The 120361-nt window shown below is 51.9% G+C and overlaps 6 protein-coding genes and 5 non-coding genes across 12 annotated transcripts; 5 read left to right on the top strand and 6 right to left on the bottom strand.

Moving 5' to 3' along the window:
• Positions 1 to 6009: 6009 nt before the first annotated feature.
• On the top strand, positions 6010 to 14807 carry OTOP3 (otopetrin 3). The gene is made up of 6 exons (XM_054170916.1): positions 6010 to 6400; positions 7925 to 8061; positions 9138 to 9196; positions 9810 to 9928; positions 11818 to 12740; positions 14637 to 14807. The coding sequence occupies exons 1-6, from the start codon at positions 6010 to 6012 to the stop codon at positions 14805 to 14807; spliced, it is 1800 nt and encodes a 599-aa protein (XP_054026891.1).
• A 4104-nt stretch (positions 14808 to 18911) lies between these two features.
• Positions 18912 to 50862, bottom strand: HID1 (HID1 domain containing). Its single transcript, XM_054170728.1, has 19 exons — positions 50608 to 50862; positions 41324 to 41473; positions 38680 to 38850; positions 35618 to 35731; positions 32761 to 32867; positions 32181 to 32297; positions 30706 to 30928; positions 29885 to 29941; positions 29648 to 29788; positions 29148 to 29238; positions 28363 to 28514; positions 26100 to 26178; positions 25336 to 25500; positions 23544 to 23771; positions 22267 to 22400; positions 21899 to 21979; positions 21437 to 21528; positions 20583 to 20741; positions 18912 to 20035 (listed from the first exon to the last, which is right to left on the bottom strand). Exons 1-19 carry the CDS (start codon positions 50671 to 50673, stop codon positions 19972 to 19974), a joined length of 2391 nt encoding a protein of 796 aa, XP_054026703.1. The 5' UTR covers positions 50674 to 50862; the 3' UTR covers positions 18912 to 19971.
• Positions 50863 to 53466: 2604 nt separating this feature from the next.
• CDR2L (cerebellar degeneration related protein 2 like) lies at positions 53467 to 74191 on the top strand. The gene is made up of 5 exons (XM_009898059.2): positions 53467 to 53922; positions 67831 to 67943; positions 69375 to 69523; positions 71042 to 71206; positions 72993 to 74191. The coding sequence occupies exons 1-5, from the start codon at positions 53844 to 53846 to the stop codon at positions 73876 to 73878; spliced, it is 1392 nt and encodes a 463-aa protein (XP_009896361.1). The 5' UTR covers positions 53467 to 53843; the 3' UTR covers positions 73879 to 74191.
• Positions 74192 to 81071: 6880 nt separating this feature from the next.
• On the top strand, positions 81072 to 84572 carry MRPL58 (mitochondrial ribosomal protein L58). Its single transcript, XM_009898058.2, has 6 exons — positions 81072 to 81242; positions 81554 to 81596; positions 81824 to 81883; positions 82894 to 82976; positions 83082 to 83251; positions 84350 to 84572. The coding sequence occupies exons 1-6, from the start codon at positions 81087 to 81089 to the stop codon at positions 84432 to 84434; spliced, it is 597 nt and encodes a 198-aa protein (XP_009896360.2). The 5' UTR covers positions 81072 to 81086; the 3' UTR covers positions 84435 to 84572.
• Positions 84573 to 85669: 1097 nt separating this feature from the next.
• Positions 85670 to 85742, top strand: TRNAR-UCU (transfer RNA arginine (anticodon UCU)). Its single transcript has one exon. It is a non-coding gene; the product is annotated as a tRNA-Arg (tRNA).
• Positions 85743 to 86902: 1160 nt separating this feature from the next.
• On the bottom strand, positions 86903 to 86975 carry TRNAR-CCU (transfer RNA arginine (anticodon CCU)). The gene has a single exon. It is a non-coding gene; the product is annotated as a tRNA-Arg (tRNA).
• A 1011-nt stretch (positions 86976 to 87986) lies between these two features.
• TRNAR-UCG (transfer RNA arginine (anticodon UCG)) lies at positions 87987 to 88059 on the bottom strand. Its single transcript has one exon. It is a non-coding gene; the product is annotated as a tRNA-Arg (tRNA).
• Positions 88060 to 91638: 3579 nt separating this feature from the next.
• On the bottom strand, positions 91639 to 91711 carry TRNAR-CCU (transfer RNA arginine (anticodon CCU)). Its single transcript has one exon. It is a non-coding gene; the product is annotated as a tRNA-Arg (tRNA).
• A 282-nt stretch (positions 91712 to 91993) lies between these two features.
• On the bottom strand, positions 91994 to 92066 carry TRNAR-UCG (transfer RNA arginine (anticodon UCG)). The gene has a single exon. It is a non-coding gene; the product is annotated as a tRNA-Arg (tRNA).
• A 7039-nt stretch (positions 92067 to 99105) lies between these two features.
• ATP5PD (ATP synthase peripheral stalk subunit d) lies at positions 99106 to 102279 on the bottom strand. 2 transcript variants are annotated; one of them, XM_054170641.1, is made up of 6 exons: positions 102172 to 102279; positions 101716 to 101846; positions 100955 to 101051; positions 99837 to 99908; positions 99442 to 99504; positions 99106 to 99308 (listed from the first exon to the last, which is right to left on the bottom strand). In XM_054170641.1, exons 2-6 carry the CDS (start codon positions 101835 to 101837, stop codon positions 99177 to 99179), a joined length of 486 nt encoding a protein of 161 aa, XP_054026616.1. In that variant the 5' UTR covers positions 101838 to 101846; positions 102172 to 102279; the 3' UTR covers positions 99106 to 99176. The 2 variants fall into 2 exon arrangements, with proteins under 2 accessions (XP_054026616.1, XP_054026615.1); XM_054170640.1 differs by lacking the exon at positions 102172 to 102279 and adding an exon at positions 102085 to 102128.
• A 35-nt stretch (positions 102280 to 102314) lies between these two features.
• KCTD2 (potassium channel tetramerization domain containing 2) lies at positions 102315 to 113813 on the top strand. The gene is made up of 6 exons (XM_054170639.1): positions 102315 to 102685; positions 104247 to 104355; positions 104992 to 105083; positions 106207 to 106302; positions 110198 to 110323; positions 111308 to 113813. The coding sequence occupies exons 1-6, from the start codon at positions 102395 to 102397 to the stop codon at positions 111335 to 111337; spliced, it is 744 nt and encodes a 247-aa protein (XP_054026614.1). The 5' UTR covers positions 102315 to 102394; the 3' UTR covers positions 111338 to 113813.
• The last annotated feature ends 6548 nt before the right edge of the window (positions 113814 to 120361 follow it).

Here is a 120361-nt window from a genome sequence, read left to right as displayed (position 1 = left end):
GTGAAAAAAAAGAGCAGGGAAGGCCATAGCCAAGACCAGAACTGAGTCACCATCCCACCACTACCAGTTTCACATCCACTCCTCTGCTTCTTAATCATCTGTTATTTGAGGGCGAGCTTTGTTGTATTATGAGTTTTGTTTTATTAGGGGAGCAGAAAAAAACAACCCCAAAACAAACAAAAAGAAAGTCTTTTATCTGGGTGATTTGCTCTGAGGCGTGTCAGGGACAGGGGAGGAATCCAAGTTAATTATTATCTGTCACTGCAGCGGCTGGAAAGTGATGCATTGAGAAGGTCACAAGGCTGATGGGTTTGCAACACGAGGCAAGGTGCAGACTGCAAGCAGGACTGGCTGTGAGGTGTGCCGGGAGTCAGGGCAGGAGGCGGAGGAGGCACTTCCAAGGCACCAAGACAGTGGTCCTCAGAGGAAGGAGGTCACAGTATCACAGCATCACAGTATCACTAAGGTTGGAAGAGACCCCAAGGATCGAGTCCAACCTGTCTCGATAGACCTCATGACTACACCATGGCACCAAGTGCCACGTCCAATCTCCTCTTGAACACCTCCAGGGATGGGGACTCCACCACCTCCCTGGGCAGCACATCCCAATGACGAACGACTCGCTCTGTGAAGAACTTTCTCCTCACCTCGAGTCTAAACCTCCCCTGGCACAGCTTGAGACTGTGTCCTCTTGTTCTGGTGCTGGTTGCCTGGGAGAAGAGACCAACCCCTTCCTCGCTACAACCACCTTTCAGGTAGTTGTAGAGGGCAATGAGGTCACCCCTGATCCTTCTCTTCTCCAGGCTAAACAATCCCAGCTCCCTCAGCCTCTCCTCATAGGGCTAGGTCAAAGTGACCTGCACCAAGAGACGTAGAATCATGGAATTGTTTTGTTTGGAAAAGACCTGCAAGGTCATCAAGTCCAACCATCAGCCCAACACCAGCATGGCCATTGAACCATGTCCCCAAGCGCCATGGCCACAGGTTTCTTGAACACCACCAGGGATGGTGACTCCACCACCTTCCTGAGCAGCCTCTTTTGATGTCTGACCCCTCTTGGAGCAAAGAACATTTTCCTAATCTCCAACCTAAACCTCCCCTGGCACAATTTCAGGCCATTTCCTCCCATTCTAACACTTGATATTAGGGAGAAGAGACCAACCCCCACCTCACTCCAACCTCCTTTCAAGGGAGTTGTAGAGTGCAATGAGGTTGTAAAGAGCAATGAGGTTGTAAAGAGCAATGAGGTTGTAGAGGGCAATTAATGAGGTTGTAGAGAGCCAAAAGGTCTCCCTTCAGCCTCCTCTTCTCCAGATTAAACAACCCCAGCTCCCTCAGCTGCTCCTCACAAAACTTGTGCTCTAGACACAACCGTGAGCAGAGCCAGCGCACACCCTGCAGCGAGGGCCAGCACTGGGGTGCTGCACCACGGCTTCCCCTCACCCATGTTCATAGAGTCACAGAATGGTTTGGGTTGGAAGGGACCTTGAAGGTCATCTAGTTCCAAACCCCTGTCACTGGCACAAACACCTTCCACTAGCCCAGGTTGCTCAGGACCTCATCCAGCCTGGCCTTGAATACCTGCAGGGACCTCCACGGCCACGTTGGACTCCTGCTGGATGAGGCTGCTCTTCCTGGGTGTTATAATTTATGATCAAACGGATATGATACAAAGTGAATATGATTTATGAGATCTCAGCAATTACTTTTCCCAGCTAATTTGATCAGGTCAGCCCAAAAGCCTCTGCTCCCTCCTCAGCCCCTGGGGAGGAGTCGGCAGCATGGCTCTAGCCGCCGGCGCAGGGCAGGGCGTGGGAGCCGCGGGCTTGCAGCACTCCTCCGACCGCTGGGCAAACAGGGCGGCTGGGCACCAACATGCTTCCTCCCCTGGGCCTGTTTACAGACCTGCTCAGGCCCAGCCTGGGTGTTATTGCTGGGAAGCACACAGATAAGGCCATTAATAAGCACAGTGCTGATAGCAGCAGGGGGGCTGTCAAACATCGCTCCCAACCTTCAGCAGCTTGCTCCTAGGCTCTGAGTGAAGGCAGCTTCTCCAGGGCAGTGATTTATGGGATCGATCCTGTTCCATTACAGAATCATCATAGCATCAACCAGGTTGGAAGAGACCTCCAATATCATCAAGTCCAACCAACCACCCAACCCTAACTAATCAACCATGGCACTAAGTGCCTCATCCAGGCTTTGCTTCAACACCTCCAGGGACACTGACCCCGCCACCTCCCTGGGCAGTCCATTCCAATGGGCAATCTCTCTGCCTGGGAAGAGCTTCTTTCTAAGACCAAGCCTAAACTTCCCTCTGCACAGCTTGAGGCTCTGTCCTCTTGTTCTGTTGCTGGTTGCCTGGGAGAAGAGACCAACCCCACTCTGTCCCTCTTCTTCACGCCTGCTTCCTTAATGACTTGGTTAAACTTGTGTCAATATGTTCCAATGAAACAGCTTCTTCAACAGAAAGGAGGATTAGGAGGATTAGTCTCCCAGGGCTTCACAACCCCTCTGGGTTCCATCCCAGCTCCAAAGGCAGCCAGACTAGGAAGGATGCCTCATTATTTGCAGCCCAGCTGCAGAGTCCCATTGGCAAAACCACCAGGGCATGGCAGACCCTAACATTTAGACTGGGACTCTATAGACCCCAATAGATTTAGACTGGAGATTAGGAAGAAATTCTTTACAGTGAAGGTGGTGAGACACTGGAATAGTTTGGCCAGGGTGGCTGTGGATGCTCCCTCCCTAGAGGTGTTGAAGGCCAGGCTGCATGAGGCCTGGAGCAGCCTGGGCTGCTGGGAGGTGTCCATGCCCATGGCAGGGAGGGTTGGAACTGGATGATCTTTAAGGCCCCTTCCAACCCAAACTATTCTGTGACTCTGTGATTGAATTTCAGGCACATCTTTAAAGCAAAAGCCTCCAATTTCACCCAGACTTCATTTCCCCCAGATACATTCCCACTCCTGGATTCCATTCCCCACTTCTGCACCTTCACTCCAATTTAGGACCAAGGCACTGAAAATCAGCCAGCTGTGTCACAGCCTCACGTGGAGATTGTTTGCTTTGTTCAGCAAAGAGGCCACCAAATCTCTCTGCTGAGCTCTGGAATGGGGTATGAACTAGAGCCAGGCACCCAAAGGAGAGCCTGGCTCCACTCAGGGGATCCCAGAGCATCAAAGTAAGCAGCAAGGATGTGGTCATCCAAGCAGCCTGAAGATGCTGCTGCTTTGCTGAAGGGCAGAGCAAATCTAGCCTTGAGTATTCACGAAAGGCTGCCCAGCTCAGAGAGTCCAGGCTCCACCAGAGCAGGGCCAGGTCAGACAGCAAACAGGACTGGTTTGTTGGCAGACAGTAACCACAAGCAGTGCACACTGGGTGTTTTCACCCGGCAGCAATGGGCCCCTTTCACTCTTGTTTTCCATCCCTGTCGTCACATCCCCACGCACGATAACCTGTGCTCCCTCACCCACTCCTACTCCTAATCAGCTTCTTGAAAAGTGTTTCATGGCTCTGCACCTCAACTCACGTGGTTTTGCCAGCTGCCAGAACCCCAGGGCTCAGGGAGTTCATCCTGGGACATGCAAATGACTTCTTCCGTGGAGGGAGCCATCCTCTCCGGATGGACCCTCTAGGCTCCTGAGCTCAGCTGTGAACACCAAATCCCCATTGCCAGCCACAAAACCAGAGGGATCAGCCCACCACAAAGTCCCAGGACAGGGTGAGGGGAGAGGGACAGCACAGCTTGGTCCAAAAGCATCCCTGACCCCACCCAACTGAGCCTGTGAGGTTTGCGGAGTCCTGCTCTTAAGTCAGCATTAACAGTTTGTGACTATCACACACACACATCCACACCACCCCCCCAAAAGAAGCAACCTTTCTGCCAGGAGATCCTCAAATTAACAACATGGCTGGACTGCAGATTTTGTCTTTTGGGGTCAGTTTGGGTACCTATGCCCTGGATAAGGGCACAAGGTAAAGATATATTGGAGGCGGGGGAGAGGAAACTTAGGATCTACCTAAAACCAAGGGAGTTGGGAACTCAGGTGGATTTTAGCCAGAGCAATGTGGCCAAGCACTCCCAGCACAAGGCTGTGCCAGGAGATTAGCTCTTTACTCCCCTGAGCCATGGCACAAATTAGTCACCACCAGCTTGTGGTTTTACCAGTTGGCACATTCTTTGCCCAGGCCGTTGGCATGGGGCAACCCAGCAAGTGTACAAAGAAGCCGATCCCCATTGGCTGCCCTTGGCAGAGCTGAGAGCTTCTCACTGAGTAATTAAGGTAATGACAATAATAGACCCAAAGTAAACAAGGAGGGAAAAAAATAAATCAATGGGCTGGGAGCAGAGGCTGCACTCAGTGGGGAGCAGTCCTGGCTGCTCCTGCCAAGGGCTCTCGTCCGGTGGGAAGACTCAGATGCACCCTGGTGGAACCCCAGCGAGTGGAGCTAACAGAGGCTGTGCCAGGAGCTGCTCCCACTGGGAAGGCTGCAGGGAGGTAAGGGCTGGGGCTTAAGTAAAGGCTGGGGCTTGGCTGCTTCCAGCAGCACACAGCTATGGGGTCAGCAGGGTGGGTCCATGGCAGCGGCTGCTGCTTGCAGCCTTGCTTGGGCACTTGTTTGGGTACCTGCTGAGAGGTTTCCATCTGATCCTTCTGACTTTATGGCCTCTCACCTCTTGCCTCTGATCCTGAAGCAGAGGAGTTATGGCTTTCAGAGAGGGGAGGGTATTTGCTCCCGCACTACTAAGATGGGAGTGTTTGGAACCAAATGGGGAAGAGTTTAGGCTCAGTCTCCACTAACAGAAGTTCCCTGAATCCCATGAGAGCAAAGGAGGCAGAGCACCTCAGTGCACGTGCATGGGAAGAGGGAAGCTCTGACATTTCAAGCCCTTCTCAGACAATGTCTCCCCTAAAGCCTCAAGACACCTCCATATAATTCTCTCCCCTCTCAAACACATCTCAAGGTCTCCTCCTTTCACTCCAGCCACCCCCCACTGCAACCAGTCTCTCTCTGGAGTGAAGGCACCTTTCCATATGCCAAGTCTGCAGAGAGGCTGATCACTCCACGTGAGCAAGGAGACTTCTTTCATGGGCAGCATGTTCCCACTGAGATTCTTCCAAAAGCTGGTCAGAAAAGCTCCCAGGCTCTGGCTGTGCTCATGGCTCTCTGCTTTTTTACCTCTGTGCCACAAGCTGAAAAAGAGAGAAACCTGGGGCTTAACCTTGTCCCAGTCTCAGCTCACGTGGTTGGCAGGTTGGATCTTTTCCCAGCAGCTCAGAGCAAAACTTTACAGGCCTTCTTTTTATTGTCTCCAGCTCTGTCCCAATTTGTGTGGCCATACCCAGAGTGTGGGGTAGCTCTCACAGCCCACAAGGACAGGTTGGGTCCACCAACCAAAATCAAGCAGCTCTGAATTTCAGAGGGACAACAAAGGGAAGGGAGGAAGCCTGAATCCAGGGCTGGACACAGAGGAGGAGTGAAAGGTGAGGATGGGAACTGTTGGGGCACCTCTGGTCCCCACATCTCCAAGCTGTGGTGGGACAGGGCAGAGGTATCAAATGTCCATTCTAATGCAGGTGTCTCTGGACAGCTTTTGGCAGAAGAGCCATTTCTCAGAGCCCTGCAATGACTCTGCCCACCAGGAAATTCTTAATGCCTAACTTGGGCTAAAGACCAAGCTCTTTCCCCCTCCATCCAGCTCTGGAGAGGATGGGAAAAGCTGCAAAGCAAGGAAGGGAGGTCACTATACAAGTGGCTTTGACAGCACAGCCCACAGCCTCTCATCTCAGCATGTCATAGAATGGTTTGGGTTGGAAGGAACCTTAAAGATCATCTAGTTCCAATCCCCCTGCCATGGGCAGGGACACCTCCCACTAGCCCAGGTTGCTCAAAGCCCTGTCCAACCCAGCCTTGAACACCTTCAGGTGGTGTATGCTCCTCACCATCTTTCTTACTTTCGACCCCACCTTTCTTCAACACAGCAGGTGACCCCCAGGCAGATGAGCCATGTTGGCCAACAAAGTCTCAAGGCAGAAGCCCTGCCACCACTGCAAGAGCAGGCCAGCAGCAGCCCCACCAGACACCTCCACGATCCACTATGAGAAGTTCTGGCTGTACCGCCACTGCTCCTCGGTGCAGCAGAGGGACAGGCAAGCTCAGAAAGCTGGGCAGCTCTTCTCAGGGCTGCTGGCCATGAACGTGGTGTTTCTGGGCTGTGCCTTCATCAGCAGTATGATTTTCAACCACATGGCCATCACCCTGGCAGAGGTTTGGATCCTGCTCTCCATCCTCAAGGTCTTGTGCCTGTGCTGGATTGTCTACTACCTGCTGGGCACCAGTCGGCAGCCGCACGCCGTGCTGCACCGCGATTCCCACGCTGGGCCCATCTGGATCAGGGGTAAGTTCTGCTTTTGGGCATCTGCCTGTGCCTTTCACCACCTTCCCAGTGCTTGGAAGAGAAAGAAATTCTCCCTCTGCTCTGCTACCAGAAGAAGTAGAAGCCACAGGAGATGTAGTTGAGGTGTTGGGAATCTCAGCTTGTAGTGCAAGGCTGGGGGAAGACAGGGATGTAGTGGATGCCTCAGAGAGGAAGCAGAGCAGCCAGAAGGGTCTTGAGCTTGGCTTCTCTTCAGCCTCCAGTCCAACTTTGCCCTGGGGTCTCTTCCCAAAGCACAACCCAGGTACCTCCCACCTACACCTCAGCAACTGAGCATGCTGGAAGAGGCATAGGAAAGGTTTTAGGCGATGACCACTTAGCAAAGTGAGAGGAGAACCACCACTTTTACCCAGCAAGAGCATCAGCAGGCCCAAGCCACCCTTGTCCTTGTTTAACATCACAGCAGTGCTGTTCCCAGGGAAAGATTCCTGCCCAGTGAGTCACATTCCAGCGACACCCAGGCTTTGCTATCAGTAGTTGCCCCACTTTGTGGAATGGCACTTCCCACAGCCCTGCCTCTGGTTTATTAAGCAGTTTCTAATCAGTGCACTATTGTGTTAACTAAGTACAGACAATGAAAGGGAAGAAAGCTGCAAGGCACCTGAGTACCTGAAACTGCAGGGGTCTCCAAGGAGAAAGGGAGAATTAAAGGGTCCTAACTTCTGCACTTTGGTGCTGTGGAAAGCCTCAGCAGACCTGCTCTCTCCCCAAGGCAGAAACTATCACTTGCCCTTAGCTTACTCCTGTCATAGAATCATAGAATGGTTTGGGTTGGAAGACACCTTAAAGATCATCTAGTTCCAAACCCCCTGCCATTAGACCAGGCTGCTCAAGGACCTGTACAACCTGGCCTTGAACACCTCCAGGGAGGGGGCATCCATAACCTCCCTGGGCAACCTGTTCCAGTGTATCCCCACCCTCCCTGGAAAGAATTTCTTCCTAATCTCCAGTCTAAATCTGCCCTCCTCAAGCTTCAATCCATTCCCTCTCATCCTACCATTACAAGCCCTTGTAAAAAGTCCCTCCCCAGCTTTCTTGTAGGCCCCATTCAGGTGCTGGAAGGCTGCTAAAAAGTCTCTCTGGAGCCTTCTTTTCTCCAGACTGTTACTTCAAATCCAAACCCTGTTCCCACCTTGTATCCAAGCACAAAACAATACCTCAAAGTCTCTTAACACCTTGACCCAGCCAAAGCACACAACCAGGTTCAGCAATCAGGCTGCCTTGTGCCCCCTGCTCTCCAAATCACAGAATCACAGAATGTTAGGGGCTGGAAGGGACCTCAAAAACTCATCCAGTCCAACCCCCCTGCCAGAGCAGGGTCACCTTGAGCAGATCACACGGGAACACATCCAGGCATCACAGGACTTCCAAATGCAAAGGCCTCCAGCTCCACCCAAATCCAAGGGGCATGCGGTCCCCAGCTGGGCTCAGGTGCTGCACAGACACATCTCTGATCACTGAGTGGTGCTTTTGCTGTTTGCCCAGGGTCAGTGCTGCTGTTTGGCAGCTGCAGCGTCCTCCTGAACGCCTTCCAGATCGGCTACAGCGTGATTCTCATCCAGTGCAAGTCCAAGGTGGACATTATATTCCCCAGCATTGAAATCCTCTTTATCTGCACCCAGGTACTGCAGCCTCTGGAAGCTTGCTTATTCTGTCTATCCCCTTCCTGGGTGCCTAAGGGGGAGGGAGAAAGTGAGGATTCTCATGATCACTAAAGGTATGCAAGAATGTGGTGGGGTCAGAGGGAGACCCCCTCCCCAGTATGGAAGCGTTGCGCTGCGTTTCAAACGCCACCCGTGCTCCTCGTGAGCCAGACTCAGAAGCAAAGCAGCAAAAGGCAGAGAGAAATCACTCCAGCAATACCTGACCTACTGCAGGAGCCACAGGAGTGTGTTTTGAAGCATCAAAGTAGGGAGAGAGGAGAGCAAGTTTTGGATTCTGCCAGGGATGTCATGGGAACAACTCAGCCCAGAGACCCAGCCTCTCTGCTTGCTGATGCATGCCCCCAGCAAAGCCCTTTGGGGCACAAAAACACCTCACCAAAAGTAGCTGTCTGGCAGCTGGTTCCTCTTATACTAGCCCTCTTCTTTCCACATCCAAAGCCATATCTGAAAAGTAAACTAGCTCCCATCTCAGCAGCAAATACCTCTGTACACACCATCAGAGGAAAGCAGAACTCCCAGATCATAGAACCACAGAACGATTTGAGTTGGAGAAGACTTTAAAGGTCATCTAGTTCCATGGGTAGGGACACCTCCCGCTGTACCAGATAGCTGAAAGCCTCATCCAGCCTGGCCTTGAACACCTCCAGGGATGAAACAGCCACAGGTTCTTCTCTGGGCAGCCTGTTCCAGTGTGTCAACACCTTCATAGTAAAGAACTTCTTCCTAATATCCAATCTGAGTCTGCTCTGCTCCAGTCTCAGACCACTGCCCTTCGTCCTGTCCCCACAGGCCCTTGTAGAAAGTCCCTCTCCATGCCCACTGGGAGCAGGCTCACATGTGCTGCAGTCACCCAGGGATGCCAGCACACAGCTCAGCGCTGAGCTGCAGGCTCACACATGCCCTGCACCACTGCTGCCAGGCAGGTTTGCTCCTGTGGGACACGTGTCTGCTTGCCTGCCTGCCCCAATTCCAGCATGTGCCTGGCCAGCTGCCTGCTTTGCCCTGCTCACCTCATTCTCGGTATCCATTTGCAGGCTCTTTTCCTGTGGCATCATTCTAAGGACTGCATTCAAGTCCAGCACAACTTGACCAGGTATGGAAAGGGGGCAAAAAAAAACCCCAACCCTGCCTTCAGCTCCTCTAAACTCTTCCTTTCCTGCTGTTTATGCTATCCTTTACTCCTGCCAGAACTGTCTTCAGCTGATTTTGCACACTCTCTACATCCTGCACCACACAAGAGCTATGACCTGACCAGCTCCTTCCTGGGCTCCCCAGCTACCTTCCCTTTTCACTCATGCCTTGAACAGCTGCTTGTTGCTTCCTCCTACCCCCAAACACCTTCCTGCTGGCCTGGCTCTGGGAGCAGTCCATTTACTGGAGGATGAGGTGGGGGTGGCCTCCCTGCTCCTATCACTGGAAGCTGTCTCAGCCTTACCTTCCTCAACCCAGGCCAGTACCTGCCCTGCTCCTTTGCAAATGCTCACATGGGAACATCCTCAGGCATATTTGGGTGTAAAAAGTCCCAGAACAGGCACAAATGGGGAAATCCTCAGGCACACTGAGGGGTGCACATGCTGGGGTGTGCACACACATGCTTGCTCAGGTAGGCAAGAAGCAAAGGGCAGCATGACGTGGCATGTGGACACAGAGGTCAGGAACAATCTTCACAGGTCACATCCTGAGGAAGTGCCTTTCTCTTCTCCCAGGTGTGGGCTGATGCTGACCATAGCCACCAACCTCCTGCTCTGGCTCTTGGCGGTGACTAACGACACCATTCACATGGAGATTGAGTCTCAGCTGCGGGAGGTGGAGCAGCGATTTGCAGGCAAGGCTCCTTTCTCTCCTCCCTGTTTGGTGTGAGCTGCCATGGCTGGCTTCTAGGGAGGCAACAGCTCTTAACCTCAGCTCCTCAGGTACCAAGGTGTTCACAGACAGAGACACTGCCCATTGGAATGGGCTGCCCAGGGAGGTGGTGGGGTCAACATACCTGGAGATGTTTAAGAAGAGACTGGATGAGACACTCGGTGTCTAGTTGATTAGTTAGGGCTGGGTGATCGGTTAGACTTGATGATCTTGGAGGTCTCTTCCAACCTGGTTGATTCTGTGTGATTCTGTAACAACCAGTTCCCCCAGATGCTGCAGCTACCCTATCATTGGAAGGTGTTTTGAAGAGATGGGCTGCAAGGAGAGAACATCTCCGTCTGTGTGGGGGGGGTTTGCTGTGTAAGCCGGGGACTGAGGGCTAGGAAAGGGAAAGCCCATGATAAATGAGCATTTTCCCTCATATTCACCTCTCCTCTGCAAGCAAAAGATTGCCAGACTGAAAGAGACTCACATACTCACACAGGAAGGTCATGGATGCCCCAGGACACAGAAGACACAGTCTCAAACTGCACCAGGGGAAGTTTGGGCTGGAGGTGAGGAGAAAGTTCTTCCCAGAGAGAGTTGTTAGCCATTGGAATGTGCTGCCCAGGGAGGTGGTGGAGTCCCCATCCCTGGAGGTGTTCAAAAAGGGATTGGATGTGGCACTTGAAGCCATGGTTTAGTAGTCATGAGGTCTTGGGTGACAGGCTGGACTTGATGATCTTTGAGGTCTTTTCCAACCTTATTGATTCTATGATTCTATGATCCCTGGAGGTATTCAAGACCAGGTTGGAGACGGCCTTGAGCAACCTGGGCTAGTGCCCCCGCCCATGGTAGGAGAGGCAGTTGGAAGCAGATGATCTTTAAGGTCCCTTCCAACCCAAACCCTTCTGAGTTTCTATGACTTGCTGTGCTTTTCTTTCTGAGGACACAGGAAATAAATGTTCCTGTGTGATCTGCTCTAGGTGCTCCTGCTCTGGCAGGGGGGTTGGACTGGATCATCTCTCAGGGTCCCTTCCAGCCCCTAACATCCTGTGATTCTGTAATATTCCAGGGGTAGAGATAGAGCAGGCTTCACTGTGAAGGAAAGGTGTCTCTGTGGCCCAGTACCTATAGTATTGACCAGGAGGAGCACTACAAATGTAAGAAAAGACATTTGCTAAACTGCTACTCTGAACCCTGGCAGCTTGAGGACCGAGTGGCAATCACTTAACTTGCTGCTGGTCACTGTTTTGGGGTACACAGAGACAGAGATTGTGCCTGCACACAAGAAACTCCTAAAGACAGCCATGAAATCACAGAATCATAGAATCAAGCAGGTTGGAAAAGACCTCAGAGATCATCAAGTCCAACCTATTACCCAATACCTAACACCTCCTGACAGCTAAACCATGGCTCCAAGTGCCACATCCAAGCCTTTTTTGAACACTTTCAGGGATGGGGACTCCACCACCTCCCTGGGCAGCACATCCCAATGGCCAGTTCTGAGAAGAACTTTCTCCTCACCTCCAGCCTAAACCTCCCCTGGCACAGCTTGAGACTGTGTCCTCTTATTCTGGTGCTGCTTGCCTGGGAGAAGAGACCAACCCCCACCTGGCTACAACCTCCTTTCAGGTAGTTGTAGACAGCAAGGTGGTCTCCACTGAGCCTTCTCTTCTCCAGGCTAAGCAACCCCAGCTCCCTCAGCCTCTCCTCACAGGGCTGTGCTCCAGACCCCTCCCCAGCTTTGTTGCCCTTCTCTGGACACATTCAAGTGTCTCAATGTCCTTCTTAAACTGAGAAGCCCAGAACTGGGCACAGGACTCAGGACATCTCCCTCTTAATTGTTGCCTCCCTCTCCTCACGGTGCAGGCAATGAGACTACCTCCTGCACGTGCCCAAACACCACCATCTGCAAAGTCTTCCAGAAGGGCTACATCCTGCTCTACCCCTTCAACACCGAGTACTGCCTGGTCTGCTGCTCTGTGCTGTATGTCATGTGGAAGAACGTGGGGAGACGCATCAGCCACCCCGACATCTCCCAAGCCAAGGCCAAGTTCAGGCTCCAGGGGGTGGTGTTTGGGCCGCTGCTGGGCGCCGTGGCGGTGATCACCGGGACCTGCGTCTTCATGCTGTACCAGATCCAGGCCACGGGCTCGGTCCCAGACCGCCAGGTCTTTGTGATGTATTACTCCTACTACATTGTGCTGCTGCCCCTGATGAGCGTGGGGGCAGTGGTTGGCACAATCATCCACGCCTTGGAGAAAAGGGAGCTGGACACGCTGAAGAACCCGACCCGCAGCCTGGACGTGATCCTGCTGATGGGGGCAGCCCTCGGCCAGATTGGCATGTGCTACTTCTCCATCGTTGCCCTTGTGGCCACTGACCCCGTGGACTTGTTGAATAGTCTGATCCTGTCCTATTCTGTCCTCCTCATCTTCCAGAACATCACCCAGAATGTCTTCATCATCGATGGGCTCCACCGGCAGCATGTTGTAGCAGCAGTGGAGGCCAAACACCCAGGGCACAACGGGCAGCACGCTTCAGAGCTACCTAGTGAAGAGGAAACCATGGCAGGCAGCAAACAGGAGGAGACACAGACATCGTCCAGCAACGAGGAAGACATGAAAGAGCAGAATCATGAAGGCTGTGAGCAGAGACGAGTGAGTGTGATAGAGCTGGGGCAGGAGATCCGGAAGGTTTCTCTGTCCTACATCCACAGCTACTCAGTCCTGACCTGGAAGAGAAGAGCATTAAGGGAGATCTCCTTCTTCTTGGTTTTGTGCAACATCATAGTGAGTATTGCTCTGCCTTCCACATCACAGCTCAGCTGAGTCATGATCACAGAATCATGCAAGAGCTTGGGTGGGAAGGGACCTCCAAAGGTCATCTAGCACAACCCCCCCTGCAGCGAGCAGGGACATCTTCCACTAGGGCAGAGCCTTGTCATGATGATCTGTGACACAAACATGCTCTCCTTGTCTGTCTTTTGGGCTGCTTTTCTATGCAAGAAACCTTTGCCCACCAAGTTTAAATCTGCTGGTGAGGGAAGCCAAGCCCATTTGTGCCATCAACACCACACACCCATCATGGTAGGGTCTCTTTTGATCAAGCCAAGAGTGAAAGCTGGCTGGGCTTCCTAGGTGCAGGAAGAAGACAACTGATAGAATGATGATCTTATCATGAAGATGATCAGAGGGCTGGAGCACCTCCCCTACAGGCTATGAGTTGGGGCTGTTCAGCCTGGAGGAGAGAAGGTTCCAGGGAGACCTCAGAGCAGCCTTCCAGGACCTGAAAGGGGGCAACAAGAAAGCTGGGGAAGGACTTTTTGTGAGGGCTTGTAGGGATATGATGAGAGAGAATGGATGGAAGTTTGAGGAGGTCAGACTTAGACAGATTAGAAATACACTGAGGGTGGTGAGACACTGGGACAGGTTGTCCAGGGAGGTCATGGATGCCCCTTCCCTGGAGGTGTTCAAGGCCAGGCTGGAGGCCTTGATCAACCAGGTCTAGAGGAAAGCGTCCCTTACCCATGGCAAGGGGGTTGGAACTGGATGATCTTTAAGATCCCTTCTCACCCAAACCATTCTGTGATTCTCTGAATCAATCCTTATGCAGCAAACTTTTAAGCTCTGAAAAGGTCAGCAAAGTCATTAAGGGTGTTCCAGGAGATAAGCAGAGAAGCATGAGGCAGCGGCAGTAAGTCTTTGTAAACATGAGCCTCCAGGGTTGAAACTCACCCAACAAAGTACACTGTGCTCTGGGACCTTGAATCAACACACATCTTCCCTGCAGGCCAGTGAAAACAGACTGGCCAAGCAAACAGTGAAATTCTGTGGAAAGCTGAAGCTGGCTGGGGCAGGAGGAGGCCATGGTTAGGTTTCCAGGAATTGAGCAGTATCTGACTCGCAGCAGCATGAGCAGAGCATTTTCCCTCTCTTTATACAATCGTTAGGGTTGGAAGGGACCTCAAGGATCAGCCACATCCAACCCCCCTGCCATGGGCAGGGACACCTCACACTACAGCAGGCTGCTCACAGCCACATCCAGCCTGGCCTTAGGAACGTGTCCAGAGAAGGGCAACAGGGCTGGTGAGAGGCCTCGAGCACAAGCCCTACAAGGGGAGGCTGAGGGAGCTGGGGTTGCTTAGCCTGGAGAAGAGGATGCTCAGGGGGGACCTCATTGCTGTCTACAACTACCTGAAAGAAGGTTGTGCACAGGTGGGGGTTGGTCTCTTCTCGCAGGCAAGCAGCACCAGAACAAGAGGACACAGTCTCAAGCTGTGCCAGGGGAGGTTTAGGCTCAAGGTGAGGAGAAAGTTCTTCACTGACAGAGTCGTTAGCCATTGGAATAGGCTGCCCAGGGAGGTGGTGAAGTCACCATCTCTGGAGGTGTTCAAGAGGGGATTGGATGTGGCACTTGGTGCCATGGTTTAGTCATGAGGTCTGTGGTGACAGGCTGGACTTGATGATCTTTGAGGTCTCTTCCAACCTTGGTGATTCTGTGAACCTCCAGGGATGTGGCTTCCACCACCTCCCTGGGCAACCTGTTCCAAGGGCTTTGCTGGCAGGGAGACTCCTCTGATACTCCTGAAATATTCCTCCAGCCCCTGAGCCAGTGCTGAGATTAGAGTGGAGGTAGCAGGCTGTTTGTCCTCCTCTGACCTCTCTCTTTCCCTCCCCCCCCTCTAGCTGTGGGTGATGCCCACCTTCGGGGCTCACCCTGCCTTTGAGAACGGACTGGAAAAGTCATTTTATGGCTACTCCACCTGGTTTGTGATCGTCAACTTCGGGCTCCCCCTGGGGGTCTTCTACCGAATGCACTCTGTCGGGGGGCTCCTGGAGATCTACGTCACAGCCTGAACCAAGCTGAGCCTCCACACTCCAGAGGCTGGGGTGAACCCACAGCGCTGAACAAAGGGGCAGGAAGCAATGGATACGCACATGGAAGCTTGCAAACTTTCCCCCTCCGGCTTCTGCCTTCGCTCCTCCTTGCACAACATCTCCAGGAGTTTCAGGAGAACAGGAGGGTGGTTTGTATTAGCAGTTTTCTTTTCTCTCCATAGAGAATAGACTCAAAGCCTATAACAGGCCCTGTCTTACCGCTCCGTGGAGCCATGCCTGCTGGTAGTCTGCCAGGGGTGCTGCACGGCAGTGAGCAGGACATCATCAGCTCCTCTTGAAATCTTCCAGACAAAAGAATGCAAGAGCAGCCTTCAACAGAAGCAGCAAAGACTGAGCTAAGCCCCACAGGACTTCAAAAATCCACCCTCCAGGATCCCCAGCCCCACCACTGCTCACCAACTCACCCACCCTCCTGCAGCACAGGGCGCCCTGGCAGCAGCAGTCACACCCAGAAGCACTCCCAGCCACGGCCATGCAGAAATGAACCAAACATGCAGGCTTTGGGGGTAATTTTCAAAGAGGTGCTGGCAGCTGCTTCAGTGGTCAGCACAGGGACTAGTTCTGCTTGTTCCTGGTGCTGACAGCTGGCACACCAACTTGTGTGAGTCTCATAGGACCCTGTCCCAAGGGGGCCAGGCTCTGGCAGGGCTGGGTACCGAGGAGCAGGACAGGCCTTCAGCCCTGCACTGGCTCACTGCAGCTTTTCCTGCTACCAAAACCAGAAGCTAGAACGGTACTTTGCCTTACTGGGAATGAACACCATTGCTCCACACTTCACTCAGAGCCTCAGGTGAGAAGCACAAGACAATCTGATCTCTACTTGATGCTCCTCGTGCATGATGACCTAGCAAAGGTCTCAAGGAAGAGAGTAGAGCAAGCTCAAGGAAGAGCTAGTGCCAACCCTACTGTGAATCCCTCCCTGCTCCAGCTCCTTGCTCCTCAGAGCAGCACAGCTTTGCACATCCACCAACATTTCAGGAGGTGTGTGGTGTGGGAAGGAAGGCAGCTGCACCCTGCAGTGCCTGACCAAAGACCCTTAGCACTCATTCCACAGCTGTTGCATTTGAAACCCCAAGGGAGAGCAATAGAGCTTCTGGCTGTGGGTCCCACAGCCAGAAGCTCTGGTGAATGGAAATAAAGAGAGACTGAGTTTTCATGTGCATCTTGTGAGGTCTCTGGGTCTGCTCTGCACTCAAAGCCAGCACACAGTGACACAGCTCTTGCAAGCAGAGGTTATGTGAGATGTAAGGGCAGGCCTTGTTTTACAAGCACAACCCTTCAGGACTCAACCAAGGCCAAAGTAGCAGAGTGCAAAATGCATCTGGGTTATTGCTTCTGTTCCTCTGTAAATCAACCCCAGGCTTTAGGATCAGAGCCTGGTTAGGGAGTGTTTTGTGAGCTAGAAAAGCAAATTCTCCCACACCAGGAAGAGTGATGACAGTTAGAAATTCCTGACCACACACCCCTCATTCCCCTCAGGATTCAGCATTCACTCACTGACAACCCCTCCAGGAGCATGAACTTTGCCCCACAAGTGTTTTTACTTAGGCCTGTGTCCACAGAACTCTGACATGAGCAAGAACATCTGGATAAATTAGGCTCCAATAAAGTTAATTATTATTCTGATGTCACAGTTTGGACATGCTAAGCTCTGGCCCTTTCAAATGATGAACACCTCAAAGCTTGCTCCTAGTCATGGACAAGCAATGATGCTCTTCATGGGCAAATCCAGGTGATGGAGTTTATCTGCAGTGTCACAGATGAACCACTCTGAGTGACTGAGACTCCAGTGAGCAGGTGACTTTGGAGCTATAAACACCAAGTCCTGTAGGTACTGTGTGCAAGGGTGGGCTGTAGGAGAGGTCAGCTGGTGATTTCTTGCTGGTGGGCAGATGGAATATCTGAATACTTGATGAGCAGGAGTGAAGCCCATCAAGCTCCACCTCTTACCCACAGGCACTATAGATTAGATAAGTGTCCTCTAGGTCCTTCCCTAACACACCCAGTTCTAATACTGCAGATGAAGGAAAGAAATCCCCCACCAGGCCACAGTAAAAGCATTCTTCCGGGCCAAGGGGAAAGGCAGGGGCCAAGGGGAAAGGCAGGGGCCAAGGTTTCAGCCCTTTCACTTAGGAGGGTTCTGCCTCTGGACTGATTTGTGTGTACCTCCAGGAGGGGTAAAACCATGAAGACAGCTTGCATGTGATTAAAACTGAAGACTGACAGCAGGGCTGGGGCACAGGAATCTGAAAGCCTAGGGAGGAGTGAGCATGACTCCTGCACCTAACACAGCCATGACAGGTCAGTAGCCCACCTGCTCCTGTGTCATCTGCTCCCCCATCTTTTGCCATCACGCCTTGTTTTGTGGGTCCACACTGCACAAAGTTGTTAGCACACAGCTCACAAAGTCAGGAGACTTAGAATCAGAGCACCCTTTTGGTTGGAAAAGGCCTCCAAGATCATCAAGTCCAAATGCTCTACAACTCTAGCATGTCCCTCAGCACATCTCTGCAACTTCTACACACCTCCAGGGGTGGGGATTCAGCCACGTCCCTGGAGAGACTGTTCCAGTGCTTGAGAACCTTCCCAGTGTAGAAATTCCTTCTAACAGCCAACCTAAACCTCTTGTGGTGTAGAGGGAGGTGGTCTCCCCTCAGCCTCCTTTTCTCCAGGCTGAACAACCCCCGTTCCCTCACCCACTCCTACAACCTGCTTCTCCAGCCCCTCCACAGACACCTGACCCTGCTTGGTCTAGCTCCGTTGCTGTACCCTCTGAGGCAGTTACATCTGATGGTGTCTGGTGCTGCAGAGGCAGAAACAGCCAAACCCACAGAGTCCAGGCTCATTCTGCAGAGGAAGCCAGCACCTGGTCTCCTGGGAGCACAAATCACCCCAGCATAAGGCAAACAAGATTAGAAACCTCCCTCAGGGAAATAAATAAGCAACCAAGTGCATGTTTCAGATAATCTTTATCTTTCTCTCTGTAAGTAAGCAAATAGTTTACAGTGCAAGTTGATTTCCACAGGACAAGGATCAGACTCCAAACACCAAGAAACAAAACAACAACCAGGATTAAAACAAAAAAAAGAAGAAGAAAAAGAAAAAACAAAAAAAAGGTTTCCAGAGAAACTCACAAAGAAACAAAGCATAAAGGAGAGGATGGAAGAGATCATGAGAACCAGCAGATCCATGGGAGGAGAGAGGCAAGCACGTGGGACACAAGGATGCCCCTTTCCAGCTGCGAGGTGCACGTGCCACACAATCAGAGGCTGCCCCACCACATCACATTCTTACACACTAAAGAGATTCCAAGTGAAACAGAGACCTCACCCTGTTTGCCTTGGAACAGAGATGAGGTCAGAACGGGAGCAGTGCTAGAAGGCAAAGTGGGCTGGAGATGGGTGGGGGAATAACTTCTCTCTAATTCACATACTTCTTATCCTTCAGAAAACCAGCCAGGTTTTGTGGCAGCTTTCTACTGGCCTGGGACTTTGGTCCACTTTCAGTGCCCAGAGGAGGAAACCACCTGACTGCCAGCCAGCAGGCCAGCAGGAGCCTGGAGCAGCTTGTCTCTAGGAGAGAATGGTCATGCTGCTATCACTCGAGCTTCAACCTTAGGCAAGGGTTACAAGACACAAGACTATGCCATACCTGTCCCCTCTCTTCATGTGTGAGAGCACTTTTCTGATCTCACTGGTTCCAGGGATCCTCCCAAGAGCCCAAAGGGCTAAGTTTTGGTGGAGAGGGAAAGGTTTCAGCTCATGATAGGACCTCTCACATTTCATTGTCTAAAGACCACCCAGGTCTATGACAGCAGACTCTCCCAGCAGGACATCAAATTGGATTCAAACCCCAGGCTGTCTCCACCTACCAATGTGCAGCCCCATGCTGCTGAGCCAAGCCAGAAACAGCAGGTTTCCCACCAGCTCTCATTCTGGCTTCCCAAACTTCATGTGCTTGGGACCCAATACATTCAAGATCTGATATCTTGGTCACTAGCAAAATGTCCTGAAGGTCTCTTCCAACCTGGTTTATTCTATGTATTCTATGTATTCTAACTGCACTTTGCTTCAGCACTCTCCACTCCCTACTGACATGGAGATGCTTTTCCTCCTACAACTTCCAAATTCCTCCTACAACTTCCCTGAGTGCCTCCCTCAATCCCCTGCCTTAGACAGTAGTGTGCAAAAGACCCTTCTGCTCCTTGCATTACATCAGCCTGCCAGGCAAAGACAGATGGATATGGCTCCTTTCAGCCCCAGGTGACACTGTCCTTTCAGCCATCAGGAGAAGACTGAAAGGATGTAACAGTCATGCCTCTTCTTGCTCTTGCTGAGCCAGTCCCTTCCTCCCTGTGTGCTCACATGGCTTACGCAGGGCTTTCCAAAGTGACAAACTCCACTGCAACAGCCCCCCGTGAAGGACAGGCTGCTGGGCCTGGAAGCTGAGGTAAAACTCCTCATGCCAGACACCAAAGCACTGGCTACTACAAAACTTCTTAAGCAGCTTTCCAGGAAAGGAGTAGAAAGATTGAGACAGAATTGAGACACAAAGTTTTCTTTCAGCATCTTCTCCTTTTCATTTGGATGGGAAAGGTTTCCCTACCACTATGCAACTGAGACACCAGGGAGATACCTGCAGCCAGAAGGGATGCCCTGGAAACTTCATGGAGCCACATGAAGGTAAGTGCAGTTTCCAACCCCCATCTCCTGCAGGAGTAGCAGCTTCCCTCTTGCACCCAGTTTACAGCTCTTTTTTTCCAGTTACATGCTCATTCTGACCAGGGCAAGGACAGGGTCAGATTGGTTTCCAAACCACATCCAGGAGCAAAAGAGTTACAGAAGAGCTAAGAACTCTGATTTCTAGTGCAACCACAACGATGGACAATCCCTTAGACATCTTTCACTCAAGGTTCAAGGTGAAGGGTGAGGGAAGAGAAGTGAGCTAGGGGGAGGGATGTCCAAGCAGGTCCCAATTAAAGCTTTAAATGGCAGGGAGGTAAATGAAGTGATTGTCCTTTTGGTCTCTCAGCTGGATGTGAAATGCAGGAATAGCTGTGATGAAGCAGCACACAGCAGTCCTTGGATCCAGTGTATTTCTCTCAGTAGAGGTAAGTGCTCTCTTAGACCCGTTGAATTTCAAACAGCTTCACATCTGTGTCATACCAGATAGGGGGATCCACATTCCTGAGGGAGAAAGAAAAGCCACTTTACTCTGTGGCTAGGCACATGGAATTCAAATCACAGCCAAGATTTACAGGAGCTGGCTACACAGAATGCCATCAGCTTTGCAAATGAGGAAACCACTGGTGGAAAGACAATGCACCTGAAAGGGACAACAGCAACTACAACATCCCACAGAGCCAGAGCTTTGCAGGAAAGCTCTGCACCACCTCACAAATCACAGAATGCCAGGTTGGAAAGGACCCCAAGGATCATCTGGTCCAGCCCTTCTAGGTGATAGTGTGGTTTACATGAGCTGGCACTCCTCTAGGCAGCTTTGCTATTCCCTGCTGCTGCCAGTTCCCAACCAAGCAGTACTGCCAGACCAACTCCTGCCACACCACCTGTCAGACAAAAGGATTGGAGCAGCTGGTTTGGCCCAGGCAGCGCCACCTTTCTACCCTCTAACTACGAGGCAATCTAAAGCCAGCCAAGTGCATGCAATTCTCCCTACAGGCCCCAAAAAGGGTCTTTGGGCAAGACCAAGCCAGGCTGCACCCAGCTGGTTTACCTCAAATAAATAACTCCCCACATGTAGGTCCGGAACCACATGGCAGTGCCCGAGTTAGCCTGGTACTTGCGAATGAGGATGGGGTGAGGCACGGGGAGCAGCCCCACCAGGGTGCCATGCTGCAAGAACTTGAGGATCTCCGATTCATCAGTGAGACCCCTGCAAAAAGAGAGATCAGGAAGAGCCTTAGCACATCCCACAGACACCCCCAGAACCCCTACAGCACGAAGCAACACAGAATCCTTAAATAGCTTGGGTTGGAAGGGACCTTAGAGATCATCTACTCCAACCTCCCTGACGTGAGCAGGGACACCTTTCAATTAGACTCAGCCTCATCCAACCTGGCCTTGAACACTCCCAGGGAGGAGGCATCCACAACATCCCTGAGCAGCATATTCCAGGGTCTCACCACCCTCACAGTGAAAAACTTCTTCCTATGATTCAGTCTTGCCCTGCTCTCCCTCAGCTTCAAACCATTCCCCCTTGTCCTGTCGCTGGACACCCTCATGAAAAGTCCCTCTGCAGCCTTCCTGTAGGTACTGAAAGGCAGCTCTAAGGTCCCCCCAGAGTCTTCTCCAGGCTGAACAACCCCAGCTCCCTCAGCCTGTCTAAACAAAGACAGAGAGAGCAATCATGGCCACCAAGAACACATGCTCTCCACTGTAACAAAGAATTGAGAAGGGATCAAACAAACAAGAAGCGTGCCAAGCAAAATAACATCTCCTCTGCTGAGCCCCCAATGCTTTCAGTTATACTTCACAAAGAGTCTCCTGGAGACCCTTCAAATTCAAAGTGCCAGCCTCACAGAGCTCCTCTCACACTGCACAGCCCTTTCTCTCCAAAAATGTGCTTACTTGTCAATGCAGATCTTCTCCACCTGAGGGACCAGCACCTGCAAGAGCCTCATGATTGTCTGCAGGGGAAGCTTTGACTTCCAAGACATCACCTAGAAGTAGGAAAGCCCACAGGGAAATCAGTGCTCTGCAGTTACCTCCACAATGAATGGGGTCTGCAAAACTCATGGAGGTGGTGGATGAACTGAGTGCACAACAGCAATGCCATCAATCCTGGAGCACCACAATTCAGAGCCACTCAAGGAAACTAGTGGCAGGGTGGTTTAAGATAGGTAAAAGCAGCCTTCTCTGCAGGTGACAGTAAACATCTGGAGCTCTGGCCACGTGTCAAAGACATCCCTTAGGAGGAGATGATTCCCTAAGGGAGTCTCTGCTGGCAAGGGAAGGGGGGGCTGTGTGTTGTGTGACATTTCTGCCACAATGCCTCCTCATTATTTATTTCCTCTGTCCAGATTCCCTTACCCAGTCAGGAGTTGGGGTCCACTGTCCAATGGAGGATGTGCTGGAGAGACGCCTTCGGTCCCGTCGGGGCTGTGAGGCCTCCTGTCAATGAAGATTACTTTTCAAAAGACAGACAACACAACCAAGCAAACCACATGGAAGAGCAAAAAAAACAACCCATTTGCTGCTCACTTTTCCCCCCAGCTTTTCCAGAGCACTGCTGGAAAAGACAGCTCAGCCTGTCCCTAGGACAGAACAAAGCCACCGGGCCCCCATTCACCAAAACCATTTGCTTTGACCCAGTGAGTGGCAATATTTGATGTCCTTCCAGTCCTCTTGAGTTCATTTCACACCCCAGAGCCTCCCTACACACCAGTGTCTGGCCTTACCCCACTCCAGGGCTCCCCATCGCTCCCAGCTGAGGGTGGGTTCCCCTCTGGAGGAGGCTGTGAAGACTCAGGCTCCAGAGAACGCATGGTCCCATCCTCTGACACCTGTGACTTCTCTGTGAGCTTGTCAATTCCTGCATTCAAAGCAGAAAAGGCTCAGGAACAAGAAACATAAGTGAATTAAGCATGCTTAAAAGCAGGGGGTTCTTCTCTACCCTCCCTACAGGTGCAGACACCTTGTGCAGCAGCTGACAACTGGAAGGCTCTCCTTCCAAGGGGAGAATCACAGCATGGCAGGGGTTGGAAGGGACCTCCAGAGATCACCGAGTCCAACCCCCCTGACAAAACAGGATCACCTAGGGGAGGCTGCACAGGAATGCATCCAGACAGGTTTTGAAAGCCTCCAAAGATGGAGAAGCGAGATCTAGCCAGGATTTCACTCCCCCCAAAGGTTTGTCTCTAGGATAATGCTACCTGGTGTAAGAGGAACACAGGTTCACAGGGATAACCTCCCTGACGTGAGCAGGGACACCTTTCAACTAGACTCAGCCTCATCGAACCTGGCCTTGAACACTCCCAGGGAGGAGGCATCCACAACATCCCTGAGGAGCATATTCCAGGGTCTCACCACCCTCCTACTGAAGAACTTCTTCCTAAGATCCAGTCTAACCCTGCTCTCCCTCAGCTTCAAACCATTCCCCCTTGTCCTTGTTGCTGGACACTCTCATAAAAAGTCCCTCTGCAGCCTTCCTGTAGGTACTGAAAGGAAGCTCTAAGGTCCCCCCAGAGTCTTCTCCAGGCTGAACAACCCCAGCTCCCTCAGCCTGTCTGAACAAAGGCAGAGACAGCAATCATGGCCACCAGGAACACATGCTGTCTCCACTGTAACAAAGAATTGAGAAGGGATCAAACAAACAAGAAGCCTGGCAAGCTGGACAACCCCATGGAAAGTCCCTAGGACAGAACAAAGCCACCAGGCCCCCATTCACCATAACCATGCTGTGACCCAGCGAGTGGCAACATTTGATGCCCTTGCAGCTCCCCTGTGGCAACGTAGCGTCCACACGGACACCGAGGCCGAGCGAAGAGAAACTCAAGGCAGCTTACTTTGACTTGCTGGTGATCAGCTTGGGCAAACTCAGACTGGAAAGCAGCAAACCACCACTGACAGATGTAAACTCTTAATCTCTCCCACACCCAGTGAAAGGGTGAGTCCACCCCGTATCTGGCAGGGAAAACAAACCGCTCTCCCGTCAGCGAGCTGAACCACAGCTCACCCGGAGTAGCCACCAAGCTCGTCTTCAGGGTGCCTGGCTCAGCAGGGGCAGCAGGATGTGACCCTTCCATGGAGACCCCATCCTGGGAGTTGGTGCGAGAAATGGGCTCAGGAGTCTTCTTCTTGCGCTGCAGCCCCTTCTGGATGGCCTGGGAGTCCGTGGGCAGGTTGGCCAGCTGGTGAAAGACGTTCCGCTTGCGGATGACCGCGTACACCAAGTTGGAGTTCCCTGGGAAACACAGCAACAAAACCAGCAGGGAGGTAAGACTCAAAGAGCTCTGCCCTCGAGCTGCGCTGCCACCCACAGAGGCAGCGGCACAAGAGCAAAGAGCAGAGCTTGATAGCCTCTTATCCGTTACAAAGCGGTACAGGAAAGGCAGCGAAACCCTGCCGGGGTTGGAAGGCTGACAAGAAGTGGCTTAGAAACTGACATTCCATCAGCTGAAAAGGATCACAGAATTGTTAGGGTTGGAAGGGACCTCAAGGCTCAGCCAGTTCCAACCCCACACTACAGCAGGTTGCTCACAGCCACATCCAGCCTGGCTGCAAAAACCTCCAGGGGTGAGGCTTCCATCGCCTCCCTGGGCAACCTGTGCCAGGCTCTCACCACCCTCATGGGGAAGAATTTCTTCCTAACATCCAATCTGAATCTACCCATTTCTAGTTTTATAGGAAAGGGACAGTGTGAAGCACATCTTAGCACCTGTTTTGGAAGAGGACACAGTCTCAGGCTGCGTCAGGGGAAGTTTAGGCTGGAGGTTAGGAGGAAGTTTTACACAGAGAGAGTGATTGCCCACTGGAATGGGCTGCCCGAGGAGGTGGTGGGGTCGCCGTCGCTGGGGGTGTTCAGGGCGAGGCTTGACAGGATGCTTGGTTCCATGGTTTAGTTGATTAGGTGGTCTTGGATGATAGGTTGGACACGATGATCTTGAAGGTCTCTTCCAACCTGGTTTATTCTATTCTATTATTCTATTCTAAAAGGTTGTTAGTCAAGAGTCAACATTTCTCCACCTTCCAAAGAGCTCACAAGACAGATCAGGAGCATTCCATCTTGAAGAGAAACATGCTTGGAAGACCAAAGCCAAATTGCTGCTGCTGGCAAGGTGGCAGAGAAGAGAATGAAACCATCTCCTAAAATAAACCACAAATCACAGCCACAAAAGCTGCTTCAGGATCTGGTGACCACCGCTCACACAGTCTCCAAGAAGGAAGCAGGATGGTCACTCCTGCTTTGCAGTTTGATAGCAAACCATTAAGTCTTGAGCAGGTTAAGGCACCTCACTTGATTGTTTCCTTGAGGGAAAAGGCTGTCAAAGCACAGGGTCATTCCTGGAAAGGTAGGAAGTGCCATAACTTGGTCTGGATGGAGCTGTTTGGTCTTGAGCTCCGGCGACCTGCCAGAGCAGATCTGAGGCACTTTTAAACGTTCAAGGGAGATGGAAGTGGTTCTGTCCCTCACTTACACTGCTGAGTTTCACAGCAATGTCCAGCCCATCATAACTTCAGCACTATGCTTTCCCTTCTTCTTGCCCATCTCATCTGCTCTACAGAAGGCTGAGGTTATGCTGATAATCAGCTGCCATCTCATTTAGCTCTAACCCAACCTGTCTGGGTCAGGACACAACATTGATTACTCACTAACCCAACTTCTCAGTCCTAGGCAAGGCTCCACACAGCTGGTGTCTACACTTCTCCCCTTCTCCCATCTGTTTGGACTCTCTCTGAATTTCCATCTCAGGTTCCCTTGGACTAAACCAGTGCAAACCCACTAAATACAGCAGACAGTCTCTCACCATCAAACTGGTACTGAATGATGTTGTTGAAAACTTCCAGCAAGAAGAAAACGAGATGGTGGTTCTGGACAGCAGAGAACAGGAACCAGGTGGTGGAAAAAGCCTCCAGGAGATGCAGCAGCTTGTTAGCAGCCACCATGGAGAGAGACTTCAGGTAGGGAGACACTGTGGAAGGCAAACATGAAAACTGGAAAGAGCCACTTAAATACACCACTAGGAATGGTTCTCTTCCCACCCTGCACTTCTGGGAAAGTCTCATGGCACAGCTGAGCCCAGCAGGGTTCCACAGGAGCATTTCCAAACAGAGGTGAAATGGAGACATTCCCTAACAAAAGCAGGCACTTCTACTTCCAGGGGCTCTTGTGTCAGAGATGTTACTGGTGTGAAACTACACATCTTCTGCAAAGCTTACACCACTGGCACCATCTGCACTAAGCCCATGGGAAGCCACTGCCACCACAGGGAGGTGGCACTCCCTGCTGGAAAGGGATAGCAGTGCCAACCATCTTTCACCAGGCCTTCAGGCACATGCCACTCTGCCACCCCAGAAGTGCCCTAGGGACTCTGCCCCATCTGACTGAGCTCAGGCAACAGCCCTGCAGGCAGGTCCAATCTGCAGCTGGCACCTCCAGCACAGACTGGGAAGGATGCATTTCCAGCAGCACTGGTCAAGGTTAGGGGGCACAGGTGGGAATGCAGGGAGAGGGAAGGAAGAGCAGCCAGAGCTGCCCCCTCTGCGTGCTGTGGTTTCACACGGTGCTCACCGTTCACGACGATGGTCAGCAGGCAGTCAAAGAGAGGCTGCAGCCGCTGGTGCCCGCTGGTTATGATCTTGTGAAAGACCTGTGGGGAGGAAGGAGGTCTTGAGCAAGGCAGCAGCTTACTGAAAGCACCTTCTCAACCAAAACCAGTGCCACCCCCACACTAATCGCTTCCTGACACCATTCCTGCCTAGGCAGGGCCCTGCACGCTGCACAATTACACAGGTGGGGAAGGCTGCCCCGGCTGCAGCTTCGCGCTCCAGGAGCACAAGGAATGCTTTGGGGATGTGATTAGGGCTCCACAACACTGCAAACAGAAACTGACTCTCAGCTCTTCCAAAACCCACAGGCAGCCTGAGACAGAGAATAAACCACCAGGAAGTGAGAAACACCTCCAACTCCACTGGATTTTGACTCTGAACCCTAAGGACATCTGCTTGAAATGCCACAGAACTAAACATTTCACACTTGATTTTAGTGCACACTTCTAACTCCAGTGTTTGTCCTACTGTTCTTAGCTATAGCCTCAGCCATGGAAAGACTCAACAGCTTCACAACCAGTTCAGACATTCCCACTCTAGCTGGTATGCCTGCAGAGAAGACCTGCAGCACAACAAAAATACAGCAATGCTCTCAAGTGAATGGAAGGCAATAGGAAAACACAAAGCATCAAGAACAGTTCTGGTGGGCACATTTCCTCCTGCTCCTTCTGGTGGGAATCTCCTTTTGGAAGCTGCTGAAAGGTTCTTCTCTGGTGAATGTGCCAGAAGGGGAACCTGAGGCTGGTGCTGTGAAATGCACAGCTCTTTGTAGGCAGCGCTGTGCCCTCAGCACTACAGACTGATGGGTGAACAAAACCTTGCAGCAGCCCAAAGCTGTGGGGCTGAGCTTGGTAGCACTGGTCTGACAGGCTCCACACAGCTCTTGTTACTTGGGGCAGAGCCAGCAATGCAGTCAGGTCTCCTGCCTTAGAATCACAGAATTGTTTTGGTTGGAAAAGACCTCTAAGATCATGTCCAAATGTTAGCCTAACACTACCAGGTCTGCTGCTAAACCACGTCCTTCAGCACCACATCTCTGCATCTTTTAAATCCTTCCAGGGATGATGATTCAACCTGGGCAGCCTGGTCCAAGGCTTGACAACCCTCCAGAGAAGAGGTTTTTCTCATGTCCAATCTAAACCTCCCATAGCACAAGCTGCTCCCATAGCACAAGCTGAGGTCATTTCCTCTCTTCCTATCACTTGCTACCTGGCAGAACAAACCAAAACCCACCTTGCTCCAACCTCCTTTCAGGGTAGAGAGTGAGAATGTCTCCCCTCAGCCTCTTTTTAGAATAGCATAGAATAGAATAGAATAGAATAGAATAGAATAGAATAGAATAGAATAGAATAGAATAGAATAGAATAGGACCAGGTTGGAAAAGACCTTTGAGGTCATAGAGTCCAACCTATCACCCAACACCATCTAATCAACTAAACCATGGCACCAAGTGCCCCATCCAGTCTCTTCTTAAACACCTCCAGTGATGGTGACTCCACCACCTCCCTGGGCAGCACACTCCAATGGCCACTCTTTCTGTGAAGAATTTCTTCCTAACATCCAGTCTGAACCTCCCCTGGTGCAGCTTGAGACTGTGTCCTCTTGTTCTGCTGCTGCTTGCCTGGGAGAAGAGACCAACCCCCACCTGTGTACAACCTCCCTTCAGGTAGTTGTGGACAGCAATAAGGTCTCCCCTGAGCCTCCTCTTCTCCAGGCTAAGCAACCCCAGCTCCCTCAGCCTCTCTTCACAGGGCTGTGCTCCAGACCTCTCCTCAGCTTTGTTGCCCTTCTCTGTCCAGGAACCCGTTCCCTCAGCTGCTCCTCAGAGGACTTGTTCTCTAGACCCTTCACCAGCTTTGTGGCCCTTCTTTGGACCTGCTCCAGCACCTGCAACCATGTCTGGTAGAGACCATGCACCCATCCCACTCACGCCAGTCCCAGAGTCCTTTAGACACCAGCCCAGCACCACCCAGGGTCCTGTTCTTTAGGATCACCTCCTGTAGATTCCATGGTATCTCATGCATCTGCACCCTGCCAGCCCTGTCACCTCAGGTTAACAGCATGCCCCCAGTGAGTCCCACCAGTGCTTGGCCAGATCCCAGCTCCTCAGCGGGCTGGCAATCTGGAAAGGATGAGCGTGTATCAGAGGAGGCAGGACAATTATTTGTGGAGGTACAAAAGAGGAGTTAGGAGGGACAGAAAAGAGCTGCTGGAGCTGTACTCACTATGATGAGCAGGTCTGCATGTGTCCCTGTGAAGACAGGGATGTCCATAGGCACTCGTACAGAGTAGGGCTTGTTCAGGCGGACCCCGAAGTTGCGCTCCCCACTGAGAAGCAGGAGGATAAAGACCCCAATGTGCATCAAGCCCACTCGTGCTGCAGGGGGGTGGAAACACAACCAAAACCCAACAAACCACATGTCAGAGTGAGCACAGCGGACTCCTGAAGTCAGAAGAGCAGTGAGGACAGAGGAGAAACGCTATGGGACTGAGAGCAAAACGCACAGAGCAGCTCACTCTGGTAAGAGGCACCCCACGGAGAGCTCCCTCCAGTGCCCTCCACAAGCACATCCATGGGCCAGGGCAGTGGTTAAAGTCTTGGACAGATCATGGTTCTCTTCATTATGTGCTTGCTGTGAACTCTTCACTGCAGCAGGGAAGATCTTACTCTCTCTGCTCCCTAGTGATGGAGTTAGGCCTGATTCACAGCCAAGGCTCATTTCCCCCTTTTCATGGGATCAGGGACACATGGGATCAAGGACTCAAAATGAGCCAACAGATGCTAAGGGTCTCTCTCCTCTGTGTTCTGATATGAACCCTGTCCAGCTTCTAATCCATTGCAAACATGAACACCCAGCTAACTGAACCACTCTACTCCATGCCTGCAGAAGGCCAGGAACAGGCACTCAAGATGCTATCACATCTCAGGGCTAGGGAGGAAGCCTTTTGAAACCATTCTAGCTCAAGTGCCAAGCACAGATCATCCCAGATACTGAAACAGCCTACTTACACTGGTCTGCTCTGGCATCATTGAGAAAATACAAGATGGGCACAAGGATGTCCAGAACATCACTGCTCTTCAGCACAAAGAAGAGGAATTTCTGGAAGAAAGGGGAGGATTTCAGACAATCAAAAGCATATTTGGTTTCCTGCACCATCCTGGAGGACTCAGGCCAGCTAGCCTCAAGCTAATTAGTCTCTGAAGAATGTTGTAAGGCTGCTGTGTAGAGTAGCTCTTCAACTCCAGTGTTATTTGTAGTTATTTTAGCACCTGCTCCTGCATTTGCCCCAAGCTCTGACCCTCAGGAGCTGCCACCTCTCTCACAAGCTCTCTCTGGAGCCAGACACCTCCCCAACCCACCCCACAGGGCTTGTGCTGCCGACCAGGGTACAACAGGATCACTGCTATCTGCCCACAGCTCTTCAGCAGGGCTCGGGCCAGCCAGGGCCACACAAGGCTCTGGGCAACATGCAAGGTGGGGTAAATCTCAGCAAGAAGCAGATCCACACCTTGTTGAAGTCACAGAGTTTCCAGAAGAGGACAAGGAGTTCCTGATGGAATTGGATCTTCTTGGCAGAGTTTGGCAGGTAGGTCTGGACCAGTGGGTTTGATAACAAGCGGGCCACTCCCTTCAGGATGAACTGGAAATCCTGCCAACAGACCAGGGAAGAGACTGTGATGGGCCCAGGGCTCAGGCAGTCAGCACAAAATCAGCCAGGAAATGGCTCAGGACAGGAGCACTTTACCTCCTCTCGGTGTATCCTTGAGAGGTAATTCACAAACAGATTGTCTGGTCCAGGAGGCTGCCAAAGAAAACCAGTGAAATGTTTACTGGCAACAAAGCTCACACAGGAAGTCAAAGGGTAACCACTGCCTCTGGGGGCTAATGCCTCCCACTTCAGCTTTCCTCTCTAATCCAATTTTAAACACCAGGAGACAGAGCACCTCAGGCAAGAGTGAAATCAGGGGCTTTTCACTTCCTTGCTCCTGATTCAAGTCAGTGAATCTACAGCTGTTTAGTGACCTCCAGGAAACAAGCAGGACTGGACCAGAGATAGCAGCCAGCAAGGAAAGGAGTGCTCCTGAGCCCTACAGGTCACAGAATCACAGAATTATTGAGGCTGGAAAAGACCTCTGAGATCATCAAGTCCAACCTATGACCTAACACCACCACATCAGCTGAACCATGCCACCAAGTGCCACATTCAATCCTTTCTTACAGACCTGCAGGGATGGTGACTCCACCACCTCCCTGGGCAGTGCATCCCAATGCCCAATCAGCCTTTCTGTGAGGAAGTGCTTCCTAATATCTAACCTAACCCTCCCCTGGCACAGCTTCATACCATGCCCTCTTGTCCTGTCACTGGTTGCCTGGGAGAAGAGCCTGCCCCTCACCTGACTACAACTTCCTTTTAGGTAGTTGTAGAGAGTGATAAGGTCCCCTCTAAGTCTCCTCTTCTCCAGGCTGAACAAGCCCAGCTCTCTCAGCTACGTTCAAGGCAAGCTGGTGCAAGAGAAGCACAGGGAGTTCAGGAGAGCAGCAAATACAGATCCCAGTGTCACTCACATCCACATCATCCATGGCTGTTCCAGTGGTCGTGCCATCCACAGTGGGACTTGAGCTGGTGGAGCTGTCATAGTCCAGAGTGACGATCAGCACCTGGGCTGCCTCCTCCACCAGCGGCTCGCGGTAGTCAGAGAAGAGCAGGTGGTTGTAAGGGATGCCGTAGCCCACCGGGTCATAGGCACACACCACGTTCAGGAGGGAGGTGAAGAGTGGCAGAGCATGTCTGGGGAGGAGAAAACATTGTCAGGAGGCAGAAACAGGAAGCACCAATTGTTGCCTTGCAGAGGGACTGGCATCTCCCTCTCCGAGAGTTTGGAGTAATAGAACTGCTCTGGCTGGAAAAGACCTTCAAGATCACTGAGTCCAACCGTTACCTAACTCAGCCAAGGCTGCTGCTAAAGCATGCCCCTCAGCACCACATCCCTGCAGCTTTTAAACATCTCCAGGGATAAGGATTCAAACACCTCCCTGGGTAGCCTGTTCCACTGTTGGAGAACCCTTTCAGTGAAGTTTCTTCTAATGTCCAACCTAAACCTCCCTTGGTGCATCCTGAGGCTGTTTCCTCTCATCCTAATCACTTATTACTTAGGAGCAGAGATCAACCCCAGTCTGTCTCCAACCTCCTTTCAGGGAGCTGTAGAGAGCAAGTAGGTCTCCCCTCAGCCTCCTCTGCTCCAGACTAAAGAACCCTAGTTCCCTCAGCTGCTCCTCACCAGACCTGCTCTCCCAACCCCTTTGTTGCCCTTCCCTGGGCCCACTTCAGCACCTCAATGTCTTTCTTGTAGTGATGGCCCCAGCACTGAAGGCAGTACTCAAGTCAACACTAAACACAATCATCTTTAACCTGTGATAGTGTCCCATGACTGAGCAGCCCAGAGAGAAGAGCTGACTCTCCAGCTCTCAGCTGGTCTCCTGGAACACAGCTATGAGGGAAATGGAGGTGAAAAAGGCCAGGTGGCCTCCCAGAGGAATTCTCTGCAGCCATGTGAAAAAGAGGACAGGACCTCAAAGCTCTGCAGACTCTGGAAAGAGAAAGCTGTCAGCCTTCAGCCAGGCATCTGCTCTTCAAGACGAGCAACTGTCACCGGAGGGGTTCCAAGTGCCGGAGGAGACAAAGTCACTAGAGGGCAGCATTCATCCGGCACCACAAACCCTCCACCGCAGGGCCGCGCCACCATCCCCAGCAGGGAACTGGCTCTGCAGCTGGGAACAGGATCTGGAGCCGGGAACAGGATCTGCCATTTCCCCACAGGCCAGCGACAAGTCCTGCATCAAACTCAGTGAGCACCACGCTCAGCCTCTCCTTTAGATGCTGAGGAACAACTCTGACTAAGCAGAGATGCTAATGAAGCACATGCAAGACAGGGACAAAGAAAAAGGACAAGAGCCCCTCCTTGATCCCTTATAACCAACACACCCCATGGGAGAGATTTGAAGGTATTTCTCCCCCTGGTACCCAGGCCCCCACCTCTCACCTGTTCTCTGTGGAGCAGAAGAACTGTACCCAGGGGTTGGTGTTGCTGCTGTCTGAGCAGGGAGGCAGATACATGGCCTCAGAGAAACAGGTCAGCAGCAGCTTCAGCAGCTCTGTCCTGAAAGGTGGAAAGAAGAAACTAAGGTCTGGAGCTATTCAGGAGTAGGAACTAGACACAGGAGGCACAATCACCACAACCTGAGGAAGGCTCAGCCTCATCTAGAAAGCCCTCCCTGTATGGGGCTAAGCCCATTTCACCTCATAAGCCATGTGGCTGGCACAAAGCTCAGCAGAAGTGCTGCCTTATGAAACACAAATACAGAGCAGAGCTCCCAGATGTTTGCAAAGCAGCAATGTTCTGCCACCTCCTGTTGCAGATACTCTGACTCCCATATCAAAAAGTCAACTGTTCTGATTTTGGGTTTGTTTTTTTTTTCCCATGTTGCCAGTCCTGTTAGCTCAGAAAGGAGCAAGCAAAGAGCCCCTTGGGAACTACAAACAGCAGAGGCAAGGAGAGCCCATCCCTCACCCCCTCTCCTGAGCCCAGTTTCTCTCCATTCTGCCTTTGCAGAGCCTCTTACCTATTCAAGTCATGGATGTAGTTAGGCTGTGGAGAATGGGCAAAGCCCACTCCTGCCTCCCAGATGTACTCACAGCTGTCAATGGAGTGGATATCTTCTGCTGTGTCCTGTGGGGAGGAAGAAGACGTTGGAGCACAGAAGGCAGAAGCAAGAGTTGACAGCACTTGTGGCACCCAGGGCAGTTCAGCTGTTGTCTTTAAGCAGCAGCAAAAGAAAACAGCAGGGAAGCATCCAAACACTCAGTCCCACCTAGAGAGCATCTCTGACAGAGAGCCTCTCATCTCCAGCTGGTACTGAACATCATCCATGCAGAATGAGGCCCTTCCTCTAGCATGCCAAGGTGCAATGCTAGCCAACTCCACCAGGAAGGGTCACCACTGCCAAAGGATCCAAGCCACATTCTGGCCTCACTACTGGAATCATCACCATCTCCTCTCCCTTCCTCCACATCTCCTGAAACACAGCCCAGGTCAGGGCCTTCTTCTGCAGGTGCAGAGCACCCCACAGGAGGTCAGTCTTGCTCGACACTCTGACCCTCTTTCAGAGCACATCACATTGAGTGTACCCACATAATGGTGACTCACAGTGGCAGCATCCCAAGGGCAGGAGAAACAGCAAATTAAGCCTCATTTAAAATAAAAGCAGGTATGGCTGTGACATGCCTTTGTTTTTTTTCAGAGGGCAAAGCAAGAAGGTGACTGCAAAACTGTGATTTCTCCTAGAGAGAAACCTCCCAGCCCCTTGGCAGCTGCTGGCAGGCCTCCCAAACTCCTGCTTTGCAACCTGAGCAGATGAGCCACAGCAGTTTGCCCTTCCTTGTCATGGCCAGGGAGAGCTGAAGCAGCTTTGCAGCGACAAGGAGCCATTGAAAACCACCTGCTGAGCCTCCAGGAAAGACCAGGAGCAAGGGACCAGATGGCTGCATTTGCCTCAAGTGCACTTGGTACACTTTGGCTGTCTCTTTTCTAAGGGGCAAATTCTGCTCCTTGTCTTTCTCTGCACTTGGGGAAGGCAGATGAGAGGACTGTTTCCAACCACTCTTGGTTCCCCCTGCATAACCTCCCCCCACAAAGGCACTGATCTCAGGACAGCAGGGTTTGAGGGCAGCCAGAATGCACTTCCCCACCCCAACCATGACTCCCCCAAACCCAGCATGTTGACAGCAGCTACTGCTGACACAGAAGCAACTGCAGCTTCCTCCACACTCTGGGCTTCTCCTACATTGCTGCTCACTTCCTACAAATAAGCCAGAGCTCACCTGCTGTCAAGTTCCTCTCCTCCAAACACCTTTTGCTGAGGCTGGAGAGCCCAAGACCTCCCTCCACAACCAAATCTTGAGCATCTCCTGCCAGGAACAGGTTTCACAGCAAGGAATGCAGTTACATCCACAAAGCTGCTTCTATCATGTGTGACTAAGCAGGAGAACCAGGAGGAGACAGCATATCACTAACCATCACTACAGGAGATTCCCCAGGCTTGAACAAGCAGGTGCTGATGTCTTCAAAGAGTTCAGCCTTGGCAACTACCTGATAAAACACAGGTGCAGGCACTGTGCATGACACAGGCAGCCCTAGTTTCTAGCCATAATTCAGCTGACTTCATTAGGAAGACAAACAGCAGAGTATGGCTGACTCCTGAGTCTCTTTTGCCCATTTTCCTCCCAGCTCTTCCCCCTTTACCCAACACTGCTTCATCAGCTTTCTACCATCTCTGCATCTCTGAGGCCACAGCTGTTCTGCCATGGGATTGAGGTGGCCCTACCCATATCTCTGTTCTTAACCTGCAGTCAGACCCCATCACTGGTAGGGACAGAGAGAGAGAGAGAGAAGGAGAGAGACAGACCAAAATCTGTCAGTAGCTCAGCTGGTAGGAGGTGCCTGCTTCAGGGAACTCCCCTGAAGACAGTCACCATAAGGATCAGAACACATTTGTCTTTGCTGCAAGGACACAAAGAGGGAGAGGAGGCAGAAAGACACAATAAAGACCATCCCCCTCTCATTCAAGTCACTGCACCTGCCATCAGGCAAACAGCTGCTTCCTGCCCCAGACTGCACCAAATTGCCAGTGGAAGGAACAAGGTGCTAAAGGTCTCTGCTTTGCTGGCAACCACAGACCAACTGTTTGCCAGCACAACCACCTTTTCCTGAGGGGTGAGCTGCAGTACAGGGTAAATGTCAATCACTCCATTTGAGACACATCCAGCTGTGTACAAACACCACACAGTGAACTCAAAATGTTGACCAGTACTAGTTACTGTGGGTTACAATCATAGAATTGTCAGGGTTGGAAGGCACCTCAAGGCTCAGCCAGTTCCAACCCCCCTGCCATGGGCAGGGACACCTCACACTACAGCAGGTTGCTCACAGCCACCTCCAGCCTGGCTGCAAACACCTCCAGGCAGGAGGCTTCCACTACCTCCCTGGGCAACCTGTGCCAGTCTCTCACCACCCTCCTGGGGAAGAACTTCTTCCTAACATCCAATCTGAACCTACACATTTCTAGTTTTTTTCCATTCTTCCCAGTCCCATCACTCCCTGACACCCTAAAAAGTCCCCCCCGCTACTTTCTTGTAGCCCCCTTAAGACACTGTAAGTCCACAATAAGGTCTCCTTGGAGCCTTCACTTCTCCAGACTGAACAACCCCAACTCCCTCAGTCTGTCCTCATAGGAGAGGAGCTCCAGCTCTCTGCTCATCCTCGTGGCCCTTCTCTGAATACACTCCAGCATGTCCAGGTTCAAGCTCAATGACTCCATGTTGTCCTGTCTGGAAGTTTGCAGGGCCCTGCAGGGGTTTTCCAGCCCCACCCCCATGCAGCTCATCTATCTGCATAGGCAGATCATCTCTTGGCTCACTCACCACCGTGCTCCTCCGGTGGCTCTGCACGGTGAAGTCAGGGCAGAAGAGCAGATCTGCAACAGCAAGGAGCAGCGACTCGGCCAGGGGCCTGGCATTGTCATCATCTTCATCTCCCTGGAAATGAGAAATGTGGAAGAGAGCTGTCAGCCCAGGGTGAGCAAGGAACACACAGCAACACAGTAGTGGGACACAGCAAGAGAATCAGAGACTTGTTTTGGTGGGAAAAGACCTTCAAGTCCTCCTTGAGTCCAAGCGTTCTCTAACTCTACCAAGGCTGGTGTTAAACCGTGTCCCTCAGCACCACACCTCTCTGTCTTTTAAGCATCTCCAGGGATGGAGATTCAACCTGGGTGCTTCCAGTGTTTGAGAACCCTTGCAGTGAAAAAGTTCTTTCTAATATCCCACCTAAATGTGCAGCTTGAGGCCATTTCTTCTCATGCTAGACGATACACTCCCCGAGAACATGCAGAGAGACAAGAAATGACAAAGGAAGAAGAGGGAGAGACACACAAAACCCAGCCAGGACAGGGAAGGAATTCCCCCAGGAAGGTGCTGACTAAACAGGAACAAGCTAATGACACCAAACTGGACAAAGGCCTGGAGATGCTGGGGAAAGAGAAGAGCAGCACTGGACCTTGCCATGTGGAGATGCCTGACTTACTGAAGACAAAAGGAAAGAGAATCATCCACCAAGAGGGTTTGACAGTCAAGAAGGAGGGTGGATTTGGATGGTGCACAGAGACTGCAATAGGAAGAAGCCAGCCAGCAGCCATAAGGTGTAAAACCTCTCAGGGCCCTGCAAGGGCTGCCCAGAAATGGAGGTGACAGAACCAAAGAGGCTGCATGCACCATGCAAGGGGCTGCCTCAGCCTGCCAGGGCAGAGTGAACATGACAGCAGAGGGGATTTTGCCATCTCCAGCATTCAAAGCAATCACTGGAATCATGCATGGCTACTCTTCTGCAGCCGTTGCCAGGGGAAACCTTGCCAGATCCTGCCTGTCAAGGAGCATTGTGGATGGGAGGCCTTCCCACCACACTCCAGTGCTGGGAGGAAAAGCAGGGAGCAGGAATGGAAGGAGCTTATCTAACTTGGCCAGGCCTCTGTCAGCCTGCACACGACACAGGGCTCCTCAATCACAGCTAACTGAGAGAATGGCCTGCATGGCTCCGGGTGACAGCAGAGACACTGTCATCAAACAGCCCCTGGATGTAAGGACAGGCCCAGAGAGCACAGATGGACCAGCACAGCAAAGCTGCTGATACCTGAGCTCTCAGGCAGAGATCAAATGCCAGCCATTAGGGTATAAAGAGATTTCTTTTCCAAGGATGATCTTTGCTAACATCGCCTCAGCTGCCAGAGGAAGGCCCTGCAGGCTCTGGGTGCCATCACATCCCAGATGGGCAGCACACAACAAACAGTACAGGCTGCCTTACAGGAGGAAGGCACCAGGCTCCAGGAGTACTGCCATCCATCACTGTGTCATGAAACAGGTGAAAGATAAAGGCACACATACTTACTAATGGTCTAGGCATATCATCATCTTCCCTTCCAGTTCCCACAGAGAAATCAGCCATCAGACAAAGCCTTTGCTTCCAGATTAGATGAGGCCTTCCCTAAAAACTCAGGGCTTTATTTGTCATCCTCTGCCAGGCAACTCAATCAGCCTTACAGCTGCTTCTGCACATGGTTAAGTGATGGAGCACATTGAACCACAACAGCTCCACTGACATTCAGGAGGCCAAACAGCAGGAGAGCTTCCCAAACCCAGCACATCTGCACTGGGCTGCATGACACTGGGGTGATCCCACTACTCCAAGGCTCAGAAACTCTTTCTTCTAGGTACTAAACAAGGTGGAAAAAGCCCTAACAGCAGCCTAGCTGAATCAGAACACTGAGCACCCTGTGTGTTCCTTCCCAAAACAAGCTCCTCTATTGTTAAGTCTCTCCAGAACTCCCTAGCCCCTGCAGGGATGAAAGGATGGAAAACCACCACCCTCCCAATCACACAGATCTCATAACACAGGAGGGCTAGCAAAGCCTTCCCTTTCCACCACCCAGAACTTCCCCTCCAAGTACATCAAGCAAAACAGATTAGAGGTGACAGGCAGGGACAGCACAAGGTGCAGGCTTTGTACTCTACCAACTGCTGCCAACCCTTCACAACCTTCCCAAAACCACTGCAGTACCCTGAAGGCTCAGGGCAAGGCACGCTTCAAGCACAGCCATGCTGACCTGATTCAGAGAGTCACAGCAGAGTGCTGCTAAAGGAGCAAGCAGGCAAATGTGTATTCCTGGCCTAACTCAGCTGTGTTTGCAATGCTGTTTGTGTTTGCAGGAGATCCTAAAGCACTTTCACTCTGTTCCTCTGAGACACAGAAGAGGACTACTGTGCCTGCTCTCCAGACAGAGAAATGTAGGGAGGTGCAGAGACTCCCCTGAGGTTATAGACATCACTGACAGAGCCAGAATCAGTCCCTAACTCTTTAACCTTAATTCTTGAACCCTAATTCTTCAGCCACTCTTGCTCAGTTGTGGGCTTCACCTGTCATGCTAGGCCCCTAATTAAAACTGTACCCCTCAGCCCAGAAGTAGGGTATCAAGTTAGGATGCCAAGAGCTTCTGTGGCACCATTTGTGACACAAATGGTCAGTGGCAGTGACACCCTATTTCAGTTTGACTTGATTCTGGAATGAATATTAGGTAATGAAATAAGGGGATTTGGGTTAAGAGAGTCACACAGCCTTTAGTACCACTCTCACCTTCACCTTGATTCACACCTTCAGGAACACTGGAGAAGCCTTCCCTAACACACCAGTGCTCTCCTACAGCTGCACAGCCAAGTGAAATATTCAGATGATGCAGCAACCTGTGCTAAACAAAGCAGCTGAGGGGGAGAGGAAGAACAGCAAGGATCAAAGAAAAGAACTTAGAAGATGTCACCTAATTGCTGACTGCACAAGAAATAACTGGAATAAAGTTGCCCTCCAAAAGTACAGGAAGTCTCTTTGCTCCAGCCTCCCTTCCAGCCTCCAAAAGAAGAACAAGCCTCAAGAGACAGACCCCTCCTCTGCCAGCTCCAGGGACAGTTGACCAGAAGAAACCTCTCCAGTCTGGGTCCTCAAAGATGTAAGGCAGGATACGGGTGAGGAGCCGGCAGCAGTTCAAGACGATTTGCCTCTCCTTCTCCGTGTGGCAGCCACTCTCTGCTCCCTGCACCAGCTTCTCCACAGCCTGCAGGAAACAAAACCAAGGCAGGTAGTGTTAGCAGGACACAAGTTAGAAAGAGCTGGGCAGGTCTGTCCTGCTGGTGATTCCCTCACATAGGGATATGAGAAGTTCTTGGAGCCCGCTGTCTCTGAGTTCAAGTGGTACAGGTGCTGCTGCTGCTGCTGCTTGCAACGCTACAGTTAATGATCTTAACCAGACCTGCCTCCATTTCTACAGTCCCACTGCAAGAGACTTCACAAGGCAGGGCTAATCCATGCAGCACACGTGTTGTGCCATGTGAGACTGCCAGCTCCAGCACCAGGAGGCTCCTTCCAGCACTGCTCCCTGACAGCACACGCTGCACAGAGCAGATCAGGTTAATCAGCTGCATCAAGCACAGGAGACAGAGACAGAAGCAAAGCAGCAGCACTGTGCTGTGAGGTGTGAGGTGCTGGCAGGGGAAGCCTGCACAGACACACACAGTCTGACAGATGCTCATGTGCTGTGGTGGTTACAGCAGGACCTTGCCTGACTCAGGAGGTGGAAGCTAAGCAGCTGCCTGTGACTCTTGAGTGACCCTGTGAAGAGGGCTGCTGCTCTGGAAAGAACTTCTGGCCTGGGTCTCTGCAGCCCACTGCTGACACTGACACTGAAGAACATCCCTGGGTTGTCCAGGACAGGATGTGGGTCTTGCCAGGCAGCTACCTCAGCTTCTCCTTCATAGAATGGTTTGGGTTGGAAGCAACCTTAAAGCTCATCTAGTTCCAACCCCTGCCATAGGCAGGGACCCCTTTCACTAGACCAGGCTGCTCGAGGCCTGGCCTTGAATACCTCCAGGAAGGGGGCACACACAACCTCCCCAGCCAACCTGTTCCAGTGCCTCACCACCCTCACTGCAAAGAATTTCTTCCTAATACCTAACAGATCCTAATATCTAATATCTTTCAGGAGGTTCTACCCACAGACAGATAAGGGAAGCTCCTTCCCCCAGCAGCTGCACCCACTTGCTCTTATTCCCCTTTTGTTTCCCCATGGGATCAGGGAGTGAAAGCCAAAGCACTTTCCAAGGATTCACCTTGCTGCTTTTTAATTCATGAAGGCATGTGCCCCTGCTTATTCCCCCAGCAGATTGTCTGGGTCACTGCCTCTGCCTGCCTGCCTCACTGCATTAATGGCCATTTAAACACTGTTGGTGCAGTCCCAGTCCACACACTGCTCTGTGGCTGAGCTTAACCATTCTTTCAGGCACATTTGTGGCTCTGAACACTCTGACTCTCCAGCCATGACTGCAAATAGCACTTCAGCCATGCTGTCATGCTCTCAAGGGACACGCAGCATTGCTTACTCCAGCAGCTTGCTGTGGTTGGCACAGGGCAGGGCCCTCAGCCTGGCTGCAGCACTGCAGGCTCCTCTGGTCCTGATATCCCAAAATCTACAGCTCCTGGACAAACAGCCCTGCAATCAGCAGGTCTCCCAACACATCTTTTTTTCAGTAGCCCATACATTAGTCTTGGTTTTGGGGGAAAGAGGACACAAAGTTCATGTGGTCAGTACAGGTCCCCTCAGCCCTTCTGGATGCCCAAGCTGCTGACTGCCTGCACTCAGGAGACAGCACTATGGAAGAACCATTCAATTTTTCCTCCTTTTTGTATTCTTTCTCAAGTAGCCACTGCAGTCATCTGTCTGAGGCATGATTCCCAGTCAGAGGGACCTTCAGTGTGATTCAGAAGGTCCCATCTACATTTTGTAGAGCAGGAAAGAAAAACAGGATGGCAACAACCTCTTAAAACTGGGAAAATGCCATTCCAAACATTCCCAATACTACAAATTCAAGGTTGTTCTTTGCACAGCTCAAAACAGGAGCATTATTTAACACCTGCACTTTCCCAGGCAGAACAAGCTTCAGGCTGCTGCTCACCAGCTTGATCATTTGCCAGACCTGGCAGGGTAGGAAATGTGAGTCAATGTCCCTTGTGCTCCACACAAGGATGTGGCCATACCAGAAGCAGCATCAGGGCTGTTCTGATGTCACAGCAGAAGGAAGAAAAGTCTTAAGATCTCCCTCAAACTTCATCCAGGCTCTTGTACAGTGACAATGTTCACACCTCTCAGCCTGAAGCCAGATTGATGCATGGTGAGGAGCAATCAGATGCAGACAAGGAACTGGATGTACCAGCCTCAACACAAATATGCAGCCTTGGTACAAAGCTCCCCAGACAGGGAGTAGCTTATACAGCACCAAGACCCAAAAGGGCAGAGTGAAACACAGGAAGGGGACAAGAGGGAAAGAAAGCTCTGAAGTTAGCAAATAGCAGCTGTGATCTGTGCTAAGCCAAGAGAGGAACAACTGAGATCTCCCATCAGGAGCAAAGAGGGACGAGCAAGGTGGTACAAGGAAATAATATGGTACCTGCCACCCCTTGGGAGCCATTGAGCTGCTGATCCAGGGATACCCCCTGCTAGCACAGCACCAAGGAACAGACAGCCCCAGCCTTACCTTATAGCACAGAGTGGCCAAGTTTGAAGGTGATTCTTCCCTCACTGCTCGGATCTCCGCAGCTGGTACCAGGGCAAAGACATCCTGCACTGAGGTGGCTGTGTCTGCCCAGAACTGGTCCCAGAAGGCATCATCTGTTGCCTCCACAGGCTGTGGAGAGACAAACATGGTTACAGATGCACAACTACCATTCCATGAGGTCCACACATCAGCAATTAGGCTTGGGGATGGGAGCAGGCACAGAAGAGGTTCAACAAAACCAGAGCTGGTTTTGTACCTCGACCTCTTCGCTGCCAGGGCTTTGGCCGATCTGATCTCCCAAAGCATCCCCTCAGCAAGAGGGTGAGCAGCAAGGCATTTATGTGATCAGCTGCATCAGACTGCAATTCCTCAAGCCTTTGAATGAATCCCAGCACACATGTGACCTCATGTTTGTCTGCAGCCCAGCATGTATACTACAATGTCTTCACTATGGGCCAGGCTGCTCTGATGAGCTCTGTCACTTTCAGAGCATCCCAAGGATGTCCTAAGCAGGCGCTGTGATTACTTCTATTGTAACTAAGTTCCTGAGGAAGCAGCCAGAGACATCTCACATCAGGACACACACACAGACCCACAGATCTGAGGGACCCACCTTGAAGCACTTACAGATGCAACAGAATTGATCATTCCAAATCAAATATTTATAGGGAAGGGGATGCAGTGCATCTGGTGGCTGCCAAGGCTTTGCTCTTAAAAAGCACTAAGTGTGCAATTCAAAGAGGAAGATGGAAGGAGGAAAGTGATGCACCAGAAAAAGCAATCCATTTCAGACCTACAGCCTGAGAAATCCACCTTCCTCCTCACACCTGGGAACACACTGCTTCCTATTACCTTTTCTGGCTCTGAAGGTGCAGACAACCTCCTCCTCTTTTACCAGCACTGTTGCTCCCTTTTCACAGCGAGAGAATAATTCTTCTCCTCGAGCCCACCCTGGAAATCCCACTGCAGGGGATGCTGGCCATAAGGTTTGTCTGCCTGCCAGACTGCAGCTGGCTGCAGAGTCCCAGTGTTATCTCCTCCAGCTTCCTCCTGTCACCACGGCACCTACTTAGAAATCAAAACCACGATGACTGCCTGGGTGTCAGGTTATACGTGGCTGAACAAAGCTAAGTGGGTCTTGCTTTGCCCTTTATGGCTTTGTGGAGCCAGAGAGCAGTGCTGGTCATTCAGGGTGAAGAAGGTACCCAGGCACACAGGGAAGCTGCAGAAGCAAAGCACTTTGATGACCTGATGCTCCTCAAGAGGTGAAAATGCCAGCACTGTCTGCTTAACAAGAGCACATCTCCGTTGCACGACATCTCAGACATCCAAAAGCCTGAGAGCTCTGAATACCCAGCAAAGATAACCTTTGTAAAAGTGAGCACAGCTCTACACATCTAAATGATAATCACAGAATGGCCTGGATTGGAAGGGACCTTAAAGATCATCTAGTTCCAACCCCCACCACCACGGGCAGGGAGGGGTTGTACTTGCCCAGAGATAGGCATTGTCCCAACAAGGCTGGGAGCGCTCACCTAGCCCAGTGGCCTTGCTGCAGGGGTGGGATAAATGCCTGTTTATTCTAAGTGTGAAAAGAGATGGATGGGTCCCCTTCCTTCTAGCCTGGAGAGGAAAATGGATTGTTTTCCCAAGTAAGTCCCCCAGCCATGCCAAGGCACGGTGGCACGTTTGGCACAACCACCCGAGCAGCCCTTGGCTTGGGACAAGGGGAAGCCTCCTGCCTGTCATGTGCCAGAGCAAACAGCAGCTCTTGCTAACTACAGTCACCAGTGCCATGGGTGGGTCTGCCATGCCAGGTGGGAAAGGGGCAAAAATCTGAACCTCTGCTTAACCTCAGCTGGTCCTGCCCTCTCCCAGCTCTGCTGCAGGAGAACTTGCCCAGTTCTACGCTGCTGCTAAACAAAGCTAAACCATGACTCGGGGAGAACAGCTCACCAGAAGTGCTCTGTGCTTCCCTTTGCTATCACCTGCTGGATTATCAGCCCCAGTCTGTGAGCAGGTGAGGTGTCACTACCACCCAAAGGCCAAAAAGTGAGAGGGGCAGGCAGCTGGCCTCCAACAAACCGAGATAGCAGTTTGTGACCGTTTGAGGCTGTGCCTTTAAGAACAAACAGTGCTGAGACACACTGGCTAAATGTTTTCGGTACTAGAACCAAAACATTCTGATATTCTAAACGAATTTCATTGGTGCATGGATAAAATGCAACTTTAGATTGTGAAGAGGTTGGAATTCTTTTTTTTCTCAGTTCAGTTTGGTTTGGGAGTTGGGGGAGTGTGGGTTTCAGCCTGTTCTCCCTGCCTGCTTCTTCACGAACTGCTGGAGTTGGCCTTCAGATAAGCAAAAACTAATCCTGCATGGGCTTTGGAAGCTTACTAACAACTCTTTCCCTTAATAACTTGCCTTTCTTTCTCTCTAACCCCTTTTTGGGGAAAAAGGGAGGTAGGGGGGGAGAGAGGGGGTTACAGGGAGGGGATCCCTCCTGGGGGAGGGCTTTTTGGTGTGTTATTTCTCTTTGCTGTGTATTTCTGTGTATATATTGTAAATACCTGTATATATTGTGTTATATATAACCTGCTTTCCATATATGCTTGTAAATGTATAGCTTTGCTCTTCGACTGGGTTAGCTGTGGTTTCTGACTCTGTGGAGGAGGGAGAGCTGAGCCCTCTCTCAACCTACCACACAGTTATAACCAGTATAACAGGTTAGTGCCCTGCAGCTCTCTGCCTTAACGCTCCAGAGGCTGCTTATTGCTTGTGCTGATCCTTCCAGCCATGCAGTGAATCAGCACAAGCAACTCTCCAGTCTCTAAAAACAACACCTGAAATACCCTACATGTGTAAGCACCTTCTTAAATCCTCTTCTAGCACCGAAATGCTCTTCATTTCATTGCCTGGCCACCAATGTGAGCTCTCACCAAACCTTTTCCCCATGGCAAGGGCAACTTTTTCCCAATGGCTCAAGGTCACAGCTCCTCAAAGGGCATCTTCAGGAACAGCCAAGAGTTTACAGCCTGATTTTCAGCTTCCTGAGCATGTAAAGGAGCTGTGGCCTTTGTAACCCAGGCATGAAATGCTTAAATGGAAGCAAAGCCGCTTTGCCAATTGCGTCTCTAATTGCGCTCCTCAAAAAGAGCCAAGTATTTGGAAACTAAATCTATGTGAGGCAGGGAACATCCTACACTTCCTCCACCTCCTTTCAAACCATCTTGCCACGACCACATGTATAATTTGCCACATGTACCTCCTGGCTGCCTGCCACAGCCACTCCCACCACCAACAGCGAGCAGCAATTGCTGCTAATTGGAGATCATGCATAAATAATGGCTTCCCGCTCATTCAGAGGGGAGGCAGGAAACCATTTCCCCTCCAGCAGGCACAGATCCCTTTCCTTTACCTCCTACTAGCCCCAGGCCCCCCTCGGAGGCTGCACACAGTCACCGTTTTACAGACGGTAGCACAACAGCCACAATGGATGGAAGAAGATGGTCTGTGACTGAAAGGACATGAAAGGAGAGGAGCAGCAATTGCCCAAGCTGCAACGTTGGGTGCTGCAGCTACATTGATGTCGTGGCTGCCATCTTGGCAAGCAGATTACACTCCAGCACCATCTCTTTCCTTTTCCCTAGCTGCAGCCAGTCAGCTCCTCACCAACAGATGGTATCCCCTGTACAATCCTGGGGCAGGGATTCAGTACTGAGTCACTCACAACCCCACAGCCCCCCTCTTTGGGTTACCAGTCTGGCATCATGAGGCTGCTCGATCCACATAATATTAATCTCCTTGATAGAACACCACTGGATGTTTTTAAGCTGATTGTATTCTGCACACGCCATCTCTGGGGATCTAAATAGGCATTTCCTCCTGCTGAGCTCACCCAGCAGCCTGTATCTAGCTCACAGAGAAAGGAAACACAGAGACCTAGAACAGTCCTGCTCACCAGCCATGGGTATCTTCATTTGGAAATGTCAAGCTCCAGTTACAAGTGTTGGTACAGCACATGCTGCAGTAACAAATCTCAGCAGCACAGCGAACCTTGGCAGTGCTTTAACCATCAGTTAAGCACTCACTAGCAATGCTGTGAGCTGGGGCCACTCTGGATCCTCCAGACCAGCACAGATCTGTTGTCTTTTGGGCAGGGAGCTGCAGAACAGGTAAGGAAGAAGTGATGTTCCTCCAGCACAGAGCAGAGAACCAGCTCTGCACCAGCCGTGCAATGAGAGCAAAAGCTTCATTGTTGCCAGAAGTGAGGAACCAGCAGCTCAGCCCTGCTCTGGAAACATGACTGGCACATCTGGAGAGCAAAGGATTTGCCATGCACCCCACCACAGAGACTGCTGAAGTTACAGAGGTGACCAGCAGAGAGAGGAGCTGCTGCCTGAACCAAGGTCTCCACACCAAAGGGATGAGATGACTGTAGCACAGAGTGGTTGCTGAGAACACAGTGGGCAGAGCTGAGGTGATGTGACATCTAGGAGTGGCCAAGGAGGGAGATTTTTGCCTTCAGTTCCCCTGGGCAAGGTGTAAGGTCTCCCACCTACCTACATGAGGGTGGAACCAGTCCTACAGGACACCTGCAGCCTTTCTTTCCCAACAGTTATAAACATTTCAGGTTCCCTACAGCACACCACACATGCTGTGGGAGTCAGAAGAGGAAGGCATTCAGTTTGCAAGCACCTTGCCAGTTACTGATCAGAGAATCACAGCCCTGAGCAGGCAGCCCCCCGGCAAACAGGATACATCATGGAGAACAGGAAAGGAGAGTGGAGCTGACCCGTGTCCCATAAACAGGAAAAGGTCCCAAGGCACAGCCTCCCCCCATTCATCGCTGCCACAGCACCACCTTTGCTTTCTCTTTCAGGCACAACCCCTCACAAACTCAGGCAGGGTGAGTGTCTGCACCCTCCTCCCAACCAAGAGCTCCCTGCACTCACACCTTTGCAGCAAATGCCTGTTCCAAACAATTCCCCCAACGGCTCCTCCATCCTTAAACCAGTTCTGAGGTAGCTGCAAACCACCAGCAGAGCATCAAGCGGGCAAGCAACCACTAATCCCAATCACTGTATTCTCTTTGTGCCAACACATCAGCCCAGCAACACCAGCAAACGTAGTGAGCTGCCTGAGGCAGAGGCTGGACAGCAGAATCCCTGCCCATGGTTTCTGGCTCAGATAACCTGCAACTACAGCATGCTCCTTTCCACTCCAAATGAGGCAGAACTGTGGAGTGTCACGAGCAAAGAGCCACTCATGCAGCACTTGATAGAGCTCCAGGAGATGAGGCAACCCTGCAGGGCCAGCAGATTAGCACAAGGCAACTCACACACCTTATGTGACAGCTGTTTGAGCCACTGTGCAAAAGGAAAGCCTGAGGACAGATCTTTCAAAACATTAATAACAAGCAAGGTTTCATCCCTGCTGCCAAGGACAGCAGCTCCACACAGGTTTCAGAGGACTAAGTAATGGTTTTTTTTCTATAGGATCATTGCTATCAGCAGAGCAGAATTAAGGAGAGACTCCACACGAGTCTGCTGCCAGTTCTCTGCTTCCACAGGCAGTGCTGCAAAGGAAACTGGAAAATAGGATTTGTGGAAGTCTGTCAGGGTAAGACCAGGACAAAAGTCAGCTGTGTGAAGTGCTAGCTACAGCTTTGCTTTTAAGACAACTTTGCTTTTGATCAACTTGAGGCATTTGGGCACTCAAGTCAAACTTGAATACTGCCAGCAACAGGCTACTAGAAACCAACCTCTCTCTAAGCACCAGGCATACTTCTCTCAAGCTCAGATTCACAGCCTGCTGTGCTGCTGCGTTTCCACGCCGGGGAAAATGGAAGGACTGCAGCTTGTCCCTAGTGTTTGATCCTTCCTCTCTCCTTAACAGCAAAGGCATAGCCAGCATTAAAATCTAACAAACCAGTCCACAAGATTAAAATGTCTTATCTTCCAGTCAGTTGCTTACAGTTAATCACCAGCTGGCTGAGAAAACAAATTGTGTCCCCAGCCGTTGAGACTCCCAGCTTCAGTTCCCTGCTCTGCCACTCACTAGCTGTCATGCTCACAACCTTCTTTTTCCCCTCTTAAGCAGACAGCATTTTTATGGGCAATTGGGGCAGAAAGCACATCTGGTTTATTATTAAAGGGCCCATCAGTTGGAAGGTGCACAGTGGAATGTAATATATGTGTCTAATAAAAAAACTAAAGCCTGTCTCTCCATGTGTGATTACAAATGCACATCTGCAGCATAAGCTTCATTCCTCCCTTCTGCTACCACTGCCCTTTAATTTTTTTTTAACCCCCTGAAATCATCCTGAAGTGATTTTTCTTTTCTTAATGCTGTTATGCCTTCAGAGTTTCTCTCTGACAATTAAAACCCAACAAATTAAAAATCAATTAAGCCTGTATACTGCACTGGTTAGGCCACACCTTGAGTCCTGTGTCCAGTTCTGGGGCCCTCAGTTTAGGAAGGAGGTTGACTTGCTGGAACGTGTCCAGAGAAGGGCAACAAAGCTGGGGAGGGGTTTGGAACACAGCCCTGTGAGGAGAGGCTGAGGGAGCTGGGGTTGCTTAGCCTGGAGGAGACTCAGGGGAGACCTTCTTGCTCTCTACAACTACCTGAAGGGAGGCTGTAGATAGGCGAAGGTTGGTCTCTTCTCCCAGGCAACCAGCACCAGAACAAGAGGACCCAGTCTCAAGCTGTGCCAGGGGAGGTTTAGGCTGGAGGTTAGGAAGAAGTTCTACACAGACAGAATGATTGCCCATTGGAATGGGCTGCCTGGGGAGGTGGTGGAGTCACCATCACTGGAGGTGTTCAGGAGACTTGACAGGGTGCTTGGTTGCATGGTTTAGTTGATTAGGTGGTGTTGGATGATGGGTTGGACACAATGATCTTGAAGGTCTCTTCCAACCTGGTTCATTCTATTCTATTCTATTCTATTCTATTTGTGTCTGGACTTGATTCAAGCTTCCAGTGCTTGGCTCCACATGTGCTACAAGCATTCAAGTGTTATGTTCCTTACAGGTTCCTTTAGTTTTTGTTAATGCTCACACAGGAACACTCACATGCCTTAATTAGTGAATATCATAAGAACTTACTCTCAAGAAAGATTTAACTTCAGTGCCAACTCTGAACCTTTACCAGTCAGTGAGCAGCGCTTTCTGCTCCACTACTTCCTCCCATCAGCACTGAGGAAACACTGCACAGAGCGCTACTGACCTCACAGTTTCATGTTACCAGTGATTTGACAGAAATGTTTGTCCAGCTCTCTAAAGGCAAAGGCTGCAAAAAAGGAGACACACTGCTGAGAAAGCAAAGGAAGGATTTGACTCTGCCCACTACTGCAGCCTGGTTTGGAATCCAGGATCTCATGGACCAGCGGGTTACATGGAGGCTGCTGCTGGTAGGAGCTCAGCAGGTTCCAGGAGAGTCCAGTCATGCATCCTGCACAAGCAAACACCAGTGCCCTTCTACGGTATGTCAATATGGGAGCGCCCACACCCCACCCTTTTTCCACATGGCAGTTAGTCTCACCTAGACCACACTGACGTGAAATGAATCCAGCCAAGAACGAAGCTTTTTCTCCTCCCTTTAACCAGGGCCCCAGTGAACCTTCTCTCATTACACACGTCGATAAACCAGGGGAGGGGAGCACGCTCTTCTTGGCTGGCAACACGAAGGATTGCCTCATACAGGATTCTCTTTGTGAGCAGCAGGCTGAGAAGATCCCCATTAGCTATTTCCACCCCTAATCTCACTTTATGAGCATGTTTCCCAGTGGAGGAAGGCCAGACCAAAGCTGCAGGCACTCTTAACTACTTGGCACCCAGAAGAGACTTTGGAAGAATCCCTTAAGAATATTCATTCATCCACTTCTCTTTTTGCCTAGGGATGTTGTGGAACAGCCCCAATTGGAGGTTTTTAAGAATGTGTTCACAAAAGCCATTCCTGAGACGTGATACTGCTTTAGAAAGTATCAATATGGTTTCTCAAAGGCTCTTCCAGCCTTCCTGTCTGTGATTCATTTCCCAGTTCTAGCCTTTGTCCCTTGAGTTTTCACAGATCTTCCATTACACTTTACCCCTTTGCATCCAGACCCTTTTCTTCTGAATTCATTCCCCACCATTAAATATCTTTCTGCCATCACCCCCAAGTGTTCTTAGCAGCTGTTATTCCCTTGCTGCCAAACGTGGACCATAGCAGCAGTTCTCAATTGCAACTCAGAAGAACCTGAGATGTGGTTTCCCCACTAGGGCAAAATCCCTCTTTTTAGACAGAAGGACAGTCTACCAATTTTCTGCCAGTGTGCTACCAGGCTCTCAATTTAAGAACTAAGCTAAGCCCCAGGACAGGTGCAACATCTGTTGGACTTCGAGGCAACCACCCTCCCTATACACCGTCCTGACTTTCTATCAATTCCTTCTCCTCTACAGCCTGCAGAAACAAATCATCATTTCACAGGCCACAGATGGAAGCTGCTTCTGCTGCAAAAAGCTCTCCCAAAAGCATGGCTGGCCAAAAGCCCTTTTAATCAGCTGTTACCCAGAAACCCGGCAAGGTGTTCCACCAATTACTCGGGGAAACAGAAAAGACACAGAGAAGCGGGGCCTGGCAAACCTTGTGGTGATGTAAGCCTGCAGCTGAATACGCTGGGAGCTGTGGACATCCTTTATGGCTGCCACAGGAGGCAAAGCACAAGATGTCAGAGGCGGTGAGAGCTGTGATGCGGGGCTGGCCCTGCCAGCCCTGACGGCTGTCCCCAAGAACCAGCTGGTGCCCCGAGGCAGAGCACGGCCTTATGGCGTTACTCCTGCCCCTCCACAGCGCAGCCACACGGAGGGTGGGATCATCCTCTCCAGATCCCCCCCACATCGGCTCCTCAACCTTCAGCCCAGGCCTCACCGTGAGCGCTCGGACCGCCGCCAGCCGCGGCCGGAGCCCCGGCGGTGCTGTCACCGAGCCCCGCGGGTCCCCCGGCGCTGCGCAGCCCGGTCCCTATGCACCAGGCCTCGCTCACCGGCGCGGGGCTGTGGGGGCAGCGGCCCGGGCGCCCCCTTCTCTCAGCACCGGGGGCGCTTCGGGGCGCTTCGGGGGAGAGCGACCTGTCAGCTCCCACCCCGGCTGCCTCCGAGCGGCGGCGGCCACCTCAGCGCCGGCGGAGGCCGCGCCTCAGGGCACACGGGAGGCTCCCGAGATTGCGCCCCCGCCTCACCTCGTCTCACCTCACCCACCGCCGACATGGCGGCCCCCTCACCTGGGTCTTGGTGGTGAGCTGGATCACCGCTTTCCTGAAGTTGAGCTTGGAGTCAGCGCTGCCCATGGTGCGGCCCGGCGCGGGGGGGCTGCGGCCTGCCAGCCGCGGCGGGCAGTGCCGGGCAGAGCCGTCCCCTCACGCCGCCGATCGCGCCTCCCCTCCTCGGACCGCCGCTGCCGCCATCCCCTCGCCCCTGTGCCGGCGGCTCTCGCCGTCTCGCTCCTTCCCTCCCTCCCTGCTGTCAAACCCGGCCTCGCAGGTCCCGGCCGCCCGCCCCTCCTCCGCCCACGGCCGTGGCTCCTCCTCCCACAGCCCTGCCTCCGTCCCTCTCCGCCGGCGCCTTCCTCCTCGTTCCCAGCTCTCTTCCTTTCCCATCTCCGCCTGCCGTCCCTTCCCCATCTCACTCCTCTCTCATCCTCCTCCTAGCAGCCCCTTCCCTCCCTCCCTCCATCCCCTTTCTGCCCACACTTCGCTCCCCATGGCCGGGCTTCTCCTGCATCCTCCCTCTTCTGCTCTGCACGGCTTTCCTTTCTTCAGCTTCAACCTCCAACCCTTCCTCGTTCTCCCCTCTGGCCTGGGCTCTCTCCACCCTCTTTGCTCCTCACCTTCCCTGATCTTTGCCTTCTTCCCCCTCTCTGCCCACAACCTTTGTCTCCTGAAGCTCTTTTGCTCTGTTGCTCTCAGGCACAAGCTCCATGGCCGCTCGCTCTGGTCACCAGCACTGAGCTCACCTGCTCTGAGCAGCCTGGCCCCAAGCCCAGATGGATGGTCCAGAGGTGCTGGGGGATGCTAGTGAGAATGTCTAGCTCCAGCTTCATCGTAGTCCTGAGCTGAAGGGGGACAGGAGCGAGCAGGCTGGTAACAAGCACGCAAACACCCTATAACGAGCTCATTGCCTGTGATGGCCCATTAACCCTAGTGCAATTCTACCCACCTGCAAGGAGATGTTTTATAACCCCAGGGACTGGGAATTCAGGATTTGGCCCCCAATGAATGCATCAAAACAACTGTTCACGGCAATTCAGTGTTGCCTTTGAAGCTATTGTCACTGTTCTCTGCGCTGAGCGGCTCGGCGAACTGCAAGGGGGTCTTCTCGGTGTCACTGAGTTACATTTCACATGCTCAGCTCTGTAAACCTCCTTTCTTCAGAGGAAATGAGGTAATTCTACTCGTTTGGCAAAAGAAAGCAATGTGCTGACTCCCCAGCTGGGGCAGGCTCTGGAAATGCTCCTTTGTTGGCATATAACCTGTTCAGACACCAGCAGCATTTGATTATATCGAGTGACAGGTCAGATCTCAGGCATTCTTGTAAAAACTACAGGGGACAAGATATTTCCATGGAATTGTGTGTCACCTGGATTCTGCTGCCAAACAGCCCGGGGCTTTGCATCCCAGCACTCAGCGTGGCTCTATGTACAGATAAATGATGGCATTGTTAGGAACAGAATACTTTTCACAGGCATTTTTTTATCCCCCCACAGTTAATATCTTCCAATTTCCATGTTAAAATTGCTCAGGAGAAAATAAAATAAATAAAATAAGTAAAAATAAGAATAAGGATAAGAATAAGAATAAGAATAAGAATAAGAATAACTGGGAGCCAGACCAATCTGGATTTCTCCCAGGCTAACTTTTCTGAGTTACAAGTGCCAGGTTAAAAGAGACCCTTCCACTCTGGTCTGCAGCTGCATTAAGGCAGAAGACTTTCCAGGTAGTCACTGAAATTTGGGAGCCTGTAGATGTGTAGAGAGAGGTCTGTGAGGGGAGAAGGGAAAAGAAACCACCTACAATTTCTCCCTCATTCCCTGTTTACCTCCCTCCTCTGCTGCCGTGCACTGGAGCTGAGTACTGCCCATCACTTTAATCACCCGGGGTCTCTCAGCCGCCTGTCACTGCCAGATTGGACAGAATTTTCCAACACAGATCCCATCTTTTCAGGATGCACAGTCTGCTGCCCTTGCATCAACACCTTATATTGCCTTTTCTGTAGGCACCACTGCAAGGTAATGCAATCAAGTGTAAATCCACCACCAAGGTGGCAAAAATACCCTTCATCTAAACCCACTGTCACATGGGTTCATTTGGACCTGAGCATCTCTGATGGATTGCAGGGCTGACAAGGACAAATAAGCCTCCTTGGATCAAGCTCCACGCTAAATAGTAGGAGAAAGGCCACCTTCTTTAACTCTTATTCCCTTAAACTGAAGAGCAAGTATCAGAATTCTGAGTCTTTTCTGAACTTGTGTGTGACATCTCACCCCCACAACACTGCAAACCCTCCTTCCCCCATTTTAATCACCTTCCACCCTTCAGAACGCCACGAGAGTTTGTCCTCAAAAGAAACAGAGGAACCTGTACTAGGTTTCTCATCAGGGTGCAAAAGATGGGAGAGCATAGAGTCAGAGCAAGAGCTAAGGAAGACACACCACCAAGGTAATGATGTGGGAATGTTTGTACGGGGTTGCACTCTCATAGCCCCAGCTAGGGAGCTTAGAAACGCCCCCATCTTGAAGAGTATTCCATCCAAACCCACCAAGGAACCGACATCCCCACCAAAGGATCTTGAGACTTGCCCAAAGTCACCGAGAAGCCCACAGCAAAGCCAGGACACCCTCCGGTGCTGGAGCAAGCCTTGGTCCCGGGGATGCAGGAACCCATCATAATGCTGGGGGGAGGTCTGCGGAGCAGCTCACTCCTCCATGCAGCCCGGGTCACCCCCACCTTGCCGGCCCCAAACCTCGCTCCCTGCAGCTCCGCGGGAGGGCTGGGCGGAGAGGAGGAGGAGGAGGAGAAGAAGGAGGCCGGCCTCTCCTCGCCTCCCCCTCTCGCCCGTTTCCTTGCAGCATTTCTATGCTAGAGGTCTCCACCGAGCTGCGGAGAGAGGATCTGCCGGGCTGCGCCGGGCCCTCTTCCTTCCTTTGTGCATCCCCCAGCCCTGTGCAAGCCGTGTCCCCTCCTCCCCGACCGCCACGTCCCCGCTTCATTCCCCACGGAGCCGCCTCCGGTCCTGGAGGCAGGAGGAAGAGGCCTCCTTGGGCAGGCAGAGCCGGGGCAGCAGTGAGGAGCCGGGTGCCACGTCGTGTCACCCGCCCCTAGCCTCCCTGCCGGGGCACCGAGGCCGCATCTCCGCCCGCATCCCTGCCCGCATCCCCGCATCCAGCCCCGCTCCGCGCTCTCGGCGGCGGCGGGGTCCCCGCCGGCGGATGCTCCGCGTCTCCCCGGGCCGCTGGTGCTAAATGCTGAGCGCCGACAGGATGGAGGAGTTTCAGAGCGAGGAAGAGGAGCCCTGGTACGATCAGCAGGACCTGGAGCAGGGTAAGGATGGGGAGCACCCCTCAAGCTGCCAGGGATGGCGGAGCAGGGAGATGCGGAGAAAAAAGAAACGGGGGCAAATCACGGGTACGGGAGGGTGGGATACCTCCCCTCAAGACTCACGCTGGCTTGGCAAAGCCACTGCCACGTCCTGCAGTGGCACCTCTGTGGAAATCTCAGCTCCACTGTTCCAAACCATTCTTCTGGCTGTGGAAAGTTGAAACCCAAGGGATAGAGGCAGGGAAGCCAGATCTGTCCTGAGCACCAGGAGGGTAAAAAAAAAAGGTGTGTTACACCCCCAAGGAAGGTGGTTCCCCAGAAAACTTGCTGCAGACAGAATCAAACAGGGGTAGTTATGACAGTCCTTCCACCTCAGAGCGGTCACAGGTAGAGTTTGCAGGCACACTAGTTTGAAATTAATACATCAGAAATGATGTGTTGCAGAGCTGAAGATGCTGAAGGCATCTCGCAAAAGCTTTTGCTATCCAAGCCCCAAATTCAAAGGGAATCTTCAGCTTCTAAGTCACCTAATTACTTCTGGAGATTTTTGCCATCAGCTATAAAAACAGGAGAAGGGAGGGGGGGGAATATATCAAGGGCAAGTTTCAAGCAGCAAAAAGAGCCTTGTTAGAGGACAAACATTTTCATGTGTGATTTGTTTTGAGGCAACTGTCCCTACATTTGCACTGCTTCTGTGTAGCAGTTATCCTAAGGCAGCACAATTGGTGGCTGTGGGTATTTGGGGCTTTTAATTTCATTTTGCTTATCTTAATATATTGAGTCAACACTCAGAAAGTAAATAATGGGCAGAAGTCCCATTTCAGGCTGGTGGCACAGGAATGAGCTGAACTGATTTGGCAATCCATAGGTAAAAACCATTCCCACCTAAATGCTCACCCCTCTGGCAGGGTGCACCACAGGCAGGGTGCACCATAGGCAGGGTGCAGCCACAGGCAGGGTGCAGCCACAGGCAGGGTGCAGCCACAGGCAGGGTGCAGCCACAGATCTGCTTCAGCCAGCTGACTGTCAGCAGGAACCCAGAGGCTGCAGTGCCTCTGCCCACCATCACTCCAGGACGTTATGTCATGGTTTGAAGTTTACACAACTTCAGCTGCAGGGCAGAAGCCCGCGAAGGAATGATAACCAACTCCCCCATCCCCCAGGGACTGTTGCAGCTGGTTTTTAACCCCAGTTTCTCAGTGCACAGGAAGTATCAATAGCAGGATCCTGGGCTCTGGGCTCTGAAACACAACGTTCAAAGTAAGGCAGGGCAGAGCACAGCTCAGAGAGGGAGCTGTCAGCTGAATAAACAGTGCAGCCTTTGAATGGTCAGAAATTCACATCTCTGGGTGACGTCTTCCCATGGCTCACGTCTTCCCATGCCTCACAAGGGGCCTGGGCACTGGGCCAGGGGCAGGATGCAGGCCAAGGAGCAGCAGAGCTACAGCTGAACATGGGGAGTGTTGAACAATGTGGGACCAATTGATTTTTTTTAGCCCAATGCTGTCCCTGGTGTCAGGCTCATGAGTCAGCGCTGGCACGGTACAACTGGCTCACAACAATAAAAGCACCTTCCCGCTGCAGGCCAGGTTCCCAGCTCTGTCCCAGCAGCATAAACACCTCCAGATGATGGATTGATGCTGGGGACAGACTCCACCTTTGAGCATAGAGAGGACTGGAGGGAAAACACAGACCAAACACAAAGCCCAGCTGTGGGGTTTGCAGCCTCCTGTATGAATGGAGGCTGCACAGGCTTGCACCAACTCAGGAGGAGAGATGGAGAAGGCTTTAACTAAAAGCAGCCAACTGGAAAGGTCCTACAGGATAATTACAACCATAATTAATTTGCATGCTGCACAAAGCATCACGAAGGACAGTGCTAGACTTTGTCCACAGACACTGTGCCTTCACACTACAGCCCTAGCAGCCTCCAGAGGTCTTTGGTGACAGCACAGCCACGAAGCTGTTGGTTTGGAGGTGGGGGGTTGGGTGGGGTGGAAGCACAGAGCAAGATGCTCAGCACAGCACAGTGACAGAGGCAGTGGCAGGCTGGCATCACCCAAAGGATTGGCACACCAGCAGCCCAGGGTCGCACAGAAACCCACGCCTGGCAGCAGTGCCAGCAAGGCAGAGGACAAAAGCACAGGCCCAAGGACTGCTCCTTAGGAGCTGAGGGGTGGCAGAAAAAAACCAAACAACAGCAAAACCCCAACCCAAGCTTGGAGAGCAATGAAGGTTCCTCTGTGAAGCAGTTGGTTGCTGAGGCTTTATCGTCATTTCACAGCATCATCAAATATTTATTACATTTACATCCCAAACTGTTTGCTAAGCAACAGATGGCTTAACTGGGAGCTCTCTGAGGAGTACAGTAATTAACCATTTTAGCACCACAGAGGAAACCATGCCTCCAGCTCCACCCTGAGCACCTGTTACTTTCTTCCCCATCCTGCACAGAGCTTTGCCTTCCTTGCTGAAGTCACGTTTTCCCAAGAAAACAAACCCAAATTGCTCTTTGTTTCCCCCTGAAGTGCCCACAACAACTGACTGCATCCACCACATGCCTTGGAGGCAGCAAGATCTGGTCCCCAGCCTTAAGGCTTTCCCAGCCTCAAGGCTTTCCCAGCCTCATTCAAATGAAGTCGGTGCCTTTCAGATTGCTTTACCTGTTTCCTAGCAAGCTGTAAACCTGCGTGGTTCAAGGCATTGCACCAAGATACCTTGGCACATTGAAGCAGAGACTCGAATCCCAGCCAGGACTTAGCAAGGACATGGAAGCTGTAGTGGTGTCCTCTGAAGTGTTTCACTCTTATGATGTTCCCTCCAGGAAGGCTCTGCGCAACCTGATCTAGTGTGAGGTGTTCCTGCCCATGACAGAGGGGTTGGAACTAGATGGTCCTTGAGGTCCCTTCCAACCCTAACAATTCTATGATTCTAAGGCTTTCTGGTTTGAGGAAAGTGGTAAAAATGGAGCTCAGATCACACAGTAGCATGGCTATCCTTAGTGCCAGGCTTTTTAAGCATGAGTAGATGTCAGTACTGCTTTGGTTCAGCCACAGCCTCACATCTTCCATGGGCTGGAGAGTCAGTGCCTCTAAGCCTCAAAAACAGAATCCAGCAATGGTGAACCTTTTGCCAGCCATTGAGAGCCAGTGATGTGGCTACAGTTGCATCATGCCCTGTGCACAGGGTGTACATGCAGTCAAACCCCAAGAAAATGAACAAGCTAAAATTAGAGAGTCTGAGCTGGGGATAAGTGGGGACACCTTTTCTGTTCATCAGAGGCATTTGTGCTCAGAAGGGCTGCTTGCCAACTCAGTCACATCTGGATCCAAGCAGAGCAGAGACCAGCCCCTGCAGCTGTCTCTACCACCACTTCCAGCCTTCATCTGCCCCCACAGCAATCTCCCAAGATGAGTCCTCCTTGCAGGCACCCCACTGCATTCCCTCATCTTCCCAGCCTCCCTACCTTGCTGCCAGCATTCAGGTCTAAGCCAAAGAGAAGAGCACAGGCCAAGAGGAGGGGTCTCAAAGCCACCCTTGCAAGGTCTGGAGAGTAAATACAGCCCAAGTGCTGGGGTGATTCCTCCTGTGTAAACAAACCAGCAACAAACTGCTCTGAGTTAGCCAGCAGGACAAGAGGTAGCACAAGAACCAGAACATCACCTCATTGTCTCTGACAGTCCTCTCCTCCCAGGCAGCCACAGAAACTTTAGGGCCAAACCATCTGCAATGCAGGCTTGGGACTTTATGGCTGTAACCTCTAAAGGTCTCCAGACTTAAGGATCTTATTTTAATTCCTCCTCTTGCCAAGCATCTGATTGCTTGCATGCTAAGAAGGAAAATGACACAAGGTGCTGAGCTAGCACCACTCCCATCTCAGCCGAGTAAAGACACAAGGGCAGCAGCGCTCAGGTGATCATCTCCTGAAGCTGGGGTGAACCCAAGGGATCAGTGCTAGCAGCCTCTGGCACCCATACCTGCCTGTTTTCTGCATCACTCAGCCTACACAGGGTGGTCTACAGAGCTTGCAGGTCCTATCAGCTTTCCCAAAGGACTCATTGCCCTCAGGAGCAGGTGGTACCCCAAGTTCTGTCCCCCATGATTCCCCCTCTGCTCCTCTCTGGCAAGACCCCACCTGGAGTACTGCATCCAGTTCTGGAGTCTCCATCACAGGAAGGATCTGGAGGTGCTGGAGCACCTCCAGAGAAGGGCAACAAGGATGATCAGAGGGCTGGAGCTCCACTGCTATGAGGACAGACTGAAGGAGTTGGGGCTGTTCAGTCTGGAGAAGTAAATGCTCTGAGGAGACCTTATTGTGGCCTTACAGTGTCTTAAGGGGGCTACAAGAAAGTAGGGGAGGGACTTTTGAGGGTGTCAGGGGGTGATAGGACTGGGGGGAATGGGAAAAAAAAATAGAAATGTGTAGGTTCAGATTGGATGTCAGGAAGAAGTTCTTCCCCATGAGGGTGGTGAGACACTGGCACAGGTTGCCCAGAGAAGTGGTGGAAGCCTCATGCCTGGAGGTTTTTGCAGCCAGGCTGGATGTGGCTGTGAGCAACCTGCTGCAGTGTGAGGTGTCCCTGCCCATGGCAGGGGGGTTGGAACTGGATGATCCTTGAGGTCCCTTCCAACCCTAACAACTCTATGATTCTGTGATGCACTTACCCTGGCAGCCCAGATCATGGGACAAGCCATGCAGCTTTCCCATCCTCCAGGAAGGCAGTGGTTAACACACTGTCCTTCCTCCCCAGCAGCAAGCCAGAAGGATGGAGTTTTGCCTGCAGTAGCTGAGCCACCTACTTATTTAGCAGTGCAGTACAGCAGGTAACTTATGGAAGTGGAAAGTTTTCAGTGACTAATTGCTGAGCTGCTTGGGAATGACAAGAGGGACTAGAAGTCCCAGGGGATAAGGAAATCAGATGACAGTTAGGTTAGTCTGAGGAAAGGATGAGAGCCTCCAAATCTGGAGAGGGGAAAAAAAGCAAGGCTATATACAGACATAGATGTATTTTCCTGTTATGTAAAGACAGCAAGAATAAGGGGTTCAAGAAAGCCCCACACAGCAACTTTCAGGATCTCTCTCCAGGTCTCTCACAGAAGCTCCTGTAGAACCCCAAGCACATACTTCCAGCTGTGGGAGGGAACAGAACTAGAGGAACTGCTGGAAAGGGAAAAGAAGGGGGGGGGGGGGGGGGGGGAAACAATAAACTGGAGTTTCCCATGTCTCCCATCCTGAAACAATCTGCTGACAGTGGCATTTCTCCTTGGCAAGGCCATGCATGAAGGATTTATGGTCCAGGTCCTGAAGGGCATTCCCCCCACGGCAGCCCTGAGCCCAAAGGACTGGGAGCCAAAGCAGCAGCCACTCACACCCTGCTTGCAGAGGCTGTCCCCCCACCCCAGCATTTTCCAATCCCCTTTCTTTCCTTCTGTACAGTGACAGGGTGGCTGCACTGACTCACTGTGACAGTCAGGAGCCACTCTGAGCTGTGAAAGCACCAGTGTCCCATCCTGCTCCTGCAGGATGTGCTCAGGCCAGCACATGGCTTGCTCAGTTTTCCACAACACATTTCACCTCCTCAGCTTTCCCAGGGCAGCACAGTGCTCCATTCCCACCCTGGCCAGCTAACAGGATCACAGAACTATTGAGGTTGGAAGAGACCTTTGAGATAATCAGCCCAGCTGCTCACCGAGAGCTCACAGCCCCACCACCACTGCAAAGCCACATCCCTCAGCACCACATCCAGACACCTTTTAAATCTCTCCAGGTGTGGTAACTCCACCACCTCCCTGGGCAGCCTGTTCCAATGCATGAGAATCCTTCCTGTGAAGAAATTTCTCCTAATATCCAACCAGAACCTTCCCTGGCACAACCTGAGGCCATTTCCTCTTGTTGCACGTGAGAAGAAACCGACCCCCACGTCACTCCAACCTCCTTTCAGGTAGTTGCAGAGGGCAATGAGGTCTCCCCACAGCCTCCTCTTCTGAAGACTAAACCACCCCAATTCCCTCAGCTGTTCCTTGTAAGACATCTTCAAGGCCCTTCACCAGCTTAGTACATATATCTGTGCTCACCACAAACACGCCATGAGAGCTCCCAAAGATTCTGCCTAACCTGCTCACAACCACACACAGGGGCCAAGAAACCAGGAAAAGATCTCCAATACAAAAATACCTTGGAGGAATAGTTCCAAGTGTTGCACAACTGCTGCTCTTTGCACAGCTGGGAATTTTTGAAGTGATTTTGTGTTAGAGTTTGTCCTTTGGGTACTTTTTTCCCCCTCCTCTGTGTGTAGTTAACAAACAGCTGTAAATCTTCTCTTTAAAATGTGATAGCTCTTTTTTTAATGGTTTAAACAGCCTGTTCTCTGCAGCCTGCTGCAAAGTCACTCCAGTTTATCCCATGTGCAGCTGCCCTGGCACTCCTCACTGCATTTGTCTCCTCCTTGAAGAATTCAGTCCTTTGAGTCTGTAGTATCCAGCTCCATGCTGACCTCTTCCAATTATGCAGCTGCAGCAATGGCAGTTGGGGCTGGGACTCCAAGTTTTCTTGGCATGCTGTCCTCCAAGTTTTCTTGGCTTGCAAGGAAGTGTTGAGTCTGGGGAAGGCACACTGGGCTGTGAGGTGGTGGCTGAGCACTGGTGTCTGCAGGAGCAGGCAGAGCAAGGAGCAGCACAGCACATCCATCCAAGCATCAGAGCTGCTTCAGGGACACTGCTGATTGGCTCCTGAAAGAGGCACTGCCCTGCACCCTGCTCAGAACTAGTGATGGACATAAATAACACCATCTGGAGAGCACATCAAGCATTTCATCACTCCCTTGCCTGCCAAAGCTCAGACTGCAAAGCTACAGCACTGTGTTCTTCTTGCACAGCTCCACACTGACCACTCACTTGAGGTCAGCATCTCTTTTCACAAGGGCAGCATCTCCAGCCAGCACCAATGGCAAGGCCCACAGCAGCTGGGCTGTGTGAGAACCTGAAGGAACTCAGAGCACTTCCCAACAGTGGAGATGAAGGGACCAGCACTGGGGCAACAGCTTGCAAGGTGATACTTTCCTTTAAAGCCAAGCAGAGGAGCTGCTAGAGAAGAGGTGAGCTGGAGGTTACTGTTGCTGCAGAGGATCAGGCTGCTGTCCACCTTTAGCTGTACCACATGGCTGTGGAAGATGATCTTCTCTGTATCTGCATGCCTCTGGCACATGAGAGGTAGCAGACAGCAGTAACCAGGAGCCATAGCACTGGTGGTGGTCTCGAGCGCTGCTCAAGTGGCAGCTGTGCTGAAACTTAGTTGTTCCTCAAGAGACCAGAATTGGTGATCCTATCTGCCTCCTCCCAGCAAGAGGGCAGCAAGAGAGGGCAAGTTGGCTGGTAATGGCTCAGAGCAGGGGAAAACCTTCTGTGAGCACAAGCAGGGCTGGAAAGCTGACATGGTTATGACAGCCCATTGCTGTAGGCACCCTTCCTGCCATGTGAGCACACTGACCTGTCCTTTGCAGGTCACCTCTGCCTGGGGCTCTGCACATGCACAGCACTGTGGTGCAGCAGCAGCAGCAGAGAACATGCCAAGTCTCCCTGGTGGTCATCCTCCTTGTCCATCCTGGGTCAGCCACCACCTCCTGTCCCCAAACTACAGCGAGGAGATGAGATTGCCACATGGCAGCCATCCACATGTCTGTGTCTTTAGCTTTAAAAGAGTAAAAGCCTCTATTCATGGTTCTCTGCATCCTGACATAATTAATTAGTTGGAGATTTGCTGCCCAGAGGAGGAGTGCAGGCAGGAAAGCACTGCCTGCCTTTCTCCCTCCTCTTTCCTCTCTTCGCCCCAACAGCTTCACTTGTATGCACTTATTTAGGGCTCTTTCTGATCCAGGTGCACTATCAGAGTCTCCAAGACATCAGTTACCAAGCTCTTTGATACCATTTAGCCTACAAGGTAAACACAGGCACTGAGGCAGTTTAGATAAGAGAGCAGCAGGGGAAGAGGCAGATGGGGCTTCAGCCGTGGTCTAATAACGTGCTCCATGTTATCATGCTCTAACAACTTGGCAAAAGGCACATGGATTGCCCTGGGCATGGGGATGGGACTGCTGTGGATGTGTTTGTATAGACACATACAGCTTACAAGCATCCCAGGTTCTCAAACATTAATGTATAGGGGAGGCTTTGGGGCACAGAATGGTAAGAGGGCAGAAAGAGAAGGCAAGTATCAATGAAATCAAAACAGCCTCAGGAGCATCTGAGAATTAACAACAACAATAAAGAACTGATAGAAAGGGCATACTGAAGAGAAGTGGAAAAACAGAAGGGAGCAGCAAGAGCTGCAAAGACTGGAGGGCTTCCCAGGCCCTTGTTGGAGTTTTCTACTCCTTGGTGGTGCCTCCTTTGCTCAAGGCACTAGAGAAAGCCCCAAGGGAACTGCTGTCATTGCACTGTGCTGGCCTTAACCCCTGCAAACCCCTTCGCTCTGCAACCAACTGAGCTCCCTTCCCTACCAGAGAAAGCCAAAGGCAGCCCAGGGGTATGTAAGAGATTACATAAGAGAAAGAAAAGGCAGAGAAAAGGAAGGAAAAAAGCAAGCAGGAAATCCAGCAAATCTTATTAGGCTAACAGCAACGTCCATGTGACCCACAGCAGCTCAGGGCAGCCAGAGCCATGGTTTGAAACAAGGAGAGGATGAAGGTGGAGGTGGCTGTGCTGCTATGTGCTCCACACACCAGTTTTACCTGCTCCCACCCATCCCTGCCAGGAGCATCTTGGGATCATAGAACCATAGAATTCTTGAGGTTGGAAGAGACCTTTGAGATCAACAACTTCAACCACACACCTAGAGCTCACAACCCCATCACTACTGCTAAGCCTCTGCCACTAAAACCACATCCCTCAGCACCACATCCACCCCTTTTCAATACCCCCAGGGATGGTGACTCCACCATTTCCCTGTGCAGCCTGCTTCAGTGCCTGAGAACCCTTTCTCTAGGAAAAATTCCTTCAATGTCCAACCTGATCTTCCCCTGGTACAACCTGAGGCTGGTTCCTCTTGTTCTGCCACTGCTGCACTGCAGAGCAAACCCTGCCTTTGTGGTACACCCAGTTACAGCAGAATGGGAGGACTCAGGAGTGCCAAGCTGAACTGGGTTAGGTGTAAAAGGAATGGAGAATCCAGACCTCAGCAGTAACACTGGTGGCTCTCTGAGAGCTCTGCCTGGCCATGGGAACCCCTATCATTTGTGGAGTGGGCATGTTGAAAAGGCTTTCCCAGGTTGTTTGTGAGATGCTGTCAGATGGCTCTTGCTTTTGTGCACCCCCAGTACCTTCCACTGCACACAGAGAGTGCCTCCATCACTTGCTCTGGAGCAGCAGCAAGTGATACACTAAAGCTGATCTTCATTGTAATAACTCCAGACAGCACAATCCTTTGTAACTAGAAGGAAAAATAAATGAGCAGCCAGTCCAGCCTACCCTGGGGTAAAGCAGCAAACCATCATTTATTTAGATTTTGAAAGGAATAATTGCACCTCCCCTTGACTCTAAGTGCCCGTGTGTAATGGAGCAGGCAGCAAATGCAATTAAAGTCAACGTCAACAGCATTAAACATCAGTTCTTAACTCTCAACCTACCCCATCCATCAGCTAACAAGCACCCTGCACTTCCTCCAGAGACCTCCAGAGCAGAGCTCTTCTGGCTGCTCCTCCCTGCTCTTTAGCAGGTGAATTCACCATCTGCAGCAGGAGAGGAGCAGCCCTTCCCACACCCCCAGCTCCAATCCTTTAGCAAAGGACAAGTAATTCCTTAATAGGTGCTTAGCTGGAAAGAACCTGAAAACACATGCCCCAGAAACCCCTGCTTTTTAGCTCTGTGAGCCAAGAGAGAATTAACACCCCCTGCAAGCCTGGCTGTCTCACAGGATGGAGACAGGGTGAGGAGCAAAGCTCAGCATCCCTTGTCTGCACTTGGAGCAGCCTGAACACAAGAATCCCTCAGTGCAAGAACAACGACGAAGGAAAGCCCAAAGCAGCTGCTCCAGGTGGTGGCTTCCTCCAGAAAGCCATCAACTACCATCACCATTGTGCCAAGAGCAGCCAAAACCTCTCCTGCCCAGCACCAAAGCCACAACCAAGAGACGCTGAGGGGAAAAGAAAGGGCTTGTAGTTGTGGCAAAGGCTGCTCTGCCCAGGCAGATGCAGGCTAGAGCTGGGGAGGCAGAAAGGGCTTCATAGCCTCTTTGTGCCTCACCTGGGGCAGCTGGGAAGCACTCAGCCCCATGGCAGCATCATGCAGTGCACACCTGCCTGTGGCAGCACTACCAGGGGATGCTGCAGCGGGGGAATATCCTGCAGGTTGTTCCTCAGCCTCTTTCAGTCAGACACAACCTCCTGCTGCTGCTGCTGCTAGATCAGGAGTTTTTTTCAAGTTTGCCAGCAGAATTATTGCTGGGGTGATGATGATCTCTGCAGCTTCAGGATGGCTACCTCCTAGATGCACTGCCCAGACAACCTCTCCTGCAATGAGTGCTGCTTGGATTCAACTCCTGCTCCCTTCCCACCATATGGTCTCTCTTCTCTTCCCCTCCCTCCTTGCTCAGACACCATTCCCATGGAAGCTTGCAGGGAAATGTAGCCTCCCTTCTTCCCTCCTCTTTACTCCATAGGCACAGCTCTTTGTTTGGGCACATGAGGTGTCTCCTTGGCTGGTGTTAATGAGAAAGGTCACATCAGCTCTCGTGGTGCCAAGAGCCAGAAGCCACCAAGCGTGCTGCTGCCCAGGACAGCTTGCATCCACAGTCCTCTCCCAAAGAAGATTTGGACAACACCAAGCCTCCCCCATTTTATTTAGCTGAACATTGGCTATTCCCCCGTGGTGCCTTCAGCACAAGCAGGCTGCAGAGGGGTCAGGCAGCACAGCAGCTCCCCACCATTTCATTTCTCCTTCTGCACTGAGAGGGGAGGGGGAAGGGAGGCATCAGCGTATCTGCTAAATTAGGGCAAGTCGAACAGCAGTGGCTGGCTGATCTGATAGTGGAGAAGCAAAGAGCAATACAAAACCTGGTGGGGAAACTGCAGTGCTATGCAGAGAGCGTCCCCAAATCCCTCAATAGTTCTAACCCCACCACCAAAGAACTTGCTGAAATTTCACATTCAGCCTCAGGTTGCCAAGGTCTCCAAGGAGAGGAGCTGTGTGCTCCCCCAGCCCATGCAGGGCCACAGTTAGAGGGAGCTGGTCTAAAGAAGACATTAAAGCACTTCCACGCAGCATCCCCTCCCTCCCCACAGTCCCACAGCCTGGGGGGAGACCAACAGGTGGGGAAGAGGACTGGGGGATGAGGGGAGGGGGGCAAGACAGGATTACCAGGGATGCTCTGGCTGGCTGGCAGGCAGGCTGAGTGTGTGTGTGTGTGAGACCATGGCTGAGGCACTTAAAAAGACACTATAAGAATCAATTCCCCCATGTACTTCAAGCCTGGAGTCTCCCAGGCCCTTGCACTCAAAATGGAAACAAAGAACCAATTTCCTCCTCGGAGCTCAGCCCCCTTCTTCCTTCTTTCCCACTCATCCCCAAACGCTGCCCATTTCCCCCATTAAATTATTGCTGACAGAGCCCTTTAAATTACAATGCAGGGTCTTGCACTGCCTAATCCACTTAACTCAACCCCAGCTGATTAAATTGGATGCCATATGGTGGGAGAGCACTGGTGTAATCCAGAGGGAGGACGATGACACACTTGACTCATTACCTGGAGCCCAGGAGGGAGCCCACTCACTGCACACCTCTGTCCTGAAGCCCAGCTTGCTGCAAGGGATGTGATTCGCAAGACCCTGGTCTCCAGCATCCACCCCAGCTCTGGCAAAGTGCCTCTGGCATGAAATACAGCCCCAAGCAGCTTAGAGGCACAAATGGTCCTCTACCTCTGCTGGCATCTGGCTGTTCCCCCATCCCCAGCTGGTGGAGCAAACACTCAGGTTCCCAAGGGCACTTTGGAAGCTGGGGAGATTTGGTGCTTGGGGAAAGAAAAGGGGGGAAAAATAAAACAGATGGAGGAGGTCTGCCCGTGGGGAAATGTGCCAATATCTGGATTGCACTGATAGCTGTGATCACAGCCCTCAGACCAGGTCACTGTGCAATGATGAGGATTATAATTAAAAAGGTCACAGCCTAGAATAACACCCTGCAGTGCAGGGCCACAGCTGGAGAGCACATTCCCATGGTGAAGGGGAGATCTGAGGACACACTGAACAGCTGTTGTGGCTGGACCACATCTGGGGAGCCAGCCCTCCAGCAGCACTAGAGCCACAGGGAAAGAAACATGACCATCACCCACCATACCAGCCTGACAGCAGGTCCCACAGTGCAGCATTATCCACCAGGAAAGCTCCACCCCAAGAACTGGCAGCACCAAAAGCATTTTTGTCCCAGCATGGACTCGTGTCCAAGAGGTCAGTGTCACTGAGCCTTATCTTGTCATGTGCCATTAGAAAGTTGTGAGAGAACCCAGGCTCAGAACACATCCTAGTGCCCTGCTCCAACTTCTTCATGTCTTAGTGACCAGGTATCCCTCTTTCCCATCCAGCTGCATGGCCAAAGTAAGCACTGGAACAAATTCTATCTGCTCTGAGCCCTAGCAGAGCCTTTGCAAAACACATCACTAGCTGCAGGCCAGAGAGGAGAGTTACAATGGCCTGAGAAATGCTAGGGCAGGAGAACCAGGTCCCCACACACACTGCAGGATTGCCACTCAGTTACCTAAAGCTGCATGATAACCATACCAGAAAGAGCAATAGCACACATCCAGGACCTCTTTTCTTTGCCTCTTGAAAGGTTAAGGTCAAATTTTCAGTCTGCCACTGCAAGAGGCAGCAACTCACCTCTAAAAGCAGCAAGAGAAGTAGAAACCAAACTGACCATGGGAGGTCAGGCTTTAAGAAGACAACCAATTTCTGTGGCAGCAAAGGGATGTCCTCAGAGCCACCTGTGTCATCACAAATCCCCAAACAGCATCACCTGAGGTGCTCAAGCTTTGGCCAATACAGGACTCAGGGTTGTGCTGAAGCTTTGACCCAGTACAGGACTCAGAGGGTCCTGAGTTTTTTTCTTTACTCAGGAGGCAGCAAGCCAACCTCCCTGGCAAACACCTATTTTTTTAACCCTGCATTTTTCCTGAAGTCAAACTATTTCAGTAGCTTCCTAAGGGCATTTAGAGGTGCCACACAAAGTAGTTTGCCCTCACCCTGGAGCTGCCCCAAAGAAAGAGCCTCAGGCCCAGCTGACACAGCACTGCCAGGGTAGGAGGTGTAGGAGGTACCTCCAGCCCCCTGGGGCCACACGTGGTTTTATTCCTGATGTCAGCCTCTTAGCAGGTGATGGATGGATGCTGACAGGCAAGGCCAGGCACTCCCCTCATTAAGGATAATAATATAATTTACAGAGCATCCCCAAGGCCCTGTGGGGTTTTACCAACCCTCACTCTCATTCTGATGGATGCTGAGCGCCTTCTGGCCCCACAGGTTTTGGCGATAGGCAATGGAGGTGTTGAGCATCTGCCACAACCAAGTTTGGAGCCTGATCCTGGCTGTGCAGTCTAGTGCAGAGGGGTCATGCAGGCAGCCAGGCATCAGATCCTTGTTGCATGGAGAATGGAATGGAATGGAATAGAATAGAATAGAATAGACCTTTGAGATCATCGAGTCCAACCTATCACCCAACACTATCCTGATCTCAGCCTCCCCATGTTCCTGCAGCCCAGCAAGACAGGGGAGGCCAGATCCTCTGTGTCCCATAAGCCTGCATCCATGCCAAATCCTGCCAGTAAAACCAGCACCATGCCAAATGTGCCACTGTGTTTGGTGTGGTGGCATTTGGGGAGCACATTGCATCCACCTGGAGATGTAGCAGCTTTGTCCCTCTGCTTTTCAGACTTGCATTTGGCCGCAGAGCTGGGGAAGACGCTGCTGGAGCGCAACAAGGAGCTGGAGGACTCCCTGCAGCAGATGTATGCCACCAACGAGGAGCAAGTGCAAGAAATTGAGGTAGGGACACAAGCAGGCCAGAGGTGGGGACAAAAGCTGCTCAGCCACCACTGTAGCCTAAGGGTGATGGTGGAGAAGGGACATTTCCAGCAATGCCAATGACTTGGATGTCAGTAGAAGGGAAGTGCCATGGGGCACGGGAGTTAATGTATCTTCTATATGTGCCTGAAGTGGGATGGATGGATGGAGGTCTGGGATGGATGGAGAGATGGATGGATGGAGGTCTGGGATGGATGGAGAGATGGATGGATGGAGGTCTGGGATGGATGGAGAGATGGATGGATGGATGGATGGATGGATGGAGGTCTGGGCAAAGTTTTCCCAGTCCTGGAGAGAGTTACTGTCCCCTACTAATTGGTATTTTCCCTCTTCTCACATCCCCACACCCTGCTCAGAAGTACATGCCAGATTCTGGCACCAGGCTGCATCTGGGTCACGTTTGGCCTTTCCCTGCCCATCCGCCAACCCTCACACTCATTTCCCTTTGCTCTGCTGCAGCATTCCCTTGAGTCCAGTTATTCATAATCACATTTGTTCCCAGCTGGCCCCTCAGCACCTCTGAAACACAGCCCCCTTTGTTAGAAGCATAAAATAGCTCTTTCTCCGAGAGCTGCAATCCAAACCTCTGCTTCAAGCATCCTTTGGGGGTCAGGGCAGAATTTCTCAGAGCCTCCAGAACTGATCCTGGAGGCTTAAACCTGCTGTGTTGGGAGGATTTTCATTCACTGGAAAACTTTTAAGGATCTGTGAATTAAAAATGACTGGAACCCCTCCTGATTTACCAGGACAGAGGGCAGAGGAGGGCTATGAGATCCAAGAAGCAGCTCGTGATGGCTGCAAGGATCTGACAGCTGACGTCTGAGGAAGCTGGTGGATGGATTTAGCCATCCCCCCAGCAGCCCTTCAGGAGTTCAGCCACTGTAGGATTTGGGAGCTGAGCTGAGTGAGCTCTTGAGTAGATGCCTCTCTCCCAGGATAAAATCTTGCAGGCTCACAGAAAGGGGTCTTTGAACAGGCAGAAACCGACAGTCTCCTCACATTTCACACACTCAGGGGTTTCACCTGAACTCCCCAGGAAATGCAGCCTCTGCAACTGATCCATCAGGCAAGCCAATAACCAATTGGTAAAGGGTTTTCACTCCCAGGAGTATCAACTTTCTTTGGGTACTGAGAATGAAAAAGCAGCTAAATAGAGAGAGATCGAGGTTAATGCCCTTCACAGAGGGCAGGGGAAGTTCAGTGGTATTTAAGACAGAAAACTCTTTACATAGGGGATGAATATTTCAGTGGTGGAAGAGACTTCAGCCAAGCAGAGGATAAATCAGTCACAAAATGCATTGTCAGAGGAAGCAAAGGCTGTGGGAATTTCTGCCTGTGAAGCAACCTGGATTTTGGATGTGGAGTGTTTCTGGTTTGCTCTTTTCCTTGCAGTACCTGACCAAGCAACTAGAGATGTTGCGGCAGATGAACGAACAGCATGCAAAAGTCTACGAGCAGCTGGACCTGACAGCACGGGACCTGGAGCTAGCTAACCAGAAGCTCGTGCTGGAGAGCAAGACATCCCAGCAGAAGATACAGTGGTACAGCCTCCCCTCCTCCCACTGCAGCAATGCTCTACCCGAGACCTTCACCTCACCCTTCCCCAGCCCCAAAGCGCAGTGTGTCCTTGCCCTCGAAGCCACTCTCTTACCAGTCAAGGTTTTGCAGCTATTTACAACACAAGCCCATGGCACTGAGGCTGGTTAGCAGAGGTCAGGCATAGCACAGACACCCCTGGGACGAGGGCTGGATAGAGGAGCGTCTGAAGCTGCCAGGAGAGAGACATGGCAGCCCCTGCTCAGATGCATTTCCTTGAAGAAGAGGCAGACAATCGTATCAGGGAGCTCCCCAGCACACAACCCAGCAGAAACATTAGGCACAGATCCAGCTTCTGTGGAACTCTGGCTAGTCCGTGCTGAAACACACAGTTTGTCAATGATACTGCTTTCCTCAAAGAAGCCCATGATCAAGGTCATCCCTGCAAACAACAGCTTAAGCCATGTCCTTGCCGTGCAGCATCTTCTGCAAACGCCTGGGCAGGGAGGGAGTTTCAGGGCAGAGGTGGTCACAAGCTGCATTCACAGCCAGAACAAAACGAAATCGCTGCCCAGCCTCTCGGTGTTTATCTCTACAAGATAAACCAGAGGGAGAGAGTAAACAGCTTTGCCTGTTTGCTTCTAGTGCAGAGATGCTCCAGCACGGTGCTCACGTCCCAGAGGGGACTGTTTTACCCAACTGATTTGAGGACAGAGGGTCTCGAATTAGTGCAGTCCCTTGCTGCTCCTTCAGGCTCCCCCCCAGCCTTTCCTACAAACCCTCATTCAACAGCAGCCACGCAGAGGAAGCCCAACCACTGGCATGAAAACAAAGCACTGTCATGCCATCTGGACCTGGCACTTTGGGACATGGTTTAATGGCCACGGGGGGTTAGGCTGATGGTTGGACTCAATGGTCTTGGAGGTCTTTTCCAACTGGAAAGGGCAACAAAGCTGGGGAGGGGTTTGGAGCACAGCCCTATGAGGAGAGGCTGAGGGAGCTGGGGTTGTTTAGCCTGGAGAAGAGGAGGCTCAGAGGAGACCTTATTGCTCTCTACAACTACCTGAAGGGAGGTTGTAGACAGGTGGGGGTTGGTCTCTTCTCCTGGGCAGCCAGCACCAGAACAAGAGGACACAGTCTCAAGCTGTGCCAGGAGAGGGTCAGGCTGGATGTTAGGAAAAAGTTCTTCATAGAAAGAGAGATTGGCCCTGGGGATGTGCTGCTCAGGGAGGTGGTGGAGTCACCATCACTGGAGGTGTTCAGGAAGAGACTGGATGGGGTGCTTGGTTTAGTTGATTAGATGGTGTTGGGTAATAGGTTGGACTCTATGATCTCAAAGGTCTTTTCCAACCTGGTTAATTCTGTTCTGTTCTGTTCTATTCTATTCGGAACAATTCCGCGGTTCTGCAGTCTAGAAAATGGGAGCCCCTTCCACAGACTGGCTTTCTCTAGAGGGTAAAAACACCTCTCAAGGCCCCATAATGCCTGACCCCTCTCATTCATGTTCCCTCCTCTCTCTGCAGCTTGACAGAGACGATTGAGGGGCTGCAGAACCAAGTGGAAGAGCTGCAGAAGCAGGTGGAGGAAATGAGGAGTTTGGAGCAGCTCCGCATTCGGCGGGAGAAGAGGGAACGGCGCCGAACCATCCACACCTTCCCCTGCCTTAAAGAGCTGTGCTCCAGCCCCAGGTATGGAGCCTCACCCTTAGCAACCCCTCCAACCACCTCCTGACCTCCTCTGCTCACGAACAGGGGCTGTGGGAGGTTAGCACAAAACCCCACATACATCTCCACAGAGATCTAGGCTCTGCAGCAGAACCTGAGACTCAGTACCGGAGGTGAAGGGAGGACGTCCCTCTCTCCTACCTGCTCACCTAACCAGGTGGTATTGGCAGAGCCTTCATCATCCCAGCATCAGTGATGCCTCCAACAAGGAGACGTAAGCTGCTGCTCAGAGAGAGCCCAGGAGGACTTGGATGTGTCACACAGCTGTACCGGTGCAGGCTGCAAGGGGACAGGCATTGCCTGGCAGGGCTGGGACTCACCTGGCACGTTGGCAGGGAGCTGTGCAGGAGCACAGGCCAGGCAGAATGCATTGCCTGAGCTCTAGATAGCTCGAAGCAGCCTCTTCCAGCACAGCCCACCCCACACACATCATGTGAACAGGACCTGTACCCCAAGCTGCCTACTCAGCTTCTCTTCCCAAACCTGCACAGCTCATTTTCCCTTTGCAGCTGCCTCCCAGCACAGTACCAGCATCTCTGGCTCACTGAAACCAGTTGAAATGGTGCATCTGGTGCTATGTGACCGCAGTTCCCCCCAGGGAGCACCAGAGACACGCCGAGATGCACCACAAGCTGCCAAGTGCTGTACAATCACCTACAGCACTATTGCACACTTGCTCCTCCTTAAAACCCAGCCACTGTGTTAATTCAGTGACCTCAGGAGGACATTTCTTGCTCAGCTTTGTCCATAATAGAGGCTTCTTTAAATAGACAAGCAGTCAATAAACTTTGTTACTGAAAGCATCCCCTGCCAGAGGATACAAACAAAAGACACTTTTACTGCAGCAGCAACAGGGATATTTATGAGGCCACAACCTAACCCCCAGCCAAATCCACTTAGTGTCTCTGTGAATCTTTTCCCCCCAGTCCCACTCTCTCTGCAGTGCCTCGGGATCTCAGCTCAGCTTGCAGCTCTGCAGTTGGCTCTGAAGGTCAGGCTGGCCTTCAGGAACTTAGAAAGCTGTTCAATACCCCCCACCACTGTCATGTCTCCCAGGGGAATCCACGGTGCTTGCTCTTTTCCAATCTGTTTTAACCAGATAGGATGCCATGGGCACTTCACTGGGGAGGAGGGAAATCTGACTTCCTAACAGCAGTGTGTGAGAAGGAGGAAGTACTTGTTACAACTTCCCAGGCAATGAAGAATGGGCAACTTGGTCAGGAGTCTCTGTCTGCTTCCCTTGCTGTATAAATCTTCTCCCACTCCCTGGAACACCTCCCAGACACAGAATAGCAGAGCCTGAGCTTCTGGTTTTAGGCTGGGTGGGGTTTGGGGCTGTTGGCAGATACGAGTAGTTGGTGAACTCCATGATGCAGGGAGGAGCTGATGAACTCCATCAGGAAAAACTGAAAGCCTTCCACTTCGAAGCACTTGAACATTCTTCTTTCCCTCACAGCAGTGCTGATGGCTTACCCATTAACCAGGGTCTTTTACTTTCTAGGGTCTCCTTTCCCTCCTGTCTTTCATCACTGCTATCAAATGAGACTGCAGGTTCTCTGAGAGAGAGATGAGTCTCTGTGTCTCAAAAAGCCTCAACCCCGCTTTGTGGTCTCCTGGCACATGGGAGGAGGCCTCCATGAGCTCAAGTTACCTCCATTCTGGGCATTACTTACACAACCAGAAGACACAGTGAGTCCCTGGTGGAGTGTCACTCGGCCAGACTCTCTCACAGGGCTTTCTTCTCTTTCAGGTATGAGGACGCCTTCCAGGTCCACAGCTCCTCCACAGAGTTCAACCAGAAGCCACTGGAGAGGGAGAATGAGCGTCTGCAAGCCATGGTGAACTCGCTGAGGTCCCAGGTCAACCAGGAGAAGCAGCGGAAGGAGAGGGTGGAGCGAGAGTACAGCTCCGTGATCCAGGAGTACTCGGACCTGGAGCAGCGAGTCTGCGAGATGGAGAACTGCAAACTGCGCATCAAGGAGCTGGAAGCAGAGCTCCTGGAGCTCCAGCAGATGAAGCAAGTCAAGAAGTACCTGCTCAGCCGAGAAGACAACTTGTCCGAGGCCCTCCTCGAGCCGCTGAATAACGCCCCGGAGGCGGACTACATCGACCTCTCCGAGGAGGAGGGAGGGAAAAGCCAGGGGCCCTCGATGAGCCCTTCCCCTAACCACCCCGTGCGGAAGAGCTGCAGCGACACCGCCCTCAACGCCATCGTCGCCAAGGACGCCGTCAGCCGGCACGAGGGCAACTACACCCTGCACGCCAACAACGTGCGCAAGAGGGGCATGTCCATCCTGCGGGAGGTGGACGAGCAGTACCACGCCCTGCTGGAGAAGTACGAGGAGCTGCTGAGCAAGTGCCGGCAGCACAAGGACAGCGTGCGCCACGCCGGCGTCCAAACCTCCCGGCCCATCTCCCGCGACAGCTCCTTCAGAGACTTCCGGGGAGAGGGATACGAGTTGGAAGAGCGCAAAACCATGGAGAAGACCATCAGCAAGCACGTGGAGGCCGTGGACAAGCGGCTGGAGCAGAGCCAGCCCGAGTACAAGGCTCTGTTTAAGGAGATCTTCTCCCGTATCCAGAAGACAAAAGCAGACATCAACGCCACGAAGGTGAAAAACAAGAGCGGCAAATGAGCCCTGCCCCTCCACACCCCACCCCACCCCCACCCCCGCCACGTGCAATCACCACAGCCAAGGCTCCTCCTCAGCCCCAGGAAACACCACCTGGCCCCACGGCTTTGAAGGTTCGAGAGGTCTACATGCAAGACATTGTCCCGGAGACTCAAGTCTCTCTTGTTGAAGCTGGGGCTCTGGAGCAGTCTTCGGGCCACCTGTGTACATTGTAGTTAGAGGATGCCAGAAACCGTACGATGGATCTCTGCATGAGTCGCTGCCGGACGTCGCAACAGCAACGGAAACCACGCCACGAAAAGCAAAGCAAAGCAAAGCAAAGCAATCACCTCCTCCGCCTCCCCTCCTCAGCTTGTCTCACAGCCCCGATGATCCGCAAGCAAAAGCTTGGATGTCCTCCAGCATCCTGCCACAGCTGGAGCGCAGTGCTTCAAAGCAGAACAAAAAGCCATGAGGACTTCAGGAGCTGCTCCAGCACACCAGCCCCACCCTCCTCTCTGGTTTTATGGCCAAGAACCTACGCTTGCAACCCAAGAGACTTCCATCCACACCTCCCCCTTCCCCAAAGGGCAGTATGTTCTTGCTATTTAAGCCATCCTCTTAGCAGTCAGGTTTTTCAGCTATTTACAATGCAAGCTCATGGCAACTGGAAAAACTTGAAATGTTCAAACTGATTGTTCTGTCTTCATCATGATCATGGAGTGTCTCAGTCCATAGTCTCCAGACTTTGTAGGCATATGGGACTTCCTCTCTTTAAACATGCCCCACTCTTTGAGCCCAGGTGAAGCACTGTGCCTGGTAGGAACTTGATGACCAGGGCTTTCCCATAAGCTAGACGAGAAGTGCTATTACAGTATCAGAGACAACGCTTTCATCTCACGGTCTGGGTACCAGCCCTCTGTGCTGTGCTCTTCAAGAGGTTGTCACTGCCCCAGTGGAGCAAACACCTCACATACAGCTTGTTTGGGCTTGCAGGACTGACTAGCAGTGACTTGCATGCAAGCAGAAGGACAAAGCACCACACTCGCGTGGCGCCAGGACCTCTGGCCCTGGCAGTAGCACCAATCACACCTTGCCCCACACTTTTGCTCTGAACGTCTCCCCAGTCAAGAGGACAGATTTCAGCCTTCTGCTGAAAGCAGCCCTTCTTGGCTGAGCCACTGTCTCCAAAGTTTGCCACCTCTCATGCGCCAGCTCACTTTCCAGCACTGAAACCTTCCTCACTTTTGCTCCCACAGACATGCAAACACGCAGCCAAAAGGCCACTGCAGTCTCAGGAACCACCAGTTTCCATTTCTCATGAGCTAGAAGTCGACCTTCTTACGGTCAGACAGGTGTTTGAGGCAGAGAAGCAGCATTTCATTCCAGCTTAGGCAACACCCCAAGCACTGAGCCACCAAAAAAAAAAAAACCCACACCAAAAAAATCCCATAAAAATGAAGCAGTTCAGTGTTAAGCTACCTATTCTATACCTGCCTGGAGAAAATCTAGGCCAGATTTGGAGTCTATATTCACCAGCTTACAGCCCAAAAATCTTGGGTAAACGGTTGGGATATTTGAGGCAAAGAAACGAGACCGTGGCTTTGGAGGGGGAAGACTGTTCAAATGGAATTATCCTCCAAGTCTAGGGCCTTGATGGCAGAGGAGCTACTTTTCTTTCACTCACTATGGAATTAATGCAAAAATACCCCCAAAAGACCCCCTCTCGTTAAGCTGAGTCCCGTGGAGGTAAGTTGGTAGGAGTGCAATGCCCAAACCAGCCCCAGAGGTCTCCTCAAAGCATCCACCACCAACCTCTCTGCTCTTCCATGCTCTGCATTTTCAGGCACCCTATGGCCCCAAACTCAAGAAGCATTAGGAGTCATAGGCAGGACTGTGGCTACCAGCTCTGTAACAGTATGGAGAACCTTCATGCCTTATTTATTTATAACGGAAAGCAGTTGTCTAATAAAAGAAAAGAAATAAAACCAAACAACAACAGCAAGCAAAGCAGCATCCTTGGTTTTCTCAGAGCATTCACCACTCTGTTAGTTCAGCACTTGGAGCAGGGGAGAGCTGAAGCAACCTTGGCTTAAGTCAGCCAGTGTTTACTGCCTCACCAACCTGATCTCCTTCTATGATCAGCTGACTGCCTGGCAGATGTGAGGCAGGCTGTGGATGTAGTCTACCTGGACTTCAGCAAGGCCTTTGACACTGTCCCCACAGCAAACTCCTGGACAAGCTGTCAGCCCATGGCTTGGACAGCAGCACTCTGTGCTGGGTTAGGAACTGGCTGGAGGGCCGAGCCCAGAGAGTGGTGGTGAATGGTGCCACAGCCAGCTGGCAGCCAGGCACCAGTGGCATCCCCCAGGGATCAGTGCTGGGCCCCATCCTCTTTAACATCTTCATTGATGATCTGGATGAGGGGATTGAGTCCATCATCAGTAAATTTGCAGATGACACCAAGCTGGGGGCAGGAGTTGATCTGCTGGAGGGTAGAGAGGCTCTGCAGAGGGACCTCAACAGGCTGGACAGACGGGCAGAGTCCAAGGGCAGGAGATTGAACACATCCAAGTGCCAGGTTCTGCACATTGGCCACAGCAACCCCAGGCAGAGCTACAGGCTGGGGTCAGAGTGGCTGGAGAGCAGCCAGGCAGAGAGGGACCTGGGGGTGCTGGTCGATGGTATGCTGAACATGAGCCTGCAGTGTGCCCAGGTGGCCAAGAGGGCCAATGGCATCCTGGCCTGCATCAGGAGCAGTGTGGCCAGCAGGAGCAGGGAGGTCATTCTGCCCCTGTACACTGCACTGGTTAGGCTACACCTTGAGTCCTGTGTCCAGTTCTGGGCCCCTCAGTTTAGGAAGGATGTTGAGTTGCTGGAACGAGTCCAGAGAAGGGCAACAAAGCTGGGGAGGGGTCTGGAACACAGCCCTGTGAGGAGAGACTGAGGGAGCTGGGGTTGCTTAGCCTGGAGAAGAGGAGGCTCAGGGGAGACCTTATTGCACTCTACAAATACCTGAAGGGAGGTTGTAGACAGGCAGGGGTTGGTCTCTTCTCCCAGGCAACCAGCACCAGAACAAGAGGACACAGTCTCAAGCTGCGCCAGGGAAGGTTCAGACTGGATGTTAGGAGGAAATTCTTCACAGAGAGAGTGATTGCCCATTGGAATGGGCTGCCCAGGGAGGTGGTGGAGTCACCATCATCGGAGGTGTTTAGGAAGTGACTTGATAGGGTGCTTGGTTGCATGGTTTAGTTGATTAGATGGTGTTGGATGATGGCTTGGACACGATGATCTTGAAGGTCTCTTCCAACCTGGTTTATTCTATTCTATTCTACTCTTGCAGTCATCTGGCTGCTGCAGGGGTGTGGGAAGAGGATCTCCTTCCCTTCCTGGTTTAAACAATCCTGTGTGAATCAGCAGCACGGTTAAGTGGAGAGCAGCTTAAATATATTTCCCAATGCTTTACTCTCTTCTTGGACAAAAAGCAGCCTTCTCAAAGAATTCTCAAAGCTGAGACTTTCCTTCATAGCTCTTTTGACTTTTAAGAACAGCAGAAGAGCTAATTCTTTGATTGTGCAGTGGTGTGTTGGTTGTTTTTTTTTTCCACCTATGATTTGGGTCAAGAAAATGCTTTAGGCTCCTGTGCAGGAAGCAGAGAGGAAATGCTGAACTCTCCTGCTGCATTATTTATATAACACACATTTTATGCACTTGGACTACTAACATTTGCCACACAATACCAAGGAAAAAACCCCCACCACCCAAAAACCAAAACAAAACCAACTTCTTTTGTCAGCTCTGAACGTCTCTGTAAACCCCACACCATTTCCAAGCTCTCCAATTCAAATGTTATTTTTGGTTTGATCTGCCTTGGCAAACCACACATTGAGAAAGGACTGAGCATGGGAAGAGCACACTATTAGTCTTTGGCTTAACAAAGGGAACAGCTGCCATGGCTCAGCAGTTTGTTCAGCAAAGTGCTGAGAACGTTTCTTTGCTGGGTCCAAAAATATTAGTGGCCATATATACACGTCCTGATGGCTCTGTGAGTCAAAGTCACTTGATTTTATGTCTTTTTTTTTTTTTCTCCTTGAGGCTTTCAGCACTCAAAGGAAGAAAAAAAAACTATCAGCACCACCAGCCCTTTTATCCCAAGCTCCTAGCAAAACTTTTCAGGCCGATTTGAAAACACCCAACACCAAACACAACTCCGTTATGAGGGAAGAAGAAAGTGATTAAGCAACCACAGAAAGTGGTCTGATAGAGAGCAGCAGTAATTTAACAGCACAGCTCCCTGACACGAAGCAGAGAGAAAAACAAGGCATGCAATTAGAGCACCAGGTCACAGCAAACAATGATTTGGCAAACCCAAGGACCCTATTCAGCTCACACCATTAGGAGCCCATAAAAGGCACAGCTCGCCAAAACTTCTGGTCTCCACTGAATTTGAAAGATGACATCCAGACAAGTGCAGCTCCATCACACAGAATCAACAAGGCTGGAAGAGACCTCAAAGATCATCACGTCCAACCTGTCACCCAAGACCTCATGACTACTAAACCATGGCACCAAGTGCCATGTCCCCTCTTGAACACCTCCAAGGATGGTGACTCCACCACCTCCCTGGGCAGCACATCCCAATGACGAACGACTCGCTCTGTGAAGAATTTTTTCCTCACCTCATGCCTAAACTGCCCCTGGTACACCTTGAGACTGTGTCCTCTTGTTCTGGTGCTGGTTGCCTGGGGGAAGAGACCAACCTCCTCCTGGCCACAACCACCCTTCAGGTAGTTGTAGACATCAATAAGATCTCCCCTGAGCCTCCTCTTCTCCAGGCTAAACAACCCCAGCTCCCTCAGCCTCTCCTCAAAGGGCTTGTGCTCAAGGCCTCTCACCAGCCTCATTGCCCTTGTCTGGACACGATCCATCAGACCTAGGCTGGCTTCTTACTTTACCACCAGTTTGACTAAGCCTTCAGAAAAGCATCCTCCATCACAAATGGACCACTTGAAGCACAGAGTCAAGAGTTTGACAGAGCTCCAATGCTTATGGGGAAAGACATTTTCTGATTCAGCAGTCTTCCTTCTCTTGCAGGAGCTGAGACCTTCTGGAAGGTCTCTCAAAGTCCCAACTTGCTCTTACATAAACAGTTTGTGACCTCACCCACACAAGAAGCAACCTGCTCCTGGGACACATCAGCTTTTGCATCATCTTTCAGGGGTGGCTCCTTACAGCTCTTGCTCACCAGTGACCACCATCACCAAAGGGGCCGAGTTTGCTTTCTAAGCCAGCAGCAGTACTGAGGCAGTCCATCTTTCCAGCTTAAACATCAAAAGCTTTGCTCTCCTTGGGTCATCGCAAGCCCTGCCTGCCAAGGAAAGCCCTTCCCAGCCATCCAAGCAGAGATCATACAGCTTCTTACCAAGGCTCATTGGCCATCTGCATCCACCTACACAGTATGGGAATGGAGCAAAACCAGAAATGTTCTTTCAGGTGGCTCTGGTTTCAACTCTATGACCTCCAGGCTCTCTTCCCAGCCTCTCTGTGCACTAATGACACTGTCCTTGGCACGTGTTACCAGCACAGTAACAACAGGGACACGTCTGACCACAGTTGGTAAGATGACTCATCCTGCTTTGGATGTTTTACCTGCCCCTCTGGCTACAAATCACAAAGACTTACCTGTTCCCTGATACAAATTAAGGTCACCAGATGGCATGGTTTGTCTCTGAATGTACTGGGGTTTTTTCCTTTAAGTATTCTGGTTTCAGCCAAGTTTGGATGAGGGAAGCAGAGCAGAAGTATCCCAGCACAAAGAGATTTGATTAAAACAAAGTGAGAACCCCCCCCTTAGCCCCCAAGTGCTGCTCAGCCAGAGGCAGCACAGATCAACCATATCAATATTTAGGACTTGATCCCTTTGTGAGGAGTGAGTTTCTCTGATTTTGTGCTGATTATCTGGACGTGACCCAGCCCAGACCCTCCATCACACATCATCTCTACATCAGCTTTGAAACACTCCTTTAGACTTCACCCCCCGTTTAAAACAGAAGATTGTCAGCTCCTGTCAAAACACCAGAGCAAACAACAGCCCCATCCCTGCCTCTGCATTTTTCTGCTGCCAGAAATAGCAATCCCTACCCCTCCTGAATGCACACCCTTCTTGTCACGCCAACCTGACAGCTCCAATAGGAATAAGACTTGAAAGATTTCCACAAGTGCTTCACTCCCCTGCATCCCTCATCCACCTTCAGTGTCTCTCTTCCAGACTTGGAAACACATAGGTGCTGCCACATCAGCATTCCAGATAAATAATTAAATCAATACATGAATACATAACTTTATTGCACTCCAGCAGATAAAAATCTGAAAGCTGAAGCATCTCAGGTGTAAAAATTAGTACACAGAAAAATGTTGGAGGTATCTTCCCTTTTCCACCCATCTGTCACTGCTCAGCTCACAAAGGTGTGGGGTGCATGTGGGAAGCACACTGTCCCACATCGCAGCCTGCACCACAAGTAGCTGCAAACAACCTGCCCAAACCAGCCTCCAGTTTGCACCCCAGGGTCTCCCACCGCCCACACCACACCTCCCTCACAGGTCACACCAGGGCTCCACATAGCCACCTCACCCCAGCATCCCCACTCCTAGCCACCCCATCCCACCCCACAGCAGTGCCTGCCTCAGCACCCACTGACCCCATAACACCACCACAACCCCCCGACACCCCACATCCCCCACTCTGCACCCCAGAGCCCCTAGGACTCCTACATCTCCCACTCAGCACCCACCATACCCCATATACCCCTCCAGACCTCCTACATCCCTCCACAGACCCCATAAATTCTCTCCCTAAACTTCCTAAATCATCATCCCCCCAGACCCCATATTCTCCCCAGACTTCCTACAACCCACATATGCTCCCAGGCTTCCCACATCCTCCCATTTACCCCCCAGACACCACACACAGAGGGCACTCCATCTACCCCCTCTCACCTCACAGACCCCTCGTTGCAACCCCCGAGCCCAGACTCCATGGGTACTATACACCCCCCAGAGCCCATGCATCACCACACGTACCACCCACAGAGCCCATACTCTTCATAGACCCCACACATCCCAACCCCTCTGACCCCGCAGCCCTCCCACGCCACAGGCCCCGCCCCGGAACGAAACACTCGGCCGCCGTTTCCGTGCGGACGCAGGGGCCGAGGAGCACCGCGGGAGCCGAGATGGCGGCGCACACGCTGCGGGGTCTCTGCGGGCCGCGGCTGGGGCTTCTTGCCGCCGGGTTCTCGCAGCGAGCCGCCGCCGGGGCCGAGTATCGGAGCATCTACAGCCTGGATAAGCTGTACCCGCCGCGGCAAGAAGACTCCCGCAGCGCCCCGGTGAGTGCCGCGTGGGGTGGAGGACGAGGAAGGAGCGAGGGGCGGGGCACGGCCTCTGAATGACAGGGAGCGTGGGCGGAGCTCAGCACAGTGCGCTGCTTTTGGTTGGGTGTGGCTTAGCGTAGGCGGGGAGGACGGGCGGAGCTTAGCCCAATAGTTTTGTTCTGTGATTGGCCGTGAGCTGGGGGGCGGGGCTTGGTCCATTGAGGTTCCCTGTGGCTGGGCGGGGTCAGGCAGCCCTAGGGGCCGGTGAGCCCCAGGTGCTGGTGGACCCCCGGCGCCTAACGCGGGCATCCCGCGGTGTGTTGCAGGAACAGACGCAGACGCAGCCGGCCACCCTCGACATCCCCATGGGTGAGTGTCCCCGCAAAACGGACCCGGGCCAAGGTCCCGGAGGTGGGCCACGTTCAGGTCTGTCGAGTCCGTGCTTAGTTCACTGAGCTGAGTCCCGGTGAAAACACCACCGAGGTACGAGTATCCCTCAGGCCTGGGTGCTGCAGCCTGGACCAGTCCCCTTCCTGGCTGCAGAACCTGCTGGGGACACGTCTCCAGCTGAGCACAATGCTTGGCTTCTCTTACAGATCGCCTGACTGTGACCTACAGCCGGAGCAGCGGCCCGGGTGGGCAGAATGTCAACAAAGGTGAGGAAGAGGTTCTTCCTTGGAAGGAAAAAAAATCAGTCTGCAGTCTGCTACACATGCCACATGAAACACCACCATCATCTGATCTGTTTCCGTTGATCCAGCATACAACAAGCCAAATAGATCCTGAAGCTTCGCAGCACCATAAACTCTCATCTTAACTCAAATAAAACTAAAAATACTTCTTGGTCTGCCATTGCCATTAAAAATAAGTAGCAACTGGCAACAGCAATAAATCTTGTGGTGTTTAGAAAGGCAAATACCACACAGAGTATCCATAAGAACTTGCATTTTGTCTTGTAAAGTAGCACGTAAAAATAGAGAAAAGCATAGCCAGCGGGACAAGGGAGGTGATTCTCCCCCTCTACTCCACTCTGGTGAGACTCCACCTGGAGTACTGCAGCTGGTTCTGGAGCCTCTATTATTAGAAGGAGGATGTGGACATGCTGGAATGTGTCCAAAGAAGGGCCATGAGGATGAGGAGAGAGCTGAAGCTCCTCTGCTGTGGAGACAGACAGAGAGTCGGGGCTGTTCAGTCTGGAGAAGAGAAGGCTCTAAGGAGACTTTATGATGGCCTTCCAGGATCTGAAAGGAGCTACAAGAAAGCTGGGGAGGGACTTTTTAGGGTGTCAGGTAATGATAGGACTGGGGGGAATGGAGCAAAACCAGAAATGGGTAGATCCAGATTGGACGTTAGGAAGAAATTACTCACTGTGAGGGTGGTGAGACACTGGAACAGGCTGCCCAGGGAGGTGGTAGAACCCTGGAGGTTTTTGCTGCCAGGCTGGATGTGGCTGTGAGCAACCTGCTGTAGTGTGAGGTGTCCCTGCACATAGCACAGGGGGGTTGGAACTGGATGATCCTTGGGCTCACAATTCTGTGATTCTAATAGAAGAAGGAAATTGCTACTGTAAGCATCCTGTGTTCCAAGCCAGCAGTGAACAAGACTGAATCAGCTCAGGAAGGCAAGTCATTGCACTGAAAATAAAAGATGCTGTTTTTCCTCCCAGTGAACAGCAAAGCAGAGGTTCGGTTCCACCTGGCATCAGCAGACTGGATTCCAGAAGATGTGAGAGAAAAAATGGCATTGATGGTAAGCAGCCCCACTTCCAGCCCTGCTGTAGCTCTCAGCAGCTCAGACAGAACGTCACGAGGCTCAGGTGGTTTTGGTGAGCCCCTCATGTTTTCCCCTCTTTAGCAAAGGAACAAGATAAACCGAGCTGGTGAGCTGATCGTGAACTCTGAAGAGAGCCGCTACCAGATGAGGAACCTGGCAATCTGTTTGGAGAAGATCAGGACCATGGTGACAGAGGCAACTGAGAAGCCCAAGGTGGTGTCAAAGGAGACTACACAGAAGCTCATAGAGAGGTACCTCTATTGAAATGGCCTCTGACCTATCATGTTACATCCTATAGTTTAGTGCAGCATCTTTTCTGGGCCACTCAATTTAACAAGGATATTGAGACACTTGAACATGTCCAGAGAATGGCAGTAAGGCTGGTGAGAGGTCTCAAGCACAAGCCCTATGAGGAGAGGCTGAGGGAGCTAGGGTTGATTAGCCTGGAGAAGAGGAGGCTCAGGGGAGACCTTATTGCTGTCTACAACTACCTGAAGGGAGGTTGTAGACAGGTGAGGGTTGGTCTCTTCACCCAGGCAACCAGTGAGAGGACAAGAGGACATACTCTCAAGCTGTGCCAGGTGAAGTTTAGGCTGGAGGTGAGGACAAAGTTCTTCACAGGAGGAGTTATTGGCCATTGAAATGTGCTGCCCAGGGAGGTGGTGGAGTCACCATCCCTGGAGATGTTCAGAAAAGGATTGGATGTGGCACTTGAAGCCATGGTTTAGTTAGTCATGAGGTGTTGGGTGATAGGTTGGACTTGATGATCTCTGAGGTCTTTTCCAACCTTACTGATTCATGATTCCATCTTCAAACAGTCTCCTTCATACTCATTTGCATTTCCTTACTTCTTCCTTCTTTCCCTATTTAAAATGATCACTGGTCCACTAGATTTTAACTGCTTTTTTTAATTGCAAGAACAAGGATTGTTTTGTCTGTCTGTGGACACTTATCAGCTCATCCAGTCTGCATTGTAACAGTGCTTAAAGCTGAATCATAGAATTGTTAGGGTTGGAAGGGACCCCAAGGATCATCTAGTTCCAATCCCCCTGCCATGGGCAAGGACCCCTCCACTCTAGGCCAGGTTGCTCAGAGCCACATCCAGCCTGGCACCAGGGATGAGGCTTCCACCACCTCCCTGGGCAACCTGTGCCAGTGTCTCACCACCCTCATAGGGAAGAACATCCTAACATCCAACCTGAATCTACCCACTTCTATTTTCCCCCCATTCCCCCTAGCTCTGTCACTCCCTGACACCCTCCAAAGTCCCTCCCCAGCTTTCTTGTAGCTCCTTTCAGATATTTAAATGCTTTCTCTGTACCCTAAAGGGTCTTTTCCTTTTGTTTCAGGGTGGAAAAAATGAACCGTGAGCGACTACGGCAGAAAAAGATACACTCGAGTATAAAACAGAGCAGGAAGGCAGACTTTGACTGAGAGCAGCAGAGAACCAAGCCCTTGGCACACCATCTTCTTGAAGCAGTGGCACTGGCAGCTGTAGGTGATGCTAAACTCGGGAGCCATATTGAATAGAAACGGTCTAAAAGTGTAAATAAAAGTATTTAACACCTCCTGTGGAAGCTAATGGTATGTTGTCACTGCCTCTCAGTTGCTTTGCAGGGGAGTGGCTGTTTCTGGAACCATGGAATTGAATCACAGGATTGTCTTGGTTGGAAAAGACATCCAGGATCATTGAGTCCAGTCATCAATCTAACCCCACCATGGCCATTAAACCATGTCCCCAGGTGTCATGGCCACAGGTTCCTTGAGCACTTCCAGGGACAGTGACTCCACCACCTCCCTGGGCAGCCTGTTCCAATCCCTGACCGCTCTTGCAGCAAAGAGCCTCCCCTAGCACGATTTCAGGCCATTTCCTCTTCACCTATCTCTTGTTACTTGGGAGAAGAGACCAAACACTTCAACCTCTATTCAGGGAGTTGTAGAGTAATGAGGTCTCCCCCTAGCCTCCTCTTCTCCAGACAACAGCCCCAGCTCCCTCAGCTGCTCCTCACCAGCCCTGTTCTCCCAACCCTTCACCAGCTTTGTTGCCCTTCTCTGGACACACTCCACCACCTCAATGTGAGGGGCCCAGAACTGAACCCAATATTCAAGGTGCAGCCTCACCAGTACCATTTTGGTTTGAGAGGAGGTTTTAGTCAGCTGTTTTGAATTGATTTGTAAATTCTTTCCTGTCCTTCATCCAGCCCTCTGCTCTGGGAGGTGTTCTCCCAGAACTCTCTGCTGCTGGACACAAAAGCAGCAGCAGATGTTGGGGGGGGGAGAAAAGGAAGAGTAAAAAGCTCTTCTAACTACACATCTAAAGCAGGAATTGGGGCATTCTCCATTCCAAACATCTGCTTTCCATTCTAGTTGATTTTTTTTTTTTACCCCCTACCCAAAAGGCACATCTCATTGTCTTAAATGACCCAAAAGCCACAGGAGGAGTGTGGCAGGAGACAGCTGGTCTCTTGTTAGTGCTAAAAGGCAGGAAAAAAATCACCCTGTCACTGCAGGAGGCTTCTGGACCTTCAGGGGGAACCCCAAAAACCTAAGTCTCAGAGGTTTTAAGGATCCCATCCCAGGCATGGGTCCCATTTAGACAGCACACTGACGTGGGTCACTGCAGGGGGCTCCAAGGTCCCGAAATGACGCTCTTTTCACCCCCTCCCAGGGCCCCAGTGGCCTAATGGATAAGGCACTGGCCTTCTAAGTCAGGGATTGTGGGTTCGAGTCCCACCTGGGGTGAGGGAAAGGTGGTTCTGTTTTAGGCAAAATCCCAGTTAAAATGGGGGGGGGGGCCTCTCTGCTGTGCCCTCTGCTGGGCCTTGGAGTGTAACTGGGGTGGGGGGGAGGCTCTGCTCCTACAGCCCAGTACCATTTAAAATGGGAGACTCTGTGCTTACACAGCCCAGATCAGTGTTTACATCTGCATACAGCTGACATCCCACATCCTCCCCAGAACGGTCATCTTGACAACCCTCCCAGGACACCCCACCTCAGGCTAGGCACCTCCACCTCTGCACAAGCCCAAATTCTACCTAAAGGTTTCCTGTGCAGGAGAGGGGTGGCTGCAAGCCTCCACACTCATAAAGGGGTCTGCAGCTCCATGCTGTGCCCTGGCTCTTACTAGCAAGGGAGATGTCACTCCTTCAAACGTATTTGACACTGAAAAGCCATCAAAAGAACATCAGGTGGGACAGCAACAGCTGAGACCTCCCATGACCAGATCTCACAGACCTGTATCTCCTGCTGCTCAGGTTCCCCTCTCCAGATTTGCCAAATTTTGCTTAAAACCTTGGGGCCAGCACACACCACCAGGGTTATCATAGAACCAGAGACTGGTTTGGGTTAGCAGTGGCTTTTAAAGGTCATCCGGTCCACCTCCCTGCAGTCACCAGGGGGCATCTGCAACTACAGCAGTTTGCTCAGAGCTCCAACCAACCTGACCTGAAACGGTTCCAGGGTTGGGGCATCTACCACCTCTCTGGGCAGCCCAGGCCAGGGGCTTACCACCCTCAGTGTAAACAAATAAGCAAACAAACTAATAATAATAAAGAAATCTTTCTCTCTAGTCTGAGTCTTCCTCTTCTCGTTTTCAAACCCTCACCCTCGTCTGGTCACACCAAGCCCTGCTAAAAAGGTCCGTTCCACCTTTCCGATTGTCGTCCTTAAGCGCTGAAAAGCCACCATCAGGTCTCCCCGGTTCGGAGGAGCTGAGATTAAAATCACATTCCAGGGCGCTACCAGTCACACGCCAACAAACCCCACCGTCAGCCACACCCGGATGCTTGAGCCGGGCCCTAGGCATGTCCCAGGAGGCGGAGAATCCCTTCCCCCGCCTAGCGAACCCCTCCGGCCCAACCACCCCCCGGAGCGGAGGTGGATCCGCGGAGGGGAAAAGGAGTCACCCCAGATGGGACTCGAACCCACAATCCCTGGCTTAGGAGGCCAGTGCCTTATCCATTAGGCCACTGGGGCTGTACATTAACAGCCTTTTGGTGCCTTAACTTAACTCTCTGATGGCCGGAGGGCAGCGCGGCTGTTGGGTGTATAGGTAGGGAGTCCCTACCCAGCTCCGGAAGGACTCCCCGGAACTCAGCATCCCCCGGAGCAAGGCAGCCCCGTCCTCACCCAGCCACGCAGCTCTCCTTTCTCCCACCATCGCCCAGTAAAACCGTCCAGAGCAGCCCCAGCGCGGTGACAGCCCGGAAATGAAGCGCGAGGTGGGGAAACACAGGCAGGACCGGAATGGAGACCCCCTGTGCAGGGCACGGTTCCCCCCGCGCTGCCGCGGGAGCTGTCGCTGTCTACGGCCCGGTTTCGAAGCAGTAAGACCCCCCCACACACCCCCCTTCCTTGCCCTCCTCCCCAACAACGGGGCCGCTCGCTACGGACCCCGCGGAAAAAGCGGGCGAGGGGGAGGGGAAATGGGGGGATGTGAGCAGGGGAGGGGAGGGGATGACCCTTTCGCGGCCCTGGTGGCCTAACGGATAAGGCATTGGCATTCTGTGCCCGGGTCGCTAGGTTCCAGTCTCACCTAGGAGGGCAGACCCATTTTTTGGTACCCCAGCTCCTCTCAGAAGCAGCAAGGGAGGGGGAATGTATGGGGACCCTGTCCCTGCACACAACCCCGGCTTCTACCTGGGGCTGGGCACCCGTGCGCTGGGGACCGGCTCCCGTTCCCCTTCACCCCCGGGACGGGGCTCCGGGCGCTGGGGACCGGCTCCCGTTCCCCTTCACCCCCGGAACGGGGCTCCGGGCGCTGCTGTCCTGCCACGGAACACAGCCCTGGGGCATGAATACACAAACCGCTCCCCAGGCAGGAGATCCCCGGGGACTTGCAGGGTAGATCCCACCCCAAAAATGCCCCCAGCACGGTCATGATGCCTCCGGCTGTGCCACAGTGCTGGTCCCGGAGACGGTTCTCAGCCCGGGGGTTTTGATTGCATCCACCCCGCCCGGAAATTAAACTACTCGTGGATCTCAAAACAACCACGAAGGGACTCGAACCCTCAATCTTCTGATCCGAAGTCAGACGCCTTATCCATTAGGCCACGTGGTCCCCCACAAATGTGCTTTGGGGACAGTAACACACACCGGGGGCAGGGAGTCCGGTGTGGGGGAAGACGGGGGGGGGGGCATCCCTGCTGCCCCCTGCACATCCCCCACACTCCATCCCTCCTGGGATTGGAGCTGTCTCTTCTGACCCAGCAATGGGGGTGAGCAGGTTGGGGTCCCTCCCACCATGGCGCCCTCAATGCCAGAAGGTCATTCATTGTAAACGCCCCCCACCCCCCCCCCCCCCCAGCCTCATCTTACCCTATGTGTGCTGATGGAAATAGTGCCATGCAAGAGTGAGCAGTAAAACTCCTCTTCTGCCACCAGCCTCACTGCTCAAGCCCTGAAGACACCAGCAACTGAGAACATAAATGTAACCCAAAAGCAAAGAGCTGACCCCACCCAGGAGACACACCCAACACAGAGCACCTGGGGGTCTCTGGGGTCAGGCACACCCAGGCCTTCCCTGCCACATCACCACAGAAAGGCAAAGACAAGACCATCACATCCAGCCAAGGCTGCGGAGGAAGAAGCAGGGCAAAAGGAGCTTTTGAATCCCAGGGCTGGGCATTAGCAGGGAAGGAAGAAGGATGGGGACGTCTGGGACCCTGGAGACAATTAATTCTTTCCCATGACAGCATTCAGTGTGACGGTCATGGTGTCAACGAGCTGCTGGTGACAGGCACCTGCTGTAACATAGCACCACTACAGCACCACAGCATGACGCAAGAGAAGCACCACAAGCCTCGTTAAGCTCCTGCTCATTATCAAGAGGACCTCCAGCATTCTCCTCCCAGTGTGTTTGCTCCCCCAAACTCACAGTTCTCATCTAATCCTAAAACAAGAGTTCCCTGAATCCTGCTGCAGGGCAGGAAGGTATTTGAAGCTCTTCTGCAGCCATGGGAGGTTTTGGGGACGTGCTGGTTCCTGCATTCATCTCAGCTTCAACTAACCTTCCTTTTCTGTCCATCAAGCAAGAGCTGAGCAGAGATGTGCTGGAGAGAAAGGGCTGCATGAGAAGAGCATTTGTGCTCTGTGGGTGTGCAAAGCCACCCAGCGTGGCGAGTGGCAGCAGACAGCAAATGATCCAGAGCAGCTGCCCCAGCTCTGTCCACCCTGGTCCCAGGGAGCTCACCAAGAAGTGGAGGACACAAGGGGATGTAGAGCACAAACCCAAGTGGTGTCAAGATGGGGAGAGGCTGGTGCAAACTGGGGGAACAGGTGAGCAGCACCAATCTAAATATGTGGTGGAGATGGCATGGCCAGGCACGCCTGGTGCCTGACTATGGAGTGGGGGTCAGGAGACCAAGCCCTTCATGGCCAAGTGGCTCCTTCCCAGGTGGGACATGGCCCCAGGCTGTCACCTCAGGGTGAAGGCAGGGCTGCAGGGAGCTCCTTGTTCAGCTGGCAGGCATTACCTGCTCCTTGTCCATCGCCAGAGAATTTGCAGCCCTTGGAAAGCCATGTAGCACTGCAGCACTTCCTTCAGGGCTGTTTTCATCCCTCTCCATGCTAATTCTCATCAACCAGCCAGCAAAGACACTTCTGCTCAGGAGTAGCAGCAAGTTGAACCACCTTCTGCCTGAGCTTCAACATTACAGAGGGTGGAGAGAGGCCTAAGCAAAGCCATTACTGATGAAGTTCCTCAGACCATGCAGTGAACCAGCCCAGACCCCCCCAAAACGCTGCCACCAGGACTGCCTATGTCCAGGAGATACAAAGAAAATGCTGCCCAGACAAAGCCAAATGATCAGACACCCCCAAGAGCCACTTGATTCTATCCAAACATGTAAAAGCTTGCAAAAAAAGTTCTCTGGCCATGCATTCAACCACAGCCCTGAAGCTGGTCATTCCAACAGGTGGAAGTCAACTAGTTCCAGGTAATCTCAGACTGGAGACCCTCCTTTAGCTGCTTTCCTCAGCCCCTGGAGCAGGCAGGGTTTGCTGAGCAGCGCAAGGACCTCCAGCTCAGCGTCCTGGGCCTGCCAGCAGTTCAGTGCCCAGGGCTTTAGCAAGTTTGCTGCTTTCCAGGCAGCAGAGTCATTTCCTGTCACACCTAAGAGGGCAAAAATACTTAGTAAGAATCTTCACTTCAAGATTCACTTGTGTGACATCACCCTGACCACAGATGCCTCTTAAAATCCATTAACTCCACAGGAAAAGACCCTCCAAGCAGTGTTTAATGCAACAAACCTGAGAGGGCATCACCTCAAAAGCACTTATGTGGAGAACTCTGGCCCCAGGGTATGACAGCCAAACTGCATGACCCCAGCCACTTGCCCCTCATGGAGATGTGGTTTCTGGTGGAGGAATAAAGCTTCCTTCCCATTAGAGCTTGTCCTCCTCTGGGATGAGGTTTGCCTGACACCTGCAAGGTAATCATTCCCCCAACATCCAGTGGCTTTCACCTGGTGGTCAGATGTAGATGATGATACAGGGGGTAAAGAAATGCAGCTGAAATTCTCTGCCTGGTCCCTTCCCAAAACAGCCCCAGCTCTGCTCAGGGAAGGCTAAACACACAACTTCAACTGCTCTGCATTTGCACACTGTGGAACATCTTGGCATGTCCTAAGCTCCAGCCAGAACCATCCTTTCAGTAGCACCCCTCCAAAACCCACCCTTTCATTAACAAACTTCCAAACCCCACCCTTTCATAACAGATCCCAAGGCAACAGCTGGTGGTTATTCCCCCAGCAACAACCTCACTTAAACCAGGACCTCAGGACTGGTTACATCAAGTTATCTACCTCTGCACCACAGACTGGGACAGTTTGTAGCTGCTCCTCATGGCTTCCCTTTTTTCAAGAGATCTAAATAGGGACCGCTGGCCAGGAGCAGAGAACCACATCATCCCTACACATCTTGTGTACAGCAGCTGTTGGCACAGCAAGCAAGGCTGGAGCTGCCATGGGGTTCTCGATGCCCCAGAATGCATGTTGTGGACCACCTCAACATCCCTTTTCACTCTCTCCCTCTGCAAGCTCTGTCTTTATCAGCTGTGCTCCCAAACCCGTATTCAGCAGGGTTCTCCCAGTGCATTAATCTCCTTAATTGATATCTGCTACCGGGGATGGATGGGAATTTTCCTCCCCATCTACTCTGCCGTGGTGAGGCTGCACATGGAGTATTGTGTCCAGTTCTGGGCTCCCAGTTCAAGAGAGACAGAGAACTACTGGAGAGAGTCCAGCAGAGGGCCACGAAGATGCTGAGGTGCCTGGAGCATCTCTGTGAGGAGGAAAGGCTGAGAAGCCTGGGGCTGTAGAGCCTGGAGAGGTCCTGGCGTCTCCTCCTCTGGAGAGACTCCAAACCCACCTGGACATTGTCACCCTGGGCAACCTGCTGTGGGTGACCCTGCTTTAGCAGGGGGCTTGGACCACATGATCTTTAGAGATCCCTTCCAAACCCCATCATGCTGGGATTCTGTTGAACACCTTCTCATAGAGCAGCTACAGCCAGCACCCACCGGACTGAAGCAGCAGGAGGAGGAAAAGGATGAAGAGAAAGATGTCGAACGCAACTGAGGCGCTAAACGAGGAGAAAGAGCACGGAAACAGGGCTGACACCGGCAAAAGGCAACCGCACTCACCCCAGATGGGACTCGAACCCACAATCCCTGGCTTAGGAGGCCAGTGCCTTATCCATTAGGCCACTGGGGCTGCGCAGGGCGCGCGCCCCGGCCCGCGGGAACGGCCCCGAGCCCGGTACCCGGGCACAGGGAGCTGGGGAGGGGGCAGCCTGAGCCCGGGGCCCATCCGCCGCGGAATGAACCGCGGCTGGGGGGAACCGGGCGTGGAGCTGCGCTCTGCCGGGAGCTGGAGGGGTGCGGCACGGCAGCAAACCCCGGGGCTGTATTGTCTCACCACCCTCAGCGGGGAGGAGGCGCGAAGGGCCAGCTGGGAAAAGCTGAAGCGGGCTTAAAAGTGGGGGCGAAAAATGGCCGACCACGAAGGGACTCGAACCCTCAATCTTCTGATCCGAAGTCAGACGCCTTATCCATTAGGCCACGCGGTCACTTGTGATGCTGTGCCCCCCCAGTGCTGCTCCCAGCCCCCGGCATCTCCCACCCGACCCCGGGTTCCACCGCCACCCCCGGCAGCGCCCAGCCACCAGTATCAAGATCATCTCATTGCCTTACAAGTTTCATGCGGGTCTGGACTCCATCCCCTTCCTGTCCCACAGGGTGAGCAGCGGCAGGAGGGACATTGCACAGAGCATGCACTGGAGCTGAGAAACTCTGCAACAGGACACAGTGGGTACCAAAGGTTTGCAGAGCAACAGGACAGGTTCACATCTGCTGTGTACTCACATCCTACCAGCTGCTGGTAGATGTAAGGCACTGCTGGAGGCCAAGCCACCTCTGGCATCATTCTAGGGGTTCAATGTTGTCCCACCTCTAGTGACACTGTCTCCCACCTCTATGAGCTCCTACAACCATTGCAGCCCTCAAGTCCCAGCGCAGAGGCCACCCCAGCTTCTCCTCATGCCCCTTATATCTGGTTCATGTCCCATACTCTTCCCACTTCATAACTCAAACACAACCAGAGGCTATCTATAATGTCCCAGCAGGATGGAACTTCCAAGCACACAAGAATGAGGCTACTCACCCGGAGGTGCTGCTGGAATCACAGCAGAAAAAATAGGCAGTGGTGGAGAGAGAGGTGGCTGAGGGAAACACAGATGGAGAAGTGAAGTAAAGAAAAAAAAAAGGTCTCTGAGGCTGTCACCTGAGAAGAGTTGGAAAAGAACCTCGAGAGCATGGGAGATCAGAGACAGAAAATCAGTGGGTGTGGGAAAGGCTCAGTGCTTTGGGGAACGAGGGCACAGAAATGAGCAGGTGTTCTAATGCCCACAGCCCGGGCTGCTACAGAGCAGGACAGGGCTCGAAGGGGAGCAGCCTCTTTTTCCCCCCTCATGTCACACAGACATTCCCCCATTTCAGTGGGGTTGTAGCAGAATCTCAGCTCTGCAAATGAGCCAAGCTTTGCTTCTGAGTGTTTCTGGCTCCTTGCTTTTTGTCTGTGGAGCTGGGCCCTTTCTTTCCCTCTCCCTCAAACTGTCAGATTTACTGGGGGGGGAAGTTGTTTTTTTCTTTTTAATGACCTTCATTATTCCTTTACCACGACTAAAGGCTGCTCCCAAGAGCCAGCTGAGTGCATCAAACCATTAGCAATTCCTTCCTCCCAGTGCAAATAAATACATAAAAAGCCTAGCTTCTGTTTACAACATCCCCATCCCTCATTAATAAGTATCAAACCAAAGTCCACGTAACAACTGACTCGTCCTGGAAACGTTCATAACTCACACACCACCACTGTCCTGCTGGTCTGGGAGCAGGAGATGATGCTGAGAGCTTTTATAGCTATTCTCACCTTTTCTCTTGGTACAGGTAAGTCCTGAAGGGGTAGAAAAGCTTTGAGGAGGGATTCACCCCTCTGCTCTGCCCTGGTGAGACCACACCTGGAGTATTGCATCCAGTTTGGGGCTCCCCGGTTCAGGGATCTGCTTGGGAGAGTTCAATGGACAGCTACCAGGATGATGAAGGGACTGGAGCATGTGCCCTGTGGGGAGAGGCTGAGACATGGGGCTTTTTAGTCTGGAGAAGAGAAGACTGAGAGGGGATTTAATAAGTGTTTATCTGAGGGCTGGGGGTCAAGAGGGAGGGGACAGGCTCTGCTCAGTTGCATCCTGTGATAGGACAAGGGGTAATGTATATAAACTACAGCACAGGAGGTTCCACCTTGACATAAGAAGAAACTTCTTCACTATGAGGGTGACAGAGCACTGGAACAGGCTCCCCAGAGGGGTTGTGGAGTCTCCTTCTCTAGAGACTTTCAAGCCCCATCTGGATGTGTTCCTGTGTGACCTGTGCTAGATTGTATGGTCCTGCTCTGGCAGAAGGGTTGGACTCAATGATCTTCGCAGGTTCCTTCCAACCCCTAACATCCTGTGAGCCTGTAATGATGGGTTTGATGCCCACAGCTGTGTGCCTTTCTCTTTTGGTACATCTCTTTCTCACACAGGTTGAGATCTTGCCTGATCCTTTTCTGATTCAAGTGGATTTTTCCTTCTTTCTAGCAAGGGCTGCTCCAAAGTATGCCTGCACCTACTACGATGTTGTTGAACACCTGAACATCTCCTCTCACAGCAAGCTGCACCCACACATACTGCCCAAGAGAGACCTACAGAAGCCTGTGGAAGTGAAGATGGATTTTATGCTGGTGGCTATTCTCTCTGTGGTAAGGACCCAAAACTCCTGGGCAATTGCTGGTTTGGGGTCTGAGCCTTCCACCAGGCAGGGTGAAGCCAGAAAGGTCACGGAGATGAGAATTAGCCCCTTCCCCTTCTTCAGATTTCTGCTGGTTGAAAGCCTTTTTGGAGGATTGGGAGTATTTTCTCCCAACTACTTCCAGGGAGAAAGCTCAGAGGCAGGTTCAGACCAACAGCCTGCTTTAGAGCAGGCTCTAAAACCAACCCTGAGCAGTGCCTGAACTGAGCAAAACATTTGCAGGGCACTGCCATGTAAATGTTAACAATAATCTACTTGGTTTTCAAACCACTGGACCCTATGCTCCCACCCTTCAGCTGCAGGACCAAGATCCTGCAGCTCTCTCCTCCTGAGCTGAGTTTCTGCAATCTCTGCTGTCCGCTGCAAGAGAACCAGAGGAGAGCTTCTGGGCTCTGCATTGGATCTACCTAAGAAAATCAGCTAAGTATCTTCCCTTTTGTTTCTCCAGGTCGAGAAGCTCCAGACAGTCACTTTTTACTTTGTGTTGAACCTGGTAAGTCCCTCGAGAGTGTTTCACTCCTGTGATGCCCAACATGATGGCTGAGCCCAGCACTCATTTCTCTCTTGCAACTTCTTCCTCCAGGAGTGGGAAAACACTTTTGCAACCTGGAACCCACAGGACTTCTGTAACATTACCAAGGTTGTTCTGCCCACAGAAACGTATTGGTCTCCCCCTGTCTTCATTTTAGAGAGGTAGGTTCCTCTTCCCTTTTTGTCCACTGGCTTGAGAGAAATACAATTGAGGCAGAAAAGTTTCTGAGCAGGGCCTGTTGTGACAGGATATGACAGAACAAGGGGAGATGGTTTGGAACTAAAAGAGGGAGGTTCAGACTAGAGAGAAGGACAAAATGTTTTACACTGAGAGTGATGAGGCACTGGCTCAGCTTGCCCAGAGGGGTGGGAGATGCCACATCCCTGGAACCATTCCAGGTCAGATTGTTTGGTGCTCTGAGCAACCTGCTCTAGCTGCAGATGTTTCCCCTCACTGGACTTCAAAGGCCCTTTCCAGGCCAAACCAGTCTGTGATATTCTTGTAGAAAATGGCATTAACTCAATATGGTTTAATGTTGTTCCCATGAGCTCTCTGGAGCCAAGAACCTCATAATTTAGATTAATGCTGACCACAGTTCATACAAAGCACTTTGTGGCTCTCTCCAGACATGCCCCATCTGGGCTGTAGCTGAAGCTGAGGAAGCAGCAGAGCCCAGCAACGTCATGAACTGAAATGCCTTTTTGCAGCTTGCTGTAAGGTACAGGAGAGAGCACTGGGGGTCTGACCCAGGGGTGAGCACCACCCGCAGCTCTTGTGGCAGGGGGCAAAGAGGAGAGGCAGCTCTGCAGCACAGCAAAGCCAGCAAGGAGCCTCTGCCCAGGTGACAGTGGGAAGCAGAGTGGGGGGAGGAAGGAGTTTCCTTCAGAGGTGCAGAGCTACTACAAACCTAAGTGCAGAGCTACTACAAACCTAAGTGCAGAGCTACTACAAACCTAAATGCAGAGGCACTCACCAGCCCTTCAAGCCCAGGGGTTCCCCTCCTCCTTGCTGCATCCCATGGCTGGGTGACAGGACAGAACTCCCCCAGAAGGGTGTTGCAAGTCCAGGTGTCTGTGGGGCTGAGGAGCACTGCAGCACCTTGGAGCTCAATCACTCTCCACTTGTTTCCTCCAGAGTGAATGGACAAGGCTCAAACTTGGAGTATGTGGATGTCCTGCACAATGGCATCTTCAACTTCACCCAGGCCTTCCAGGTTACCTTAACCTGCAGCTTGAGGATCTTCAAGTTTCCTTTTGACACCCAGACATGCAACTTGAGCATAGCTTCATTCCTGTACCCAGGTACAGCAGCAAGCTGAGTTTTGCCACAGCTGGGCTACATTTGTAGAAGGCCTAACCCCTGGGTCCCCTTGGGGCCACATAACACCAGGGGAAATGTCATTTTGTTTTGGCACATTTCCCAGCCACATCTCTAGAAGCATCTGGATGTTCTATGGCAAATATCCCCAGGGACTTCTCTCTACCAACCAAGAGATTTAGGAGGCTCCCTGCAACAAGGCTACTTGTTCACAAGCAATTTTTGCAGGCCTGCAGATCTTTAGATAGATCTGAAAGTCATAGAAGCTAGAGGAAGACAAGGATAGCTTCAGGGAGCCAAACTGTAGCCAGAAATCTGTTCCTGGGGGGAGCATCCCTGCCAGTGACTGGGGGGGAGGAGGGGAGGTTGCAACTAGATGATCTTTAAGGTCCCTTCCAACCCAAACTATTCTGTGATTCTATGAATCTGTGAATCATCCCAACAGGAAGAGTTGCAAAATAAGCAGAGGTGACACAAGCCCCTCCAGCTCCTATCTGCAAAGGACAACTCCCTTAACTCACCAGGATTTCCCCCCAGATCCACATTCCCAGAGAGTCAGCCAAGGCTCTTCACTAAAATCCTTTAGGATTTCATCCTGATGGGCTAAAAAAAAAACCCCAGCAGTGCAGGAAACATTGCCTTTCCCTTTCTGCACACACTCTTGGTTGGGAGGGAAAGGGAAAGGAAACAACAGGTCTCTAATAAATACCTGAATTCTGCAACTTCTCTCCTCCTCTGCCTGCTGCCCAAGCAGCAACAGACCTCATCATAAAGACAAGACGGACACCAGCTGAGATGCTGAAAGCCAGCCACAGTTACCTCCTAAGTGATGGAGAATGGAAGTTCACCAACCTCAGCATCATTGAATACCTAGAAGGAATGGATGATGAGAATTTTGGTGTGGTCACCTATGTGGTATGTCAGTACTTTCATGCCCTGGTTTGCAAGCAGAAGAAGTAGGAACCCAGCTGATTTTCTGCCCGAGCGTTTGCCCCTCTCAGTAACCCAGCTCCTGCTCACGGTTTGCCCATCTTCTTCAACAGATTTCCATGGAGAGACGCCCCACTCTGTATGTTTTGAACCTGATCCTCCCAACCTGTGCCCTGTACCTGCTGGATATGGCTGTGCTGTTTGGACCCAGCTCTCTCGAGGAGAAAGTCAGTTTCCAGATTGCCATCATCCTTGGCAGCTCCATGCTAGCTGTGATTCTCAACGACATCCTCCCAACTTCCTCCAACAAACCACCTGTAATAGGTAACCATGGGTATTGAATAAACCCCAATGTCTGCACAGGTACCAGCCCTAAGGAAGGTCTTGGGATGTTCATGGGCATGAACAATGAGGTCAGGAACAGCAAAGCTTTGTCAGCTTGCTGGGGCCAGAACAGGTACCTGAATGCAGACAGGATTGCATTCAAGAAAATAATGCCAATTATCAAGGGCTTTCTCTTTCCATGTTGTTCTGCAGTGGTCTTCTTCTTAGGCACCTTCCTGCTCATGATCATGGCTGTGATAGACACCTTCTTCCTGTTGCACCAGCAGCACAAGTACCTGCGCTCAGACAAGGTTCTCAGGAGCTTCCTGCAAGGTAAAGCAACCCCTAACCTCTGAAACAAGTTTGGTGCAATGTACTGCAGGCTGGTTTGAGCAAGGGTGGGGGTCCTGAGGGCAACCAGTGCCCCAGGCAGGGTCAGCTGTGGTAGCTGCCCACCAACCTCCCTATAGCAGCACGTGCTCTTTGCAGACACACGTGCCGAGCTGCTGATGAAAGCCGACAAGCAGACCATGGCCAACCTCACCAAGGAAGGGACCAACCTGCTGAACCTGCCCAGGGCAGCCCAGGAGAAAGGGCAGCCAGCCCAGCCCCACTGGCAGCTGCAGGACCCATTTTTTTCAGTTCTGGAGAAGGTGCTCCTCTACAGTCACCTCCTCCTCTCCCTGGCATTTTTCACTGTTATTTCTGTACAATGGAGCAGCTAGAGACCAGCTCTGTGCAGTGTGGTCCAGCTCTTCTCCACTGCATTGCTTCCAACCCCTCCACTGCAACTTCTCTCCTGCTGCAGTTGTTTCAGTTGCCTAAACAATACCAAAACCCCAAACCCATAGGGTAGGAGACCTGCATGTTTGGTGCTTTGTACTCCAAGTCAGAACCATGGAGGTTCTTAAAGCACTCTGTGGGCTAGCAAGAGATCTGAATTAACACAATAGTGAGATTTGGGGAAGCTCACCTTCATTCTGCCTGTCTGAAATTCCTACCACAAACAGGACCAACATAAAAAGGAATCAATACCCCTCTGCTCTTCTGGAGGTGTTTCCATTTTGGGGGAAAGGTGTTTTAAGAAACCCACCTCAGATGATTAAATAAAACAATGCAAGTGTGAAGTGTTTGTAATGTCCTTTCTGTGAGTCACCATGAGGTTTCCCCTCACTGCAAGAAGGACATTGAGGTGCTGGAGTGGGTTGAGAAGGGCAATGAAATTGGTGACAGGTCTAGAGCACATCTTGTGGGGAGCAGCTGAGGGAACTGAGTTTGTTCAACCTGGAACAAAAAAAAAAAAGGGAGGCTGAGGAGAGACCTCATTGCTCTCTACAACTCCCTGAAAGGAGGTTGGAGCCAGGTAAGGGTTGGTCTCCTCTCCCGGATAACAAGAGGAAACAGCCTCTAGTTGTACCAGGGGAGGTTTAGGTTGGACATGAGGAACAATTTCATCCCCAAAAGGGTTGCCAAGCCCTGGAACAGGCTGCCCAGGGACTTGATCTCTGAGGTCTTTTCCAACCTGGTTGATTCTATGATCAAAACCAAGCTCACAGGTAGAGAAGACAAAATCCAGGAGAACTGGGCTGGCTTGTGAGTTACTGTGTTGCTCCACCTGTCTCAGAACCTTGCAACCTGATGGCCAAGACCTAAGCCACAGACAGGAGGCAAAAGACTTTTATTTAGAAGCTCAGAGTCTGACAGTCGTTAGACAAACTGCTCCCAGGTGAGTTTACAGGTCAGCAATTGGCTTGTGGGGCCAGAATGGATACTTCTCCTTGTCCAGTCTGGTCTCAGGGAAGGCTTCGTGCAAGTCTTCCAGCGTCATCTGATCGAAGGGAATCATGCTTTTGAGCTTCTGAAGCTTCAAGTGGGAGCAGAGACAAAAGTGTCACAGGTCACTTGTCAGCAGTAAGAGCAAAGTACACACATACAAGAGCAAGGGGTGTGCCAGGCTGGGTGGAAGAGAGCATTCACCCAGCCAAGTCCAGCCTTACCTGTTGCTCATACTGGGCAATACGAGCCTTGGAAGCCTGGACGTACTCAGCAGTGCTCTTAGCCTGCAGGAAAGGAGAGGATGTGGTGAATACAGGATCAAAACAATGACCCACAGTCAACCCATGAGCTCACAATTTAACTTGGCATTAAAACTCATCATCATTAGAGTAGGCAAGTTGACAGGACCTTGATCAAACCCCAGAGAGCCAAACCCTTCCCTGTGCTGAGATCTTGCTTAGCCAAAAGCCAGAGCCGTGTTTGAAGACCAGAGCCATGCTCTCACTCAGGCTGCCCTGCCTGTGCAGATGCACACACAGAACATCCCTCCCAGCTTCCCCACCCTCACAGAAGTCAAGAGACAACCCCACCACTAAGGAACAGTTTAAACACTTACAGCTTCCTGCTCCTGGGCATCAATTTTGGCAGACTGTGTATCCACAGGCTCAGGAACCTTTAGTGCACTGAACTGCAAATGGAAAGAGAACATTTGTTACATGGTTTGGGAAGAGATAATGTGTCACACCAAGGTCATTTCTCCTGGCAGCATTCCCTCCTTTCTTCCTAAGATATACTCACAACCCTGTTAAGTTAATGAGCTTTCTAAAGCTGATCAGCACAGCTTGACCACGTCCTTCACAAGCAGCGCTGCTCACCCATGAGCTTAAAGGAATCTATTCCATGCTGCACACCACAACCAGAACACATAATACCCCCCACCATCCATCACAGCACTGTAAGGAAGCAAGGAAGTCTGATATCACAGACTTATTTCCCCCAGGACAAAGCTCCCAGGTCCATCTGAGGTCAGTGGGTCCTCCCTGTCTTGGGAAGCCAGTTTTCATAGCACTAAATGTGCTTGTCTATCTCTGCTCATAAAGAGGAAGGCAAACCCTGCAGGCACCCATGAGCCTTACACACTTCACTGTGTGCAGAGCCACACTCACCACCTTCCAGACCACAAGTCAGAGAAACACTTTGACCTTTTGCTTCAGGAGAGGCACTACCTGAACACCCTCCTGCAGCCATAATAACTGATGAAGTTGTCTTCCACCAGCTTTCTCACTGTTAAGAACCACAGGTTTCCTCCTGAAAGGTGGCACTGAAGTGAACTCCTCAAGGTTAGCAATGCAGATCATAGAATCATACAACTGTTAGGGTTGGAAAGGACCTCAAGGATCATCCAACCCCCCTGCCATGGGCAGGGACACCTCACACTAGAGCAGGTTGCTCAGAGCCACATCCAGCCTAGCCTTAAAGCCCTCCAGAGATGAGGCTTCCACCACCTCCCTGGGCAACCTGTTCCAGTCTCTCACCACCCTCATGCTGAAGAACTTCTTCCTAACATCCAACCTGAATTTATTTACTTCTATTCTTGTTCCATTCCCCCTAGCCCTATCATTACCTGACACCCTAAAAAGCTAAAACCAACCTCCTCTGCCAGTTCTGGCCTTTTCTTCTCACCACCAAAGCCATTCCTCATTTAACCTCCAAAGAGCTGTCAGAGAGACTGACCTTCTTCTGAAACTCATCCACCATGCCAGCTTTAGCCACAGTGGCTTTGTAGTGAGCCCAGTCGATGGCCGGGGGTTTCTCTGGTAGGGCAGCCAACCTGGAGAGGCAGAGGACAGCAGTCAGGACCAGCACCAGAAGTCACCCTGGGCTATCACTTGCTCCCTGCCAGAGTTATTTTCCAGAGTGTCAAGAGGGCATGCTAAGTTTAGTTTAAGTATGTTCAAGTCTATCACTAACAAGCCACAATGAACCATTTCTGCAAACCCCTCTGCCTTTGAAACAGACTTTTCTATACAGACAGAGTCCAGCCTGCAGCTCTGCCCCACTCCAATCTGGGTGCAGGCAGCACTGTAAGCAAGGACTGGGCAGTTTTGACACTGCTGAGCAACCTGCAGTAAGTGCAACAGTCCACAGCATTTGTGTCAAGCAGTAGATTCTGAAGGGTTTGAGAAGACTCCTGAATCTGTGCAGAAATTAACAGAATCATAAAGCTTGAGTACTGTTGTGAACATTGCCAAAGCAAACTGCTTCCACAGAACTGCTTTCTCACACTGCAGCTCTAGGCATACTCTGGGGAGGATTAAGTAAAGATGATTTGCCAAAAAAAGCCACCAGCTGTCCTGCAGGTGATCTGCTTTAATGCTTGTGAGGACACTTCGGTGAGACCAGTTACCGACGCTGGCTCAACCCAGTACCAGGAAGGCTGAAAGGTTCAGCCGAGGGACTGAACCGCCCCACACGCAGGAGTGGGGCAGACTCACCGGGCCGACAGCGCGTCGCTGCGGGTCTTCAGGGCGTTGAACATGGCCCTCTGGTTGGGGGGCACCCTCTCGGCGAAGGCCGCCCAGTCGATGGCTTTGATAGCAGCTCTGCGGCTCGCCATGCTTCCAGCCTGCGCCCGCGACAGATGACACCAGGTGGGTTATGCTGCCGGGGGGAGCGGGCAGCGCGCAGCAACCGCGGGACTGGCTCCGGCCCGGGAACGCCGGCACCGAGTGACGGGGGCTGGGGCGGACACAGGGACACCGCTCCGCCTCGGCCCCGCCGTGGCCGCACGCCCCCTCCGCCGGCCCCCCAACGCCCGGTCGCGCCCCGCCCTGCTCTCGGCGGCAGCCCCGGGAATCGCGGACCTTACTCTCCGGTTCTCCGGCCGGTTTTCGCCCCCAGAACTCCCTTCAACCCCTTCCGGCCCCGCCGCGACCCTTCCCCGCGCTCACCTTCACTGACCGCCACGGCCGTCCCCGGGCGCAGGCGCCAGCACCGCCGGAAGTCCCTCCCCCGCCGCCCAATCGGGGCGCGGCTCCACCGGAAAGTGTCCCTCGCCTCGTCCCGGCGGCTGCCGCTGCTGCCCCGGAGCTGCTTGGGCTGCCGGAAGCAGCGGCGGAGCGGGGCGGCGCAGTGGGTGGTGATGGCGACGCGGGGGCTCTGAGCGGTACCGATATGGCCGAACTGGCGGCGGCGGCCGAGGGGCCGCCGCGGGGCCGTACGCCCAGTCCAGGCCCCGGGGGGGCGCCGGGGCCGCCCAGCCCCCGAGCGGCCGGAGCGGCGGCGGGATCGGGTGGGACGCCGTCTCCGCCCGGCGCGGCCCGGCCGCCCGCTGCCTCCAAATGGGTCCGTCTGAACGTGGGCGGAACGTACTTCGTGAGCACTCGGCAGACGCTGTGCCGGGAGCCCAAGTCCTTCTTGTGCCGCCTCTGCTGCCAGGACGGGCCCGAGCTCGGCTCCGACAAGGTGAGGCTGCGGCGGGGGCCGGCCCCCACCCCACCATCGAGGCCCCGGAACCGGGCAGTTACCGCCCCTCTTTGAGCCGCCTTAGCTCCTGCGGCAGCCGGTGTGACCGGGGAGCAGAACCCTGACTTGCTGCACGGGCTGGGTGACAGCCTTGGCTGCCGATGTCCTAGGAGTTGGCACCTGCTGACCCCACTTTACAGGACGGGTGACAGCTCCGGCTGCCGATGTCCCCAGGGCTGGAACCCCTTGACCCCACTCTATGAGCTGGGTGACAGCCATGGCTGCTGGTGTCCCGATGGCCAGAACCCCTAACGCTGCTCTGCAGCCCCAGCACTCTGTGTCCCTATGGTGTGGATAGGCAGCTTCCCACTCCCACTGTGCCAGAGGCCCACGTTGCTCTGACACATGCCATCTCTTTGTCCCTTGTGCCCTGTTACACGGCCACAGAGTTGGCTGCATCCCCAAGAAGAGGGCTCAGAGTCTTCTCTGGTGCCTGTCACACCCCGGTGCTGCAGGCACTGATGCCGTTCACCTCCTGTGGTGACAGGCATCTCCTTAAGGAGCTGATCAGCATCTTCCCACAATGGTTGCAGCAGAGAGGGAACTAGAGGGGAAACATTTCTAGAAACAGGATTTGCAATGCTTTCTCACCCTATGCATGGGTGGGGTGGGTTGTTTGTTTCTTTTGCTTAATGTGTTTCACTTTGCTCTCATCAAAGCTCACATGGATGGGGAGTTTTGGAAGTCATGTCAGGTACACTGCAATAGACAAGGATTTTGCAGCACTTATTCTGGTCATTGTGGGGTTTCTGCAGGATTTACTGCAGAAGGTTTCATGAATGTTTTGTGGGTAGGTCAGACTGGGAATCAGTGAGGTCTCTTGCCTCTCTGGTCAGAGTTTAATCAGAAACTAAATCCATGATCAAAATAGAGGCCATCAGCCTCAGTGAGTAGAGGAGATGACGTTCCAGAGTCTTTTTCCCTCCCACTTTTTTATTGCTTTAGAGCAGATTAGCAGGACAAACATTGCTTTAAAGTGATTTAAAGTGTGATGTGGAAGACTTGCTTCAGAACTGGCTCAAGAGATGCTTTTGGTTGTGAATGGTTGGCTATTGGATGACAATAGTTATTGTCTTGCTGGTGACACTGGGGGTGCAGTGCATCCTGTGTCTTCAGTGGTAGAAAGGAATGAAAAAGAGCTGCTTAAACCATCATATGGTGTTGGCTAGAACCAGAGATGCAGTCTTTTAGTTAAACCAGGCTGGGAAACAAAATTTAGACAGAAGACAACTGCCAGTGTTTGGGTTTTATCGCTGCAGTGAAGAGAATCTGCTAGCCCCTGCTTTTCCTCTCTGGGTATATAAACTCTGCTTGTAGAAATGCTTCATTCACAGCATCTGCCAGCGTGGTTGAGCTGCAGGCAGGCTGTGTAGCTGAGTTCAGATACTGGTTTAAATGTGGAGTGCCCCCTTCACAGGCAAATGAAGCCAGGTTCTCGAAGAGAAACTCTTCAGTGTGTTGTTTACCCCTGGAATCCTTAACCCCCTGTTCCGCTGCACAGGATGAGACCGGGGCGTATCTCATCGACAGAGACCCCACCTACTTTGGTCCAATACTGAACTACCTCCGACATGGGAAGCTCATCATAAACAAGGAGCTTGCAGAAGAAGGTAAGAGAAGAATACAGGGGAAGAGCTGCAAAAAAATAACTGTTTGGGAGCAGGGTCACAGAGCCCTCATCAGAGACTTGCCCAAGGCTCCTGACGTGGCAATGTGTGAGGGTGCGAGTGAGGCACATTGCCCAGTGCTCCCAGTTAGTACTGAAGCTTCTCAGAAGGATGATTGAATCTCAGTTAATGATCATTAGATGCTGTATTTTCCTGAAAAGAGAGGCCTGCAGCTTGTAGCACAGCCCCATCACCGTTCTGCTGAGCTCAAAGGCTTCTGTTAGCAGCTCAAAGACCTGTTAGCACATCTCCTCTCCCTCCACAAACATCAGTTCTCTACCACCTTTGGGGACTTTCCCCTAATGAGGCTGTGTGAACAAGATAGAGATGGTACTGTGAGCTTTCCCAGGGAAGGGGAATAATCTTCCTTAAACATCCCCTGAGTCACAAAAGGAGGTGACAGCTAGCTGGTCATTTTCTTCCAGCCTGGGAGCATGAGGTCAGTGAGAGTGGAGATCCATCTATCCAGCATCTGGGGATTTTCTCACATCTGGGCTAGGTTTGGAGTCAGAAGCAGCTGCTGCACCCTTGTGACAGGGTGACCTTTGTTCTATGCTGTACCTTTGGTTCCTTTCTTAGGGGTACTGGAAGAAGCTGAGTTCTACAACATCGCATCTCTGGTGCGGCTGGTGAAGGAGCGGATACGAGACAACGAGAACAGAACCTCTCAAGTAATGCACACTTGCCTTTTGAAGTCAGTCATCTGCTGTAGCACAGGAGAAGAAGTGTGGCTGGAGGCACTTCTCACAGCAGTTCTTTGGTCAGCTTTAACAGGGAGAATTACTGCTTGTAGGGGGGTTCAGGGCATAGCCAGGACAGAGTCCCCAGAGTGGGTCTGTAAGCACAGCCCACGGAGTGTTCCTGTTAGCACTGCAGGGAAAGGCAGTGAACAGTAAGGCAGAGGGGCCAGGAGCTAAGATGGGTAGTTACAAAGCAAAATATACAACTTGGTGGGTAAAGAAAAGTTCAAACTCTTCCTTCTCTAAACCATTTTCTTCCCTTTATTGCTCTCTGCAGCAATTATACCCAGTGCTGCTCAGCACCCAGCAGATTCCATTGCAGAAGACAAATGTTTTCAGAAAGCAGTAACTGGCTTTGAAATCCAAAGAAATTTTGCTTTCACTGGCCCTGAGTCACCTAGGAGGCTGAAGGGTTTTAAGTGTGTCAGCTGTAGGTACCTGGGTTAGAATCAGTTAGAGAATCTTAGAATCACAGAGTGGTTTGGGTTGGAAAGGTTTAAAGTCAGCTCTAAAGGTGGCTTAGTCCAACTCCCTTGTACTGAGCAGGGACATCTGCAATTAGAGCAGGTTGCTCAGAGCCCCAGCCAACCTGACCTGAATGGTTCCAGGGATGGAGCATCTCCCACCTCTCTGGACAACCTGGGCCAGGTTCTCACCACCCTCAGTGGGGAAAAAAGAAGAGTCTTTGTTATCTGTTCTAAATCTCCATCATTTACAGCACCACAGAATCACTGTGGTTGAGAAAGACCTTTAAGATCTTCATTACTTTAAACTTTCCCCCCTTGTCCTGTCACAACAGGCCCTGCTAAAAAGTCTGTCCCCAGCTTTCAGATTGGCCTCTTTAAGTACTGAAAGGCTGCAGCAGGATCTCCACAGAGCCTTCTTGGCTCCAGACTGAGCAACCCAAACTCTGTCAAGCCTGAATGAGCAGAAAGATGAAACTTCAGAAAGCCTTCCTCAAAGGACAAGAGCAGGAGAGGCTTATTGCTCTTCTAGCTTGCTGTTAGTGTGACAATGACTATCCTCAGGCTTACCTTGGTTGTGTGTGCTTTAGGGACCTGTGAAGCATGTGTACAGAGTCCTGCAGTGCCAAGAGGAGGAGCTCACACAGATGGTGTCCACGATGTCCGACGGGTGGAAATTCGAACAGGTACCATTGCTGGCAGAATCCCTCTGAAAGCTCCCCAGGGAATAAGCAGAGTTTGCTATTGAGCTGCACTTCACACTGCCCTTCCCTGCTGAGTAAGCAGCCTCAGCTGAGGAGCAGCCTGCCCCTGGGGAATAACTGACAGAATTCACTCAAGCTGCCGAGAGAGCTCGGTTTCTGTCAGGATTTCTTGTGTCTTCAGATCTCACCTGCATTGCCCACACAGAATCACAGAAGCAGGGGTTGGAAGGGGCCACTGGAGATAATCCAGTCCAAACCCATTGCTCACACATCCAGATGGGGTTTGAACATCTCCAGAGAGAAGGAGACTCCACAGCCTCTCTGGGCAGCCTGGTCCCATGCTCCAGCACCCTTACAGGAAAGAAGTTTTTCCTTACCTTTAAGTGATACCTCCCGTGTTGCACTTTGTGTCCATTGTCCCTTTTCCTATCACTGGGCACCACTGAAAAGAACCCATCCCTATCCTCTTGACATCCACTCTTTAGATATTGGTCAGCATTGATAAAATCCCCTCTTGGGCTACTCTTCTCTGGGCTACACAGTCCCAGGTCTCAGCCTCTCCTCATAAGGGAAATGCTCCAGTCCCCTCATTTTTGTGGCCATCCATTGGATTCTTTCCAGTGGTTCCCTGCTCCTCTTGAACTGGGGAGCCCAGAACTGGACACAATCCTCCAGGGCAGAGTAGGGGGGGGAGGAGAACCTCCCTTGACCTGCTGGCCACAGTGTTCTTCAGGCAGCTTCAGGAACCCACTGGCCTTCCCCATTCAGGCATAATGTCTACCAAGTCCTTCTCCACAGAGCTGCTTTCCAGCAGGCCAAGCCTTCACCTGTACTGGTGCAGGGGGTTATTCCTCCACAGGTCTTGAACTTCATGAGGTTCCCTCTGCCCAACTCTCCAGCCTGACCAGGTCTCAATGCATGGCAGCACAGCCTGGACTTCATCAGATGTACCAGGCCCCAGGAGAACAGTTCTGTGCAGGAAAGTTATTAGAGCCATGAGAAAAATACTGCATGACTTTTCTGGAAGCTCAAAGCCATGGCTCCTGTGTTAGATGAAGAGCTGCTGGATGACTTGAGAAGTACACTTCCTGCAGGTGCCTTTGCAGTGCAGCCAGGGCTGGGTGTCACTGAAGTTGCATATGGTGTTAGTTCCAGATTTGGCTTCTGGAATCAAATTCAGTCCTCTTCTTTAGGAGGCTGGAGAACTGCAAACCAGCTGGCCTTCATGTTAATGCTATATTAAGCAACTGCAGAACAGGCTCTGTGGATTGCAGCTCTGCTTGTCTTCCCAGTGAGCCCAGCTTCAGCCCAAGTGGATGCTGTGGGAAATGTGCTAACACAAAGTGAGACATGGGGTTAGCAACAGCACCTTGCATCAGTTCATTTATAACTGTTCTGTAATGCCTGAAAAGTGTTGCATAGTGGAGAGGCAGCCAAAACCCCTTTCCCCTGTGAGCTGGTAGTGAATCTTGTGACCAGGAGCCACAAGCTGCTGTATGGAAATGCAGCTCTCCAACAGCCAGGTTTTGCTGTCCAGAAATGGACTTACCAGAATTTGCCCTACACCCCCAAACCCAAAAGGCCATAAGCAGGGCTCTACACAGGAATCCACCCTTACACCTCTCCTAGCTTTCAAATCTGTAACAATAGGAGCAAGATACTAGATGCAAGCAAATGCTGCTGCATTCCCTTCCAGTTCCCTTCCTCTGCCATTCACAACATTTGCCCAGATCACTAAGACAGGGATCAGTGTCCTTCCTTACGATGCAGGCACCAGGAAAACTTCCTGTCCAGCACACTCCAGGAGCTGGTTTTGCCCTCCCCAGGACTTGCATTCAGCTCAGACACCCCCAAGGGCAGCAAGCTTGAGAGGACGGAGAGATCTGATGCCTTCACACAGCAGTACAGCCCCTCTCCAGCTATGAGATGATCCACACTGGGTGTCAGAGCAGGAACAGGACAGTGGTGCAGCACAGGACATGTCCTACCCTGAAACAGCCCCAGCTGGGAGGCAAGTGTAGCTCCAATCTATTGCCAAAGTCTTTCCCCAGATGTGCAACCCAGCTGCCTCCTGCCCTCCCCCAAATCACAGCTCATGGCATGCTGAGACACAGTTGGGAGAGGTGGTAACAGATTGCATGTTTGGGAGAGGGAGAGCCTGTTGCTAAATCTCAGCCTGGATGCCAGTGATGGGACAGAGCAGACATTCCCTTCACAGGCTCTTTGGAGAGTACAACTCAGACTGGTTGAGAAAGCTGCAGGAGAACCAGAAGAGAGAAAAGCTGCTGCAGCCTTACTGTCTGGCAGGCTGTGGTCCTCAGAGGAGCATGTGGCCTTTCAGGGTCTCTGCCTTGTCCCATTCAGTTCTACTTAAATTAAGGATGGAACAGAAATGTGGTGTTTTAAACAGAAATCCATTCTCCTCTCCACCCACAGTTCAGCAGTCTGGCAAATAGTGATGTGTGGCACTGAAAGAGCCAGGAGCTTAAACAGTCATAGAATGCTTTGGGTTGAAAGGAACCCTAAAGGTCATCTAGTTCCATTCAAGACAGAGAACAGGGAAGCAAAAGGCAAAAAGTTGATTGGCTTTTTTGTTTGGTTTGGGGTTTTTTTGGTGCTGTGTTTATGGTTTTGCCCTCAGCACAAACATCCAAACCCAGTTAAAACAGTCCTAGAGGTCAGTCAGTTCAACAGTCCCCCCCGCCTCAGCTCTTCCTGCAGCTCTTCCCTGTCTAGGCAAGCTGTTGGCTTCATCTGCCTCACAAACATGGAGCTGCCCCTTCTAAACTCCATTGGGATGTGGAAGTTGGGCTGAACACTGCACATGGAAGTTTCCTAGAGGTGCAGAGGTGGTAAGATTCCTGTGGTTTTCTGGAGATCACTGGGATTTGTTATCTGGAAAGCAGAGCCGAGCTCTAAGTGACAAATTAGCTCTGCACTCCAGGATGTCCTTTTAATGTAATAATGACAAATGAAGACAGATGGGATTTCCTGGAGCAGGTCCAGGCCCCTGCTCACAGCAGTACCAGAATATAATCCTGTATACAGAGAGCAAACTCTGTCTTGACGACATCTGTGTGAAGAGGCGTGCTGGCTTGCCACACAGCCCCAGTTAATCCCACATCTGGCTGTGGGGAAGAGCTGCCCTTTCCAGCTTTGACACATCCAAGACACATCAAAGCTGAGAGCTGAGTTCAGGGTAGTCTGGACCAGGAATTCTGCATCACCTACCCCATATCTGGATTAGCAAATTATCACAACATTTGACCTGATTTTCCTTTTTCTGCCCTCAGTTGTTCGGCATTAACAGCTTCAGGCTGGAATTTCTTCCTGGGACTCCAGGTGCCACTAGAGAGCTCTGGAGCTCAGCTGTGTCCCTGCCTCGAGAGCGCTGGAGCTCCCCTGCCTTGCACACACATAGAGGAAAGCCTGTGACACAGGAGGCTACGGGGAGAAACTGCAGGTCCAGGGCTGCTGTACATTAGAGAGCAATTACACGGAATATCAGGCTGGAAGGGACCCCAAGGACCAACCCTTCTACGTGGTAGTGTAGTTGAAATGAGATGGCCCTGAACTTGAGTTCAGAACAAGGCAGCAGGAGTCTGTGCATCAAAGACCAGGCAGAGAAGGGCAAAATGAACTGCTGAGTGGCAACCTAGATCATTGACATCACAGGAAAGGGCATCCAGCACCAATTGATCCACAACACAGATAGGATATTTTGTTCTAAGTGCCTTTTAGTCTATATGTCCCCGCCAGAGCAGAGCCCTGGCTTGCACCACTGGGATATTATTGCTACAGAGGCATGTTTCAGCTGTCAGAATAAAGCAAAAGTCCCAACATTTCATAGTTACCTTGGCTGTCTCCTGTTGCACAGCTGATCAGCATTGGATCTTCCTATAACTATGGAAATGAAGACCAGGCAGAATTCCTCTGCGTTGTGTCCAGGGAGCTCAACAATTCGACCAACGGCATCGTCAAGGAGCCAAGTGAGAAGGCAAAGGTAAGCTGCCTGCTCAGCTCTACTGACTTGAGCTCCCCTCTGCAGGGGAAAAGCTTTTCCTACACCAACAGATCCATGTTTTGCAGTAGCAGTTCTAGGTACCAGCTTTCCTGTTTCCTCATGGTCTTGGAAGAGTGCAGGTTTTACTGTAAGGCAAAGAGCTAAGGAAGGCTCTTGGTGCGTTTCAGATTAGCACCAGAAAAACCTGGAGGAAAGAGAGACTTGATAAAGGCAGGACAGCACAGCAAGGACCTTTGACATTGATCACATTTTGGGGTTTTCAGTCCCCTCTTTTCCCCAGGACAGCACCAAAAGGTGATAAGATTCTTAACTCCTAGCAGGAGTTTGTAGAGGAGGGGCTGGGTCAGCTTTTACCAGCCTGTCGTTTGTTATGGTAGCATAAGAGCCATCAAGCAGCCCTCACCTTAGCTCACCACAGAATCACAGATATATTCAGGTTGGAAAAGACCCTCAGGATCACCAGGTCCAACCATTAACCCTACTCTAGAAGGGTCACCCCATAACCATATCCCCAGGCACCACATCCAAATGACACATGCAGGGTTGGTGACTCCACCACCGCCCTGGGCAGCACATTTCCAATCCCTGACCGCTCTTGCCATGAAAAAATGTTTCCTACTGTCCAGTCTAAACCTACCCAGTGGCAGCTTGAGGCTGTTCCCTCTTGTCCTATGGCTAATTACCTGTGAGAAGAGACCAGCACCAGCCTATCTACAGTATCCCTTCAAGTAGCTGCGGACAGCAATGAGGTCTCCCCTCAGCCTCCTCTTTTCCACACTAACCATCCCCAGCTCCCTCAGTCGCTCCTCAGAAGATTTATTCTCCAGACCCTTCCCCAGCTTCCTTGCCCTCCTCTGCCCTGGCTCCAGCACCTCCACAGCTCTCTTGTATTTAGAGATACCAGACTCTGAATGTGACCTTTTGCAGCTGCAAGGTGTTGATGGAAGCTGTCCTCTCTTTCAGATTCTCCAGGAGCGAGGGTCCCGGATGTGACTCGAGGGTCCCCGGCGCAGGCTGCCAGCGGTCCGCGGGGCGGCGCCACCTTGTCCTTGTACAGTAACCGAGCTAAGCAAAGCCAAGCCTGTCCTGCCATTGGGGAATAATTCTGGTCATAACCAAAGGCTTCCCTCCTACCCTGGAAACCAAGGAAGGAAAAGACTCTTCCCAGTTGGATGGTCCTTTCCACAAGTGTTTTCTTTTCTTGGCCAGCGCTGTATCGAATCTTTCCAGCAATGGCTGGGCTGGATTCCCAGTCGGAGCCTTTGCAAAGGTTGCTCAGGTCCACAGGCCCTTGTTGTTCTCTGTCCCACCTTCCACAGGCTGGCACGGGTGGGAAGATCCATATTTGAGCTGTGCCATTTCTTGCACCCAGGTCTGCCACCAGAGAAGTGCAGGGACCTTGCAATGCTCCCCCTCCTGAGCAGTCAGCCCCCTGCCCCTAAACCAGAACAGGGCTTTCAGAGGGGAAACAAAACAACCACTTGTAAAAAAAAACAACCAACCCACACAGACTTTTCCATTTGTGCTTTGTATTTGTTCCTTGTTCACTTCCTAAGAGCTGAGTTTAGATAATAATAAGGGGAGGGGAGTTGTGTGCACATCTAGCCCAGGGCTCGCTGGTGCCACCGTTACATCTGGGCTCCTGGCACTCTCCAGAGCCCATGGCTTTGCATGCATAAACAAAAAGAGACCTGTGTTCACCCAGAATAATGATAGAGTGAGAGTTCTGTCCTTTACACCTCTCTGCTGAGGAAGAGCAGCGACATCTTCCCCTCCAGTCCCCTGCCATGGCCATATCTTAGCCTGGTGCAAAGTCACAAGCTTAGGGACTTGTTGCTGCCAAGTTCAGCTTTGCCTTGTTTGTCTCCAGCAGCATGGGCTCTCTGTCTCCCTCCTTCTCACCCAGGGAGGACTTCAGGCAGAATTTCTTTTGTACTGTAGCAAGCAGGTAGGTTTGGTTTAACCCATGAGATCCTTTGCAGAAGAGATTCCCCCCTTCACATGAAGCGATATATCTGCAGCCCCCCTCCTGTGTCCCCACCTTCAAGGAATCACCTGAAATTGCAGAGGGACATCACAGAGCTGGGGGGGAGGGGGGTGTTGGTGAAAAGTTGCCAAACTGTTGTACTGTTTCTTGTCCAAAGTGATGTGTTGACTTGTGACTCTTCTTTTGTTTTGGAATGCCTTGGATGGATGTGCAAAATGTTCGTTTTGTGCCTCTCTTGAATTCTGATCTTAGCCAAACTGCAGTCACCGGTTCCCCTCTGTTGACCTGTGCCATCCCTAACCAAGGGCATGTCCCTCCTAGGCTGCTAAATGGAATTTCTTAGGAGTTTGCTGCATGGGTTTTTTCCACCCCCCCTTTCATCCTGGCTTTGGTCTCTGTAGCCCAAGTATCAAGGCACTTGGGTCTCTTTGAGTTAAGTCCCAAACTGACATTCAGCAGGAAGCTTCTGGAGCTCGCAGCCGTTGACAAGCTTGGAGCAGATGTTTCTCAAGAAGGTATCAGAATGTTCCTCACCTGCACTGAGGAGCTGGGCTCCTCTCTGGAGGACTTCAGCTACCCAGGGCCTCCTTAAAGTTTGGAAGTAGGTTAGGCACGTTTCCCATCTTACCACTTGTTGCTGACAGCCTTGCAGCAGTGTTACCAACAGTCCCACCAGCAGTTCAGCAGACAAGATGTGCAGGGACCCCGAGTGGCACTGCTGCACTCTGCCTCTTTTCAGTGCTCCTTGCCTGTCCTTCCCCATCCTGCTTTGCCAACGTACCTCCTCCGGTGGAGCCTTTGCCTCGCTCTCCAGAAGGACTGGTTAATGACCCGTGCTAGCTTAGGCCTGGGGACAAAGGACTGTGCCAAACCTTTTGGGATTCACCTTGTGTCAGTTGCAGGCTGTTGAAGCACAGCTGGCTTGCCATCGGGCTGAAGAACCTGGCTCTCCTTCCCTCCATCTTCCCAGTTTGCAAGGCGGTGAGGTGGAATTGGTGTGGTTAGAGCAAACACCTTGGCTGGGCCTGAACAACACTGTGATGTGTATAGAGATCTCTCCTCTGTCAGTATCTTACAGCCTCAGTCATTAGCCATCTGTTCTCACAGCTAAGACATCAAGAAGCACATGTATGCAAGACAACAGCCTAAGAAGCCCCTGCACGCTCGTTTGTCTTCTTTCCCCATCCTCAGAGGAGGGAGTTTCTGAGAGCTGACCAAGAAACACCAAACTAAAGGCAACAGGAACTGGCTGGGCTGCTTTTGTCCCATGGATGCCAGCTGAGCATCTTGCTCTGCAAATCACAGCGCTCAGAGCAACGCCGCTTGCTAGAGGGAGACTCTGTCCAGTACAGCCCAAGGAGATGAGAACGATACCTTGCTGCTTTTTTGAGTCACCAAAACCACCATCTGTGGTGGGGAGGACCACCTGACACCAGAGCGATGCCATCACTCCCCTCTGACCCTCAGAGGGCCTAACCCTTGCCACTGTGGAACAGCTGTTTAACTCTCGTGCACAAGAAAGACCTTGGAAGCTGCATCTTGATTCTCCTCTCACCCCCTGCTCTCTGCAGCCAGGACATTGTCAGGAGGTTGAAGACTCTGAGTTCCACTGCAGGGTCTTTAGGTTGAGGAAAACAAGTTTATGGTAGAAACCCAATCATCAGTACTGGACACTCGGGTTCTTGGCTGATAGTTAGGACCAGGCATGAAGTCCATCCAGAGCCAGGGGGAGGATTTCTCCTTTCCCAACTGTGCCAGGTCACTTTTACCCCGAGACCAAGGTTGGTCTCTGCATTCTGCCCCAGTTGCATCCCTTCTGTGCTCAAGGCAGGGCTTTTCCTTCCATTGCCTTTCACTCAGTCACAGCTGCAGCAGCCCTAGCGCTGAATTAGGAGGAAATTCGTCCCTTTCACTCTGAAAAAAAAACCCCAAAACAAAGGTAGCACATGGTGGTGAGCAGCAGGGGAAGCGAGCAGGGGTGGATCTCCTGCTTATCCAAGAGTGTTGTGCCTCTTGGGAAGGTTCACTTTCACGCACTACTCCTGGGAATGGCAAGTCTGACACTTTGCTTTGGTTGGGTTTTCAGTTTGCCTTTTTTGTTTGTTTGTCTGTGGGGTTTTTTCTTTTTTTCCGGTCGGGTTTGTTCTGTTTTACACAACTTTCCCAGTGGCCTAAATTGTTCCATTATGGCAAGACTGGAAATAACCTCTTCAAAGTGTCTTTGTTTCTGCACATTTTTAACAATGGATTTTTCTCAGGGGTGACTGAGTGGGCTGAGGTGGAGGGGGGGGCACGGTTTGGGTGGCTGCGGGGGGGCGGTGGGGATGGGGCAGCTCCCCAGCCTGCAGCTGGGCCGTGGGCTCCTCCCCTCCCCTTTGCTCCCAAACCCGGAGGTTTTGTACAGTTTGTCCTGTGTCAGTGCCCTTTGCTACTGTTTCTCTTTGTTTATTAAATGTGTTTGAATAACAGGTGAGATGCTGTGATTCTTTTCTGATGGTTTTCTTTCCAATAAAGATTCTGAGACGGGGTTGAGAAGCTTGAAGGAGCGGTCTGCAGCCTGCTGCTTTTTCTCTGCATCCCTTTGCCACCTCACCACGCTGGGTTATGCAGACTGGGTACCTGCTGCTGCCTCCATTCACAGAATCATAGAGTGTTAGGGGCCTCAAAAGCTCCTCCAGTCCAACCCCCCCCCCCCTGCCAGAGCAGGGTCACCTAGAGCAGATCACACAGGAAGACATCCAGGTGGGTCCTGAGTATCTCCAGAGAGGGAGGCTCCACAACCCCCCTGGGCAGCCTGTTCCAGGGCTCTGTCACCCTCACAACAAAAAACATTTTCCTCATGTTTCCATGGAACTTCAATGCCTCAACTTCCACCAGTGCCCCTTGCCCCTTGGGCGTCACCACACAGATCCTGGCTCCATCCTCTTGGCACTCTCCCTTTCTATGTTTATAAACATGAATGAGGTCACCTCTCAATCTCCTCCAAGCTGAGGAGCCCTCAGCTCCCTCAGTCTCTCCTCACAAGGAAGATGTTCAGCTCCATCATTTCCATGGCTCTGCACTGGACTCTCTCAGGCAGCTCCCTGAGGTCCTCCCTGAACTGAGGGGCACAGAACTGGACACAATATTCCAGATGCAGCCTCACCAGGGCAGAGTAGAGAGGGAGGAGAACCTCTCTCGACCTACTAACCACAGCCCTTCTAATACACCCCAGAATGGCATTGGCCTTCTTGGCCTGAAGAGCACATTGCTGGCCAAGGATGATTTGCCAAGAGGAGTTAACTTGCAGAGAAAAAGGCAAACTGAAGCTCATTTCTGAGTCCCTGTTAGACAAAAGAACCTAAACTTAGATATCTATCATTTCCACTGAACCCCAAGCAAGTAGAACAGTGAGAAGACTCCTGTAGCCTTCCAGTATTCGAAGGGAATTAGAGGATGACTGAAGAGAGGCATGAAAGTGGCAGGAGGAGGGGTAATGGCTTCAAACTAGAAGAAGCTGCATTTAGATGAGACATGAGGAAGAAATCCTTCCCCAGGAGGGTGGTGAGGCACTGGAACAGGTTACACAGAGAAGTTGAAGTTCCAAGCCTGGAAGTGTTCAAAGCCAGGTTGGATGGAGCCTCGAGCAACCCAGGCTAGCAGGAGGTGTCCCTGGCTGTGGCAGGGAGGTTGGAACTCAATGATCTTTACAGGTCCCTTCTAACCTGAACTACCCCATGATTAATGCAAGTGTTTAAGTGTGAGCAGCTAAGAGAGGAAGAAGATTGCTTGCCAACTGTAATTTGCAAAGCCCCTCCCTGACTCTGGACCAGCACACATGATAGGAAGGTCTGACCATTTCAGGCAGCTTTGCCCCTTCCTCTGCCACAAGACACTGGACATCTGCAGAAGCTTGAGCACAGCTCTCCATTTCCCACACAAGACCACAGGTACAAGGTTTTGCTCTGACTAAGACAAAAGGAGGGAGCTTGAAAATAAGGGGAGGTGTTAAACCAGCTTCCCCCTGTGCTCTGAGCCAGCAACTGACTGCCCTGGGCACCCAGCTTTAGCCCAAAAAAGCCTGGGAGAGGTTTCAAATACTTGCTCTATTAGCTCTGCCCCAAAAGCTGCCAACCTTGCCCATGCTTGTGCCTTTAGCAAGGCCAGTGGATTAGCTGAGATTTGGGCTCTTTACAGAGCACTGCAGCTCAGAAATGCCTGAACCACCGAGGTACCAACAGCAGGGAGGCAAAGAGGCAGAGCAGGCAGTCAGGCTTCGGTGATGGTTGGACAGCACTGACAATTCAATCCCAACATGGGGGGAAGGGGAGGTGGAGAAAAGACTTAAGTGGATTCATTTAGTCCCACTTTTGACTACAAGTGGCTGCTGACCACTGTAGCTGCTCTGAAAGCTGCCCAGCAGGCACACTGCATGCCTCCACTTCATCACACCATGAGAGGAGCCTCAAAACAACTAGGCTGGCACATCCCCAAAGCAGGGTTTAGCACCAGTGCAGTGGAAGAAGCCATGACTGCCCCTCCACAGGATCACCACAGCTCGCAGGCACGAGGGGCAGAAGACATGGCTGAGCTAAGTCACCACACAGCGTGGGTGAATTTCAGATAGCGCTTTCCAAACCTCCTTGACCCATCCCCATATCTCTGTGCCAGACCTGACTGCAGGTCTGGACTGCCAGAGAACTTGCCCAGAGCAAAGCCATGCTCACATACCAGCAGCATCTTGGCCAGAGAGGGAAGCTGCAGGGCTGGCACAGCTCACCCCACACACGTATTCAGTCATGTTCACAAGGTAGAACTTGTCAGCAGAAATCCAAATTACAGCTGGCATCTCAAGCTTGCAGCCATAACCTCCCTGCTCCCCCTCTTCAGGGCTGCCCTATAAGGCCACACAGGATGAAAAAGCCTTTGTGCAGGAGCTCTAACCAGCTCCAGATCTGCCAGGCATGTGGGTCCCCAAACGCAGCCCTGCATCACCCTGCAGAAGGCACAAGAGTCATTCTGTGGCTCCTGCTGGAGCCACCAGATCTTTGCACCACCCCCCACTTTCCCACCCAAGGCTGGGCACCCCACTAAACTCCTTTGAAATGCAGTTTCTTTACTTCTTGCTGCAGCAAACAGGATTCCCCAGCATCACCAAGTGGCAAGACATCGTGAGGGACAGGCAGCAGCCACGCTGCAGGCAACACCCTACCTATAACAAAAATGAGCCCCAAGTGCCAGCTCCTAACAGATCCTGCTGCTGTCAGGGGCCAGGCCAAAGCTCAGCTCTCCCTGTTGCTGAAAGCCAGGCTGCTCTAGAGCTGTTGCAACAGCAGGAGAAGGGAAAGAAGGGGACAGCTGGCAGCAGAACTGACTTCAGCAGAGAGTTAAAAGCCCTGCCTCTTGTTTGGGTTTATCAGAGAACCCCAGGCTGTCTCCAAACCCTGCTGCCCAGAGAAGGTGTGGGGTGCCTGGTGGATGTACCTCCCATAGGACAAGCAGTCCCTAGGGCTGTCACCACAACTTAGTGCCTGCTTGTGGAAGGATCAGGTCCCTCCCACCCCTTAGGGGCAACGAATTCCCCAGGTGGCTTTGCCAGGTGCTGGGGAGAAAGCTGAGTAACCAAACGTGGCTGGGATTTCCCAACAGTCATGGAGCAATGCAGTAAGTAGCGCACAGAGAAACTTAAAAACCCATTATCAGCCTTTTCAGCATTGGAAAGGACATGAAAGGAGCATTCCCACGGCCCTCCCCTGGAAAGCAAGGCTAGGCTGAGCACACCTTGGCCACCGTGCAATGCCCGGGGGCTCACCTCACCACAGCACCACAAACCCTCCATTAGTCACCCCAGGCAGCAGCCCCGCTCGCCCCTGCCAGTTGTGCCTGGAGCTTCCCCGGCCTGCCTGCTCACGTCTGTGGACAAAGAGGAGACCTGAAGGGACCTTAAAGAGAGGAAAGGGGTTTAGCAGCATCAAGGCATCAGCATCTGACCTCTCATCCCGAAGCTCCAACAAAAAGCAGTGGAAACTGCTGCTGCATTTCCCCTCTCTCTCAGCGCAGGTCCGGGAGGGCGAGAGCTGGCGAGGCAGAGGTCTGGCCCCAGCCAGAAGTGCATCTTGCACAACACCTACGCTCTTCTGCTCTGCCTCGGGCTCTTTGGGTCACTCACCCAGCCAGCTGCACCAGGAACAAAGCAATCAAGCCACATCTATTTGCAGACAGAAAGCCTGTAGATATTTTCAACCCAGCTCCCTGACTTGTTTGGGGAAACAAGGACCTCAGCCAGGACCTTCCAACTGGATCTAGTTTTGAGGCAGTCACCGAAGGTTTAACCCAACTTTCATATGGGCAAATAACCCCCAGGTACCCTCTTCCTTCCAGGGCTGGAGAAACACATTGGTTTCTCTAAGCCACAGGAAAGGAGGAGCTGCAGCCCTCTAGCAATTGCCTTCAGGTGGTGGTGATACAGATGACCCTCTGCCAGTATTGATTACTGGAGACCTCCATCCCTCCTAGGGGGCTCCCAGCAGATGGGAGTTTGATGCAAATCCATCATCAGCCTGAAGGGCAGAGAGGCCTCAAGTTTCATGGCTCTCAAAGAGCTCCTTGGCATCAGAGCTCAGCAGGTCTCTGCATCACCAAGAAAACCCTTGGCAAAGGTGAGCAGCTTGCACCCATGATCTAGCTCAGGGCAGTCTGGGCAGCAGGTCCCTCAGCACAGCCAGGAAACCACGCACCACTGCTCTTGATTAATTCAAATGACAGTGGCTAAAAATGAGGAAAACTCTTTGGCCACCCAAGCAAAGAGCTAGGACCTTAACCCAGGTGCCCAGTTCAAGGTGTCTCAGGAATACAGGCAGGTTGGTCACTAAAGGGCTAGGAAACACCTAACCAATGGTCCTGCTCACCCTGGAGTGTGGTGGGGGCTCATCTGAAATCTGAGTGCAGAGAAAGATGTAAAAAGAAAGAAGGTGATGGTTGGGATCTGCCCAGCCAAAGGGGATTTGCCCATGAAACTAAGGCCTGTGGCTACATCTTGCTGTTTCCACACACAGTCCTAATGGCCCTAAGGCACACAGCCACCTGCACTTCCCAGGGGCATGAGGAGCTCCTGTGTCTCCTTTCCCAGGAGTCACAAGGCTGAGTGAACTTAATGATTCCCTTGGTTATGGGCAGGAAGAGCCTAGGTCTCAGCCCTGCTGTGACTTCCAGGCATCACCTTTCCCTTCCTTAGTGCAACTGTCCTTGGGCAAAAGACCTGAGCGGGACCTGGCTGGGATGGCAGAGCATCTGCTGAGAGCTGCACAGACAAAGTTAATTCTCTTGGTTAGCTGGAGCATAAAAATCTGCTGACTTCCAAAAAAAACCCATGCTCCACAAGTTCTGGCTGGACACATTCAACCCCCCCTCAACCTCCTCACCTGCTCCAAGGACCCAGCAGCCAGCCACAGGGAAACACTTCTCGTGATCCTTCCCCCACTAAATCCCTTAATCCTCTTTAATAGAAGCCAAGGTAACTGACAATTAAGACCTTGATAGATAAGATCTGGCAGAGTGAAAATCACCAACCACTGCTGAGGGTCCCCAGCTGTCAGTCCATGGGAGGGATGGGCTTAGGCTCTCACCCACAGCTGCAGCGCAGCCCAGCAAAGCTCCCCCTGCCTCATCCTCACCTCCTGGCCAGAGCTTTCATGCAGCTAAGAGAAGGTCACCCCATCTCTTCAAGAGCTCCACTTTCAGGGAACACACCACCCTCCTCATCTTCACCACTGTGGGAAATTGCTGGAAGAAAAGCACCGGCAGCTTCCAGATATCCTCAATAAACTCAGCCAGGTTCCTAGCAAAGACCTCTGTCCCACTCCCAGGGCAGCACAGGGCATCATGGCATTTCTAGAGCCACACAATCATCACAGAATTATAGAATCATGATGCTTGGAAAAGACCTCTAAGACCATCATCCAGCTGCCAGCCCAACACCACCATGCCCACTAAACCATGTCCTGAAGTGCCATGTCTGCACACTTCTATGTCTGGTGACTCCACCACCTCCC

The sequence above is a fragment of the Dryobates pubescens genome, chromosome 20 (genome assembly GCF_014839835.1).
Source record: "Dryobates pubescens isolate bDryPub1 chromosome 20, bDryPub1.pri, whole genome shotgun sequence".
NCBI classification, from domain to species: domain Eukaryota; kingdom Metazoa; phylum Chordata; class Aves; order Piciformes; family Picidae; genus Dryobates; species Dryobates pubescens.
Note: the sequence above shows the minus strand (reverse complement) of the source record. Positions and strands in the feature narration are given on the sequence as shown.

Coding starts and splice junctions, on each gene's coding strand:
- OTOP3 (XM_054170916.1), top strand. CDS start 6,010: ATGTTGGCCAACAAAGTCTCAAGGCAGAAGCCCTGCCACCACTGCAAG. Junction 9,197..9,809: donor GTCCAGCACAACTTGACCAG/GTATGGAAAGGG, acceptor CTCTTCTCCCAG/GTGTGGGCTGATGCTGACCA. Junction 9,929..11,817: donor GGTGGAGCAGCGATTTGCAG/GCAAGGCTCCTT, acceptor CTCACGGTGCAG/GCAATGAGACTACCTCCTGC.
- HID1 (XM_054170728.1), bottom strand. CDS start 50,673: ATGGGCAGCGCTGACTCCAAGCTCAACTTCAGGAAAGCGGTGATCCAG. Junction 29,239..29,647: donor AACTCTGTGACTTCAACAAG/GTGTGGATCTGC, acceptor CCTTTCTTCCAG/AAATTCCTCTTCTTTGTGCT. Junction 22,401..23,543: donor GAGCTTGGTGGCTACTCCGG/GTGAGCTGTGGT, acceptor CTTTGAATGCAG/GAATTGACAAGCTCACAGAG.
- CDR2L (XM_009898059.2), top strand. CDS start 53,844: ATGCTGAGCGCCGACAGGATGGAGGAGTTTCAGAGCGAGGAAGAGGAG. Junction 67,944..69,374: donor AGCAAGTGCAAGAAATTGAG/GTAGGGACACAA, acceptor TTTTCCTTGCAG/TACCTGACCAAGCAACTAGA. Junction 71,207..72,992: donor GAGCTGTGCTCCAGCCCCAG/GTATGGAGCCTC, acceptor CTTCTCTTTCAG/GTATGAGGACGCCTTCCAGG.
- MRPL58 (XM_009898058.2), top strand. CDS start 81,087: ATGGCGGCGCACACGCTGCGGGGTCTCTGCGGGCCGCGGCTGGGGCTT. Junction 81,597..81,823: donor CACCCTCGACATCCCCATGG/GTGAGTGTCCCC, acceptor CTTCTCTTACAG/ATCGCCTGACTGTGACCTAC. Junction 83,252..84,349: donor ACACAGAAGCTCATAGAGAG/GTACCTCTATTG, acceptor CTTTTGTTTCAG/GGTGGAAAAAATGAACCGTG.
- ATP5PD (XM_054170641.1), bottom strand. CDS start 101,837: ATGGCGAGCCGCAGAGCTGCTATCAAAGCCATCGACTGGGCGGCCTTC. Junction 99,909..100,954: donor TGGATGAGTTTCAGAAGAAG/GTCAGTCTCTCT, acceptor TTCCATTTGCAG/TTCAGTGCACTAAAGGTTCC. Junction 99,505..99,836: donor ATGCCCAGGAGCAGGAAGCT/GTAAGTGTTTAA, acceptor CCTTTCCTGCAG/GCTAAGAGCACTGCTGAGTA.
- KCTD2 (XM_054170639.1), top strand. CDS start 102,395: ATGGCCGAACTGGCGGCGGCGGCCGAGGGGCCGCCGCGGGGCCGTACG. Junction 102,686..104,246: donor CCGAGCTCGGCTCCGACAAG/GTGAGGCTGCGG, acceptor TCCGCTGCACAG/GATGAGACCGGGGCGTATCT. Junction 106,303..110,197: donor ACGGGTGGAAATTCGAACAG/GTACCATTGCTG, acceptor CCTGTTGCACAG/CTGATCAGCATTGGATCTTC.